Here is a 144179-nt window from a genome sequence, read left to right on the forward strand (position 1 = left end):
TTTTTGAGGATTTGAAAAAAATTCAACATTTCAAAAACATGGGTTATAGCCCATCGTTTTTTGAATTTTTGAATTTCTTTTTAACCTCGTTTTTCATCATTTTTGAACATGGGCTATAGCCCCTACCGTACGGCATACTATAGCACGCCGTTTTCCATCATTTTTGAGGATTTGAAAAAAAAATCAAATTTCAAAAAACATGGGTTATAGCCCATCGTTTTTTGAATTTTTGAAAAAAGAAATTAACCTCGTTTTTCATCATTTTTGAACATGGGCTATAGCCCCTACCGTACGGCATACTATAGCACGCCGTTTTTCATCATTTTTGAGGATTTGAAAAAAAATCAAAATTTCCAAAAACATGGGTTATAGCCCATCGTTTTTTGAAATTTTGAAATTTCTTTTAACCTTGTTTTTCATCATTTTTGAACATGGGCTATAGCCCCTACCGTACGGCATACTATAGCACGCCATTTTTCGTCATTTTTGAGGATTTGAAAAAAAAAAAAAAATTCAAAAAACATGGGTTATAGTCCATCGTTTTTTGAATTTTTGAAAAAAAGAATTAACCTCGTTTTTCATCATTTTTGAACATGGGCTATAGCCCCTACCGTACGGCATACTCTAGCACGCCGTTTTTCATCATTTTTGAGGATTTGAAAAAAATGCAACATTTCAAAAACATGGGTTATAGCCATCGTTTTTTGAATTTTTGAATTTCTTTTTAACCTCGTTTTTCATCATTTTTGAACATGGGCTATAGCCCCTACCGTACGGCATACTATAGCACGCCGTTTTCCATCATTTTTGAGGATTTGAAAAAAAAATCAAATTTCAAAAAACATGGGTTATAGCCCATCGTTTTTTGAATTTTTGAAAAAAGAAATTAACCTCGTTTTTCATCATTTTTGAACATGGGCTATAGCCCCTACCGTACGGCATACTATAGCACGCCGTTTTTCATCATTTTTGAGGATTTGAAAAAAATTCAAAATTTCCAAAATCATGGGTTATAGCCCATCGTTTTTTGAAATTTTGAAATTTCTTTTAACCTTGTTTTTCATCATTTTTGAACATGGGCTATAGCCCCTACCGTACGGCATACTATAGCACGCCATTTTTCGTCATTTTTGAGGATTTGAAAAAAAAACAAAAAAAACATGGATTATAGCCCATCGTTTTTTGAATTTTTTAAAAAAAAGTTAACCTCGTTTTTCATCATTTTTGAACATGGGCTATAGCCCCTACCGTACGGCATACTATAGCACGCCGTTTTTCATCATTTTTGAGGATTTGAAAAAAATTCAAAATTTAAAAAAACATGGGTTATAGTCCATCGTTTTTTTAATTTTTGAAAAAAATAATTAACCTCGTTTTTCATCATTTTTGAACATGGGCTATAGCCCCTACCGTACGGCATACTATAGCACGCCGTTTTTCATCATTTTTGAGGATTTGAAAAAAAATCAAAAATTAAAAAAACATGGATTATAGCCCATCGTTTTTTGAATTTTTGGAAAAAAAATAACCTCGTTTTTCATCATTTTTTAACATGGGCTATAGCCCCTACCGTACGGCATACTATAGCACGCCGTTTTTCATCATTTTTGAGGATTTGAAAAAAATTCAAAATTTCAAAAAACATGGGTTATAGCCCATCGTTTTTAGAATTTTTGAAAAAAAGAATTAACCTCGTTTTTCATCATTTTTGAACATGGGCTATAGCCCCTACGGTACGGCATACTATAGCACGCCGTTTTTCATCATTTTTGAGGATTTGAAAAAAAATCAAAAATTAAAAAAAACATGGGTTATAGCCCATCGTTTTTTTAATTTTTGGAAAAAAAATAACCTCGTTTTTCATCATTTTTGAACATGGGCTATAGCCCCTACCGTACGGCATACTATAGCACGCCGTTTTTCATCATTTTTGAGGATTTAAAAAAAAATCAAAATTTCAAAAAACATGGGTTATAGCCCATCGTTTTTTGAATTTTTGAATTTTTTTTTTTAACCTCGTTTTTCATCATTTTTTAACATGGGCTATAGCCCCTACCGTACGGCATACTATAGCACGCCGTTTTTCATCATTTTTGAGGATTTGAAAAAAAATCTAAATTTCAAAAAACATGGGTTATAGCCCATCGTTTTTTGAATTTTTGAATTAATTTTTTTAACCTCGTTTTTCATCATTTTTTAACATGGGCTATAGCCCCTACCGTACGGCATACTATAGCACGCCGTTTTTCATCATTTTTGAGGATTTGAAAAAAAATCAAAATTTCAAAAACATGGGTTATAGCCCATCGTTTTTTGAATTTTTGAAAAAAACATTTAACCTCGTTTTTCATCATTTTTGAACATGGGCTATAGCCCCTACCATACGGCATACTATAGCACGCCGTTTTTCATCATTTTTGAGGATTTGAAAAAAAATCTAAATTTCAAAAAACATGGGTTATAGCCCATCGTTTTTTGAATTTTTGAATTTATTTTTTTAACCTCGTTTTTCATCATTTTTTAACATGGGCTATAGCCCCTACCGTACGGCATACTATAGCACGCCGTTTTTCATCATTTTTGAGGATTTTAAAAAAATTCAAAAATTCAAAAAACATGGGTTATAGCCCATCGTTTTTAGAATTTTTGAAAAAAGAGTTAACCTCGTTTTTCATCATTTTTGAACATGGGCTATAGCCCCTACCGTACGGCATACTATAGCACGCCGTTTTTCATCATTTTTGAGGATTTGAAAAAAAATCTAAATTTCAAAAAACATGGGTTATAGCCCATAGTTTTTTGAATTTTTGAAAAAAAAAACATTAACCTCGTTTTTCATCATTTTTGAACATGGGCTATAGCCCCTAGCGTACAGCATACTATAGCACGCCGTTTTTCATCATTTTTGAGGATTTGAAAAAAAATCAAAATTTCAAAAAACATGGGTTATAGTCCATCGTTTTTTGAATTTCTGAAAAAAAGAATTAACCTCGTTTTTCATCATTTTTGAACATGGGCTATAGCCCCTACCGTACGGCATACTATAGCACGCCGTTTTTCATCATTATTGAGGATTTGAAAAAAATGTCAAAATTTCTAAAAACATGGGTTATAGCCCATCGTTTTTTGAAATTTTGATTTTTTTTTTTACCTTGTTTTTCATCATTTTTGAACATGGGATATAGCCCCTACCGTACAGCATACTATAGCATGCCTTTTTTCATCATTTTTGAGGATTTGAAAAAAAAATAAATCAAAAAACATGGGTTATAGCCTATCGTTTTTTGAATTTTTGAAAAAAAAGTTAACCTCGTTTTTCATCATTTTTGAACATGGGCTATAGCCCCTACCATACGGCATATTATAGCACGCCGTTTTTCATCATTTTTGAGGATTTGAAAAAAATGTCAAAATTTCTAAAAACATGGGTTATAGCCCATCGTTTTTTGAAATTTTGATTTTTTTTTTACCTTGTTTTTCATCATTTTTGAACATGGGATATAGCCCCTACCGTACAGCATACTATAGCATGCCGTTTTTCATCATTTTTGAGGATTTGAAAAAAATTCAAAAATTCAAAAAACATGGGTTATAGCCCATCGTTTTTTGAATTTTTTAAAAAAAGCATTTAACCTCGTTTTTCATCATTTTTGAACATGGGCTATAGCCCCTACCGTACAGCATACTATAGCACGCCGTTTTTCATAATTTTTGAGGATTTGAAAAAAAATCAAAAATTAAAAAAACAGGGGTTATAGCCCATCGTTTTTTGAATTTTTGAAAAAAAAGTTAACCTCGTTTTTCATCATTTTTGAACATGGGCTATAGCCCCTACCGTACGGCATACTATAGCACGCCGTTTTTCGTCATTTTTGAGGATTTGAAAAAAAATTCTAAATTCAAAAACATGGGTTATAGCCCATCGTTTTTTGAAATTTTGAAAAAAAAATTAACCTCGTTTTTCATCATTTTTGAACATGGGCTATAGCCCCTACCGTACGGCATACTATAGCACGCCGTTTTTCATCATTTTTGAGGATTTGAAAAAAAAAAAAATAATCAAAAAACATGGGTTATAGCCCATCGTTTTTTGAATTTTTGAAAAAAAAGTTAACCTCGTTTTTCATCATTTTTGAACATGGGCTATAGCCCCTACCATACGGCATATTATAGCACGCCGTTTTTCATCATTTTTGAGGATTTGAAAAAAAATTCAAAATTTCAAAAAACATGGGTTATAGCCCATCGTTTTTTGAAATTTTGATTTTTTTTTTACCTTGTTTTTCATCATTTTTGAACATGGGATATAGCCCCTACCGTACGGCATACTATAGCACACCGTTTTTCATCATTTTTGAGGATTTGAAAAAAAAAACAAAAAAAAACATGGGTTATAGCCCATCGTTTTTTGAATTTTTGAAAAAAAGCATTTAACCTCGTTTTTCATCATTTTTGAACATGGGCTATAGCCCCTACCGTACGGCATACTATAGCACGCCGTTTTTCGTCATTTTTGAGGATTTGAAAAAAAATTCTAAATTAAAAAACATGGGTTATAGCCCATCGTTTTTTGAAATTTTGAAAAAAAAATTAACCTCGTTTTTCATCATTTTTGAACATGGGCTATAGCCCCTACCGTACGGCATACTATAGCACGCCGTTTTTCATCATTTTTGAGGATTTGAAAAAAAAAAAAAAAAAAAAAAAACATGGGTTATAGCCCATCGTTTTTTGAATTTTTGAAAAAAAAGTTAACCTCGTTTTTCATCATTTTTGAACATGGGCTATAGCCCCTACCATACGGCATATTATAGCACGCCGTTTTTCATCATTTTTGAGGATTTGAAAAAAATTTCAAAATTTCAAAAAACATGGGTTATAGCCCATCGTTTTTTGAAATTTTGATTTTTTTTTTACCTTGTTTTTCATCATTTTTGAACATGGGATATAGCCCCTACCGTACGGCATACTATAGCACACCGTTTTTCATCATTTTTGAGGATTTGAAAAAAAAAAAAAAAAAAAACATGGGTTATAGCCCATCGTTTTTTTAATTTTTGAAAAAAAAGTTAACCTCGTTTTTCATCATTTTTGAACATGGGCTATAGCCCCTACCGTACGGCATACTATAGCACGCCGTTTTCCATCATTTTTGAGGATTTGAAAAAAAAATCAAATTTCAAAAAACATGGGTTATAGCCCATCGTTTTTTGAATTTTTGAAAAAAGAAATTAACCTCGTTTTTCATCATTTTTGAACATGGGCTATAGCCCCTACCGTACGGCATACTATAGCACGCCGTTTTTCATCATTTTTGAGGATTTGAAAAAAAATCAAAATTTCCAAAAACATGGGTTATAGCCCATCGTTTTTTGAAATTTTGAAATTTCTTTTAACCTTGTTTTTCATCATTTTTGAACATGGGCTATAGCCCCTACCGTACGGCATACTATAGCACGCCATTTTTCGTCATTTTTGAGGATTTGAAAAAAAAAAAAAAATTCAAAAAACATGGGTTATAGTCCATCGTTTTTTGAATTTTTGAAAAAAAGAATTAACCTCGTTTTTCATCATTTTTGAACATGGGCTATAGCCCCTACCGTACGGCATACTCTAGCACGCCGTTTTTCATCATTTTTGAGGATTTGAAAAAAATGCAACATTTCAAAAACATGGGTTATAGCCCATCGTTTTTTTAATTTTTGAATTTCTTTTTAACCTCGTTTTTCATCATTTTTGAACATGGGCTATAGCCCCTACCGTACGGCATACTATAGCACGCCGTTTTTCATCATTTTTGAGGATTTGAAAAAAATTCAAAATTTCCAAAAACATGGGTTATAGCCCATCGTTTTTTGAAATTTTGAAATTTCTTTTAACCTTGTTTTTCATCATTTTTGAACATGGGCTATAGCCCCTACCGTACGGCATACTATAGCACGCCATTTTTCGTCATTTTTGAGGATTTGAAAAAAAAACAAAAAAAACATGGATTATAGCCCATCGTTTTTTGAATTTTTGAAAAAAAAGTTAACCTCGTTTTTCATCATTTTTGAACATGGGCTATAGCCCCTACCGTACGGCATACTATAGCACGCCGTTTTTCATCATTTTTGAGGATTTGAAAAAAATTCAAAATTAAAAAAAACATGGGTTATAGTCCATCGTTTTTTTAATTTTTGAAAAAAATAATTAACCTCGTTTTTCATCATTTTTGAACATGGGCTATAGCCCCTACCGTACGGCATACTATAGCACGCCGTTTTTCATCATTTTTGAGGATTTGAAAAAAAATCAAAAATTAAAAAAAACATGGATTATAGCCCATCGTTTTTTGAATTTTTGGAAAAAAAATAACCTCGTTTTTCATCATTTTTGAACATGGGCTATAGCCCCTACCGTACGGCATACTATAGCACGCCGTTTTTCATCATTTTTGAGGATTTGAAAAAAATTCAAAATTTCAAAAAACATGGGTTATAGCCCATCGTTTTTAGAATTTTTGAAAAAAAGAATTAACCTCGTTTTTCATCATTTTTGAACATGGGCTATAGCCCCTACGGTACGGCATACTATAGCACGCCGTTTTTCATCATTTTTGAGGATTTGAAAAAAAATCTAAAATTAAAAAAAACATGGGTTATAGCCCATCGTTTTTTTAATTTTTGGAAAAAAAATAACCTCGTTTTTCATCATTTTTGAACATGGGCTATAGCCCCTACCGTACGGCATACTATAGCACGCCGTTTTTCATCATTTTTGAGGATTTAAAAAAAAATCAAAATTTCAAAAAACATGGGTTATAGCCCATCGTTTTTTGAATTTTTGAATTTTTTTTTTTAACCTCGTTTTTCATCATTTTTTAACATGGGCTATAGCCCCTACCGTACGGCATACTATAGCACGCCGTTTTTCATCATTTTTGAGGATTTGAAAAAAAATCTAAATTTCAAAAAACATGGGTTATAGCCCATCGTTTTTTGAATTTTTGAATTAATTTTTTTAACCTCGTTTTTCATCATTTTTTAACATGGGCTATAGCCCCTACCGTACGGCATACTATAGCACGCCGTTTTTCATCATTTTTGAGGATTTGAAAAAAAATCAAAATTTCAAAAACATGGGTTATAGCCCATCGTTTTTTGAATTTTTGAAAAAAACATTTAACCTCGTTTTTCATCATTTTTGAACATGGGCTATAGCCCCTACCATACGGCATACTATAGCACGCCGTTTTTCATCATTTTTGAGGATTTGAAAAAAAATCTAAATTTCAAAAAACATGGGTTATAGCCCATCGTTTTTTGAATTTTTGAATTTATTTTTTTAACCTCGTTTTTCATCATTTTTTAACATGGGCTATAGCCCCTACCGTACGGCATACTATAGCACGCCGTTTTTCATCATTTTTGAGGATTTTAAAAAAATTCAAAAATTCAAAAAACATGGGTTATAGCCCATCGTTTTTAGAATTTTTGAAAAAAGAGTTAACCTCGTTTTTCATCATTTTTGAACATGGGCTATAGCCCCTACCGTACGGCATACTATAGCACGCCGTTTTTCATCATTTTTGAGGATTTGAAAAAAAATCTAAATTTCAAAAAACATGGGTTATAGCCCATAGTTTTTTGAATTTTTGAAAAAAAAAACATTAACCTCGTTTTTCATCATTTTTGAACATGGGCTATAGCCCCTAGCGTACAGCATACTATAGCACGCCGTTTTTCATCATTTTTGAGGATTTGAAAAAAAATCAAAATTTCAAAAAACATGGGTTATAGTCCATCGTTTTTTGAATTTCTGAAAAAAAGAATTAACCTCGTTTTTCATCATTTTTGAACATGGGCTATAGCCCCTACCGTACGGCATACTATAGCACGCCGTTTTTCATCATTATTGAGGATTTGAAAAAAATGTCAAAATTTCTAAAAACATGGGTTATAGCCCATCGTTTTTTGAAATTTTGATTTTTTTTTTTACCTTGTTTTTCATCATTTTTGAACATGGGATATAGCCCCTACCGTACAGCATACTATAGCATGCCGTTTTTCATCATTTTTGAGGATTTGAAAAAAAAAAAAATCAAAAAACATGGGTTATAGCCTATCGTTTTTTGAATTTTTGAAAAAAAAGTTAACCTCGTTTTTCATCATTTTTGAACATGGGCTATAGCCCCTACCATACGGCATATTATAGCACGCCGTTTTTCATCATTTTTGAGGATTTGAAAAAAATGTCAAAATTTCTAAAAACATGGGTTATAGCCCATCGTTTTTTGAAATTTTGATTTCTTTTTTACCTTGTTTTTCATCATTTTTGAACATGGGATATAGCCCCTACCGTACAGCATACTATAGCATGCCGTTTTTCATCATTTTTGAGGATTTGAAAAAAATTCAAAAATTCAAAAAACATGGGTTATAGCCCATCGTTTTTTGAATTTTTTAAAAAAAGCATTTAACCTCGTTTTTCATCATTTTTGAACATGGGCTATAGCCCCTACCGTACAGCATACTATAGCACGCCGTTTTTCATAATTTTTGAGGATTTGAAAAAAAATCAAAAATTAAAAAAACAGGGGTTATAGCCCATCGTTTTTTGAATTTTTGAAAAAAAAGTTAACCTCGTTTTTCATCATTTTTGAACATGGGCTATAGCCCCTACCGTACGGCATACTATAGCACGCCGTTTTTCGTCATTTTTGAGGATTTGAAAAAAAATTCAAAAATTCAAAAAACATGGGTTATAGCCCATCGTTTTTTGAATTTTTTAAAAAAAGCATTTAACCTCGTTTTTCATCATTTTTGAACATGGGCTATAGCCCCTACCGTACAGCATACTATAGCACGCCGTTTTTCATAATTTTTGAGGATTTGAAAAAAAATCAAAAATTAAAAAAACAGGGGTTATAGCCCATCGTTTTTTGAATTTTTGAAAAAAAAGTTAACCTCGTTTTTCATCATTTTTGAACATGGGCTATAGCCCCTACCGTACAGCATACTATAGCACGCCGTTTTTCGTCATTTTTGAGGATTTGAAAAAAAATTCTAAATTCAAAAACATGGGTTATAGCCCATCGTTTTTTGAAATTTTGAAAAAAAAATTAACCTCGTTTTTCATCATTTTTGAACATGGGCTATAGCCCCTACCGTACGGCATACTATAGCACGCCGTTTTTCATCATTTTTGAGGATTTGAAAAAAAAAATAATAATCAAAAAACATGGGTTATAGCCCATCGTTTTTTGAATTTTTGAAAAAAAAGTTAACCTCGTTTTTCATCATTTTTGAACATGGGCTATAGCCCCTACCATACGGCATATTATAGCACGCCGTTTTTCATCATTTTTGAGGATTTGAAAAAAAATTCAAAATTTCAAAAAACATGGGTTATAGCCCATCGTTTTTTGAAATTTTGATTTTTTTTTTACCTTGTTTTTCATCATTTTTGAACATGGGATATAGCCCCTACCGTACGGCATACTATAGCACACCGTTTTTCATCATTTTTGAGGATTTGAAAAAAAAAACAAAAAAAAACATGGGTTATAGCCCATCGTTTTTTGAATTTTTGAAAAAAAGCATTTAACCTCGTTTTTCATCATTTTTGAACATGGGCTATAGCCCCTACCGTACGGCATACTATAGCACGCCGTTTTTCGTCATTTTTGAGGATTTGAAAAAAAATTCTAAATTCAAAAACATGGGTTATAGCCCATCGTTTTTTGAAATTTTGAAAAAAAAATTAACCTCGTTTTTCATCATTTTTGAACATGGGCTATAGCCCCTACCGTACGGCATACTATAGCACGCCGTTTTTCATCATTTTTGAGGATTTGAAAAAAAAAAAAAAAAAAAAAAAACATGGGTTATAGCCCATCGTTTTTTGAATTTTTGAAAAAAAAGTTAACCTCGTTTTTCATCATTTTTGAACATGGGCTATAGCCCCTACCATACGGCATATTATAGCACGCCGTTTTTCATCATTTTTGAGGATTTGAAAAAATTTTCAAAATTTCAAAAAACATGGGTTATAGCCCATCGTTTTTTGAAATTTTGATTTTTTTTTTACCTTGTTTTTCATCATTTTTGAACATGGGATATAGCCCCTACCGTACGGCATACTATAGCACACCGTTTTTCATCATTTTTGAGGATTTGAAAAAAAAAAAAAAAAAAAACATGGGTTATAGCCCATCGTTTTTTTAATTTTTGAAAAAAAAGTTAACCTCGTTTTTCATCATTTTTGAACATGGGCTATAGCCCCTACCGTACGGCATACTATAGCACGCCGTTTTTCATCATTTTTGAGGATTTAAAAAAAAAAAAAAAAAAAAAAAAACATGGGTTATAGCCCATCGTTTTTTTAATTTTTGAAAAAAAAGTTAACCTCGTTTTTCATCATTTTTGAACATGGGCTATAGCCCCTACCGTACGGCATACTATAGCACGCCGTTTTTCATCATTTTTGAGGATTTGAAAAAAAAAAAAAAAAAAAAAAAACATGGGTTATAGCCCATCGTTTTTTGAATTTTTGAAAAAAAAGTTAACCTCATTTTTCATCATTTTTGAACATGGGCTATAGCCCCTACCATACGGCATATTATAGCACGCCGTTTTTCATCATTTTTGAGGATTTGAAAAAATTAAAAAAACATGGGTTATAGCCCATCGTTTTTTTAATTTTTGAAAAAAAGAATTATCCTCGTTTTTCATCATTTTTGAACATGGGCTATAGCCCCTACCGTACAGCATACTATAGCACGCCGTTTTTCATCATTTTTGAGGATTTGAAAAAAAATCAAAAATTAAAAAAACATGGGTTATAGCCCATCGTTTTTTGAATTTTTGAAAAAAAATAATTAACCTCGTTTTTCATCATTTTTGAACATGGGCTATAGCCCCTACCGTACAGCATACTATAGCACGCCGTTTTTCATCATTTTTGAGGATTTGAAAAAAAATCAAAAATTAAAAAAACATGGGTTATAGCCCATCGTTTTTTGAATTTTTGAAAAAAAAGTTAACCTCGTTTTTCATCATTTTTGAACATGGGCTATAGCCCCTACCGTACGGCATACTATAGCACGCCGTTTTTCATCATTTTTGAGGATTTGAAAAAAATTCAAAATTTCAAAAAACATGGGTTATAGTCCATCGTTTTTTTAATTTTTGAAAAAAAGAATTAACCTCGTTTTTCATCATTTTTGAACATGGGCTATAGCCCCTACCGTACGGCATACTATAGCACGCCGTTTTTCATCATTTTTGAGGATTTGAAAAAAATTCAAAATTTCAAAAAACATGGGTTATAGCCCATCGTTTTTTGAAATTTAGATTTTTTTTAACCTTGTTTTTCATCATTTTTGAACATGGGCTATAGCCCCTACCGTACGGCATACTATAACACGCCGTTTTTCATCATTTTTGAGGATTTGAAAACAAAAACAAAAAATCAAAAAACATGGGTTATAGCCCATCGTTTTTTGAATTTTTGAAAAAAAAATTAACCTCGTTTTTCATCATTTTTGAACATGGGCTATAGCCCCTACCGTACGGCATACTATAGCACGCCGTTTTTCATCATTTTTAAAGATTTGAAAAAAAAAATAAAAATCAAAAAACATGGGTTATAGCCCATCGTTTTTTGAATTTTTGAAAAAAAAAAATTACCTCGTTTTTCATCATTTTTGAACATGGGCTATAGCCCCTACCATACGGCATATTATAGCACGCCGTTTTTCATCATTTTTGAGGATTTGAAAAAAAATTCAAAATTTCAAAAAACATGGGTTATAGCCCATCGTTTTTTTAATTTTTTAAAAAAAAGTTAACCTCGTTTTTCATCATTTTTGAACATGGGCTATAGCCCCTACCGTACGGCATACTATAGCACGCCGTTTTTCATCATTTTTGAGGATTTGAAAAAAAAAAACAAAAAAAAAAAACATGGGTTATAGCCCATCGTTTTTTTAATTTTTGAAAAAAAAGTTAACCTCATTTTTCATCATTTTTGAACATGGGCTATAGCCCCTACCATACGGCATATTATAGCACGCCGTTTTTCATCATTTTTGAGGATTTGAAAAAATTAAAAAAACATGGGTTATAGCCCATCGTTTTTTTAATTTTTGAAAAAAAGAATTATCCTCGTTTTTCATCATTTTTGAACATGGGCTATAGCCCCTACCGTACAGCATACTATAGCACGCCGTTTTTCATCATTTTTGAGGATTTGAAAAAAAATCAAAAATTAAAAAAACATGGGTTATAGCCCATCGTTTTTTGAATTTTTGAAAAAAAATAATTAACCTCGTTTTTCATCATTTTTGAACATGGGCTATAGCCCCTACCGTACGGCATACTATAGCACGCCGTTTTTCATCATTTTTGAGGATTTGAAAAAAATTCAAAATTTCAAAAAACATGGGTTATAGTCCATCGTTTTTTTAATTTTTGAAAAAAAGAATTAACCTCGTTTTTCATCATTTTTGAACATGGGCTATAGCCCCTACCGTACGGCATACTATAGCACGCCGTTTTTCATCATTTTTGAGGATTTGAAAAAAATTCAAAATTTCAAAAAACATGGGTTATAGCCCATCGTTTTTTGAAATTTAGATTTTTTTTAACCTTGTTTTTCATCATTTTTGAACATGGGCTATAGCCCCTACCGTACGGCATACTATAACACGCCGTTTTTCATCATTTTTGAGGATTAAAAAAAAAAAAAAAAAAAAAAAAAACATGGGTTATAGCCCATCGTTTTTTTAATTTTTGAAAAAAAAGTTAACCTCGTTTTTCATCATTTTTGAACATGGGCTATAGCCCCTACCGTACGGCATACTATAGCACGCCGTTTTTCATCATTTTTGAGGATTTGAAAAAAAAATAAAAAAATAAAAAAACATGGGTTATAGCCCATCGTTTTTTGAATTTTTGAAAAAAAAGTTAACCTCATTTTTCATCATTTTTGAACATGGGCTATAGCCCCTACCATACGGCATATTATAGCACGCCGTTTTTCATCATTTTTGAGGATTTGAAAAAATTAAAAAAACATGGGTTATAGCCCATCGTTTTTTTAATTTTTGAAAAAAAGAATTATCCTCGTTTTTCATCATTTTTGAACATGGGCTATAGCCCCTACCGTACAGCATACTATAGCACGCCGTTTTTCATCATTTTTGAGGATTTGAAAAAAAATCAAAAATTAAAAAAACATGGGTTATAGCCCATCGTTTTTTGAATTTTTGAAAAAAAATAATTAACCTCGTTTTTCATCATTTTTGAACATGGGCTATAGCCCCTACCGTACAGCATACTATAGCACGCCGTTTTTCATCATTTTTGAGGATTTGAAAAAAAATCAAAAATTAAAAAAACATGGGTTATAGCCCATCGTTTTTTGAATTTTTGAAAAAAAAGTTAACCTCGTTTTTCATCATTTTTGAACATGGGCTATAGCCCCTACCGTACGGCATACTATAGCACGCCGTTTTTCATCATTTTTGAGGATTTGAAAAAAATTCAAAATTTCAAAAAACATGGGTTATAGTCCATCGTTTTTTTAATTTTTTAAAAAAAGAATTAACCTCGTTTTTCATCATTTTTGAACATGGGCTATAGCCCCTACCGTACGGCATACTATAGCACGCCGTTTTTCATCATTTTTGAGGATTTGAAAAAAATTCAAAATTTCAAAAAACATGGGTTATAGCCCATCGTTTTTTGAAATTTAGATTTTTTTTAACCTTGTTTTTCATCATTTTTGAACATGGGCTATAGCCCCTACCGTACGGCATACTATAACACGCCGTTTTTCATCATTTTTGAGGATTTGAAAACAAAAAAAAAAAATCAAAAAACATGGGTTATAGCCCATCGTTTTTTGAATTTTTGAAAAAAAAATTAACCTCGTTTTTCATCATTTTTGAACATGGGCTATAGCCCCTACCATACGGCATATTATAGCACGCCGTTTTTCATCATTTTTGAGGATTTGAAAAAAAATTCAAAATTTCAAAAAACATGGGTTATAGCCCATCGTTTTTTTAATTTTTGAAAAAAAAGTTAACCTCGTTTTTCATCATTTTTGAACATGGGCTATAGCCCCTACCGTACGGCATACTATAGCACGCCGTTTTTCATCATTTTTGAGGATTTGAAAAAAAAAAACAAAAAAAAAAAACATGGGTTATAGCCCATCGTTTTTTTAATTTTTGAAAAAAAAGTTAACCTCGTTTTTCATCATTTTTGAACATGGGCTATAGCCCCTACCGTACGGCATACTATAGCACGCCGTTTTTCATCATTTTTGAGGATTTGAAAAAAAAAAAATAAAATAAAAAAACATGGGTTATAGCCCATAGTTTTTTGAATTTTTGAAAAAAAAGTTAACCTCATTTTTCATCATTTTTGAACATGGGCTATAGCCCCTACCATACGGCATATTATAGCACGCCGTTTTTCATCATTTTTGAGGATTTGAAAAAATTTAAAAAACATGGGTTATAGCCCATCGTTTTTTTAATTTTTGAAAAAAAGAATTATCCTCGTTTTTCATCATTTTTGAACATGGGCTATAGCCCCTACCGTACAGCATACTATAGCACGCCGTTTTTCATCATTTTTGAGGATTTGAAAAAAAATCAAAAATTAAAAAAACATGGGTTATAGCCCATCGTTTTTTGAATTTTTGAAAAAAAATAATTAACCTCGTTTTTCATCATTTTTGAACATGGGCTATAGCCCCTACCGTACAGCATACTATAGCACGCCATTTTTCATCATTTTTGAGGATTTGAAAAAAAATCAAAAATTAAAAAAACATGGGTTATAGCCCATCGTTTTTTGAATTTTTGAAAAAAAAGTTAACCTCGTTTTTCATCATTTTTGAACATGGGCTATAGCCCCTACCGTACGGCATACTATAGCACGCCGTTTTTCATCATTTTTGAGGATTTGAAAAAATTTCAAAATTTCAAAAAACATGGGTTATAGTCCATCGTTTTTTTAATTTTTGAAAAAAAGAATTAACCTCGTTTTTCATCATTTTTGAACATGGGCTATAGCCCCTACCGTACGGCATACTATAGCACGCCGTTTTTCATCATTTTTGAGGATTTGAAAAAAATTCAAAATTTCAAAAAACATGGGTTATAGCCCATCGTTTTTTGAAATTTAGATTTTTTTTAACCTTGTTTTTCATCATTTTTGAACATGGGCTATAGCCCCTACCGTACGGCATACTATAACACGCCGTTTTTCATCATTTTTGAGGATTTGAAAACAAAAAAAAAAATCAAAAAACATGGGTTATAGCCCATCGTTTTTTGAATTTTTGAAAAAAAAATTAACCTCGTTTTTCATCATTTTTGAACATGGGCTATAGCCCCTACCATACGGCATATTATAGCACGCCGTTTTTCATCATTTTTGAGGATTTGAAAAAAAATTCAAAATTTCAAAAAACATGGGTTATAGCCCATCGTTTTTTTAATTTTTGAAAAAAAAGTTAACCTCGTTTTTCATCATTTTTGAACATGGGCTATAGCCCCTACCGTACGGCATACTATAGCACGCCGTTTTTCATCATTTTTGAGGATTTGAAAAAAAAAACAAAAAAAAAAAAACATGGGTTATAGCCCATCGTTTTTTGAATTTTTGAAAAAAAAGTTAACCTCATTTTTCATCATTTTTGAACATGGGCTATAGCCCCTACCATACGGCATATTATAGCACGCCGTTTTTCATCATTTTTGAGGATTTGAAAAAATTAAAAAAACATGGGTTATATCCCATCGTTTTTTTAATTTTTGAAAAAAAGAATTATCCTCGTTTTTCATCATTTTTGAACATGGGCTATAGCCCCTACCGTACAGCATACTATAGCACGCCGTTTTTCATCATTTTTGAGGATTTGAAAAAAAATCAAAAATTAAAAAAACATGGGTTATAGCCCATCGTTTTTTGAATTTTTGAAAAAAAATAATTAACCTCGTTTTTCATCATTTTTGAACATGGGCTATAGCCCCTACCGTACAGCATACTATAGCACGCCGTTTTTCATCATTTTTGAGGATTTGAAAAAAAATCAAAAATTAAAAAAACATGGGTTATAGCCCATCGTTTTTTGAATTTTTGAAAAAAAAGTTAACCTCGTTTTTCATCATTTTTTAACATGGGCTATAGCCCCTACCGTACGGCATACTATAGCACGCCGTTTTTCATCATTTTTGAGGATTTGAAAAAAATTCAAAATTTCAAAAAACATGGGTTATAGTCCATCGTTTTTTTAATTTTTGAAAAAAAGAATTAACCTCGTTTTTCATCATTTTTGAACATGGGCTATAGCCCCTACCGTACGGCATACTATAGCACGCCGTTTTTCATCATTTTTGAGGATTTGAAAAAAATTCAAAATTTCAAAAAACATGGGTTATAGCCCATCGTTTTTTGAAATTTAGATTTTTTTTAACCTTGTTTTTCATCATTTTTGAACATGGGCTATAGCCCCTACCGTACGGCATACTATAACACGCCGTTTTTCATCATTTTTGAGGATTTGAAAACAAAAAAAAAAATCAAAAAACATGGGTTATAGCCCATCGTTTTTTGAATTTTTGAAAAAAAAATTAACCTCGTTTTTCATCATTTTTGAACATGGGCTATAGCCCCTACCGTACGGCATACTATAGCACGCCGTTTTTCATCATTTTTAAAGATTTGAAAAAAAGAAAAAAAAATCAAAAAACATGGGTTATAGCCCATCGTTTTTTGAATTTTTGAAAAAAAAATTAACCTCGTTTTTCATCATTTTTGAACATGGGCTATAGCCCCTACCATACGGCATATTATAGCACGCCGTTTTTCATCATTTTTGAGGATTTGAAAAAAAATTCAAAATTTCAAAAAACATGGGTTATAGCCCATCGTTTTTTTAATTTTTGAAAAAAAAGTTAACCTCGTTTTTCATCATTTTTGAACATGGGCTATAGCCCCTACCGTACGGCATACTATAGCACGCCGTTTTTCATCATTTTTGAGGATTTGAAAAAGAAAAAAAAAACAAAAAAACATGGGTTATAGCCCATCGTTTTTTTAATTTTTGAAAAAAAAGTTAACCTCGTTTTTCATCATTTTTGAACATGGGCTATAGCCCCTACCGTACGGCATACTATAGCACGCCGTTTTTCATCATTTTTGAGGATTTAAAAAAAAAAAAAAAAAAAAAAAAACATGGGTTATAGCCCATCGTTTTTTGAATTTTTGAAAAAAAAGTTAACCTCATTTTTCATCATTTTTGAACATGGGCTATAGCCCCTACCATACGGCATATTATAGCACGCCGTTTTTCATCATTTTTGAGGATTTGAAAAAATTAAAAAAACATGGGTTATAGCCCATCGTTTTTTTAATTTTTGAAAAAAAGAATTATCCTCGTTTTTCATCATTTTTGAACATGGGCTATAGCCCCTACCGTACAGCATACTATAGCACGCCGTTTTTCATCATTTTTGAGGATTTGAAAAAAAATCAAAAATTAAAAAAACATGGGTTATAGCCCATCGTTTTTTGAATTTTTGAAAAAAAATAATTAACCTCGTTTTTCATCATTTTTGAACATGGGCTATAGCCCCTACCGTACAGCATACTATAGCACGCCGTTTTTCATCATTTTTGAGGATTTGAAAAAAAATCAAAAATTAAAAAAACATGGGTTATAGCCCATCGTTTTTTGAATTTTTGAAAAAAAAGTTAACCTCGTTTTTCATCATTTTTGAACATGGGCTATAGCCCCTACCGTACGGCATACTATAGCACGCCGTTTTTCATCATTTTTGAGGATTTGAAAAAAATTCAAAATTTCAAAAAACATGGGTTATAGTCCATCGTTTTTTTAATTTTTGAAAAAAAGAATTAACCTCGTTTTTCATCATTTTTGAACATGGGCTATAGCCCCTACCGTACGGCATACTATAGCACGCCGTTTTTCATCATTTTTGAGGATTTGAAAAAAATTCAAAATTTCAAAAAACATGGGTTATAGCCCATCGTTTTTTGAAATTTAGATTTTTTTTAACCTTGTTTTTCATCATTTTTGAACATGGGCTATAGCCCCTACCGTACGGCATACTATAACACGCCGTTTTTCATCATTTTTGAGGATTTGAAAACAAAAAAAAAAATCAAAAAACATGGGTTATAGCCCATCGTTTTTTGAATTTTTGAAAAAAAAATTAACCTCGTTTTTCATCATTTTTGAACATGGGCTATAGCCCCTACCGTACGGCATATTATAGCACGCCGTTTTTCATCATTTTTGAGGATTTGAAAAAAAATTCAAAATTTCAAAAAACATGGGTTATAGCCCATCGTTTTTTTAATTTTTGAAAAAAAAGTTAACCTCGTTTTTCATCATTTTTGAACATGGGCTATAGCCCCTACCGTACGGCATACTATAGCACGCCGTTTTTCATCATTTTTGAGGATTTGAAAAAAAAAAACAAAAAAAAAAAACATGGGTTATAGCCCATCGTTTTTTTAATTTTTGAAAAAAAAGTTAACCTCGTTTTTCATCATTTTTGAACATGGGCTATAGCCCCTACCATACGGCATATTATAGCACGCCGTTTTTCATCATTTTTGAGGATTTGAAAAAATTAAAAAAACATGGGTTATAGCCCATCGTTTTTTTAATTTTTGAAAAAAAGAATTATCCTCGTTTTTCATCATTTTTGAACATGGGCTATAGCCCCTACCGTACAGCATACTATAGCACGCCGTTTTTCATCATTTTTGAGGATTTGAAAAAAAATCAAAAATTAAAAAAACATGGGTTATAGCCCATCGTTTTTTGAATTTTTGAAAAAAAATAATTAACCTCGTTTTTCATCATTTTTGAACATGGGCTATAGCCCCTACCGTACAGCATACTATAGCACGCCGTTTTTCATCATTTTTGAGGATTTGAAAAAATTCAAAAAACATGGGTTATAGCCCATCGTTTTTTTTATTTTTGAAAAAAATTATTATCCTCGTTTTTCATCATTTTTGAACATGGGCTATAGCCCCTACCGTACGGCATACTATAGCACGCCGTTTTTCATCATTTTTGAGGATTTGAAAAAAAATCAAAATTTGAAAAACATGGGTTATAGCCCATCATTTTTAGAATTTTAGAATTTTATTTTAACCTCGTTTTTCATCATTTTTGAACATGGGCTATAGCCCCTACCGTACGACATACTATAGCACGCCGTTTTTCATCATTTTTGAGGATTTGAAAAAAATTTAAAAATTAAAAAAACATGGGTTATAGCCCATCGTTTTTTTAATTTTTGAAAAAAAAATTAACCTCGTTTTTCATCATTTTTGAACATGGGCTATAGCCCCTACCGTACGGCATACTATAGCACGCCGTTTTTCATCATTTTTGAGGATTTGAAAAATAAATAAAAAATTCAAAAAACATGGGTTATAGCCCATCGTTTTTTTGAATTTTTGATTTTTTTTTAACCTCGTTTTTCATCATTTTTGAACATGGGCTATAGCCCCTACCATACGGCATACTATAGCACGCCGTTTTTCATCATTTTTGAGGATTTGAAAAAAAATCAAAAATTAAAAAAACATGGGTTATAGCCCATCGTTTTTTGAATTTTTGAAAAAAAATAATTAACCTCGTTTTTCATCATTTTTGAACATGGGCTATAGCCCCTACCGTACAGCATACTATAGCACGCCGTTTTTCATCATTTTTGAGGATTTGAAAAAATTCAAAAAACATGGGTTATAGCCCATCGTTTTTTTTATTTTTGAAAAAAATTATTATCCTCGTTTTTCATCATTTTTGAACATGGGCTATAGCCCCTACCGTACGGCATACTATAGCACGCCGTTTTTCATCATTTTTGAGGATTTGAAAAAAAATCAAAATTTGAAAAACATGGGTTATAGCCCATCATTTTTAGAATTTTAGAATTTTATTTTAACCTCGTTTTTCATCATTTTTGAACATGGGCTATAGCCCCTACCGTACGACATACTATAGCACGCCGTTTTTCATCATTTTTGAGGATTTGAAAAAAATTTAAAAATTAAAAAAACATGGGTTATAGCCCATGGTTTTTTTAATTTTTGAAAAAAAAATTAACCTCGTTTTTCATCATTTTTGAACATGGGCTATAGCCCCTACCGTACGGCATACTATAGCACGCCGTTTTTCATCATTTTTGAGGATTTGAAAAATAAATAAAAATTTCAAAAAACATGGGTTATAGCCCATCGTTTTTTTGAATTTTTGATTTTTTTTTAACCTCGTTTTTCATCATTTTTGAACATGGGCTATAGCCCCTACCATACGGCATACTATAGCACGCCGTTTTTCATCATTTTTGAGGATTTGAAAAATAAATAAAAAATTCAAAAAACATGGGTTATAGCCCATCGTTTTTTTATAAAAATAAAATAAAAAATAACCTCGTTTTTCATCATTTTTGAACATGGGCTATAGCCCCTACCGTACGGCATACTATAGCACGCCGTTTTTCATCATTTTTGAGGATTTGAAAAAATTTCAAAATTTCAAAAAACATGGGTTATATCCCATTGTTTTTTGAATTTTTGATTATTTTTTTTTAACCCCGTTTTTCATAATTTTTTAACATGGGCTATAGCCCCTACCGTACGGCATACTATAGCACGCCGTTTTTCATCATTTTTGAGGATTTGAAAAAAAAATCAACATTTCAAAAAACATGGGTTATAGCCCATCGTTTTTTGAATTTTTGAAAAAAACATTTAACCTCGTTTTTCATCATTTTTTAACATGGGCTATAGCCCCTACCATACGGCATACTATAGCACGCCGTTTTTCATCATTTTTGAGGATTTGAAAAATAAATAAAAAATTCAAAAAACATGGGTTATAGCCCATCGTTTTTTTTTTTTTTGGAAAAAAAAATAAACTCGTTTTTCATCATTTTTTAACATGGGCTATAGCCCCTACCGTACGGCATACTGTAGCACGCCGTTTTTCATCATTTTTGAGGATTTGAAAAAAATTCAAATTTTCAAAAAACATGGGTTATAGCCCATCGTTTTTTGAATTTTTGATTTTTTTTTAACCTCGTTTTTCATCATTTTTGAACATGGGCTATAGCCCCTACCATACGGCATACTATAGCACGCCGTTTTTCATCATTTTTGAGGATTTGAAAAATAAATAAAAAATTCAAAAAACATGGGTTATAGCCCATCGTTTTTTTATAAAAATAAAATAAAAAATAACCTCGTTTTTCATCATTTTTTAACATGGGCTATAGCCCCTACCGTACGGCATACTATAGCACGCAGTTTTTCATCATTTTTGAGGATTTGAAAAAAAATTCAAAATTTCAAAAAACATGGGTTATATCCCATTGTTTTTTGAATTTTTGATTATTTTTTTTTAACCCCGTTTTTCATAATTTTTTAACATGGGCTATAGCCCCTACCGTACGGCATACTATAGCACGCCGTTTTTCATCATTTTTGAGGATTTGAAAAAAAAATCAAAATTTCAAAAAACATGGGTTATAGCCCATCGTTTTTTTGAATTTTTGAAAAAAACATTTAACCTCGTTTTTCATCATTTTTTAACATGGGCTATAGCCCCTACCATACGGCATACTATAGCACGCCATTTTTCATCATTTTTGAGGATTTGAAAAAAATAAAAAAATAAAAAACATGGGTTATAGCCCATCGTTTTTTGAATTTAAAAAAAAAAAATTACCTCGTTTTTCATCATTTTTTAACATGGGCTATAGCCCCTACCATACGGCATACTATAGCACGCCATTTTTCATCATTTTTGAGGATTTGAAAAAAAAACAAAAAAAACATGGGTTATAGCCCATCGTTTTTTGAATTTTTGAAAAAAATATTAACCTCGTTTTTCATCATTTTTGAACATGGGCTATAGCCCCTACCGTACGGCATACTATAGCACGCCGTTTTTCATCATTTTTGAGGATTTGAAAAAAAAAATCAAAATTTCAAAAAACATGGGTTATAGCCCATCGTTTTTTGAATTTTTGAAAAAAACATTTAACCTCGTTTTTCATCATTTTTTAACATGGGCTATAGCCCCTACCATACGGCATACTATAGCACGCCGTTTTTCATCATTTTTGAGGATTTGAAAAATAAATAAAAAATTAAAAAAACATGGGTTATAGCCCATCGTTTTTTTTTTTTTTGGAAAAAAAAATAAACTCGTTTTTCATCATTTTTGAACATGGGCTATAGCCCCTACCGTACGGCATACTGTAGCACGCCGTTTTTCATCATTTTTGAGGATTTGAAAAAAATTCAAAATTTCAAAAACATGGGTTATAGCCCATCGTTTTTTGAATTTTTGATTTTTTTTTAACCTCGTTTTTCATCATTTTTGAACATGGGCTATAGCCCCTACCATACGGCATACTATAGCACGCCGTTTTTCATCATTTTTGAGGATTTGAAAAATAAATAAAAAATTCAAAAAACATGGGTTATAGCCCATCGTTTTTTTATAAAAATAAAATAAAAAATAACCTCGTTTTTCATCATTTTTTAACATGGGCTATAGCCCCTACCGTACGGCATACTATAGCACGCCGTTTTTCATCATTTTTGAGGATTTGAAAAAAATTCAAAATTTCAAAAAACATGGGTTATATCCCATTGTTTTTTGAATTTTTGATTATTTTTTTTTAACCCCGTTTTTCATAATTTTTTAACATGGGCTATAGCCCCTACCGTACGGCATACTATAGCACGCCGTTTTTCATCATTTTTGAGGATTTGAAAAAAAAATCAAAATTTCAAAAAACATGGGTTATAGCCCATCGTTTTTTGAATTTTTGAAAAAAACATTTAACCTCGTTTTTCATCATTTTTTAACATTTTAACATTTTTGAGGATTTGAAAAAAAATAAAAAAATAAAAAACATGGGTTATAGCCCATCGTTTTTTGAATTAAAAAAAAAAAATTACCTCGTTTTTCATAATTTTTTAACATGGGCTATAGCCCCTACCATACGGCATACTATAGCACGCCATTTTTCATCATTTTTGAGGATTTGAAAAAAAAAAAAAACATGGGTTATAGCCCATCGTTTTTTGAATTTTTGAAAAAAATATTAACCTCGTTTTTCATCATTTTTTAACATGGGCTATAGCCCCTACCGTACGGCATACTATAGCACGCCGTTTTTCATCATTTTTGAGGATTTGAAAAAAAATCAAAAATTAAAAAAACATGGGTTATAGCCCATCGTTTTTTGATTTAAAAAAAAAAAAAATTAACTCGTTTTTCATCATTTTTGAACATGGGCTATAGCCCCTACCGTACGGCATACTGTAGCACGCAGTTTTTCATCATTTTTGAGGATTTGAAAAAAATTCAAAATTAAAAAAAACATGGGTTATAGCCCATCGTTTTTTGATTTTTTCTTTTTTTTTTTTTACCTCGTTTTTCATCATTTTTGAACATGGGCTATAGCCCCTACCGTACGGCATACTATAGCACGCCGTTTTTCATCATTTTTGAGGATTTGAAAAAAAAATCTAAATTTAAAAAAACATGGGTTATAGCCCATCGTTTTTTGAATTTTTGAAAAAAAAAAATTCCTCGTTTTTCATCATTTTTGAACATGGGCTATAGCCCCTACCGTACGGCATACTATAGCACGCCGTTTTTCATCATCTTTGAGGATTTGAAAAAAATTCAAAAAACATGGGTTATAGCCCATCGTTTTTTTTATTTTTGAAAAAAATAATTAACCTCGTTTTTCATCATTTTTGAACATGGGCTATAGCCCCTACCGTACGGCATACTATAGCACGCCGTTTTTCATCATTTTTGAGGATTTGAAAAAAAATCAAAATTTGAAAAACATGGGTTATAGGCAATGTATGAATCATGCTTTACTAATGATGGATTCATGATTAATTAAGCATTAACTAATGCTTAACTATAGGTTAATAGTGTATAGTTTTTTATAAAGTGCTACCCACATTGTTTGACAATACAGCAACCTAGGAAAAATGGCATAAAAAAGACTTGCTCGCTGTATAAACTATTAAAGAAGACTATTTTTGTATATGCACATATGGTGCTCTGCTCTCAAAGTGAGGGGTGCATGAAGAAATTAGCAATATTTTCTGTTCTGGGACCTTCGTCAGTGCCATATAAGTGGATCACAGACAAACAAGATGCTGCTATAGGGGTGTAGATCAGCTCAGGTGCTGAGAATCACTACTCGAGGAAATCACGACATGTCCTTGACTTCCTTGTTGACTTGATGACCTTGTTGACTTGATGACCTCGTTGACTTCCTTTGACTTCCTTGTTGACTTCGCATTGTAATGCCTCCCGAGCGGCGACTGGCTAGCTGCACGTCCTAGTTACTGCCTCTGATTGGCCGACAAAAAAACGGCAAATACTCGGCAGTTAATGCCGTTTCACACACGTTTCCACGGTCTCCTAAAGCTGTTGTATGCATCTTTGAAACATCTCACCAACAATCAAGCGACCAAGCATGTCTCCGTGAACAGAGATAAAATCTGCGTCCTATGGAGAGTGGAATAAGCTATCAGGGACGGCTAGGGTACCGTGGTCCAAACTTCAGAAAAGGTAACCGAGGGTCCCGAAAGGGGCTACGTAGGCCTATACATGCCAGGATTTGCGCTGCCTGTGCTGGAAATACTCAAAGGCCATTTGACAAACTGAAAGGAAACTTACAATATCATCTCTCTGTGCAATATAGGCACAGAGATGGTACCAGCACCTCTCCAGTCTGTATTGTGCACTGTCTATTTGTGTAACTGCACTGTACTGTATGTAATTTTTTCCCTGTGTACGGGACCCCCTCTAAAATGAGATGCTGCATCTCAAGGGGCTATCGGTCCTTTCAATAAAATTCTGACCAAAATTCTGACCAAATGAATGATGGATGATGGGTGATGAGTGATGATTTTAACTGAACAAGAAGAGAAATAGCTGCAATCAGCTGTGCAGTCTTATATAAACAAATTAAACTACAGACAAACGTAGGCATAAACGAATTAAGCAAATCAAATACTCAAATGGGCATTTGGCAAATAGAAAGGAAACGTACAAGTAATGCATCAATATAGGCACAGAGCCACCACCACCAGAGCACCTCACTATCTTTGATTTTAGACAATACAACCAGTGTTTCGGTAGTGACTGCACTGTTTCGGTAGTGACCACAGCATTGTCTTTACAATGTGGTGCCATAGTCACTTAACTATTTTGCTAAATATTAACTCATAAGATTCTTTACATTTGCTCAAGCTACTACTAAACTACTACTACTGCCTGATCACTTCGGTGCTAGGTCGTGTGGAAGCCCAACAAACCTCCATCTCCTTTGCCTGCATTCTCACTCTCTCTCTGCCACACCTTTGACATTTGGTTTTGGTATTTTGGACCACATGATGAAATAGAAATCAGAATTAAGTACATTAAAAAGCATAAACATCCAATTTTGTCACTACCGAAACAATCATGTCACAAATTAGTGACTAATTGTTTCCGTAGTGACTGTTTCGGTAGTGACAATTGCATCTACTTTTTTTTTTTTTTTTACCCTAACCCTTAACTCTACAATGCTAGGCAAAAAATGGCTAAGAAAAACAGCTTTGAACTGATGTACATGAATAGAAACTAGAATTCAAACCTCACAATACAAAATAATTGACAACTAAATACAGTTTTTGCCACTTTATTGAAAACAATGGTTCATATTGTATGACTTTGCATGGTCCCTTAAATAAGAAAAAACATAGGTTGTTGCCACCTGCATTAAATACAATGGGGTCATATTTTATGACATATTGTATGGTGACTTGAACTGGAGAACTTATTCAGCAGCTTCTTTTCCCTGTAACAATAGGAACATAATGTTAGATATTCAACATGAATCTTTAGTTAAATCTTAGTTAAAGGATAATGAACCTTCAGTTATTGAACATCACCTTTGAGTCGCGACTCTTAGATCTCATCTTGTTGACCTGGGATTCAGCGATGTCGGCGCGCTCCTCAGCCTCTTCCAGCTCATTTTGAACCTTCCTACACTTGGTCAGGTGAGAGTTGGCTGCTTCCTCCTGCAATATGATAGAGATATGGTTCAAAGCCGCACTATTTGAAAAGAGCATCTTGCAATTATAGACACTTTCAGGAAATTATAATATGTTTATGTGGCTAATACAGTAGCAGGTTCATGAGTGCGTCGGGACTGTCTTGAATTAGCCTTGACAGGTTCTCATTGGAATGACACGATCATGGCTGTGGTCAGCACCCTGTGACCCCGAGCCAAATATTTCCACTTGCAGGGATTTTTTGTAATGCTTTCTGTGGTCAATTTTGGAAATGTTTTTCCATTACACACACTGACTGCATGTGTGCATTGTGTAGCAGCATGCTTTCCCTTTCAGCATCCATCCAGTCACAGGTCTTCCACAACGCCCATGTGTGCTGTGTGCGCCCGATACAGCAGAAGCATGGCAAGCTAGAGATTCCATGTGCCACTTGTGGAAAGCAGCAAGATGGACACTGAAGAATGCTTGCTTATGCTGTTGGTCATATTGACATTGCATCATAACTGATTCCTATTATTCCTTTTAGTTAAACTATGACGACACACCACTAACTAACGATGTCTATTTGACTTACCGCTTCCTCGGCCTGTCTCTTGTAGCCCTTCACCTTCAGCTGCAGCTTGTCTACCAGATCCTGAAGCCTGGCCAGATTCTTCTTGTCCTCTTCAGTCTGAAGTGAAAGTGAATTTATATTAGCTGCTAAGCTGCATGTCCATCTATTCATTTAGTCAGTGGCATGATGATGGTTATTTAAGTGATATAGCCTACCTGGTATGACAGCTCCTTCACTCTCCTCTCGTACTTGCGCACACCTTTAACAGCGTCTCCACTGCCTTTCTGTGCACCTTCAACCTCTGCCTCCAGTTCACGCACCTTCACAATGGAAACATACATTATGAAGAGATTGAGAGCAGATTCTACACATGTCTTCTAAATCATGACAGTTTTCTGTAAAAAAGAAAAAGAAAAAAGACTATTTCATGTCAAGGACCCCCAGGCATTTTCTGTATTTGGCCGCCGACCCCAATCTGAAAATATATTGTTCCAGGGAACCCCCAGAAGCAAAGTGGAATTGTGAAATACTATATATTCAAAGATTTGCACACGTTTTTAAGATAAAAAAAAAAATTCACAAATAGCACATCTACAAGCCCATGAGCTTGTATATTTGCTATTTTTCAATAACTTAAGTTAAAAACAATAATGGTTAAAGTGTTTAAAAGTAATGGTGACACAGATGCGTTCCAGGTCTCAATGGGTTGAAGTAAACTACACCTTACCCTGCCCTCCAGTTTCTGGAGCTGCTTCTTGCCTCCCTTCATGGCCAGGTTCTCGGCCTCGTCGAGGCGGTGCTGCAGGTCCTTGACGGAGACCTCCAGGTTCTTCTTCATCCTCTCCAGGTGAGAGCTGGTGTCCTGCTCCTTCTTCAGCTCCTCGGCCATCATGGCCGCCTGGAAAGTCATCGTTGTTGTGAGATCAAATATACTTTATTGTCCCGCATGTGAAACAATGTCTTGGTCTCCTGCGTCATTCAACGCAGGACAATGGCTCTTTAAAATCATGAAAGGTGAAACTGCCTCCCCCTGGCCAGCCGGGAGGGGAAAGGAACTGGTTGGAATAGCGGGTTCCTTCCACGCGCTACGTCCAACCAGGGAAACTCCCCCCTGTCAGGTGTAAAGGAGCAACTTGGACACTCAGGCATAAAGGAAGCATGAGTTCAAGTCCGTTGCTCTCCCCTTGTCCCCCATATATGGGGACTACGTTGGTGGAGGGTGTTGTAGAGCCCAGGATCACATTAGATGATTGACACAGGGGTGAAAAATGGGTTACAAAATCGTGGGATAAAAAATATATTAAAAAAAAAAAAAATCATGAAAGGTAATAAACAGATACATGTGTGATGTGTCATGAGACCAGAAGGAATACAATGCAATGCCATAAGGATGTCTTATTGTCCTGGTAATGAACCTCTGGAATGGAACTTACATCAGTGATGGCCTTCTTTGCTTTCTCCTCAGCATTTCTTGCTTCTTGAACACTGTCGTCCACTTCACCTTGAACCTGGACCAGGTCAGTTTCAAGCTTCTTCTTGGTGTTCAAAAGGCTTGTGTTCTAAAATATAAAGAATCGGATTAGCAATACAAGTATGCATGACTTGTACAGTAGCCTATGTTAAATAATGCTGACAGTTATTTTTCCTTCTCCAATTGACCTACCTGGGAGTGCAACAGTCCAGCGCGCTCACTGGCGTCCACTAGTTCCTGTTCAGCCACTTTGCGGCCTCTCTCCGTCTGTTCCAGAGCCACTCTCAGCTCCTCGATCTCAGCGACCATGAGGCCGTTCCTACGCTCCACCATGGCGCCTTGTTCCTTCACATCTTCCTGGCCTCTGAGAGCATCGTCAAGGTGCAGTTGGGCATCCTAAAGAAAAAAAAGATCACATAGGAGGTGGACATGTTATGAGAAATGTCAGAATGTTGTTCGGATCAAAGACCGTGTCAAGCCCATTCTGCGGTGATTTCAAATCCGCCATATTTCTATATCCGGTCAAGAAATGAATACTATATTGTCTGCAACCGCCGTGAGGGCAGGTCTTCACTCTGTAGAACCAGTAGAATTAATTTTAAAATTAACGTGACCATAATTTACTAAACGCATATCATGATGATTTAAAAAAAATACTTTAAACTAGCGATAAAAAACGTGTTTTTGAAAAGGTTTACTAAGGTAATCAAGTCTAAAGTTCTCCCACAACCTCATTGAGATAATGTCTTGCAAACAATAGAAGACATTTGCTGGGTCATAAATAGGAACGGCAGCTTCAACGAGAAACTGGAAGTGGCTTCATTTCCAGGCAGTGAACGGAGCTAGCCCCTTGGTTCAGATGTTCAGAGCAGTTCCGTTGAATGAATATGTGTCTAGTAACTAATATGTTTTGCACCTTAAGCTGTCCCTGGATGTTCCTCAGCTGCTTCTGGGCTTCAGCAGCCTGGCGGTTGGCGTGGCTCAGCTGAACCTCCATCTCGTTCAGGTCTCCCTCCATCTTCTTCTTGACCCTCAGGGCATCGTTTCTGCTCCTGACCTCAGCGTCCAGGGTGCCCTGCATGGAGTCGGTCACCCTCTGGCTGTTCCTCTTGATCTGCTCCGTCTCTTCGTCCTTCTCTGCCAGCTTCCTGTCAACCTCACCCTTGATCTGGTTGAGCTCCAGCTGGACACGAAGAATCTTAGACTCCTCGTGCTCCAGAGTACCCTGAAATGTAATACAGGATCAAAAGGTTGTAGGACCTTTAATGTAACATTGATCATATACTGCTATGCTGTTTGAATATAAAACGTATTGAAAGGAATCCAACAATTGCGTTGTTCATCTAGGACCTAAAAGTGTTACCTCGGCTTCCTCCAGGGCTGTCTGGATCTCTGCCTTCTCTGTCTCCACCTGCTTCTTTCCCTTCTCCAGCTCATGGATGCTCTTTCCAGTCTCACCGATCTGTTCGGTCAGGTCTGAGATCTCCTCTGCAAAATTATCAATGAACTTTCAGCGACTATTTTGTATTTGTGTTTGAATAAAGTTGTAGCCTGATCCATTTTTAACCTTAATTTAGTTATTCTTTAACTGTTATTTAAATAATTATGTAGAGGAAACTTACGTTGCAGGTTCTTGTTCTCACGCTTCATGGTCTCCAGTTGGTCCAGGGACTCCTCGTAGGAGTTCTTCATCTTAAACAACTCGGTGCCGAGAGAACGAGCCTCTTTTTGAGCTCCTTCCAACTCCGCATTGCCCTCTTCATGTTTCTGCTTCCATTCTGCCAAGACCTGCACAGCAGCCGTGATGAAATGTGTCATTTACCTCCACTTTCAGGAGGAAACAATTAAAATAATTAATGTAAAAGCAATTCACGTTGCTTAGACAACAGTCCGAGTGGCATTAGTCCGACAACACCGCTGCTCCCGAGATGTGCTGCCAGTTACAACTAACCCGTGGCTTACTGTGAAGTTAGGTTTGGGTTTTGGTTAGAGTGTCGGACTCATGACTGTAGGACTGTTAGTACGTCGGACCAAACACATGCACCCATGTCAAAGCACCTTATCGAAGTTCCTCTGTTTCTTGTCGAGGTTGGCGGCTAAACCGTTGGCCCTCTCCACGTCAATCATGAGGTCTTCCACTTCACCCTGGAGTCTCTGCTTGGTCTTCTCCAGAGAGGCACACTTGGAATTCACAGCCTCGATTTGCTCCTCAGCCTCCTGAAGACGCTGGGCGAGCTTCTTCCTGTTGATCACAAATCAAAGCACTGTGAGCAATAATTTGTATAGTGAGTGGAGTACAATGTTGTATAATTGTGTGTGTGTGTGTGTGTGTGTGTGTGTGTGTGTGTGTGTGTGTGTGTGTGTGTGTGTGTGTGTGTGTGTGTTTGTATATATATATATATATATATATATATATATATATATATAATTATTATTATATTTTGTATAATGTTTGTTTATAATGTGACGTAGGCGTATGAGTTTCCTGGGGTCCTTATATCTTTAAATTATGTCACCTCTTTTGCAATCACAGACTCTGCTTAGCGAATGATTGGTGGTTTGTTCTCCTGAAGAAGTTCAGTGACCGAAGCGTTGCCTATACTTAATAACTGTATCCTCTTACACCTGTTCCTAAACCTACTTTAGGAAAAAACACTGATGACTTACTTAGCCTCCTCCAGCTCCTCTGTGCGTTGGACAGCATCAGTCTCATACTTGCTCCTCCACTGACACACCTCAGCGTTGGCCTTGGACATTCCACGCTGCAGCTCAGCCTTGGCCTCTTGCTCCTCTTCAAACTGCTCCCTCAGGAGGTCACAGTCATGGCGAGCTGACTGCACAGCGTGGGCGAGGGCGTTCTTTGCCTGGCAAAAGAAATACGGAAAAATAATGAAATTACAAAAAGATGGAATTAGGTCTGTTCGTAAAAAAAAGGCTGTTCCTTATACCTTAACCTCCTCTTCAACAAGTCTCTTCAACTCCTCGATCTGCTGGGTGAAGGCCTGCTTGCCTCTGGTGAGCTGAGAGACGAGAGCTTCTTTCTCCTCAAGTTGACGAGCAAACTCACCTAGTTAGACATTTGAGTATAAGTTTAAAACATGTAAATCATCTTTGATCAATACATACAATTCCTGGGATCGCCGCTGATAGTATCTCTAATTATGGAATTTGCTCAAGGGCCATTGACAAACCATGTAGGCTAGTAGACCTTACAATGATGAACATTTACCATTTTCCGTCAACAGTCTTGCTCTCTGAGCTCCAATATCATTGATCTGGCGAACATTCTCATCACTCTTGGCCTTGATTTCACTGAGTTGGTCCTCAAGGGTGCGGCACATCTTCTCAAGATTTCCCTGTTGATTATCATTGGACACATTCAATCACTGAAGTAACCTACAATGTATTCCTTCGTCCCCCCCCCCCCCCCCCCGCCCTGATTGGTTCATTGAACGTATTTTGTCATGAATTACACACAAGCACTCTATTCTACCTTTGCCTTAGCAACAGCTTCCATGTTGCTGGACAGGTCATCGATCTCCATCTTGTATTCGCTCTTCTCCTTCTCCAGTTTCTGCTTGACACGCTGGAGGTTGTCGATCTGCTCGCCCAACTCTGCAACGCTGTCCGCCTGCTTCTTACGGAGAGCAGAGGCAGTGGCCTCGTGCTGCAGGGTGGACTCTTCCAGGTCACGACGCAGCTTCTGGAACTCAGCCTCGCGCTTCTTGTTCATCTCGATCTGAGCGGCGGTGGCTCCTCCAGCCTCCTCCAGCCTCTCACTGATCTCTTCAAGTTCCCTGGAGAGATCAGCTCTCTGCTTCTCAACCTTGGCCCGAGCTGCACGCTCTGCCTCGATCTCCTCCTCCAGTTCTTCAATACGAGCCTTTCAAATGAATGGACATATTACAATTATACTTTTCACTTACTTATCATCAATGATTTTAAATAAGTATATAATAAAATAAATACCTGGAGTTCTTTGATCTTCTTCTGCAGCTGGGCTCCCATAGATTGCTCATCCTCAATCTTACTCAGAAGCTGGGCTACTTCAAAGTCCTTCCTGTGGTATACATACAGTACATCATATGTTAGTGGTAGTTTTTATCCATGGCATTATTATTATTATTATTAATATTGTTGTTATTATTATTGTGGTCCACATTACTTCTTTATCTTCTCATCAGACTGCTGCTTGTCATTCTCCAGATCCATTATGGCTTCCTGGGCCAGTTTCAGATCACCCTCAAGCTTTCTCTTGGTTCTCTCGAGGTCCATGCGGAGCTTCTTCTCTTGCTCCAGAGAACCTTCCAACTGCACAACAATATAGTTTTCATATTTTTCAGTAAGAAAATAAACGTACCGTATTCAAGTTTCAAAACATCCAATTGACTTGATGAACTCACGTCGTCAACTTGCTGTTCCAGCTTAGTCTTGGCCTTGGTCAGAGTGTTGACTTTGTCTTCCTCTGCCTGCAGGTCATCCAGGGTCTGCTGATGGGCCTCTTGGAGCGCCTTCTTCTCCTTGGTCAGCTTAGCAAGACCTTCATCTTGAGAGGCCATCTCCTCAGTCAGGTTCTTCACCTAAATAAGCAGAATGAATGAATCATTATCTTTTTAGAACTTGATACGACCGCTATGATAGAAGATTGTATAATCGGGAATGGATCATTATTGTTCAATAACTTATAAGACGGCTACAGCGTATGATCATGAACCTTGTTTTCAGTGGCGTGTTTCTCCTTCTCCACTTTGGCCAAGGTGAGCTCCAGGTCGTCGATGTCCTTCTTGAGCTCAGAGCATTCGTCTTCCAGCTTCCTCTTCTTGGCAGTAAGCTCTGCGTTCATCTCCTCCTCGTCCTCCAGTCTCTCGGTCGTCTCTTTGAGCTTCGCCTCCAGCTGGATCTTACTTTTAATGAGACCCTCACATCTCTCCTCAGCATCATTCAGAGCCTCGTCTCCCTGGTTGTCAATGAAAGAGATAAGTGAGGAAATGTGTCAGCATTTGTTCTGGGTGAGATTTCGCTCCTATGCCATTAAGAAATGTGAATCCCTAGACCCTAGTCTAGCACTTACGGGCTACTGCAATTCGAAACTGGCGCTTGTAAAAAAAAAGATTCCCCCTCCACCCCCCTTTTTCCCCATACTGTACACGTTTTACCGTTTTTCTTTTACATTCTTTAACTGTATATATGACTATTTCCTTTTGTATATTTTTGTATATTTCCTAGTGTATATTTGATTAATTGAAATGGAGGACCCTGATGTAAACAAGTCTTGCTTGTACCCATTCTACAAACAGTGAATACAAATTTCAATCAAAGATAAACGAGTATATTTGTTTTGCAGCTGCTTCCATGGGGGACTCCTTCGTCCACAAGGGACACTAACAGAGCTGAACAAGCTTGTAAAAAAGGCAGGCTCTATCATTGTAAGAGCCTGGATGGTACAGAGGTGAGGACAAGGAAGAAGCTGGAGGCTATCAACCTCCAGCAGTGGCATATGCAGTAGATTCACCCTCCCCACAGAAGAACCACACATTGGGTCAGGCCTTTGTGCTGCTAGCCATGTAGCTATACATACAATGATGCCAACAGCCGTTGGACCCAACAGGCATTCTCTGCCATGGTCTACATCTACATTAGATAAAATATACAAGGTCAGATGATAAACAACATGAAATATTATTAGTAACATTCCCTGTACAAGTGTATTAGTGTATGTACTTACTGATGACGCTGCCACTGAAAGGGCATTCTTCTCCTGCGTGATAGCAACCAACTTCTCTTCCAGGTTCTTCTTCGAGGCCAGAGCACTAGCCAGGTCTGTTGTCATCTTTTCGTAGTTCTCCTTCATCGCTGCGAGCTCCTTCTCAGTCTCAGCGCTCTGCAGAAGAGGCTTTATCTTGTAGTAGACCTTCATCCATGGCCAGTGTTTCACAGCGACGAACGAGCGGAGGTTGAACTGGATGGTGTAAACGGCATCTCTGTGGAAAACAGTTTCAGTGGGTCATGATTGAGGGTTTCCACGTTACGACTGCAGGCTCTGACTATAGTTACTATTATTGTGTCATAGTTACTTGCGCAAGCAGAGTGCGCAAGTACTGTGATCGGTTGGGTATGTACAGTACATTATGTATGTTGGGGTATGTATGTCAGTGTCCAACAGCCATTCTTGGTGACATAACTAAGGTATGTTTCAAGGTTGGTTTAAGGTCAATAACGGGTCTGAATGATTTAGAATAGAAAAGAGCTCTATGACTCAGAGCAGCAGTTGTACCCAGACAGACAGCAGAGAGGTCTAGGACTCGGAAATGGCCTAGTTGGCATCTCGAGAGTGTTACTATTGTTGTCGTTATTTGCTGTTGGTATTATCTTTGTTGCCCTGTGTCGTGGCAAGGTAAATGCAGATGGCCGCCCACCCAAGAGCCTGGTTCTGCTCGAGGTTTCTTCTCCTGTTTTTTCCTTGCAAGCTTACCTTACTGCCGTCATCTTGACAAACTCCTTTCTCATGAGGTAAGCTCGTGCGAGAGCCTGAGTCATTGTGACCAGAGTGAACAGCTTCTCATCTCGCATCTCCTCCAGGGTACCCAGCAGACCAGCTTTGAAGAACACCTGAACACAATGTTACAAAACACTGTCACTAAACAACCATAACATCTTTAGTCCACTCAGGATAATGTTAAACCAGGTTCACAGTGTGTTCACCTTGGTGTGTCCAAACCTGTACTCATCAACAGGAACGTCAATGGACCCAAGCAGCTTCTCTGAAGCTTTCTTGTTGTCCATGAAGGCGCCATCGGGACACGCGCTGGCGTTCAGTACTTTGTACCTGTTTTTATAAAAGTTCATGGTCATTTTGCGCTGGCATTCTATATACTTTTCTAAAAGTTGGTCATTTTGTTGGTGCATTGACTAGGTTTGGAAATAAAAGCTGCTGGGGGAAAAGGAATGAATACCTCTGCTTGAAGTCAGCGTATGGGATTCTGCTGGGGAAGCCCTTTCTACAGATCCTGATGCCCTCTAGCACACCGTTACACCTCAGCTGGTGGATGACCAGGAAGTTCTCCATCAGGCCTGTACAGATGTTGCTTTATTATTAGAAGAACAAACTCTGGCCAAAGTTGCATTAAATGATAATTTATCATTTTTATTTTCAGTGTTTACCTGGACACTTGGACTCGTTGGGAATCAGGCAACGCACAAAGTGAGGATGAGTGCTCCTCAGGTTGGTCATCAGCATCCCCAAGTTTGCCTATTGAGACATAAAACAGCCAATTGTGTTTATAGTAAAAAGTCATACAAAATTGTACTTTTTCCTCCGCTACTATTATTTGAACTCTTTAGATACTAGTTTCTTTGCAGATTTAAAACATACATTAACCATTTAAGCCCTATTTTAAACTTCAGCCACAACAGAAATTGTTTAATTGTTAATTTTGTTTATTTCTTACATGGATATAATGTTGATAATAATGAATAAAAAATCTTACCCTGAATGCACTAGACACAGTCTGCATGGAACCACCCTTCTTCTTGCCTCCCTTCTTTGTATTATCTGTTTATATTTGTTAGAATCGTGAGTTATCATCATTAGTCATAAGAATCTACATTCCTCTTTAGTGTTCATAGTATTCATATAACAATACCCCCAGGCTCAGGTTGGAGGGTAGAACACATATTATTATACTCTATTTCTAAAACGGTTAGTCCCAATACTTGAATCTGATTGGCTGGGTTCAGTTGTAAAACTACAACCTATCTCAAACCCTCACCCTAAACCTAACCTCCCACAGGGCAGCTAAACCTAACCTTAACCCATGTCTAACCAATGACTAGTCTAAACTAAGTATGCACCCCCGATAATCCACACCTTCAATCACTTTATATAATTCCCAGCTGATCCCGCAGCTCTGCAGCTGAACTGGGGAAGGGGAGCACTTACACACCCTGGCCGTGCGGGCGTCTAAGCACCGCCCGCGCTCATATGACTGTAAATGTGGCCTCGTAAAGACATCAAGCGCCTCCTATTCCCCCGTCACAGAGACTGGAGTAAATACAAGGAAGTGTGGCTCGCTCTGGTGGGCGTAAAGCGTAGCTACTTTTGTGAGTGTAATAGTTTTATGAGGTTAATATTACTATGTGTGTAACCATTTTAGAAAAGCAATAAGCCACACGAGGTCCCAGCTTACCGTGTCATTTATAATGGCTGACAGGGTCGGAGACCTTCCGCTACGCGTCGGGTCTCACTAGTAACTACACCTCTCAGCCATTATAAAATACCCAGTAACCTGAGACCTCTTGTGGCTTATTGCTTTAATTAAAATTGTCTAGAGGGTGGGCTGGTGGGTGTGTTGGACGTCACAAACATAACAGGCACACCGCTGCTCTGAACCGCACCCAACTTGTCACCAACACTGACCAGAGGTCTGCCATCATAATAGCTGGCCGCTGGGCTCCATTGCTAAGCCCCTTCTATGTTTCTATTGGCTGAGGTTTAAACAGCTCCAGTTCCCTGCATGCTTCCCCAAACTTGGTAGGTGCGCCAATTAGGGACAGGCTGTAATTGCTTAAGCCCCGCCCCTCTGTGTTCCTACTGGCTGGCCTTTAAAGTAAACAAACATAATAAGATGCAAACAGCATCCTGGAACACATTACATTATATTATATTAATAAACATACCTTCAGGCTCAGGTGGGGGATAGAACATAGCCAGCAGTTTAACTGAAGACTTCTGGAACAGCTGAATGACAGAGTCGTTAAGAGGATCTTTGTTCTTGTCCAGCCAGCCTGTGATGCTGTAGTCCACCGTTCCAGCGTAGTGGACCAGGGAGAAGTGAGCCTCGCCCTTGCCTTTGCCAGGCTTGGGCTTCTCAAAGGCCTTGTTCTTTCCCAGATGCGCTAAAATCAGCGCCTCTGCGAAGGATTTGTCTGTAGCCTTCGGGAACATGCACTGCTCTTCAAGGATGGAGAAGATGCCCAAAGGCTGTGTAAAGGAGACAAAAAAAGACACATCACCAAAAGAAATATTAACATCATGTCCATTAAACTAAGCAAGTATGTAAGCCTTACCGAGCAATGACATACATAGGGCAGGAGCCTATATCTCTGCAGCTTTGATGTACACGCACACCCCGTGGACATGACGCTAGTATGTCACATACAAATGTAATAATAATTGTATACCTTCTCAATCAGCTCAATGCAGATAGCCAAGTCCATGCCGAAGTCAACGAGATCCCAGGGAATTCCCTCTTTCAAGTACTCTTCTTGTTCCAGAACAAACATGGTGTGGTTGAAAAACTGTTGCAGTTTCTCATTGGTGAAGTTGATGCACAGCTGCTCCAGGGTGTTGAACTGTGAGTGGAAATATCATTATTATTCCAATCTCTTGTAATAAAGTGTTGTGTAATTGTGAAAATGACACAAAAATAATTAGGCCTAAATTATCCAAATTAAAACAAGTCCATGCTTACGTCAAAGATCTCAAAACCAGCGATGTCCAGCACACCAATGTAGAAGACCCTCTGCTGCTTGGTGTCCAGCATCTCATTGATCCTGATGACCATCCAGAAGAACTCCTTCTCATAGAGGGACTTGGCCAAGGCACCGACTGAGTTCATTACCTAAGGAAATGTGAACGTTATTAGTATGAGTGAGAATTACGCAATTTACAATTTAGACATTTATAAGATTATCTTAATCCAGAGTGATTTAAATTAAATAATAAGGAAAACATGAGGTAGTACAAAATGCATAGAAATTGTAATTGAGGAGCATAGGTAAACCAAGAATTAACTCTAAGTAGTATAATCTAAAAAAATCTATAATCTGTACATTGAAACTATACACACAATAGGGTGCCAGGTCAAATTAACCTTATATCGTTCTACATAACACGCTAACTAAATTGCATTTTAGCATTTGTATAAACCGGCAAGGTTGTCAAGGCTAGGGCAAGTGCTACGGCAAGTGATATGGGCTAATAGTGGAGTCTGAAGATGATTTAAGACAGTGTGGACAGTGGACACAACTCAAACAGATATTCTAGCATGGTGTGTTAATATAAATGTGCGTATGAAATCAGAACATGGAAATCATGCAACTCACCTGTGGCACAGTTTGTCCTTTCGTGACAAACTCGTTTCCCACTTTCACCCTGGGGTAACAATATGCCTTAAGCATCTCTGCTGAGTTTATGCCCAACAGGTAGGCAATCTTGTCAGCCTCTGAAATGTTCATGCAATTTGAAATTTACATTTTAGACATTAATCCAGAGAGCGATTTACAGTAAGCACGAAATCATCAAATGCATTAACCAAACTAGAACTGCACTCTGTCGAGTGCATACTTGCTTGTTGCACACTAGTAGGCCATAAATGGCCAACTAGTGCGCAAGCAGAGCGCGCAAGTCCTTTCGACCGCTGTAAACTGTCAAATCTCAGTATCTCTGTGAAGGAACGTTTGAAATGTATAATTTTTAGATGTAACTATTTGCTACCTACCTACTTTATGCATATAAACACCTAGTATTATTAAGTATGATTCAAGTTTCTATCTATATAAGTTTGGGTGAAGAGCTAGTCATACATATACACACCACGTACTCTGGTCTCAGCAGATCAGGCACAACTTGCTTTTTTTTTTTTACTGATTATGTATATAGTATACGTATGACTAGCTCTAAATGATGACGTAAGAGATATGGTCATTTGTGGTCGTTTGGTCCCAGCAAAGCAGGCATATACTATATAGGCATATACTATATATAGTATATAGGCATATACTATATACGTATACATATATACTATATAGAGTGTGTAGTTGTAAGTTGATTAGCGGTATACTGTGGTTACTTTGCGCCAAAAACTGTGACAGCTGTCCTGCCATTTGATGTTTATGCAAGAAAACAGCAAATCTGTGCCTGGTTTGCTGGGACCAAATGACCACAAATGACCATATTTCTTACGTCATCATTAAGAGCTAGTCATACATATACACACCACATACTCTGGTCCCAGCAGATCAGGCACAATTTGCTATTTTATTTTGACTGATTATGTATATAGTATACGTATGACTAGCTCTAAATGATGACATAAGAAATATGGTCATTTGTGGTCATTTGGTCCCAGCAAAACAGGCACAGATTTTATGTTTTTCTGCATAAACATCGAATGGCGGGACAGCTGTCACGGCGGAAGAGACCGGGCGAAAACATTACTTGCACGCTCTGCTTGCGCAAGTAATAATCATCGGTCTAAACCAGCGGTTCCAAAACATCTTTGGCCATGCACCCCCTGTTAACTCCCGACCTTATGCTGACGCACCCCCCCACATGGAAATATAAATTGCATAAGCATAAGCTGCAGTATATAGAGACATATATTTCCTATTTATCCACATGTATGCACATGTGTATTAACCTGAATGTGGCATCTATATGCAGGATAGGCTATATTCTGTATACTTATCATTGGAATAACATGTTATTATTTCTTCTTTAATTTTTGTCCCACAATTATGTAACCCATTTTTCACCCGTGTCAATGATCTAATGTCATCCTGGGCTCTATACACCCTCCGCCAACCTAGTCCCCATATATGGGGGACATGGGGAGAGAGACAGACTTGAAATGCTTCCTTAATGCCAAGTGTCCAAGTTTCTCCTTTACACCTGACAGGGGGGAGTTTCCCTGGTTGGACGTAGTTGAACCAGTTCCTTTCCTCTCCATCAGGCGCCCCAGCTGGCCAGGGGGAGGCAGTTTAGAGACCAGGATTACTGCATGTTTTTTGTGAGGGTACCTACCCTAGGCCCAGAAAGGCTTTTTCGCCAACCCAGCCTCGTGTGTGGGCACTGATGACGTGGAGGAGGAACAACGCTACCAGCACCCACAGCGTCCCGAGCGGGAATCGGACCCAGGACCTTCTAGCTGTGAGGCGACAGCACTACCAACTGTGCCACCATGCCCCCTAGCCCCTACCATTAGCGTTTTGATGGCGCGCACCCCCTAGAAGGCGCTCACGCACCACAGTTTGGGAACCACTGGTCTAAACCGTATAATTTATAAAATCATAATAATAATAGAAATATATTTAAAACAGAGTCGCAATTTAAAATAGTCGCAAGGAATCCACTGGGAACTGAATTCCGTCTTGTATATACTATATTTATATTCTATATTGTATAACAATGACCAAAAGCTACTACTTCTACTAATACTAATATAAATAAAGACCAGCTCACCCTCTGTGCCGTCTGGTTCGGCCTGTTCCTCACGCTGCTTCTGTTTGAACTTCATGACTCCGTGGTGCATCACTGCACCGGTCATCTTGTAGATCAGCTGTTTCTCCTCACCGTTGAAGCCCAGGATGTCGATAGCTTCCTGATGTCAATAAGCAGAGAAGATGTGTTCAAAAGATTGAGATTATTTAATCATTAGATTAGCAAACATTCTTTAAAATGGTGTACAACTCAACTGTAAACAAAGCAACATACAGTGTATGCAGGGTACTGTATCTATCTGCACATTTCTAAAGTGGCAATTTAAGGACTTTTAATACCTATAAAATAAATACTAAATAAAACAAATGAGACCATTACTGCATCAAAAGTAATCAACAAATACTATATTATAATAATTGTCAAGCATTGGCCAAATTGACAAATATTACCTAAGAAATAGGAAAAACATGTGAATACATGCAGATCGGATATTTTCACAATATGTAGGCCTATCTGCGAAACTGAATCAACTCTTACAATTCCAAGTTCAGTTATTTTGGGGGCGGGGTCACAGCCTAAAAGCTTTGAGAAGCACTGATTTAGAGAATACATTTTGCAGAGCAACTGACTGCAGTCCACAGTAAGTATTAGAAAGTGTTTTTAAAATAATGTCCACTCACGTCAGTAGCCTCGAGCTCCACCTTGTCGTCAATGCTGGCCACAACGATCACACCCATGCTGATCAGTGGGAAGTCGTAGGGGTTGGAAGTGATCAGGCACATTTCTGAAAAGGGATTTTAAAAAGGGTGAACATGTGTTGTTGTTTTTTCGAGGGAGGGAGGGGGCATCTCTGATGCATTTGGGGAGTGCATTCCAGAGTGCAGGGCATGCACGCAGCCACAGAGAAGGTCTTGTTGCCCCAGGATTTGAGCCTGATCTTCTTGGGGCAAGGCAGCTTGTACAGTGCCTTGTAGGTGGTGAGCAGTATTTTGAAGTGACAGGCAGCCAGTGGAGGTCATGAAGGACTGGTGTGATGTGATCTTTGGAGCGGGTGGTGGTGAGCAGGTGACAGGCGGGCGGCTGTGTTTTGAACAGTTTTAAACTGCATCGTCAGTAAATAAACACTTACCAACAATCCCAGGTATGTGGTTGGTCATCATCTGGAAAAAGATGTGGTAACCCCTCTCTGCAGCAAGCTGATATGTCACTCTGGACTTCTCCAGCAGATCTGTAGGGGTTGTACATAACTCAATAATAATAATAAAAATAATAATGCTCAAATTAAGGCATATATGATTTTTTATCTGTGAACTTCATACTTACATGTCTCAATATCAGCACTGGCCAGTTTACCCGATGTGCCGAAATGGATTCTGATGAATTTACCCTGTTTGATATACAGTAGCACAATTAGTTGCATCGCTCTACATTGTGTAATTATTGCAGGTTTTCTCATGAGATGTCATTATTTTTACACTTACAAAGCGAGAGGAGTTGTCATTCCTCACAGTCTTTGCATTACCATAGGACTCCAGCAAGGGATTGGCTGCAATAATCTGATCCTCCAGTGACCCCTAGAATGTTTTAGACATCGCCCAGTTTGGTCAGAATTGTTTTAAACTGAATTGCTATATTGCATATAAATGCTTTTATGTTCAAAACATGTATTTGTTAAACTTCAGAATATATCATATAGGCAATACCTTGATTTTACCGCTATCCGCTGCAGATTTTTCTCCACCGGAACTAGCTGTTGCAAAGTACTGGATGACACGCTTGGTGTTCACAGTCTTTCCAGCACCGGATTCTCCACTGGTTAGAAGACAAATGCAATTAGTGAATGTGTGAACAAGCCTACAAGGGCCTTGTTTTAATGCCTAGAGATGATGCAAACTTACGTGATAAGGACAGACTGGTTCTCTTTATCTGTAAATTGTAAAGCACACTTTTAGTCATGGATATACAGCTCAAAACCACTATAGTTTAATATTTTTTCCATAGTCCTGTCTAGTACTGTACATACCCATCAGCATGAACTGATAGGCGTTGTCAGAGACAGAGTAGATGTGGGGTGGAGCCTCAATACGCTTCTTGCCCCTGTAGGCATTTACAACCTCCTGGTCGTACACTGGGAGCCACTTGTAGGGGTTCACAGTTGCACAGAACAAGCCGGAGTAGGTCTGAAGGCGAGAAGAGAGAGAACATTAACATCATGCAACATAGCACTGAGTACGCCACATACTTGTATCTGGGAGAACGGATCACTAGAGCTGGGATTATTCACTAAACAGTGTTAAAAAGCTCTAAATTGTGCTTGTTCAGTAACCGGAGTCTCCAGGTCACTCCATGTGCAATACTGCAATTATTTTCTCAGCGCGTAAACCACCTTACATAGATCATCCATGCTGCATAACGCTCTTTGAGGTTATACAGGACGGCGGCTTCACTGAGGTGGGTCATCATGGCCATGTCCTCAATCTTGTCATACTTGGGAGGGTTCATAGGGGTGACATCTGCCTCAGGCACAGTTCTTTCCTAATCAAAATAAATACATACAATAAAATAAAAAACACTCCAGAATGCGTTATGATTACAGTAGTACTGTGCCACTGTTTGATTGTAGAATACCAGCTCACCTCCGCCTTTTCAGTAAGCAACTGCACAGTGACTTTGCCACCGTCCTTACTGATAATCTTACACTTGAGGTACAGCTCTCCCTTGTCAGCCACATATGCTGCCGTTTTGGCATCAAAGGGCGCCGACTGAGACTCCATTCTCTCCTTCTCTGGCTTACGGAGATATATGGCGGCCTTGCCGTACTGCTCCATCTCTGCGTCCGTACTCATGGTGGCGGCTTTCTGTCGACGGACAAATACATGGTGTTGATGCCTTTTTCTGACTTGAGATCGGAGCAGATAATAATTTCTATAGGACTACAGCATGTTGGACTATTATGGTTGTTATAGCTTATTGTAGGTCTAATAGAAATATTATGAACACTCACTTGTCCCTTCTACCAGTAGAAATGGAACCTCGTGTGCAACCCCTAAGTGTGAGGGGGGGAAAAAAACACATTTTTAGGACATCATGAATTATTTTATTTTTTTGGTGGCTTTTGCCTTTATTTCATATTTTTTATGGAGGGACAGACAGTAGGCTGACAGGAAATAGGGAGAGAGATGGGGGGAAGACATGCAGTAAAGGCAATCGGGATCAGGAGTCGAACCCCTGGCACACTGCCAGACAGGATTACCAGCCAAGGTGCCTGGACCACTAAGCCATTGCACAGGCCACACTAAATACAGTTTTTAACCATGAATTAAATTGGATTATAATGAATCATTCTTGTCAAACACCACTTTCTATGTCTCTTTAGTTCCACATCTGAAAAGAGGAACATTTCAATATTATTTGCATGCATTCTGTGTTTTTGTTCTTTGCTTGTTCTTAATTCCACTAAGTTGTAATTCATCATTAATTATAGCCATGTTGTTTCTTTGTACTGTAGCAATGCTAGACTTTATTTTCTTACACATTGGATTAATTAAGGTTACATTCAGAGGTGGGTAGATTAGCCAAACTGTACTCAAGTTAAAATATATATTGTTACTATAAAATAATAATATATCTAGGCCTAGTAGATGTAAAAGTACTAAATAATTAGAAATCGCTTGATTACGAGTAGGAAATGTAAAAACACATGCAATGCAACGTATTACCGGTATTTAAATTATCATAGCATAATTGAAATCTCTAAATAGAAATAAACAAACAAAAGCAAACAATATCACTATAAATACAAACACAAAATCAATAATTTAAATATGTGTACAATGTATCATAAATGATTCTGTCCATTCTGTGTGTGTGTGTGTGTGTGTGTGTGTGTGTGTGTGTGTGTGTGTGTGTGTGTGTGTGTGTGTGTGTGTGTGTGTGTGTGTGTGTGTGTGTGTGTGCGTGCGTGTAATCTTGGATCATGTCTGTAGCTATTTGGCACTATGTACAGAGTCATGTTAAAAATGAATAGTTAACACGTCTATAATAGATTCATGAACAGCATCAGTAAAACATGTGCGACTATGAACAGCTAACATCACTAAAACATTAATATGACTAAATGATGGACAGACGCAAGGCTCACTCACCGCCAAGTGGAACTCCAGACTCCTCTGCAAAGGGTTCCATGTCAACCATCGCAGCATGCTTATATTGGGTGTTAATTGCAGGCTATGCAGAAAGTAAAAGTAGCAGAGTTTCCTTTCAAGGTCCTTCCTTTAAAGGTTAATGCTTCTTGTGTGACAGGCTCCTATGCATGGTGGGGTGCTATGTTTCTTCATTTTGGCAAAGTCATTACATTTACTTTACTGCATGTCTCGTCAGATACATCATTTGGAACGTGTTAATAGTGAGTATAAGTTACTAAACTACTCACATACTGTACTTGAGTCTAATTGGGGACTATGCCCATGAGTCAGAAATTAGTAAATCCTGTGTTAGGTTAGGGTTTTGGATAGTGTTAGTAATTTGGAGGAAGTTGAATCTCCACTGTATGCTACTTCATAATTCCACTGCATTTCAGGATGAAACATTGAGACTAGCCTATACACTCAATTTGACAGCTTTATGCTTTGTGGTGTTGATGTTTTTGTAGTCATGCGGTTCAGATGTTTATGAGGCGTGAAGTTGTAAACTAGTGATGCTACTGCTCCAACGAATAGTCTGGCTCTGGATTTACGGGACTGATGTACTGATGTCTTCACTCTCTAGGGACACCGAATCCTTTACCGGGCCTATAATTGTACTCATCATATTTCATTGCAGTATTACATTTCACCATACATGCATTCATTTCATTCAGTGGTTTTCAACCCTTTCCATATCAAGGTAATCTGAAGGCACACTGGGGATTTCTTTTTCACACTGGTGTGACCATGCAGAGTTTAACTCAAGTAGATAATCTGAAGAAAAATAATGTAGCCTATTAGCTTTTTGTTAGTGGTACACAGAATCACCCATAGCCTACATGTATTTACTTTAAAGATAGCAATTGCGCAATATATAAATAGCTGTAACAAGTAAAAGTAGGCCTACTGCATTCCAGTACGATACTGGCATCGACATTTAAGTAAACATTATTTTGTTTCCTTTAGTCGTATTCATCTAAATCGGAGTGCAGTAAAAACAAAAGTGCAATATTTGCCTCTGAGATGTAATGACGTAGAAAGAAGTATGCAATATTGAGAAATGGACATACTCAAGAAAAGTAAAAGTACCATACAGTGTGTGTTTGTGCATACTCGCTAAAACCAACTGCAGAAGTATTGAGGCCATGATCACCCAGCACCAACTGCGCTGGCTCGGACACGTGATACGAATGCCCCAAGATTGGCTGCCCCGTAGAGTGCTGTATGGCCAGCTCCACCATGGCATGCGCCTGGCAGGAGGGCCAATGAAGCGATATAAGGACCAGCTGAAGACCTCACTGAGGAAATGCAAGATCAGGCCTGAGGACCTGGAGGCTGCTGCTGCTGACCGTGACTCACGAAGGAAACCCAGAGGCTGGAGGAGGACGGGACTGTCAGAAGACAGCAACAGAGGCAACAGAGACACAGGAGGAACACACCCATGACTGTCATTACCACTACCACCACTACAACCTACCCATGCCCCACCTGCAATAAAACATGTGGTTCCAGGATTGGACTCTTTAGCCACCAGAGAACTCGCCGTTAAGGACATAAGTGGACGTCATCATCGCATTCGATGGACGACCATACGCAAAGCAAGTGTGTGTGTGTGTGTGTGTGTGTGTGTGTGTGTGTGTGTGTGTGTGTGTGTGTGTGTGTGTGTGTGTGTGTGTGTGTGTGTGTGTGTGTGTGTGTGTGTGTGACCGTGCGTGCGTGTGTGTTTGTTGTAAAGGACAATCTCTTACCACCCTGTGTTAAACGTTTTGACCACTAGATAGAGATATTTGCCCACTGTTGTAATCTCACTAGACTATCATTTATGATATATTTCCTCTATTATTAAGGTTATTTTTGCAGTCGGTTTGTATTGGTGGTAGGGAGGTGGGTGGGGCAGGGGTCGCGAGACATGGCCAAAGCATTTCCGGGAGTTCCCAGCCAAAAACGTTGAGAACCCCTGCTCTAATCAGTCATTCATACTTTTACCTGTAAACTTATTTGTGAATTTATTGTATTGTATGTATTTGTATGTATTGTGTGTATTTGTATTTGATATATTATGCTGCTATCCTCTGCTTTTTTGTTTTGTTTCATTTAGTTTTTACTAGGGATGTCCCGATACACTTTTTTCGCTTCCGATCCGATCCCGATACCTCAATTTCTGTGTTAGCCGATACCGATACCGAATACCGATACCAGTGTTGTGATCTCGTGTTGTGTTTATAGCTATCTAGCTATATATCTCGTGTTGTGTTTATAGCAGACTCCTCACTCAAATGTGCACTTGCAGTTTGGGCAACTCCAAAGCAAACTCCACATGTCCCAACATTTTATTTACCTGCCATAGTGTCAACCCCTTACCCCTGTGTCGGATCTGTGGGTAGAATGGCATATTCACCGATACCGATATGATCCGATATGACAAATAAGGGCCGATCCGATACTTTTCCCGATACCGATACAGTATCGGGACATCGGGACTTTTGTGTCCCCATAGAGTTATACTGTTACAGACTAAATCTGAGACGAAAACAACCACGAAAGTCCCCCCACACGGAATACTATCGCCATTTTATTTCATTGTGTCAACTAAATCCTCATTAATTGCAAACTAGATTCAACATACTCAAGCCTGCACACATTCTAAATATACCCCCGAAATATTGTACTGAGCAATACCACCTTCAATAATAATGATAATAATAGTTATTTTCTCCACATCATATATTTTGTTTGTCATGGACACTTGTACAAAACATTAATAATTCTACTCGAGTTGGAAGCATTAAGACCCATTTTAACCCTCAATGGCTTCCTTTCTGAAAAATAACGTCAAAGATTCACACGTTTAGATATTCTATTTACAATGAGATGCGGATGGGAGCTGGTGCCACTTGGACCCGGATGTAACGTAACACTACAAAATGACGTCGGACTTAAATACTGAATAGCCGATCTACATGTTCACGGTGCGAAGCGAAGTGTGCTTGTAGATCTGCTATTTCCACTAGTTTGGGTCCCGTGGAGACAATTACAATGTCCCTTTTGGGTCACAGGCTAAAACCAAAAAGTCAAAAGTATGACATTTGTTCTCCGCATTTGACCCATCTCTTGGAGCGGTGAGCCACAGCCAAGGAGCAGTGAGCTGCAGCCGTGCCGTGCTCGGGAATCATTTGATTAGTTGATTTGACCTGACCAATCCAACCCATTGATGCTGAGTGCCAAAGCAGGGAGGGTACCATTTTTACAGTATTTGGTGTGACCCGGCTGGGGATCAAACCCCAACCTCACAGTTTCAGGGTATACCACAAGATCACTGTCGGGATAGGATTGGGAATGGGAACCACTGAAGTAGACTACTTATCTTTGCAAAGAGTGAATAAAATGGTATAGTGGACATGTTCGTTGAACCCATGATTTCAAAACTCATGATAAAAAGTATTGACAACAAAATACCGTTTTTGCCACATTTATTGAATACAATGGTTCATATTTTACGACTGTGCATGGTGCCTTGAATAAGAAACATAGTATTGACAACAAAATACTGTTTTTGCCACCTTCATTGAATACGATGTGTCATATTTTATGACGTTGTACGGTGACTTGAACTGGAGAACTTATTCAGCTTCTTTTCCCTGTAACAATAGGAACATAATGTTAGATATTCAACATGAATCTTTAGTTAAATCTTAGTTAAAGGATAATGAACCTTCAGTTATTGAACATTACCTTTGCGTCGCGACCCTTAGATCTCATCTTGTTGACCTGGGATTCAGCGATGTCGGCGCGCTCCTCAGACTCTTCCAGCTCATGTTGAATCTTCCTACACTTGGTCAGGTGAGTGTTGGCTGCTTCCTCCTGCAATATGATAGAGATATGGTTCAAAGCTGCACTATTTGAAAAGAGCATCTTGCAATTATAGACATTTCAGGAAATTAAATAATTAAATAAATGTGTTTATGTGGCTAATACAGTAGCAGGTTCATGAGTGCGTCGGGACCGTCTCCAATTAGCCTTGACAGGTTCTCATTGGAATGACACGATGGCTGTGGTCAGCACCATGTGACCCCGAGCCAAATATTTCCACTTGCAGGGATTTTTTTGTAATGCTTTCTGTGGTCAATTTTGGAAATGTTTTTCCATTACACACACTGACTGCATGTGTGCATTGTGTAGCAGCATGCTTTCCCTTTCAGCATCCATCCAGTCACAGGTCTTCCACAACGCCCATGTGGGCTGTGTGCGCCCGATACAGCAGAAGCATGGCAAGCTAGAGATTCCATGTGCCACTTGTGGAAAGCAGCAAGATGGACACTGAAGAATGCTCTGCTGTTGGTCATATTGACATTGCATCATAACTGATTCCTATTATTCCTTTTAGTTAAACTATGACGACACACACCACTAACTAACAATGTCTATTTGACTTACCGCTTCCTCGGCCTGTCTCTTGTAGCCCTTCACCTTCAGCTGCAGCTTGTCTACCAGATCCTGAAGCCTGGCCAGATTCTTCTTGTCCTCTTCAGTCTGAAGTGAGAGTGAATTTATAACATTAGCTGCATGTCCATCTATTCATTTAGCGGCTAGCCAGTGGCTTGATGATGGTTATTTAAGTGATATAGCCTACCTGGTATGACAGCTCCTTCACTCTCCTCTCGTACTTGCGCACACCTTTAACAGCGTCTCCACTGCCTTTCGTTGCACCTTCAACCTCTGCTTCCAGTTCACGCACCTTCACAATGGAAACATACATTATGAAGAGATTGAGAGAAGATTCTACACATGTCTTCTAAATCATGACCGTTTTCTGTAAAAATAAATAAATAATACTATTTCATATCACAAATGGCAGATCTACAAGCCCATTTGCTATTTTTCAATAGCCTAAGTTAAAAACAATAATGGTTAAAGTGTTTAAAAGCCACGGCGATGCAGATGCGTTCCAGGTCTTAATGGGTTGAAGTAAACTACACCTTACCCTGCCCTCCAGTTTCTGGAGCTGCTTCTTGCCTCCCTTCATGGCCAGGTTCTCGGCCTCGTCGAGGCGGTGCTGCAGGTCCTTGACGGAGACCTCCAGGTTCTTCTTCATCCTCTCCAGGTGAGAGCTGGTGTCCTGCTCCTTCTTCAGCTCCTCGGCCATCATGGCCGCCTGGAAAGTCATCGTTGTTGTGAGATCAAATACATTTTATTGTCCCACATGTGAAACAGTCTTGGTCTCCTGCGTCATTCAACGCACGACAATGGCTCTTTAAAATCATGAAAGGTAATAAACAGATACATGTGTGATGTGTCATGAGACCAGAAGGAATCAAACCAGGTAATACAATCACAATATCTTAGTACTCATATTTAGTAGTAATTGTTGTTGCTATTAAATGTCTTGATTGACTATATTGATTATATTGTTGTACCAGTTCAGTCTGCATTGTAACATTCTGAGCCATCTGCCTGAAGCCAGCACCTTATGTTAAGAATGTTCTTTTCCTGAGCACATTATGTTTGGTACAAGTGCTGAAAATAGTGATAGTTCACCCCCCCCCCCCCTCTATGATTGTCATGGCTGTTTGAACATGAAATATGAAATATGCAATGCCATAAGGATGTCTCATTGTCCTGGTATAATGGACCTCTGGAATGGAACTTACATCAGTGATGGCCTTCTTTGCTTTCTCCTCAGCATTCCTTGCTTCTTGAACACTGTCGTCCACTTCACCTTGAACCTGGACCAGGTCAGCTTCAAGCTTCTTCTTGGTGTTCAAAAGGCTTGTGTTCTAAAATATAAATAATCGGATTAGCAATACAAGTATGCATGACTTGTATGTTAAATAATGTTGACAGTTTTTTTCCTTCTCCAATTGACTTACCTGGGAGTGCAACAGTCCAGCACGCTCACTGGCGTCCACCAGTTCCTGTTCAGCCACTTTGCGGCCTCTCTCCGTCTGTTCCAGAGCCACTCTCAGCTCCTCGATCTCAGCGACCATGAGGCCGTTCCTACGCTCCACCATGGCGCCTTGTTCCTTCACATCTTCCTGGCCTCTGAGAGCATCGTCAAGGTGCAGTTGGGCATCCTAAAGAAAAAAAAGATCACATAGGAGGTGGACATGTTATGAGAAATGTCAGAATGTTGTTCGGATCAAAGACCGTGTCAAGCCCATTCTGCGGTGATTTCAAATCCGCCATATTTCTAAATCCGGTCAAGAAATGAATACTATATTGTCTGCAACCGCCGTGAGGGCAGGTCTTACTCTGTAGAACCAGTAGAATTAATTTTAAAATTAACGTGACCATAATTTACTAAACGCATATCATGATGATTTAAAAAAAAGACTTTAAACTAGCGATAAAAAACGTGTTTTTGAAAAGGTTTACTAAGGTAATCAAGTCTAAAGTTCTCCCACAACCTCATTGAGATAATGTCTTGCAAACAATAGAAGACATTTGCTGGGTCATAAATAGGAACGGCAGCTTCAACGAGAAACTGGAAGTGGCTTCATTTCCAGGCAGTGAACGGAGCTAGCCCCTTGGTTCAGATGTTCAGAGCAGTTCCGTTGAATGAATATGTGTCTAGTAACTAATATGTTTTGCACCTTAAGCTGTCCCTGGATGTTCCTCAGCTGCTTCTGGGCTTCAGCAGCCTGGCGGTTGGCGTGGCTCAGCTGAACCTCCATCTCGTTCAGGTCTCCCTCCATCTTCTTCTTGACCCTCAGGGCATCGTTTCTGCTCCTGACCTCAGCGTCCAGGGTGCCCTGCATGGAGTCGGTCACCCTCTGGCTGTTCCTCTTGATCTGCTCCGTCTCTTCGTCCTTCTCTGCCAGCTTCCTGTCAACCTCACCCTTGATCTGGTTGAGCTCCAGCTGGACACGAAGAATCTTAGACTCCTCGTGCTCCAGAGTACCCTGAAATGTAATACAGGATCAAAAGGTTGTAGGACCTTTAATGTAACATTGATCATATACTGCTATGCTGTTTGAATATAAAACGTATTGAAAGGAATCCAACAATTGCGTTGTTCATCTAGGACCTAAAAGTGTTACCTCGGCTTCCTCCAGGGCTGTCTGGATCTCTGCCTTCTCTGTCTCCACCTGCTTCTTTCCCTTCTCCAGCTCATGGATGCTCTTTCCAGTCTCACCGATCTGTTCGGTCAGGTCTGAGATCTCCTCTGCAAAATTATCAATGAACTTTCAGCGACTATTTTGTATTTGTGTTTGAATAAAGTTGTAGCCTGATCCATTTTTAACCTTAATTTAGTTATTCTTTAACTTTTATTTAAATACTTATGTAGAGGAAACTTACGTTGCAGGTTCTTGTTCTCACGCTTCATGGTCTCCAGTTGGTCCAGGGACTCCTCGTAGGAGTTCTTCATCTTAAACAACTCGGTGCCGAGAGAACGAGCCTCTTTTTGAGCTCCTTCCAACTCCGCATTGCCCTCTTCATGTTTCTGCTTCCATTCTGCCAAGACCTGCACAGCAGCCGTGATGAAATGTGTCATTTACCTCCACTTTCAGGAGGAAACAATTAAAATAATTCATGTAAAAGCAATTCACGTTGCTTAGACAACAGTCCGAGTGGCATTAGTCCGACAACACCGCTGCTCCCGAGATGTGCTGCCAGTTACAACTAACCCGTGGCTTATTGTGAAGTTAGGTTTGGGTTTTGGTTAGAGTGTCGGACTCATGACTGTTAGTACGTCGGACCAAACACATCCACCCATGTCAAAGCACCTTATCGAAGTTCCTCTGTTTCTTGTCGAGGTTGGCGGCTAAACCGTTGGCCCTCTCCACGTCAATCATGAGGTCTTCCACTTCACCCTGGAGTCTCTGCTTGGTCTTCTCCAGAGAGGCACACTTGGAATTAACAGCCTCGATTTGCTCCTCAGCCTCCTGAAGACGCTGGGCGAGCTTCTTCCTGTTGATCACAAATCAAAGCACTGTGAGCAATAATTTGTATAGTGAGTGGAGTACAATGTTGTATAATTGTGTGTGTGTGTGTGTGTGTGTGTGTGTGTGTGTGTGTGTGTGTGTGTGTGTGTGTGTGTGTGTGTGTGTATGTGTGTGTGTGTGTGTGTGGGTGTGTGTTTGTATATATATATATATATATATATATATATATATATATATAATTATTATTATATTTTGTATAATGTTTGTTTATAATGTGACGTAGGCGTATGAGTTTCCTGGGGTCTATCTTTAAATTATGTCACCTCTTTTGCAATCACAGACTCTGCTTAGCGAATGATTGGTGGTTTGTTCTCCTGAAGAAGTTCAGTGACCGAAGCGTTGCCTACACTTAATAACTGTATCCTCTTGCACCTGTTCCTAAACCTACTTTAGGAAAAAACACTGATGACTTACTTAGCCTCCTCCAGCTCCTCTGTGCGTTGGACAGCATCAGTCTCATACTTGCTCCTCCACTGACACACCTCAGCGTTGGCCTTGGACATTCCACGCTGCAGCTCAGCCTTGGCCTCTTGCTCCTCTTCAAACTGCTCCCTCAGGAGGTCACAGTCATGGCGAGCTGACTGCACAGCGTGGGCGAGGGCGTTCTTTGCCTGGCAAAAGAAATACGGAAAAATAATGTCAGCTGGATGAAATTACAAAAAGATGGAATTAGGTCTGTTCGTAAAAAAAAGGCTGTTCCTTATACCTTAACCTCCTCTTCAACAAGTCTCTTCAACTCCTCGATCTGCTGGGTGAAGGCCTGCTTGCCTCTGGTGAGCTGAGAGACGAGAGCTTCTTTCTCCTCAAGTTGACGAGCAAACTCACCTAGTTAGACATTTGAGTATAAGTTTAAAACATGTAAATCATCTTTGATCAATACATACAATTCCTGGGATCGCCGCTGATAGTATCTCTAATTATGGAATTTGCTCAAGGGCCATTGACAAACCATGTAGGCTAGTAGACCTTACAATGATGAACATTTACCATTTTCCGTCAACAGTCTTGCTCTCTGAGCTCCAATATCATTGATCTGGCGAACATTCTCATCACTCTTGGCCTTGATTTCACTGAGTTGGTCCTCAAGGGTGCGGCACATCTTCTCAAGATTTCCCTGTTGATTATCATTGGACACATTCAATCACTGAAGTAAACTACAATGTATTCCTTCGTTCCCCCCCCCCCCCGCCCTGATTGGTTCATTGAACGTATTTTGTCATGAATTACACACAAGCACTCTATTCTACCTTTGCCTTAGCAACAGCTTCCATGTTGCTGGACAGGTCATCGATCTCCATCTTGTATTCGCTCTTCTCCTTCTCCAGTTTCTGCTTGACACGCTGGAGGTTGTCGATCTGCTCGCCCAACTCTGCAACGCTGTCCGCCTGCTTCTTACGGAGAGCAGAGGCCGTGGCCTCGTGCTGCAGGGTGGACTCTTCCAGGTCACGACGCAGCTTCTGGAACTCAGCCTCGCGCTTCTTGTTCATCTCGATCTGAGCGGCGGTGGCTCCTCCAGCCTCCTCCAGCCTCTCACTGATCTCTTCAAGTTCCCTGGAGAGATCAGCTCTCTGCTTCTCAACCTTGGCCCGAGCTGCACGCTCTGCCTCGATCTCCTCCTCCAGTTCTTCAATACGAGCCTTTCAAATGAATGGACATATTACAATTATACTTTTCACTTACTTATCATCAATGATTTTAAATAAGTATATAATAAAATAAATACCTGGAGTTCTTTGATCTTCTTCTGCAGCTGGGCTCCCATAGATTGCTCATCCTCAATCTTACTCAGAAGCTGGGCTACTTCAAAGTCCTTCCTGTGGTATACATAAAGTACATCATATGTTAGTGGTAGTTTTTATCCATGGCATTATTATTATTATTATTATTATTATTAATATTGTTGTTATTATTATTGTGGTCCACATTACTTCTTTATCTTCTCATCAGACTGCTGCTTGTCATTCTCCAGATCCATTATGGCTTCCTGGGCCAGTTTCAGATCACCCTCAAGCTTTCTCTTGGTTCTCTCGAGGTCCATGCGGAGCTTCTTCTCTTGCTCCAGAGAACCTTCCAACTGCACAACAATATAGTTTTCGTATTTTTCAGTAAGAAAATAAACGTACCGTATTCAAGTTTCAAAACATCCAATTGACTTGATGAACTCACGTCGTCAACTTGCTGTTCCAGCTTAGTCTTGGCCTTGGTCAGAGTGTTGACTTTGTCTTCCTCTGCCTGCAGGTCATCCAGGGTCTGCTGATGGGCCTCTTGGAGCGCCTTCTTCTCCTTGGTCAGCTTAGCAAGACCTTCATCTTGAGAGGCCATCTCCTCAGTCAGGTTCTTCACCTAAATAAGCAGAATGAATGAATCATTATCTTTTTAGAACTTGATACGACCGCTATGATAGAAGATTGTATAATCGGGAATGGATCATTATTGTTCAATAACTTATAAGACGGCTACAGCGTATGATCATGAACCTTGTTTTCAGTGGCGTGTTTCTCCTTCTCCACTTTAGCCAAGGTGAGCTCCAGGTCGTCGATGTCCTTCTTGAGCTCAGAGCATTCGTCTTCCAGCTTCCTCTTCTTGGCAGTAAGCTCTGCGTTCATCTCCTCCTCGTCCTCCAGTCTCTCGGTCGTCTCTTTGAGCTTCGCCTCCAGCTGGATCTTACTTTTAATGAGACCCTCACATCTCTCCTCAGCATCATTCAGAGCCTCGTCTCCCTGGTTGTCAATGAAAGAGATAAGTGAGGAAATGTGTCAGCATTTGTTCTGGGTGAGATTTCGCTCCTATGCCATTAAGAAATGTGAATCCCTAGACCCTATAGTCTAGCACTTACGGGCTACTGCAATTCGAAACTGGCGCTTGTAAAAAAAAAGATTCCCCCTCCACCCCCCTTTTTCCCCATACTGTACACGTTTTACCATTTTTCTTTTACATTCTTTAACTGTATATATGACTATTTCCTTTTGTATATTTTTGTATATTTCCTAGTGTATATTTGATTAATTGAAATGGAGGACCCTGATGTAAACAAGTCTTGCTTGTACCCATTCTACAAACAGTGAATACAAATTTCAATCAAAGATATACGAGTATATTTGTTTTGCAGCTGCTTCCATAGGGGACTCCTTCGTTCACAAGGGACACTAACAGAGCTGAACAAGCTTGTAAAAAAGGCAGGCTCTATCATTTTAAGAGCCTGGATGGTACAGAGGTGAGGACAAGGAAGAAGCTGGAGGCTATCAACCTCCAGCAGTGGCATAAGCAGTAGATTCACCCTCCCCACAGAAGAACCACACATTGGGTCAGGCCTTTGTGCTGCTAGCCATGTAGCTATACATACAATGATGCCAACAGCCGTTGGACCCAACAGGCATTCTCTGCCATGGTCTACATCTACATTAGATAAAATATACAAGGTCAGATGATAAACAACATGAAATATTATTAGTAACATTCCCTGTACAAGTGTATTAGTGTATGTACTTACTGATGACGCTGCCACTGAAAGGGCATTCTTCTCCTGCGTTATAGCAACCAACTTCTCTTCCAGGTTCTTCTTCGAGGCCAGAGCACTAGCCAGGTCTGTTGTCATCTTTTCGTAGTTCTCCTTCATCGCTGCGAGCTCCTTCTCAGTCTCAGCGCTCTGCAGAAGAGGCTTTATCTTGTAGTAGACCTTCATCCATGGCCAGTGTTTCACAGCGACGAACGAGCGGAGGTTGAACTGGATGGTGTAAACGGCATCTCTGTGGAAAACAGTTTCAGTGGGTCATGATTGAGGGTTTCCACGTTACGACTGCAGGCTCTGACTATAGTTACTATTATTGTGTCATAGTTACTTGCGCAAGCAGAGTGCGCAAGTACTGCGATCGGTTGGGTATGTACAGTACATTATGTATGTTGGGGTATGTATGTCAGTGTCCAACAGCCATTCTTGGTGACATAACTAAGGTATGTTTCAAGTTTGGTTTAAGGTCAATAACGGGTCTGAATGATTTAGAATAGAAAAGAGCTCTATGACTCAGAGCAGCAGTCGTACCCAGACAGACAGCAGAGAGGTCTAGGACTCGGAAATGGCCTAGTTGGCATCTCGAGAGTGTTACTATTGTTGTCGTTATTTGCTGTTGGTATTATCTTTGTTGCCCTGTGTCGTGGCAAGGTAAATGCAGATGGCCGCCCACCCAAGAGCCTGGTTCTGCTCGAGGTTTCTTCTCCTGTTTTTTCCTTGCAAGCTTACCTTACTGCCGTCATCTTGACAAACTCCTTTCTCATGAGGTAAGCTCGTGCGAGAGCCTGAGTCATTGTGACCAGAGTGAACAGCTTCTCATCTCGCATCTCCTCCAGGGTACCCAGCAGACCAGCTTTGAAGAACACCTGAACACAATGTTACAAAACACTGTCACTAAACAACCATAACATCTTTAGTCCACTCAGGATAATGTTAAACCAGGTTCACAGTGTGTTCACCTTGGTGTGTCCAAACCTGTACTCATCAACAGGAACGTCAATGGACCCAAGCAGCTTCTCTGAAGCTTTCTTGTTGTCCATGAAGGCGCCATCGGGACACGCGCTGGCGTTCAGTACTTTGTACCTGTTTTTATAAAAGTTCATGGTCATTTTGCGCTGGCATTCTATATACTTTTCTAAAAGTTGGTCATTTTGTTGGTGCATTGACTAGGTTTGGAAATAAAAGCTGCTGGGGGAAAAGGAATGAATACCTCTGCTTGAAGTCAGCGTATGGGATTCTGCTGGGGAAGCCCTTTCTACAGATCCTGATGCCCTCTAGCACACCGTTACACCTCAGCTGGTGGATGACCAGGAAGTTCTCCATCAGGCCTGTACAGATGTTGCTTTATTATTAGAAGAACAAACTCTGGCCAAAGTTGCATTAAATGATAATTTATCATTTTTATTTTCAGTGTTTACCTGGACACTTGGACTCGTTGGGAATCAGGCAACGCACAAAGTGAGGATGAGTGCTCCTCAGGTTGGTCATCAGCATCCCCAAGTTTGCCTATTGAGACATAAAACAGCCAATTGTGTTTATAGTAAAAAGTCATACAAAATTGTACTTTTTCCTCCGCTACTATTATTTGAACTCTTTAGATACAAGTTTCTTTGCAGATTTAAAACATACATTATCCATTTAAGCCCTATTTTAAACTTCAGCCACAACAGAAATTGTTTAATTGTTAATTTTGTTTATTTCTTACATGGATATAATGTTGATAATAATGAATAAAAAATCTTACCCTGAATGCACTAGACACAGTCTGCATGGAACCACCCTTCTTCTTGCCTCCCTTCTTTGTATTATCTGTTTATATTTGTTAGAATCGTGAGTTATCATCATTAGTCATAAGAATCTACATTCCTCTTTAGTGTTCATAGTATTCATATAACAATACCCCCAGGCTCATGTTGGAGGGTAGAACACATATTATTATACTCTATTTCTAAAACGGTTAGTCCCAATACTTGAATCTGATTGGCTGGGTTCAGTTGTAAAACTACAACCTATCTCAAACCCTCACCCTAAACCTAACCTCCCACAGGGCAGCTAAACCTAACCTTAACCCATGTCTAACCAATGACTAGTCTAAACTAAGTATGCACCCCCGATAATCCACACCTTCAATCACTTTATATAATTCCCAGCTGATCCCGCAGCTCTGCAGCTGAACTGGGGAAGGGGAGCACTTACACACCCTGGCCGTGCGGGCGTCTAAGCACCGCCCGCGCTCATATGACTGTAAATGTAGCCTCGTAAAGACATCAAGCGCCTCCTATTCCCGTCACAGAGACTGGAGTAAATACAAGGAAGTGTGGCTCGCTCTGGTGGGCGTAAAGCGTAGCTACTTTTGTGAGTGTAATAGTTTTATGAGGTTAATATTACTATGTGTGTAACCATTTTAGAAAAGCAATAAGCCACACGAGGTCCCAGCTTACCGTGTCATTTATAATGGCTGACAGGGTCGGAGACCTTCCGCTACGCGTCGGGTCTCACTACACCTCTCAGCCATTATAAAATACCCAGTAACCTGAGACCTCTTGTGGCTTATTGCTTTAATTAAAATTGTCTAGAGGGTGGGCTGGTGGGTGTGTTGGACGTCACAAACATAACAGGCACACCGCTGCTCTGAACCGCACCCAACTTGTCACCAACACTGACCAGAGGTCTGCCATCATAATAGCTGGCCGCTGGGCTCCATTGCTAAGCCCCTTCTATGTTTCTATTGGCTGAGGTTTAAACAGCTCCAGTTCCCTGCATGCTTCCCCAAACTTGGTAGGTGCGCCAATTAGGGACAGGCTGTAATTGCTTAAGCCCCGCCCCTCTGTGTTCCTACTGGCTGGCCTTTAAAGTAAACAAACATAATAAGATGCAAACAGCATCCTGGAACACATTACATTATATTATATTAATAAACATACCTTCAGGCTCAGGTGGGGGATAGAACATAGCCAGCAGTTTAACTGAAGACTTCTGGAACAGCTGAATGACAGAGTCGTTAAGAGGATCTTTGTTCTTGTCCAGCCAGCCTGTGATGCTGTAGTCCACCGTTCCAGCGTAGTGGACCAGGGAGAAGTGAGCCTCGCCCTTGCCTTTGCCAGGCTTGGGCTTCTCAAAGGCCTTGTTCTTTCCCAGATGCGCTAAAATCAGCGCCTCTGCGAAGGATTTGTCTGTAGCCTTCGGGAACATGCACTGCTCTTCAAGGATGGAGAAGATGCCCAAAGGCTGTGTAAAGGAGACAAAAAAAGACACATCACTAAAAAAAATATTAACATCATGTCCATTAAACTAAGCAAGTATGTAAGCCTTGCCGAGCAATGACGTACATAGGGCAGGAGCCTATATCTCTGCAGCTTTGATGTACACACACACCCCGTGGACATGACGCTAGTATGTCACATACAAATGTAATAATAATTGTATACCTTCTCAATCAGCTCAATGCAGATAGCCAAGTCCATGCCGAAGTCAACGAGATCCCAGGGAATTCCCTCTTTCAAGTACTCTTCTTGTTCCAGAACAAACATGGTGTGGTTGAAAAACTGTTGCAGTTTCTCATTGGTGAAGTTGATGCACAGCTGCTCCAGGGTGTTGAACTGTGAGTGGAAATATCATTATTATTCCAATCTCTTGTAATAAAGTGTTGTGTAATTGTGAAAATGACACAAAAATAATTAGGCCTAAATTATCCAAATTAAAACAAGTCCATGCTTACGTCAAAGATCTCAAAACCAGCGATGTCCAGCACACCAATGTAGAAGACCCTCTGCTGCTTGGTGTCCAGCATCTCGTTGATCCTGATGACCATCCAGAAGAACTCCTTCTCATAGAGGGACTTGGCCAAGGCACCGACTGAGTTCATTACCTAAGGAAATGTGAACGTTATTAGTATGAGTGAGAATTACGCAATTTACAATTTAGACATTTATAAGATTATCTTAATCCAGAGTGATTTAAATTAAATAATAAGGAAAACATGAGGTAGTACAAAATGCATAGAAATTGTAATTGAGGAGCATAGGTAAACCAAGAATCAACTCTAAGTAGTATAATCTCAAAAAATCTATAATCTGTACATTGAAACTATACACACAATAGGGTGCCAGGTCAAATTAACCTTATATCGTTCTACATAACACGCTAACTAAATTGCATTTTAGCATTTGTATAAACCGGCAAGGTTGTCAAGGCTAGGGCAAGTGCTACGGCAAGTGATATGGGCTAATAGTGGAGTCTGAAGATGATTTAAGACAGTGTGGACACTGGACACAACTCAAACAGATATTCTAGCATGGTGTGTTAATATAAATGTGCGTATGAAATCAGAACATGGAAATCATGCAACTCACCTGTGGCACAGTTTGTCCTTTCGTGACAAACTCGTTTCCCACTTTCACCCTGGGGTAACAATATGCCTTAAGCATCTCTGCTGAGTTTATGCCCAACAGGTAGGCAATCTTGTCAGCCTCTGAAATGTTCATGCAATTTGAAATTTACATTTTAGACATTAATCCAGAGAGCGATTTACAGTAAGCACGAAATCATCAAATGCATTAACCAAACTAGAACTGCACTCTGTCGAGTGCATACTTGCTTGTTGCACACTAGTAGGCCATAAATGGCCAACTAGTGCGCAAGCAGAGCGCGCAAGTCCTTTCGACCGCTGTAAACTGTCAAATCTCAGTATCTCTGTGAAGGAACGTTTGAAATGTATAATTTTTAGATGTAACTATTTGCTACCTACCTACTTTATGCATATAAACACCTAGTATTATTAAGTATGATTCAAGTTTCTATCTATATAAGTTTGGGTGAAGAGCTAGTCATACATATACACACCACGTACTCTGGTCTCAGCAGATCAGGCACAACTTGCTTTTTTTTTTACTGATTATGTATATAGTATACGTATGACTAGCTCTAAATGATGACGTAAGAGATATGGTCATTTGTGGTCGTTTGGTCCCAGCAAAGCAGGCATATACTATATATAGTATATAGGCATATACTATATACGTATACATATATACTATATAGAGTGTGTAGTTGTAAGTTGATTAGCGGTATACTGTGGTTACTTTGCGCCAAAAACTGTGACAGCTGTCCCGCCATTTGATGTTTATGCAAGAAAACAGCAAATCTGTGCCTGGTTTGCTGGGACCAAATGACCACAAATGACCATATTTCTTACGTCATCATTAAGAGCTAGTCATACATATACACACCACGTACTCTGGTCCCAGCAGATCAGGCACAATTTGCTATTTTATTTTTACTGATTATGTATATAGTATACGTATGACTAGCTCTAAATGATGACATAAGAAATATGGTCATTTGTGGTCATTTGGTCCCAGCAAAACAGGCACAGATTTGATGTTTTTCTGCATAAACATCGAATGGCGGGACAGCTGTCACGGCGGAAGAGACCGGGCGAAAACATTACTTGCACGCTCTGCTTGCGCAAGTAATAATCATCGGTCTAAACCAGCGGTTCCAAAACATCTTTGGCCATGCACCCCCTGTTAACTCCCGACCTTATGCTGACGCACCCCCCCACATGGAAATATAAATTGCATAAGCATAAGCTGCAGTATATAGAGACATATATTTCCTATTTATCCACATGTATGCACATGTGTATTAACCTGAATGTGGCATCTATATGCAGGATAGGCTATATTCTGTATACTTATCATTGGAATAACATGTTAATATATTTAAAATAAAACCATAGCACCACCATTAGCCTTTTCTTCTTTAATTTTTGTCCCACAATTATGTAACCCATTTTTCACCCCTGTGTCAATGATCTAATGTCATCCTGGGCTCTATACACCCTCCGCCAACCTAGTCCCCATATATGGGGGACATGGGGAGAGAGACAGACTTGAAATGCTTCCTTAATGCCAAGTGTCCAAGTTTCTCCTTTACACCTGACAGGGGGGAGTTTCCCTGGTTGGACGTAGTTGAACCAGTTCCTTTCCTCTCCATCAGGCGCCCCAGCTGGCCAGGGGGAGGCAGTTTAGAGACCAGGATTACTGCATGTTTTTTGTGAGGGTACCTACCCTAGGCCCAGAAAGGCTTTTTCGCCAACCCAGCCTCGTGTGTGGGCACTGATGACGTGGAGGAGGAACAACGCTACCAGCACCCACAGCGTCCCGAGCGGGAATCGGACCCAGGACCTTCTAGCTGTGAGGCGACAGCACTACCAACTGTGCCACCATGCCCCCTAGCCCCTACCATTAGCGTTTTGATGGCGCGCACCCCCTAGAAGGCGCTCACGCACCACAGTTTGGAAACCACTGGTCTAAACCGTATAATTTATAAAATCATAATAATAATAGAAATATATTTAAAACAGAGTCGCAATTTAAAATAGTCGCAAGGAATCCACTGGGAACTGAATTCCGTCTTGTATATACTATATTTATATTCTATATTGTATAACAATGACCAAAAGCTACTACTTCTACTAATACTAATATAAATAAAGACCAGCTCACCCTCTGTGCCGTCTGGTTCGGCCTGTTCCTCACGCTGCTTCTGTTTGAACTTCATGACTCCGTGGTGCATCACTGCACCGGTCATCTTGTAGATCAGCTGTTTCTCCTCACCGTTGAAGCCCAGGATGTCGATAGCTTCCTGATGTCAATAAGCAGAGAAGATGTGTTCAAAAGATTGAGATTATTTAATCATTAGATTAGCAAACATTCTTTAAAATGGTGTACAACTCAACTGTAAACAAAGCAACATACAGTGTATGCATGGTACTGTATCTATCTGCACATTTCTAAAGTGGCAATTTAAGGACTTTTAATACCTATAAAATAAATACTAAATAAAACAAATGAGACCATTACTGCATCAAAAGTAATCAACAAATACTATACTATAATAATTGTCAAGCATTGGCCAAATTGACAAATATTACCTAAGAAATAGGAAAAACATGTGAATACATGCAGATCGGATATTTTCACAATATGTAGGCCTATCTGCGAAACTGAATCAACTCTTACAATTCCAAGTTCAGTTATTTTGGGGGCGGGGTCACAGCCTAAAAGCTTTGAGAAGCACTGATTTAGAGAATACATTTTGCAGAGCAACTGACTGCAGTCCACAGTAAGTATTAGAAAGTGTTTTTAAAATAATGTCCACTCACGTCAGTAGCCTCGAGCTCCACCTTGTCGTCAATGCTGGCCACAACGATCACACCCATGCTGATCAGTGGGAAGTCGTAGGGGTTGGAAGTGATCAGGCACATTTCTGAAAAGGGATTTTAAAAAGGGTGAACATGTGTTGTTGTTTTTTCGAGGGAGGGAGGGGGCATCTCTGATGCATTTGGGGAGTGCATTCCAGAGTGCAGGGCATGCACGCAGCCACGGAGAAGGTCTTGTTGCCCCAGGATTTGAGCCTGATCTTCTTGGGGCAAGGCAGCTTGTACAGTGCCTTGTTGGTGGTGAGCAGTATTTTGAAGTGACAGGCAGCCAGTGGAGGTCATGAAGGACTGGTGTGATGAGATCTTTGGAGCGGGTGGTGGTGAGCAGGTGACAGGCGGGCGGCTGTGTTTTGAACAGTTTTAAACTGCATCGTCAGTAAATAAACACTTACCAACAATCCCAGGTATGTGGTTGGTCATCATCTGGAAAAAGATGTGGTAACCCCTCTCTGCAGCAAGCTGATATGTCACTCTGGACTTCTCCAGCAGATCTGTAGGGGTTGTACATAACTCAATAATAATAATAAAAATAATAATGCTCAAATTAAGGCATATATGATTTTTTATCTGTGAACTTCATACTTACATGTCTCAATATCAGCACTGGCCAGTTTACCCGATGTGCCGAAATGGATTCTGATGAATTTACCCTGTTTGATATACAGTAGCACAATTAGTTGCATCGCTCTACATTGTGTAATTATTGCAGGTTTTCTCATGAGATGTCATTATTTTTACACTTACAAAGCGAGAGGAGTTGTCATTCCTCACAGTCTTTGCATTACCATAGGACTCCAGCAAGGGATTGGCTGCAATAATCTGATCCTCCAGTGACCCCTAGAATGTTTTAGACATCGCCCAGTTTGGTCAGAATTGTTTTAAACTGAATTGCTATATTGCATATAAATGCTTTTATGTTCAAAACATGTATTTGTTAAACTTCAGAATATATCATATAGGCAATACCTTGATTTTACCGCTATCCGCTGCAGATTTTTCTCCACCGGAACTAGCTGTTGCAAAGTACTGGATGACACGCTTGGTGTTCACAGTCTTTCCAGCACCGGATTCTCCACTGGTTAGAAGACAAATGCAATTAGTGAATGTGTGAACAAGCCTACAAGGGCCTTGTTTTAATGCCTAGAGATGATGCAAACTTACGTGATAAGGACAGACTGGTTCTCTTTATCTGTAAATTGTAAAGCACACTTTTAGTCATGGATATACAGCTCAAAACCACTATAGTTTAATATTTTTTCCATAGTCCTGTCTAGTACTGTACATACCCATCAGCATGAACTGATAGGCGTTGTCAGAGACAGAGTAGATGTGGGGTGGAGCCTCAATACGCTTCTTGCCCCTGTAGGCATTTACAACCTCCTGGTCGTACACTGGGAGCCACTTGTAGGGGTTCACAGTTGCACAGAACAAGCCGGAGTAGGTCTGAAGGCGAGAAGAGAGAGAACATTAACATCATGCAACATAGCACTGAGTACGCCACATACTTGTATCTGGGACAACGGATCACTAGAGCTGGGATTATTCACTAAACAGTGTTAAAAAGCTCTAAATTGTGCTTGTTCAGTAACCGGAGTCTCCAGGTCACTCCATGTGCAATACTGCAATTATTTTCTCAGCGCGTAAACCACCTTACATAGATCATCCATGCTGCATAACGCTCTTTGAGGTTATACAGGACGGCGGCTTCACTGAGGTGGGTCATCATGGCCATGTCCTCAATCTTGTCATACTTGGGAGGGTTCATAGGGGTGACATCTGCCTCAGGCACAGTTCTTTCCTAATCAAAATAAATACATACAATAAAATAAAAAACACTCCAGAATGCGTTATGATTACAGTAGTACTGTGCCACTGTTTGATTGTAGAATACCAGCTCACCTCCGCCTTTTCAGTAAGCAACTGCACAGTGACTTTGCCACCGTCCTTACTGATAATCTTACACTTGAGGTACAGCTCTCCCTTGTCAGCCACATATGCTGCCGTTTTGGCATCAAAGGGCGCCGACTGAGACTCCATTCTCTCCTTCTCTGGCTTACGGAGATATATGGCGGCCTTGCCGTACTGCTCCATCTCTGCGTCCGTACTCATGGTGGCGGCTTTCTGTCGACGGACAAATACATGGTGTTGATGCCTTTTTCTGACTTGAGATCGGAGCAGATAATAATTTCTATAGGACTACAGCATGTTGGACTATTATGGTTGTTATAGCTTATTGTAGGTCTAATAGAAATATTATGAACACTCACTTGTCCCTTCTACCAGTAGAAATGGAACCTCGTGTGCAACCCCTAAGTGTGAGGGGGGGAAAAAACCACATTTTTAGGACATCATGAATTATTTTATTTTTTTGGTGGCTTTTGCCTTTATTTCATATTTTTTATGGAGGGACAGACAGCAGGCTGACAGGAAATAGGGAGAGAGATGGGGGGAAGACATGCAGTAAAGGCAATCGGGATCAGGAGTCGAACCCCTGGCACACTGCCAGACAGGATTACCAGCCAAGGTGCCTGGACCACTAAGCCATTGCACAGGCCACACTAAATACAGTTTTTAACCATGAATTAAATTGGATTATAATGAATCATTCTTGTCAAACACCACTTTCTATGTCTCTTTAGTTCCACATCTGAAAAGAGGAACATTTCAATATTATTTGCATGCATTCTGTGTTTTTGTTCTTTGCTTGTTCTTAATTCCACTAAGTTGTAATTCATCATTAATTATAGCCATGTTGTTTCTTTGTACTGTAGCAATGCTAGACTTTATTTTCTTACACATTGGATGAATTAAGGTTACATTCAGAGGTGGGTAGATTAGCCAAACTGTACTCAAGTTAAAATATATATTGTTACTATAAAATAATAATATATCTAGGCCTAGTAGATGTAAAAGTACTAAATAATTAGAAATCGCTTGATTACGAGTAGGAAATGTAAAAACACATGCAATGCAACGTATTACCGGTATTTAAATTATCATAGCATAATTGAAATCTCTAAATAGAAATAAACAAACAAAAGCAAACAATATCACTATAAATACAAACACAAAATCAATAATTTAAATATGTGTACAATGTATCATAAATGATTCTGTCCATTCTGTGTGTGTGTGTGTGTGTGTGTGTGTGTGTGTGTGTGTGTGTGTGTGTGTGTGTGTGCGTGCGTGTAATCTTGGATCATGTCTGTAGCTATTTGGCACTATGTACAGAGTCATGTTAAAAATGAATAGTTAACACGTCTATAATAGATTCATGAACAGCATCAGTAAAACATGTGCGACTATGAACAGCTAACATCACTAAAACATTATGACTAAATGATGGACAGACGCAAGGCTCACTCACCGCCAAGTGGAACTCCAGACTCCTCTGCAAAGGGTTCCATGTCAACCATCGCAGCATGCTTATATTGGGTGTTAATTGCAGGCTATGCAGAAAGTAAAAGTAGCAGAGTTTCCTTTCAAGGTCCTTCCTTTAAAGGTTAATGCTTCTTGTGTGACAGGCTCCTATGCATGGTGGGGTGCTATGTTTCTTCATTTTGGCAAAGTCATTACATTTACTTTACTGCATGTCTCGTCAGATACATACGTATAAGTTACTAAACTACTCACATACTGTACTTGAGTCTAATTGGGGACTATGCCCATGAGTCAGAAATGAGTAAATCCTGTGTTAGGTTAGGGTTTTGGATAGTGTTAGTAATTTGGAGGAAGTTGAATCTCCACTGTATGCTACTTCATAATTCCACTGCATTTCAGGATGAAACATTGAGACTAGCCTATACACTCAATTTGACAGCTTTATGCTTTGTGGTGTTGATGTTTTTGTAGTCATGCGGTTCAGATGTTTATGAGGCGTGAAGTTGTAAACTAGTGATGCTACTGCTCCAACGAATAGTCTGGCTCTGGATTTACGGGACTGATGTACTGATGTCTTCACTCTCTAGGGACACCGAATCCTTTACCGGGCCTATAATTGTACTCATCATATTTCATTGCAGTATTACATTTCACCATACATGCATTCATTTCATTCAGTGGTTTTCAACCCTTTCCATATCAAGGTAATCTGAAGGCACACTGGGGAAATTTTTTTTCACACTGGTGTGACCATGCAGAGTTTCACTCAAGTAGATAATCTGAAGAAAAATAATGTAGCCTATTAGCTTTTTGTTAGTGGTACACAGAATCACCCATAGCCTACATGTATTTACTTTAAAGATAGCAATTGCGCAATATATAAATAGCTGTAACAAGTAAAAGTACTGCATTCCAGTACGATACTGGCATCGACATTTAAGTAAACATTATTTTGTTTCCTTTAGTCGTATTCATCTAAATCGGAGTGCAGTAAAAACAAAAGTGCAATATTTGCCTCTGAGATGTAATGACATAGAAAGAAGTATGCAATATTGAGAAATGGACATACTCAAGAAAAGTACCATACAGTGTGTGTTTGTGCATACTCGCTAAAACCAACTGCAGAAGTATTGAGGCCATGATCACCCAGCACCAACTGCGCTGGCTCGGACACGTGATACGAATGCCCCAAGATTGGCTGCCCCGTAGAGTGCTGTATGGCCAGCTCCACCATGGCATGCGCCTGGCAGGAGGGCCAATGAAGCGATATAAGGACCAGCTGAAGACCTCACTGAGGAAATGCAAGATCAGGCCTGAGGACCTGGAGGCTGCTGCTGCTGACCGTGACTCACGAAAGAAACCCAGAGGCTGGAGGAGGACGGGACTGTCAGAAGACAGCAACAGAGGCAACAGAGACACAGGAGGAACACACCCATGACTGTCATTACCACTACCACCACTACAACCTACCCATGCCCCACCTGCAATAAAACATGTGGTTCCAGGATTGGACTCTTTAGCCACCAGAGAACTCGCCGTTAAGGACATAAGTGGACGTCATCATCGCATTCGATGGACGACCATACGCAAAGCAAGTGTGTGTGTGTGTGTGTGTGTGTGTGTGTGACCGTGCGTGCGTGTGTGTTTGTTGTAAAGGACAATCTCTTACCACCCTGTGTTAAACGTTTTGACCACTAGATAGAGATATTTGCCCACTGTTGTAATCTCACTAGACTATCATTTATGATATATTTCCTCTATTATTAAGGTTATTTTTGCAGTCGGTTTGTATTGGTGGTAGGGAGGTGGGTGGGGCGGGGGTCGCGAGACATGGCCAAAGCATTTCCGGGAGTTCCCAGCCAAAAACGTTGAGAACCCCTGCTCTAATCAGTCATTCATACTTTTACCTGTAAACTTATTTGTGAATTTATTGTATTGTATGTATTTGTATGTATTGTGTGTATTTGTATTTGATATATTATGCTGCTATCCTCTGCTTTTTTGTTTTGTTTCATTTAGTTTTTACTAGGGATGTCCCGATACACTTTTTTCGCTTCCGATCCGATCCCGATACCTCAATTTTTGTGTTAGCCGATACCGATACCGAATACCGATACCAGTGTTGTGATCTCGTGTTGTGTTTATAGCTATCTAGCTATATATATCTCGTGTTGTGTTTATAGCAGACTCCTCACTCAAATGTGCACTTGCAGTTTGGGCAACTCCAAAGCAAACTCCACATGTCCCAACATTTTATTTACCTGCCATAGTGTCAACCCCTTACCCCTGTGTCGGATCTGTGGGTAGAATGGCATATTCACCGATACCGATATGATCCGATATGACAAATAAGGGCCGATCCGATACTTTTCCCGATACCGATACAGTATCGGGACATCTCTAGTTTTTACATATTATTTAAAACTATTTAAAAATAATACCAACAATAAGCCACTCCCGACCTAATTCTTATTTTTCATGAATTATATATTTTTATTTTCAGTATTTAATTATTTTAATTTTGTTTATTTGTGATTTCATGGAGAACAAAATTCCATTCCATAAATAAATGTTTAAGTATAGTGAAATTCAGTATTTTAGCCATGACGTGAGCGCCCCCTCCTGAGATACTTCCGGGTCCCACTTTTGTGTCCCCATAGAGTTATACTGTTACAGACTAAATCTGAGACGAAAACAACCACGAAAGTCCCCCCACACGGAATACTATCGCCATTTTTTTCATTGTGTCAACTAAATCCTCATTAATTGCAAACTAGATTCAACATACTCAAGCCTGCACACATTCTAAATATACCCCCGAAATATTGTACTGAGCAATACCACCTTCAATAATAATGATAATAATAGTCTTTATTTTCTCCACATCATATATTTTGTTTGTCATGGACACTTGTACAAAACATTAATAATTCTACTCGAGTTGGAAGCATTAAGACCCATTTTAACCCTCAATGGCTTCCTTTCTGAAAAATAACGTCAAAGATTCACACGTTTAGATATTCTATTTACAATGAGATGCGGATGGGAGCTGGTGCCACTTGGACCCGGACGTAACGTAACACTACAAAATGACGTCAGACTTAAATACTGAATAGCCGATCTGCATGTTCACGGTGCGAAGCGAAGTGTGCTTGTAGATCTGCTATTTCCACTAGTTTGGGTCCCGTGGAGACAATTACAATGTCTCTTTTGGGTCACAGGCTAAAACCAAAAAGTCAAAAGTATGACATTTGTTCTCCGCATTTGACACATCTCTTGGAGCGGTGAGCCACAGCCAAGGAGCAGTGAGCTGCAGCCGTGCCGTGCTCGGGAATCATTTGATTAGTTGATTTGACCTGACCAATCCAACCCATTGATGCTGAGTGCCAAAGCAGGGAGGGTACCATTTTTACAGTATTTGGTGTGACCCGGCCGGGGATCAAACCCCAACCTCACAGTTTCAGGGTATACCACAAGATCACTGTCGGGATAGGATTGGGAATGGGAACCACTGAAGTAGACTACTTATCTTTGCATAGAGTGAATAAAATGGTATAGTGGACATGTTCGTTGAACCCATGATTTCAAAACTCATGATAAAAAGTATTGACAACAAAATACCGTTTTTGCCACATTTATTGAATACAATGGTTCATATTTTACGACTGTGCATGGTGCCTTGAATAAGAAACATAGTATTGACAACAAAATACTGTTTTTGCCACCTTCATTGAATACGATGTGTCATATTTTATGACGTTGTACGGTGACTTGAACTGGAGAACTTATTCAGCTTCTTTTCCCTGTAACAATAGGAACATAATGTTAGATATTCAACATGAATCTTTAGTTAAATCTTAGTTAAAGGATAATGAACCTTCAGTTATTGAACATTACCTTTGCGTCGCGACCCTTAGATCTCATCTTGTTGACCTGGGATTCAGCGATGTCGGCGCGCTCCTCAGACTCTTCCAGCTCATGTTGAATCTTCCTACACTTGGTCAGGTGAGTGTTGGCTGCTTCCTCCTGCAATATGATAGAGATATGGTTCAAAGCTGCACTATTTGAAAAGAGCATCTTGCAATTATAGACATTTCAGGAAATTAAATAATTAAATAAATGTGTTTATGTGGCTAATACAGTAGCAGGTTCATGAGTGCGTCGGGACCGTCTCCAATTAGCCTTGACAGGTTCTCATTGGAATGACACGATGGCTGTGGTCAGCACCATGTGACCCGAGCCAAATATTTCCACTTGCAGGGATTTTTTTGTAATGCTTTCTGTGGTCAATTTTGGAAATGTTTTTCCATTACACACACTGACTGCATGCGCATTGTGTAGCAGCATGCTTTCCCTTTCAGCATCCATCCAGTCACAGGTCTTCCCAACGCCCATGTGTGCTGTGTGCGCCCCATACAGCAGAAGCATGGCAAGCTAGAGATTCCATGTGCCACTTGTGGAAAGCAGCAAGATGGACACTGAAGAATGCTCTGCTGTTGGTCATATTGACATTGCATCATAACTGATTCCTATTATTCCTTTTAGTTAAACTATGACGACACACACCACTAACTAACAATGTCTATTTGACTTACCGCTTCCTCTGCCTGTCTCTTGTAGCCCTTCACCTTCAGCTGCAGCTTGTCTACCAGATCCTGAAGCCTGGCCAGATTCTTCTTGTCCTCTTCAGTCTGAAGTGAGAGTGAATTTATAACATTAGCTGCATGTCCATCTATTCATTTAGCGGCTAGCCAGTGGCTTGATGATGGTTATTTAAGTGATATAGCCTACCTGGTATGACAGCTCCTTCACTCTCCTCTCGTACTTGCGCACACCTTTAACAGCGTCTCCACTGCCTTTCGTTGCACCTTCAACCTCTGCTTCCAGTTCACGCACCTTCACAATGGAAACATACATTATGAAGAGATTGAGAGAAGATTCTACACATGTCTTCTAAATCATGTTTATTTTCTGTAAAAATAAATAAATAATACTATTTCATATCACAAATGGCAGATCTACAAGCCCATTTGCTATTTTTCAATAGCCTAAGTTAAAAACAATAATGGTTAAAGTGTTTAAAAGCCACGGCGATGCAGATGCGTTCCAGGTCTTAATGGGTTGAAGTAAACTACACCTTACCCTGCCCTCCAGTTTCTGGAGCTGCTTCTTGCCTCCCTTCATGGCCAGGTTCTCGGCCTCGTCGAGGCGGTGCTGCAGGTCCTTGACGGAGACCTCCAGGTTCTTCTTCATCCTCTCCAGGTGAGAGCTGGTGTCCTGCTCCTTCTTCAGCTCCTCGGCCATCATGGCCGCCTGGAAAGTCATCGTTGTTGTGAGATCAAATACATTTTATTGTCCCACATGTGAAACAATGTCTTGGTCTCCTGCGTCATTCAACGCACGACAATGGCTCTTTAAAATCATGAAAGGTAATAAACAGATACATGTGTGATGTGTCATGAGACCAGAAGGAATCAAACCAGGTAATACAATCACAATATCTTAGTACTCATATTTAGTAGTAATTGTTGTTGCTATTAAATGTCTTGATTGACTATATTGATTATATTGTTGTACCAGTTCAGTCTGCATTGTAACATTCTGAGCCATCTGCCTGAAGCCAGCACCTTATGTTAAGAATGTTCTTTTCCTGAGCACATTATGTTTGGTACAAGTGCTGAAAATAGTGATAGTTCACCCCCCCCCCCCCCTCTATGATTGTCATGGCTGTTTGAACATGAAATATGAAATATGCAATGCCATAAGGATGTCTCATTGTCCTGGTATAATGGACCTCTGGAATGGAACTTACATCAGTGATGGCCTTCTTTGCTTTCTCCTCAGCATTCCTTGCTTCTTGAACACTGTCGTCCACTTCACCTTGAACCTGGACCAGGTCAGCTTCAAGCTTCTTCTTGGTGTTCAAAAGGCTTGTGTTCTAAAATATAAATAATCGGATTAGCAATACAAGTATGCATGACTTGTATGTTAAATAATGTTGACAGTTTTTTTCCTTCTCCAATTGACTTACCTGGGAGTGCAACAGTCCAGCACGCTCACTGGCGTCCACCAGTTCCTGTTCAGCCACTTTGCGGCCTCTCTCCGTCTGTTCCAGAGCCACTCTCAGCTCCTCGATCTCAGCGACCATGAGGCCGTTCCTACGCTCCACCATGGCGCCTTGTTCCTTCACATCTTCCTGGCCTCTGAGAGCATCGTCAAGGTGCAGTTGGGCATCCTAAAGAAAAAAAAGATCACATAGGAGGTGGACATGTTATGAGAAATGTCAGAATGTTGTTCGGATCAAAGACCGTGTCAAGCCCATTCTGCGGTGATTTCAAATCCGCCATATTTCTAAATCCGGTCAAGAAATGAATACTATATTGTCTGCAACCGCCGTGAGGGCAGGTCTTCACTCTGTAGAACCAGTAGAATTAATTTTAAAATTAACGTGACCATAATTTACTAAACGCATATCATGATGATTTAAAAAAAAGACTTTAAACTAGCGATAAAAAACGTGTTTTTGAAAAGGTTTACTAAGGTAATCAAGTCTAAAGTTCTCCCACAACCTCATTGAGATAATGTCTTGCAAACAATAGAAGACATTTGCTGGGTCATAAATAGGAACGGCAGCTTCAACGAGAAACTGGAAGTGGCTTCATTTCCAGGCAGTGAACGGAGCTAGCCCCTTCAGATGTTCAGAGCAGTTCCGTTGAATGAATATGTGTCTAGTAACTAATATGTTTTGCACCTTAAGCTGTCCCTGGATGTTCCTCAGCTGCTTCTGGGCTTCAGCAGCCTGGCGGTTGGCGTGGCTCAGCTGAACCTCCATCTCGTTCAGGTCTCCCTCCATCTTCTTCTTGACCCTCAGGGCATCGTTTCTGCTCCTGACCTCAGCGTCCAGGGTGCCCTGCATGGAGTCGGTCACCCTCTGGCTGTTCCTCTTGATCTGCTCCGTCTCTTCGTCCTTCTCTGCCAGCTTCCTGTCAACCTCACCCTTGATCTGGTTGAGCTCCAGCTGGACACGAAGAATCTTAGACTCCTCGTGCTCCAGAGTACCCTGAAATGTAATACAGGATCAAAAGGTTGTAGGACCTTTAATGTAACATTGATCATATACTGCTATGCTGTTTGAATATAAAACGTATTGAAAGGAATCCAACAATTGCGTTGTTCATCTAGGACCTAAAAGTGTTACCTCGGCTTCCTCCAGGGCTGTCTGGATCTCTGCCTTCTCTGTCTCCACCTGCTTCTTTCCCTTCTCCAGCTCATGGATGCTCTTTCCAGTCTCACCGATCTGTTCGGTCAGGTCTGAGATCTCCTCTGCAAAATTATCAATGAACTTTCAGCGACTATTTTGTATTTGTGTTTGAATAAATTTGTTGCCTGATCCATTTTTAACCTTAATTTAGTTATTCTTTAACTTTTATTTAAATAATTATGTAGAGGAAACTTACGTTGCAGGTTCTTGTTCTCACGCTTCATGGTCTCCAGTTGGTCCAGGGACTCCTCGTAGGAGTTCTTCATCTTAAACAACTCGGTGCCGAGAGAACGAGCCTCTTTTTGAGCTCCTTCCAACTCCGCATTGCCCTCTTCATGTTTCTGCTTCCATTCTGCCAAGACCTGCACAGCAGCCGTGATGAAATGTGTCATTTACCTCCACTTTCAGGAGGAAACAATTAAAATAATTCATGTAAAAGCAATTCACGTTGCTTAGACAACAGTCCGAGTGGCATTAGTCCGACAACACCGCTGCTCCCGAGATGTGATGCCAGTTACAACTAACCCGTGGCTTATTGTGAAGTTAGGTTTGGGTTTTGGTTAGAGTGTCGGACTCATGACTGTTAGTACGTCGGACCAAACACATCCACCCATGTCAAAGCACCTTATCGAAGTTCCTCTGTTTCTTGTCGAGGTTGGCGGCTAAACCGTTGGCCCTCTCCACGTCAATCATGAGGTCTTCCACTTCACCCTGGAGTCTCTGCTTGGTCTTCTCCAGAGAGGCACACTTGGAATTAACAGCCTCGATTTGCTCCTCAGCCTCCTGAAGACGCTGGGCGAGCTTCTTCCTGTTGATCACAAATCAAAGCACTGTGAGCAATAATTTGTATAGTGAGTGGAGTACAATGTTGTATAATTGTGTGTGTGTGTGTGTGTGTGTGTGTGTGTGTGTGTGTGTGTGTGTGTGTGTGCGTGTGTTTGTGTGTGTGTGTGTGTGTGTGTGTGTGTATGTGTGTGTGTGTGTGTGGGTGTGTGTTTGTATATATATATATATATATATATATATATATATATATAATTATTATTATATTTTGTATAATGTTTGTTTATAATGTGACGTAGGCGTATGAGTTTCCTGGGGTCCTTATATCTTTAAATTATGTCACCTCTTTTGCAATCACAGACTCTGCTTAGCGAATGATTGGTGGTTTGTTCTCCTGAAGAAGTTCAGTGACCGAAGCGTTGCCTACACTTAATAACTGTATCCTCTTGCACCTGTTCCTAAACCTACTTTAGGAAAAAACACTGATGACTTACTTAGCCTCCTCCAGCTCCTCTGTGCGTTGGACAGCATCAGTCTCATACTTGCTCCTCCACTGACACACCTCAGCGTTGGCCTTGGACATTCCACGCTGCAGCTCAGCCTTGGCCTCTTGCTCCTCTTCAAACTGCTCCCTCAGGAGGTCACAGTCATGGCGAGCTGACTGCACAGCGTGGGCGAGGGCGTTCTTTGCCTGGCAAAAGAAATACGGAAAAATAATGTCAGCTGGATGAAATTACAAAAAGATGGAATTAGGTCTGTTCGTAAAAAAAAGGCTGTTCCTTATACCTTAACCTCCTCTTCAACAAGTCTCTTCAACTCCTCGATCTGCTGGGTGAAGGCCTGCTTGCCTCTGGTGAGCTGAGAGACGAGAGCTTCTTTCTCCTCAAGTTGACGAGCAAACTCACCTAGTTAGACATTTGAGTATAAGTTTAAAACATGTAAATCATCTTTGATCAATACATACAATTCCTGGGATCGCCGCTGATAGTATCTCTAATTATGGAATTTGCTCAAGGGCCATTGACAAACCATGTAGGCTAGTAGACCTTACAATGATGAACATTTACCATTTTCCGTCAACAGTCTTGCTCTCTGAGCTCCAATATCATTGATCTGGCGAACATTCTCATCACTCTTGGCCTTGATTTCACTGAGTTGGTCCTCAAGGGTGCGGCACATCTTCTCAAGATTTCCCTGTTGATTATCATTGGACACATTCAATCACTGAAGTAAACTACAATGTATTTCTTCGTCCCCCCCCCCCCCCCCCGCCCTGATTGGTTCATTGAACGTATTTTGTCATGAATTACACACAAGCACTCTATTCTACCTTTGCCTTAGCAACAGCTTCCATGTTGCTGGACAGGTCATCGATCTCCATCTTGTATTCGCTCTTCTCCTTCTCCAGTTTCTGCTTGACACGCTGGAGGTTGTCGATCTGCTCGCCCAACTCTGCAACGCTGTCCGCCTGCTTCTTACGGAGAGCAGAGGCCGTGGCCTCGTGCTGCAGGGTGGACTCTTCCAGGTCACGACGCAGCTTCTGGAACTCAGCCTCGCGCTTCTTGTTCATCTCGATCTGAGCGGCGGTGGCTCCTCCAGCCTCCTCCAGCCTCTCACTGATCTCTTCAAGTTCCCTGGAGAGATCAGCTCTCTGCTTCTCAACCTTGGCCCGAGCTGCACGCTCTGCCTCGATCTCCTCCTCCAGTTCTTCAATACGAGCCTTTCAAATGAATGGACATATTACAATTATACTTTTCACTTACTTATCATCAATGATTTTAAATAAGTATATAATAAAATAAATACCTGGAGTTCTTTGATCTTCTTCTGCAGCTGGGCTCCCATAGATTGCTCATCCTCAATCTTACTCAGAAGCTGGGCTACTTCAAAGTCCTTCCTGTGGTATACATACAGTACATCATATGTTAGTGGTAGTTTTTATCCATGGCATTATTATTATTATTATTATTATTGTTGTTATTATTATTGTGGTCCACATTACTTCTTTATCTTCTCATCAGACTGCTGCTTGTCATTCTCCAGATCCATTATGGCTTCCTGGGCCAGTTTCAGATCACCCTCAAGCTTTCTCTTGGTTCTCTCGAGGTCCATGCGGAGCTTCTTCTCTTGCTCCAGAGAACCTTCCAACTGCACAACAATATAGTTTTCGTATTTTTCAGTAAGAAAATAAACGTACCGTATTCAAGTTTCAAAACATCCAATTGACTTGATGAACTCACGTCGTCAACTTGCTGTTCCAGCTTGGTCTTGGCCTTGGTCAGAGTGTTAACTTTGTCTTCCTCTGCCTGCAGGTCATCCAGGGTCTGCTGATGGGCCTCTTGGAGCGCCTTCTTCTCCTTGGTCAGCTTAGCAAGACCTTCATCTTGAGAGGCCATCTCCTCAGTCAGGTTCTTCACCTAAATAAGCAGAATGAATGAATCATTATCTTTTTAGAACTTGATACGACCGCTATGATAGAAGAGTGTATAATCGGAATGGATCATTATTGTTCAATAACTTATAAGACGGCTACAGCGTATGATCATGAACCTTGTTTTCAGTGGCGTGTTTCTCCTTCTCCACTTTAGCCAAGGTGAGCTCCAGGTCGTCGATGTCCTTCTTGAGCTCAGAGCATTCGTCCTCCAGCTTCCTCTTCTTGGCAGTAAGCTCTGCGTTCATCTCCTCCTCGTCCTCCAGTCTCTCGGTCGTCTCTTTGAGCTTCGCCTCCAGCTGGATCTTACTTTTAATGAGACCCTCACATCTCTCCTCAGCATCATTCAGAGCCTCGTCTCCCTGGTTGTCAATGAAAGAGATAAGTGAGGAAATGTGTCAGCATTTGTTCTGGGTGAGATTTCGCTCCTATGCCATTAAGAAATGTGAATCCCTAGACCCTAGTCTAGCACTTACGGGCTACTGCAATTCGAAACTGGCGCTTGTAAAAAAAAAGATTCCCCCTCCACCCCCCTTTTTCCCCATACTGTACACGTTTTACCGTTTTTCTTTTACATTCTTTAACTGTATATATGACTATTTCCTTTTGTATATTTTTGTATATTTCCTAGTGTATATTTGATTAATTGAAATGGAGGACCCTGATGTAAACAAGTCTTGCTTGTACCCATTCTACAAACAGTGAATACAAATTTCAATCAAAGATATACGAGTATATTTGTTTTGCAGCTGCTTCCATAGGGGACTCCTTCGTCCACAAGGGACACTAACAGAGCTGAACAAGCTTGTAAAAAAGGCAGGCTCTATCATTGTAAGAGCCTGGACGGTACAGAGGTGAGGACAAGGAAGAAGCTGGAGGCTATCAACCTCCAGCAGTGGCATATGCAGTAGATTCACCCTCCCCACAGAAGAACCACACATTGGGTCAGGCCTTTGTGCTGCTAGCCATGTAGCTATACATACAATGATGCCAACAGCCGTTGGACCCAACAGGCATTCTCTGCCATGGTCTACATCTACATTAGATAAAATATACAAGGTCAGATGATAAACAACATGAAATATTATTAGTAACATTCCCTGTACAAGTGTATTAGTGTATGTACTTACTGATGACGCTGCCACTGAAAGGGCATTCTTCTCCTGCGTTATAGCAACCAACTTCTCTTCCAGGTTCTTCTTCTTCTCCAGAGCAGCAGCCAGGTCTGTTGTCATCTTTTCGTAGTTCTCCTTCATCGCTGCGAGCTCCTTCTCAGTCTCAGCGCTCTGCAGAAGAGGCTTTATCTTGTAGTAGACCTTCATCCATGGCCAGTGTTTCACAGCGACGAACGAGCGGAGGTTGAACTGGATGGTGTAAACGGCATCTCTGTGGAAAACAGTTTCAGTGGGTCATGATTGAGGGTTTCCACGTTACGACTGCAGGCTCTGACTATAGTTACTATTATTGTGTCATAGTTACTTGCGCAAGCAGAGTGCGCAAGTACTGCGATCGGTTGGGTATGTACAGTACATTATGTATGTTGGGGTATGTATGTCAGTGTCCAACAGCCATTCTTGGTGACATAACTAAGGTATGTTTCAAGTTTGGTTTAAGGTCAATAACGGGTCTGAATGATTTAGAATAGAAAAGAGCTCTATGACTCAGAGCAGCAGTCGTACCCAGACAGACAGCAGAGAGGTCTAGGACTCGGAAATGGCCTACTTGTGTGCAAGGCGCAAGTTGGCATCTCGAGAGTGTTACTATTGTTGTCGTTATTTGCTGTTGGTATTATCTTTGTTGCCCTGTGTCGTGGCAAGGTAAATGCAGATGGCCGCCCACCCAAGAGCCTGGTTCTGCTCGAGGTTTCTTCTCCTGTTTTTTCCTTGCAAGGTGCTTACCTTACTGCCGTCATCTTGACAAACTCCTTTCTCATGAGGTAAGCTCGTGCGAGAGCCTGAGTCATTGTGACCAGAGTGAACAGCTTCTCATCTCGCATCTCCTCCAGGGTACCCAGCAGACCAGCTTTGAAGAACACCTGAACACAATGTTACAAAACACTGTCACTAAACAACCATAACATCTTTAGTCCACTCAGGATAATGTTAAACCAGGTTCACAGTGTGTTCACCTTGGTGTGTCCAAACCTGTACTCATCAACAGGAACGTCAATGGACCCAAGCAGCTTCTCTGAAGCTTTCTTGTTGTCCATGAAGGCGCCATCGGGACACGCGCTGGCGTTCAGTACTTTGTACCTGTTTTTATAAAAGTTCATGGTCATTTTGCGCTGGCATTCTATATACTTTTCTAAAAGTTGGTCATTTTGTTGGTGCATTGACTAGGTTTGGAAATAAAAGCTGCTGGGGGAAAAGGAATGAATACCTCTGCTTGAAGTCAGCGTATGGGATTCTGCTGGGGAAGCCCTTTCTACAGATCCTGATGCCCTCTAGCACACCGTTACACCTCAGCTGGTGGATGACCAGGAAGTTCTCCATCAGGCCTGTACAGATGTTGCTTTATTATTAGAAGAACAAACTCTGGCCAAAGTTGCATTAAATGATAATTTATCATTTTTATTTTCAGTGTTTACCTGGACACTTGGACTCGTTGGGAATCAGGCAACGCACAAAGTGAGGATGAGTGCTCCTCAGGTTGGTCATCAGCATCCCCAAGTTTGCCTATTGAGACATAAAACAGCCAATTGTGTTTATAGTAAAAAGTCATACAAAATTGTACTTTTTCCTCCGCTACTATTATTTGAACTCTTTAGATACTAGTTTCTTTGCAGATTTAAAACATACATTAACCATTTAAGCCCTATTTTAAACTTCAGCCACAACAGAAATTGTTTAATTGTTAATTTTGTTTATTTCTTACATGGATATAATGTTGATAATAATGAATAAAAAATCTTACCCTGAATGCACTAGACACAGTCTGCATGGAACCACCCTTCTTCTTGCCTCCCTTCTTTGTATTATCTGTTTATATTTGTTAGAATCGTGAGTTATCATCATTAGTCATAAGAATCTACATTCCTCTTTAGTGTTCATAGTATTCATATAACAATACCCCCAGGCTCAGGTTGGAGGGTAGAACACATATTATTATACTCTATTTCTAAAACGGTTAGTCCCAATACTTGAATCTGATTGGCTGGGTTCAGTTGTAAAACTACAACCTATCTCAAACCCTCACCCTAAACCTAACCTCCCACAGGGCAGCTAAACCTAACCTTAACCCATGTCTAACCAATGACTAGTCTAAACTAAGTATGCACCCCCGATAATCCACACCTTCAATCACTTTATATAATTCCCAGCTGATCCCGCAGCTCTGCAGCTGAACTGGGGAAGGGGAGCACTTACACACCCTGGCCGTGCGGGCGTCTAAGCACCGCCCGCGCTCATATGACTGTAAATGTGGCCTCGTAAAGACATCAAGCGCCTCCTATTCCCGTCACAGAGACTGGAGTAAATACAAGGAAGTGTGGCTCGCTCTGGTGGGCGTAAAGCGTAGCTACTTTTGTGAGTGTAATAGTTTTATGAGGTTAATATTACTATGTGTGTAACCATTTTAGAAAAGCAATAAGCCACACGAGGTCCCAGCTTACCGTGTCATTTATAATGGCTGACAGGGTCGGAGACCTTCCGCTACGCGTCGGGTCTCACTACACCTCTCAGCCATTATAAAATACCCAGTAACCTGAGACCTCTTGTGGCTTATTGCTTTAATTAAAATTGTCTAGAGGGTGGGCTGGTGGGTATGTTGGACGTCACAAACATAACAGGCACACCGCTGCTCTGAACCGCACCCAACTTGTCACCAACACTGACCAGAGGTCTGCCATCATAATAGCTGGCCGCTGGGCTCCATTGCTAAGCCCCTTCTATGTTTCTATTGGCTGAGGTTTAAACAGCTCCAGTTCCCTGCATGCTTCCCCAAACTTGGTAGGTGCGCCAATTAGGGACAGGCTGTAATTGCTTAAGCCCCGCCCCTCTGTGTTCCTACTGGCTGGCCTTTAAAGTAAACAAACATAATAAGATGCAAACAGCATCCTGGAACACATTACATTATATTATATTAATAAACATACCTTCAGGCTCAGGTGGGGGATAGAACATAGCCAGCAGTTTAACTGAAGACTTCTGGAACAGCTGAATGACAGAGTCGTTAAGAGGATCTTTGTTCTTGTCCAGCCAGCCTGTGATGCTGTAGTCCACCGTTCCAGCGTAGTGGACCAGGGAGAAGTGAGCCTCGCCCTTGCCTTTGCCAGGCTTGGGCTTCTCAAAGGCCTTGTTCTTTCCCAGATGCGCTAAAATCAGCGCCTCTGCGAAGGATTTGTCTGTAGCCTTCGGGAACATGCACTGCTCTTCAAGGATGGAGAAGATGCCCAAAGGCTGTGTAAAGGAGACAAAAAAAAATATTAACATCATGTCCATTAAACTAAGCAAGTATGTAAGCCTTGCCGAGCAATGACGTACATAGGGCAGGAGCCTATATCTCTGCAGCTTTGATGTACACGCACACCCCGTGGACATGACGCTAGTATGTCACATACAAATGTAATAATAATTGTATACCTTCTCAATCAGCTCAATGCAGATAGCCAAGTCCATGCCGAAGTCAACGAGATCCCAGGGAATTCCCTCTTTCAAGTACTCTTCTTGTTCCAGAACAAACATGGTGTGGTTGAAAAACTGTTGCAGTTTCTCATTGGTGAAGTTGATGCACAGCTGCTCCAGGGTGTTGAACTGTGAGTGGAAATATCATTATTATTCCAATCTCTTGTAATAAAGTGTTGTGTAATTGTGAAAATGACACAAAAATAATTAGGCCTAAATTATCCAAATTAAAACAAGTCCATGCTTACGTCAAAGATCTCAAAACCAGCGATGTCCAGCACACCAATGTAGAAGACCCTCTGCTGCTTGGTGTCCAGCATCTCGTTGATCCTGATGACCATCCAGAAGAACTCCTTCTCATAGAGGGACTTGGCCAAGGCACCGACTGAGTTCATTACCTAAGGAAATGTGAACGTTATTAGTATGAGTGAGAATTACGCAATTTACAATTTAGACATTTATAAGATTATCTTAATCCAGAGTGATTTCAATTAAATAATAAGGAAAACATGAGGTAGTACAAAATGCATAGAAATTGTAATTGAGGAGCATAGGTAAACCAAGAATCAACTCTAAGTAGTATAATCTCAAAAAATCTATAATCTGTACATTGAAACTATACACACAATAGGGTGCCAGGTCAAATTAACCTTATATCGTTCTACATAACACGCTAACTAAATTGCATTTTAGAATTTGTATAAACCGGCAAGGTTGTCAAGGCTAGGGCAAGTGCTACGGCAAGTGATATGGGCTAATAGTGGAGTCTGAAGATGATTTAAGACAGTGTGGACACAACTCAAACAGATATTCTAGCATGGTGTGTTAATATAAATGTGCGTATGAAATCAGAACATGGAAATCATGCAACTCACCTGTGGCACAGTTTGTCCTTTCGTGACAAACTCGTTTCCCACTTTCACCCTGGGGTAACAATATGCCTTAAGCATCTCTGCTGAGTTTATGCCCAACAGGTAGGCAATCTTGTCAGCCTCTGAAATGTTCATGCAATTTGAAATTTACATTTTAGACATTAATCCAGAGACCGATTTACAGTAAGCACGAAATCATCAAATGCATTAACCAAACTAGAACTGCACTCTGTCGAGTGCATACTTGCTTGTTGCACACTAGTAGGCCATAAATGGCCAACTAGTGCGCAAGCAGAGCGCGCAAGTCCTTTCGACCGCTGTAAACTGTCAAATCTCAGTATCTCTGTGAAGGAACGTTTGAAATGTATAATTTTTAGATGTAACTATTTGCTACCTACCTACTTTATGCATATAAACACCTAGTATTATTAAGTATGATTCAAGTTTCTATCTATATAAGTTTGGGTGAAGAGCTAGTCATACATATACACACCACGTACTCTGGTCCCAGCAGATCAGGCACAACTTGCTATTTTATTTTTACTGATTATGTATATAGTATACGTATGACTAGCTCTAAATGATGACGTAAGAAATATATATAGTATATAGGCATATACTATATACGTATACATATATACTCTATACTCTATACTGTATAAAGTGTGTAGTTGTAAGTTGATTAGCGGTATACTGTGGTTACTTTGCGCCAAAAACCGTGACAGCTGTCCCGCCATTTGATGTTTATGCAAGAAAACAGAAAATCTGTGCCTGGTTTGCTGGGACCAAATGACCACAAATGACCATATTTCTTACGTCATCATTAAGAGCTAGTCATACATATACACACCACGTACTCTGGTCCCAGCAGATCAGGCACAATTTGCTATTTTATTTTTACTGATTATGTATATACAGTAGTATACGTATGACTAGCTCTAAATGATGACGTAAGAAATATATATAGTATATAGGCATATACTATATACGTATACATATATACTCTATACTCTATACTGTATAAAGTGTGTAGTTGTAAGTTGATTAGCGGTATACTGTGGTTACTTTGCGCCAAAAACCGTGACAGCTGTCCCGCCATTTGATGTTTATGCAAGAAAACAGCAAATCTGTGCCTGGTTTGCTGGGACCAAATGACCACAAATGACCATATTTCTTACGTCATCATTAAGAGCTAGTCATACACACCACGTACTCTGGTCCCAGCAGATCAGGCACAATTTGCTATTTTATTTTTACTGATTATGTATATAGTATACGTATGACTAGCTCTAAATGATGACGTAAGAAATATGGTCATTTGTGGTCATTTGGTCCCAGCAAAACAGGCACAGATTTGATGTTTTTCTGCATAAACATTGAATGGCGGGACAGCTGTCACGGCGGAAGAGACCGGGCGAAAACATTACTTGCGCGCTCTGCTTGCGCAAGTAATAATCATCGGTCTAAACCAGCGGTTCCAAAACATCTTTGGCCATGCACCCCCTGTTACCTCCCGACCTTGCTGACGCACCCCCCCACATGGAAATATAAATTGCATAAGCATAAGCTGCAGTATATAGAGACATATATTTCCTATTTATCCACATGTATGCACATGTGTATTAACCTGAATGTGGCATCTATATGCAGGATAGGCTATATTCTGTATACTTATCATTGGAATAACATGTTAATATATTTAAAATAAAACCATAGCACCACCATTAGCCTTTTCTTCTTTAATTTTTGTCCCACAATTATGTAACCCATTTTTCACCCCTGTGTCAATGATCTAATGTCATCCTGGGCTCTACACACCCTCCGCCAACCTAGGCCAACCATGGGGAGAGAGACAGACTTGAAATGCTTCCTTAATGCCAAGTGTCCAAGTTTCTCCTTTACACCTGACAGGGGGGAGTTTCCCTGGTTGGACGTAGTTGAACCAGTTCCTTTCCTCTCCATCAGGCGCCCCAGCTGGCCAGGGGGAGGCAGTTTAGAGACCAGGATTACTGCATGTTTTTTGTGAGGGTACCTACCCTAGGCCCAGAAAGGCTGTTTCGCCAACCCAGCCTCGTGTGTGGGCACTGATGACGTGGAGGAGGAACAACGCTACCAGCACCCACAGCGTCCCGAGCGGGAATCGGACCCAGGACCTTCTAGCTGTGAGGCGACAGCACTACCAACTGTGCCACCATGCCCCCTAGCCCCTACCATTAGCGTTTTGATGGCGCGCACCCCCTAGAAGGCGCTCACGCACCACAGTTTGGGAACCACTGGTCTAAACCGTATAATTTATAAAATCATAATAATAATAGAAATATATTTAAAACAGAGTCGCAATTTAAAATAGTCGCGAGGAATCCACTGGGAACTGAATTCCGTCTTGTATATACTATATTTATATTCTATATTGTATAACAATGACCAAAAGCTACTACTTCTACTAGTACTACTACTAATAATACTAATATAAATAAAGACCAGCTCACCCTCTGTGCCGTCTGGTTCGGCCTGTTCCTCACGCTGCTTCTGTTTAAACTTCATGACTCCGTGGTGCATCACTGCACCGGTGAGCTTGTAGATCAGCTGTTTCTCCTCACCGTTGAAGCCCAGGATGTCGATAGCTTCCTGATGTCAATAAGCAGAGAAGATGTGTTCAAAAGATTGAGATTATTTAATCATTAGATTAGAAAACATTCTTTAACATTTTTTAAAATGGTGTACAACTCAACTGTAAACAAAGCAACATACAGTGTATGCAGGGTATCTATCTGCACATTTCTAAAGTGGCAATTTAAGGACTTTTAATACCTATAAAATACATTACTGCATCAAAAGTAATCAACAAATACTATACTATAATAATTGTCAAGCATTGGCCAAATTGACAAATATTACCTAAGAAATAGGAAAAACATGTGAATACATGCAGATCGGATATTTTCACAATATGTAGGCCTATCTGCGAAACTGAATCAACTCTTACAATTCCAAGTTCAGTTATTTTGGGGGCGGGGTCACAGCCTAAAAGCTTTGAGAAGCACTGATTTAGAGAATACATTTTGCAGAGCAACTGACTGCAGTCCACAGTAAGTATTAGAAAGTGTTTTTAAAATAATGTCCACTCACGTCAGTAGCCTCGAGCTCCACCTTGTCGTCAATGCTGGCCACAACGATCACACCCATGCTGATCAGTGGGAAGTCGTAGGGGTTGGAAGTGATCAGGCACATTTCTGAAAAGGGATTTTAAAAAGGGTGAACATGTGTTGTTGTTTTTTCGAGGGAGGGAGGGGGCATCTCTGATGCATTTGGGGAGTGCATTCCAGAGTGCAGGGCATGCACGCAGCCACGGAGAAGGTCTTGTTGCCCCAGGATTTGAGCCTGATCTTCTTGGGGCAAGGCAGCTTGTACAGTGCCTTGTTGGTGGTGAGCAGTATTTTGAAGTGACAGGCAGCCAGTGGAGGTCATGAAGGACTGGTGTGATGTGATCTTTGGAGCGGGTGGTGGTGAGCAGGTGACAGGCGGGCGGCTGTGTTTTGAACAGTTTTAAACTGCATCGTCAGTAAATAAACACTTACCAACAATCCCAGGTATGTGGTTGGTCATCATCTGGAAAAAGATGTGGTAACCCCTCTCTGCAGCAAGCTGATATGTCACTCTGGACTTCTCCAGCAGATCTGTAGGGGTTGTACATAACTCAATAATAATAATAAAAATAATAATGCTCAAATTAAGGCATATATGATTTTTTTTCTGTGAACTTCATACTTACATGTCTCAATATCAGCACTGGCCAGTTTACCCGATGTGCCGAAATGGATTCTGATGAATTTACCCTGTTTGATATACAGTAGCACAATTAGTTGCATCGCTCTACATTGTGTAATTATTGCAGGTTTTCTCATGAGATGTCATTATTTTTACACTTACAAAGCGAGAGGAGTTGTCATTCCTCACAGTCTTTGCATTACCATAGGACTCCAGCAAGGGATTGGCTGCAATAATCTGATCCTCCAGTGACCCCTAGAATGTTTTAGACATCGCCCAGTTTGGTCAGAATTGTTTTAAACTGAATTGCTATATTGCATATAAATGCTTTTATGTTCAAAACATGTATTTGTTAAACTTCAGAATATATCATATAGGCAATACCTTGATTTTACCGCTATCCGCTGCAGATTTTTCTCCACCGGAACTAGCTGTTGCAAAGTACTGGATGACACGCTTGGTGTTCACAGTCTTTCCAGCACCGGATTCTCCACTGGTTAGAAGACAAATGCAATTAGTGAATGTGTGAACAAGCCTACAAGGGCCTTGTTTTAATGCCTAGAGATGATGCAAACTTACGTGATAAGGACAGACTGGTTCTCTTTATCTGTAAATTGTAAAGCACACTTTTAGTCATGGATATACAGCTCAAAACCACTATAGTTTAATATTTTTTCCATAGTCCTGTCTAGTACTGTACATACCCATCAGCATGAACTGATAGGCGTTGTCAGAGACAGAGTAGATGTGGGGTGGAGCCTCAATACGCTTCTTGCCCCTGTAGGCATTTACAACCTCCTGGTCGTACACTGGGAGCCACTTGTAGGGGTTCACAGTTGCACAGAACAAGCCGGAGTAGGTCTGAAGGCGAGAAGAGAGAGAACATTAACATCATGCAACATAGCACTGAGTACGCCACATACTTGTATCTGGGACAACGGATCACTAGAGCTGGGATTATTCACTAAACAGTGTTAAAAAGCTCTAAATTGTGCTTGTTCAGTAACCGGAGTCTCCAGGTCACTCCATGTGCAATACTGCAATTATATTCTCAGCGCGTAAACCACCTTACATAGATCATCCATGCTGCATAACGCTCTTTGAGGTTATACAGGACGGCGGCTTCACTGAGGTGGGTCATCATGGCCATGTCCTCAATCTTGTCATACTTGGGAGGGTTCATAGGGGTGACGTCTGCCTCAGGCACAGTTCTTTCCTAATCAAAATAAATACATACAATAAAATTAAAAACACTCCAGAATGCGTTATGATTACAGTAGTACTGTGCCAGTGTTTGATTGTAGAATACCAGCTCACCTCCGCCTTTTCATTAAGCAACTGCACAGTGACTTTGCCACCGTCCTTACTGATAATCTTACACTTGAGGTACAGCTCTCCCTTGTCAGCCACATATGCTGCCGTTTTGGCATCAAAGGGCGCCGACTGAGACTCCATTCTCTCCTTCTCTGGCTTACGGAGATATATGGCGGCCTTGCCGTACTGCTCCATCTCTGCGTCCGTACTCATGGTGGCGGCTTTCTGTCGACGGACAAATAGATGGTGTTGATGCCTTTTTCTGACTTGAGATCGGAGCAGATCATTTCTATAGGACTACAGCATGTTGGACTATTATGGTTGTTATAGCTTATTGTAGGTTTAATAGAAATATTATGAACACTCACTTTTCCCTTCTACCAGTAGAAATGGAACCTCGTGTGCAACCCCTAAGTGTGAGGGGGGGGAAAAACCACATTTTTAGGACATCATGAATTATTTTATTTTTTTTGTGGCTTTTGCCTTTATTTCATATTTTTTATGGAGGAACAGACAGCAGGCTGACAGGAAATAGGGAGAGAGATGGGGGGAAGACATGCAGTAAAGGCCATCGGGATCAGGAGTCGAACCCCTGGCACACTGCCAGACAGGATTACCTGCCAAGGTGCCTGGACCACTAAGCCATTGCACAGGCCACACTAAATACAGTTTTTAACCATGAATTAAATTGGATTATAATGAATCATTCTTGTCAAACACCACTTTCTATGTCTCTTTAGTTCCACATCTGAAAAGAGGAACATTTCAATATTATTTGCATGCATTCTGTGTTTTTGTTCTTTGCTTGTTCTTAATTCCACTAAGTTGTAATTCATCATTAATTATAGCCATGTTGTTTCTTTGTACTGTAGCAATGCTAGACTTTATTTTCTTACACATTGGATGAATTAAGGTTACATTCAGAGGTGGGTAGATTAGCCAAACTGTACTCAAGTTAAAATATATATCGTTACTATAAAATAATAATATCTCTAGGCCTAGTTGATGTAAAAGTACTAAATAATTAGAAATCGCTTGATTACGAGTAGGAAATGTAAAAACACATGCAATGCAACGTATTACCGGTATTTAAATTATCATAGCATAATTGAAATCTCTAAATAGAAATAAACAAACAAAAGCAAACAATATCACTATAAATACAAACACAAAATCAATAATTTAAATATGTGTACAATGTATCATAAATGATTCTGTCCATTCTGTGTGTGTGTGTGTGTGTGTGTGTGTGTGTGTGTGTGTGTGTGTGTGTGTGTGTGTGTGTGCGTGCGTGCGTGCGTGTAATCTTGGATCATGTCTGTAGCTATTTGGCACTATGTACAGAGTAATGTTAAAAATGAATAGTTAACACGTCTATAATAGATTCATGAACAGCATCAGTAAAACATGTGCGACTATGAACAGCTAACATCACTAAAACATTAATATGACTAAATGATGGACAGACGCAAGGCTCACTCACCGCCAAGTGGAACTCCAGACTCCTCTGCAAAGGGTTCCATGTCAACCATCGCAGCATGCTTATATTGGGTGTTAATTGCAGGCTATGCAGAAAGTAAAAGTAGCAGAGTTTCCTTTCAAGGTCCTTCCTTTAAAGGTTAATGCTTCTTGTGTGACAGGCTCCTATGCATGGTGGGGTGCTATGTTTCTTCATTTTGGCAAAGTCATTACATTTACTTTACTGCATGTCTCGTCAGATACATACGTATAAGTTACTAAACTACTCACATACTGTACTTGAGTCTAATTGGGGACTATGCCCATGAGTCAGAAATTAGTAAATCCTGTGTTAGGTTAGGGTTTTGGATAGTGTTAGTAATTTGGAGGAAGTTGAATCTCCACTGTATGCTACTTCATAATTCCACTGCATTTCAGGATGAAACATTGAGACTAGCCTATACACTCAATTTGACAGCTTTATGCTTTGTGGTGTTGATGTTTTTGTAGTCATGCGGTTCAGATGTTTATGAGGCGTGAAGTTGTAAACTAGTGCTGCTACTGCTCCAACGAATAGTCTGGCTCTGGATTTACGGGACTGATGTACTGATGTCTTCACTCTCTAGGGACACCGAATCCTTTACCGGGCCTATAATTGTACTCATCATATTTCATTGCAGTATTACATTTCACCATACATGCATTCATTTCATTCAGTGGTTTTCAACCCTTTCCATATCAAGGTAATCTGAAGGCACACTGGGGATTTTTTTTTCACACTGGTGTGACCATGCAGAGTTTAACTCAAGTAGATAATCTGAAGAAAAATAATGTAGCCTATTAGCTTTTTGTTAGTGGTACACAGAATCACCCATAGCCTACATGTATTTACTTTAAAGATAGCAATTGCGCAATATATAAATAGCTGTAACAAGTAAAAGTACTGCATTCCAGTACGATACTGGCATCGACATTTAAGTAAACATTATTTTGTTTCCTTTAGTCGTATTCATCTAAATCGGAGTGCAGTAAAACAAAAGTGCAATATTTGACAATGATAATGATAATGATTTGATAATGACATAGAAAGAAGTATGCAATATTGAGAAATGGACATACTCAAGAAAAGTAAAAGTACCATACATACAGTGTGTGTGTGTGTGTGTGTGTGTGTGTGTGTGTGTGTGTGTGTGTGTGTGTGTGCGTGCGTGCGTGCGTGCGTGCGTGCGTGCGTGCGTGCGTGCGTGCGTGCGTGCGTGCGTGTGTGTGTGTGTTTCAGACTGAAATACTCGCTAAGACCAACTGCAGAAGTATTGAGGCCATGATCACCCAGCACCAACTGCGCTGGCTCGGACACGTGATACGAATGCCCCGTAGAATGCTGTATGGCCAGCTCCACCATGGCATGCGCCTGGCAGGAGGGCCAATGAAGCGATATAAGGACCAGCTGAAGACCTCACTGAGGAAATGCAAGATCAGGCCTGAGGACCTGGAGGCTGCTGCTGCTGACCGTGACTCACGAAGGAAACCCAGAGGCTGGAGGAGGACGGGACTGTCAGAAGACAGCAACAGAGGCAACAGAGACACAGGAGGAACACACCCATGACTGTCATTACCACTACCACCACTACAACCTACCCATGCCCCACCTGCAATAAAACATGTGGTTCCAGGATTGGACTCTTTAGCCACCAGAGAACTCGCCGTTAAGGACATAAGTGGACGTCATCATCGCATTCGATGGACGACCATACGCAAAGCAAGTGTGTGTGTGTGTGTGTGTGACCGTGCGTGCGTGTGTGTTTGTTGTAAAGGACAATCTCTTACCACCCTGTGTTAAACGTTTTGACCACTAGATAGAGATATTTGCCCACTGTTGTAATCTCACTAGACTATCATTTATGATATATTTCCTCTATTATTAAGGTTATTTTTGCAGTCGGTTTGTATTGGTGGTAGGGAGGTGGGTGGGGTTGGGGTCGCGAGACATGGCCAAAGCATTTCCGGGAGTTCCCAGCCAAAAACGTTGAGAACCCCTGCTCTAATCAGTCATTCATACTTTTACCTGTAAACTTATTTGTGAATTTATTGTATTGTATGTATTTGTATGTATTGTGTGTATTTGTATTTGATATATTATGCTGCTATCCTCTGCTTTTTTGTTTTGTTTCATTTCGTTTTTACTAGGGATGTCCCGATACACTTTTTTCGCTTCCGATCCGATCCCGATACCTCAGTTTCTGTGTTAGCCGATACCGATACCGAATACCGATACCAGTGTTGTGATCTCGTGTTGTGTTTATAGCTATCTAGCTATATATCTCGTGTTGTGTTTATAGCAGACTCCTCACTCAAATGTGCACTTGCAGTTTGGGCAACTCCAAAGCAAACTCCACATGTCCCAACATTTTATTTACCTGCCATAGTGTCAACCCCTTACCCCTGTGTCGGATCTGTGGGTAGAATGGCATATTCACCGATACCGATATGATCCGATATGACAAATAAGGGCCGATCCGATACTTTTCCCGATACCGATACAGTATCGGGACATCTCTAGTTTTTACATATTATTTAAAACTAAGTATAGTGAAATTCAGTATTTTAGCCATGACGTGAGCGCCCCCTCCTGAGATACTTCCGGGTCCCACTTTTGTGTCCCCATAGAGTTATACTGTTACAGACTAAATCTGAGACGAAAACAACCACGAAAGTCCCCCCACACGGAATACTATCGCCATTTTATTTCATTGTGTCAACTAAATCCTCATTAATTGCAAACTAGATTCAACATACTCAAGCCTGCACACATTCTAAATATACCCCCGAAATATTGTACTGAGCAATACCACACCTTCAATAATAATGATAATAATATAGTCTTTATTTTCTCCACATCATATATTTTGTTTGTCATGGACACTTGTACAAAACATTAATAATTCTACTCGAGTTGGAAGCATTAAGACCCATTTTAACCCTCAATGGCTTCCTTTCTGAAAAATAACGTCAAAGATTCACACGTTTAGATATTCTATTTACAATGAGATGCGGATGGGAGCTGGTGCCACTTGGACCCGGACGTAACGTAACACTACAAAATTACGTCGGACTTAAATACTGAATAGCCGATCTACATGTTCACGGTGCAAAGCGAAGTGTGCTTGTAGATCTGCTATTTCCGTGGAGACAATTACAATGTCTCTTTTGGGTCACAGGCTAAAACCAAAAAGTCAAAAGTATGACATTTGTTCTCCGCATTTGACCCATCTCTTGGAGCGGTGAGCCACAGCCAAGGAGCAGTGAGCTGCAGACGTGCCGTGCTCGGGAATCATTTGATTAGTTGATTTGACCTGACCAATCCAACCCATTGATGCTGAGTGCCAAAGCAGGGAGGGTACCATTTTTACAGTATTTGGTGTGACCCGGCCGGGGATCAAACCCCAACCTCACAGTTTCAGGGTAACCACAAGATCACTGTCGGGATAGGATTGGGAATGGGAACCACTTAAGTAGACACTTATCTTTGCAAAGATTGAATAAAATGGTATAGTGGACATGTTCGTTGAACCCATGGTTTCAAAACTCATGATAAAAAGTATTGACAACAAAATACCGTTTTTGCCACATTTATTGAATACAATGGTTCATATTTTACGACTGTTCATGGTGCCTTGAATAAGAAACATAGTATTGACAACAAAATACTGTTTTTGCCACCTTCATTGAATACGTCATATTTTATGACGTTGTACGGTGACTTGAACTGGAGAACTTATTCAGCTTCTTTTCCCTGTAACAATAGGAACATAATGTTAGATATTCAACATGAATCTTTAATTAAATCTTAGTTAAAGGATAATGAACCTTCAGTTATTGAACATTACCTTTGCGTCGCGACCCTTAGATCTCATCTTGTTGACCTGGGATTCAGCGATGTCGGCGCGCTCCTCAGACTCTTCCAGCTCATGTTGAATCTTCCTACACTTGGTCAGGTGAGTGTTGGCTGCTTCCTCCTGCAATATGATAGAGATATGGTTCAAAGCTGCACTATTTGAAAAGAGCATCTTGCAATTATATACATTTCAGGAAATTAAATAATTAAATAAATGTGTTTATGTGGCTAATACAGTAGCAGGTTCATGAGTGCGTCGGGACCGTCTCCAATTAGTCTTGACAGGTTCTCATTGGAATGACGATGGCTGTGGTCAGCACCATGTGACCCCGAGCCAAATATTTCCACTTGCAGGGATTTTTTTGTAATGCTTTCTGTGGTCAATTTTGGAAATGTTTTTCCATTACACACACTGACTGCATGTGTGCATTGTGTAGCAGCATGCTTTCCCTTTCAGCATCCATCCAGTCACAGGTCTTCCACAACGCCCATGTGTGCTGTGTGCGCCCCATACAGCAGAAGCATGGCAAGCTAGAGATTCCATGTGCCGCTTGTGGAAAGCAGCAAGATGGACACTGAAGAATGCTTGCTTATGCTGTTGGTCATATTGACATTGCATCATAACTGATTCCTATTATTCCTTTTAGTTAAACTATGACGAAACACCACTAACTAACAATGTCTATTTGACTTACCGCTTCCTCTGCCTGTCTCTTGTAGCCCTTCACCTTCAGCTGCAGCTTGTCTACCAGATCCTGAAGCCTGGCCATATTCTTCTTGTCCTCTTCAGTCTGAAGTGAGAGTGAATTTATATTAGCTGCATGTCCATCTATTCATTTAGTTAGTGGCATGATGATGGTTATTTAAGTGATATAGCCTACCTGGTATGACAGCTCCTTCACTCTCCTCTCGTACTTGCGCACACCTTTAACAGCGTCTCCACTGCCTTTCTGTGCACCTTCAACCTCTGCCTCCAGTTCACGCACCTTCACAATGGAAACATATACATTATGAAGAGATTTCTTCTTATTTCATTGACATATAAGCCATGTTGACCCATTGAGACCTGAAAGCAGATAGTTTTCTGGAGAAAAATATACTATTTCATGTCAAGGACCCCAGAAATTTTCTCTATTTGGCCGCCGACCCCCATCTGAAAATATTATTGTTCCAGGGACCCACCCCAGAAGCAAAGATAAGAGTAAAAATCACACCCGTGTGAAGTAAGTGGTACAACTCCGTGTGTGTGTGTGTGTGTGTGGGGGGGGGGGGTTCCAGAGTAGACCCACAGCAACGCACCAAGGGTGCCGGCCCGATTCCGGCCGAGCCACCCCGCATCCGAAACAGTTGAGAAATGACAGAGTTACAACCATGCTGTTTCCGTGCTCAGATGCACCCACCCACACACATAGTCACGTAAGGAAGTGGTTTCACCACTTAAAAACGTTTGCTGTGAAATACATATATATTCAAAGAATTGCACACGTTTTTACGATAACAAAATCGCCCATGAGCTTGTATAGCCTATTTGCTATTTTTCAATAGCTAAAGTTAAAAACAATAATGGTTAAAGTGTTTAAAAGCCACGGTGATGCAGATGCGTTCCAGGTCTTAATGGGTTGAAGTAAACTACACCTTACCCTGCCCTCCAGTTTCTGGAGCTGCTTCTTGCCTCCCTTCATGGCCAGGTTCTCGGCCTCGTCGAGGCGGTGCTGCAGGTCCTTGACGGAGACCTCCAGGTTCTTCTTCATCCTCTCCAGGTGAGAGCTGGTGTCCTGCTCCTTCTTCAGCTCCTCGGCCATCATGGCCGCCTGGAAAGTCATCATTGTTGTTGTGAGATAAAATATACTTTATTGTCCCGCATGTGAAACAATGTCTTGGTCTCCTGCGTCATTCAACGCACGACAATGGCTCTTTAAAATCATGAAAGGTAATAAATAGATACATGTGTGATGTGTCATGAGACCAGAAGGAATCAAACCAGGTAATACAATCACAATATCTTAGTACTCATCATATTTAAATTAGTAGTAATTGTTGTTGCTATTCAATATCTTGATTGACTGAATATATTGTTGTACCAGTTCAGTCTGCACTGTAACATTCTGAACCATCTGCCTGAAGCCAGCACCTCATGTTCAGAATGTTCTTTTCCTGAGCACATTATGTTTGATTCAAGTGCTGAAAATAGTTAATTTCCCCCCCTATGATTGTCATGGCTGTTGGAACAAGACATGCATGCAATGCCATAAGGATGTCTAATTGTCCTGGTATAATGGACCTCTGGAATGGAACTTACATCAGTGATGGCCTTCTTTGCTTTCTCCTCAGCATTCCTTGCTTCTTGAACACTGTCGTCCACTTCACCTTGAACCTGGACCAGGTCAGTTTCAAGCTTCTTCTTGGTGTTCAAAAGGCTTGTGTTCTAAAAGATAAACATTTGGATTAGCAATACAAGTATGCAAGTATGTTAAATAATGTTGACAGTTTCTTTTCCTTCTCCAATTGACTTACCTGGGAGTGCAACAGTCCAGCGCGCTCACTGGCGTCCACCAGTTCCTGTTCAGCCACTTTGCGGCCTCTCTCCGTCTGTTCCAGAGCCACTCTCAGCTCCTCGATCTCAGCGACCATGAGGCCGTTCCTACGCTCCACCATGGCGCCTTGTTCCTTCACATCTTCCTGGCCTCTGAGAGCATCGTCAAGGTGCAGTTGGGCATCCTAAAAAAAAGAGATTGCATATGAGGTGGACATGTTATGAGAAATGTCAGAATGTTGTTCGGATCATAGACCGTGTCAAGCCCATTCTGCTGTGATTTCCGGTCCATAAATGAATACTATATTGGCTGCAACCGCAGCAAGGGCGGGTCTTCACTCGGTAGAACCAGTAGATTTTAAAATTAACATGACCATAATTTACTAAATGCATATCATGATGATTTAAAAAATACTTTAAACTAGCGATTGAAAACAACGTGTTTTTGAAAAGGTTTACTAAGGTAATCAAGTGTAAAGTTCGCCCACAACCTCATTGAGATTTTAATGTCTTGCAAACAGTAGAAGACATCTGCTGGGCCATAAATAGGAACAGCAGCTTCAACGAGAAACCGGAAGTGGCTTCATTTCCAGGCAGCTAGCCCCTTGGTTCAGATGTTCAGAGCAGTTCCGTTGATTGAATATGTGTCTAGTAACTAATATGTTTTGCACCTTAAGCTGTCCCTGGATGTTCCTCAGCTGCTTCTGGGCCTCAGCAGCCTGGCGGTTGGCGTGGCTCAGCTGAACCTCCATCTCGTTCAGGTCTCCCTCCATCTTCTTCTTGACCCTCAGGGCATCGTTTCTGCTCCTGACCTCAGCGTCCAGCGTGCCCTGCATGGAGTCGGTCACCCTCTGGCTGTTCCTCTTGATCTGCTCCATCTCTTCGTCCTTCTCTGCCAGCTTCCTGTCAACCTCACCCTTGATCTGGTTGAGCTCCAGCTGGACACGAAGAATCTTAGACTCCTCGTGCTCCAGAGTACCCTGAAATGTAATACAGGATCAACAGGTTGTAGGACCTTTAATGTAACATTGATCATATACTGTTATGCTGTTTGAATATAAAACGTATTGAAAGGAATCTAACAATTGCGCTGTTCATCTAGGACCTAAAAGTGTTACCTCAGCTTCCTCCAGGGCTGTCTGGATCTCTGCCTTCTCTGTCTCCACCTGCTTCTTTCCCTTCTCCAGCTCATGGATGCTCTTTCCAGTCTCACCGATCTGTTCGGTCAGGTCTGAGATCTCCTCTGCAAAATTATCAATGAACTTTCAGGACTATTTTGTATTTGTGTTTGAATAAAGTTGTAGCCTGATCCATTTTTAACCTTATATTAGTTATTCTTTAACTGTTATTTAAATAATTATGTAGAGGAAACTTACGTTGCAGGTTCTTGTTCTCACGCTTCATGGTCTCCAGTTGGTCCAGGGACTCCTCGTAGGAGTTCTTCATCTTAAACAACTCGGTGCCGAGAGAACGAGCCTCTTTTTGAGCTCCTTCCAACTCTGCATTGCCCTCTTCATGTTTCTGCTTCCATTCTGCCAAGACCTGCACAGCAGCCGTGATGAAATGTGTCATTTACCTCCACTTTCAGGAGGAAACAATAAAAATAATTCATGTCAAACCAATTCACGTTGCTTAGACAACAGTCCGAGTGGCATTAGTCCGACAACACCGCCGCTCCCGAGATGTGCTGCCAGTTACAACTAACCCGTGGCTTACTGTGAGGTTAGGTTTAGGTTTGGGTTTTGGCTCGAGTGTCTGACTCATGACTGTAGGACTGTTAGTATGTCGGACCAAACACATGCACCCATGTCAAAGCACCTTATCGAAGTTCCTCTGTTTCTTGTCGAGGTTGGCGGCTAAACCGTTGGCCCTCTCCACGTCAATCATGAGGTCTTCCACTTCACCCTGGAGTCTCTGCTTGGTCTTCTCCAGAGAGGCACACTTGGAATTAACAGCCTCGATTTGCTCCTCAGCCTCCTGAAGACGCTGGGCGAGCTTCTTCCTGTTGATCACAAATCAAAGCATTGTGAGCAATAATTTGTATAGTGAGCAGTGTAAAATGTGTACAATAATTGTGTGTGGGTGTGTGTGTGTGTGTGTGTGTGTGTATACATATATATATACATAATTATTATTATTATTATTATTATTATTATTATATGTTGTATAATGTTTGTTTATAATGTGACGTGGGGTCCTTATATCTTTAAATTATGTCACCTCTTTTGAATCACAGACTCTGCTTAGCGAATGATTGGTTGTTTGTTTGCCTGAAGATGGTCAGTGACCGAAGCGTTGCCTATACTTAATAACTGTATCCTCTTGTACGGAGCAGATCAACAGTGTGCGGGCGTATTGTTTTCTATTCCATTATTGATGTGCACTTGCCTACGCACCTGTTCCTAAGCCTACTTTAGGAAAAAACACTGATGACTTACTTAGCCTCCTCCAGCTCCTCAGTGCGTTGGACAGCATCAGTCTCATACTTGCTCCTCCACTGACACACCTCAGCGTTGGCCTTGGACATTCCACGCTGCAGCTCAGCCTTGGCCTCTTGCTCCTCTTCAAACTGCTCCCTCAGGAGGTCACAGTCATGGCGAGCTGACTGCACAGCGTGGGCGAGGGCGTTCTTTGCCTGGTAAAAGAAATACGGCAAAATAATGTCAGCTGGATGAAATTACAAAAAGATGGAATTAGGTCTGTTCGTAAAAAAAAAGGCTGTTCCTTATACCTTAACCTCCTCTTCAACGAGTCTCTTCAACTCCTCGATCTGCTGGGTGAAGGCCTGCTTGCCTCTGGTGAGCTGAGAGACCAGAGCTTCTTTCTCCTCAAGTTGACGAGCAAACTCACCTAGTTAGACATTTGAGTATAAGTTTAAAACATGTAAATAAATCATCTTTGATCAATACATACAATTCCTGGGATCGCCGCTGATAGTATCTCTAATTATGGAATTTGCTCAAGGGCCATTGACAAACCATGTAGGCTAGTAGACCTTACAATGATGAACATTTACCATTTTCCGTCAACAGTCTTGCTCTCTGAGCTCCAATATCATTGATCTGGCGAACATTCTCATCACTCTTGGACTTGATTTCACTGAGTTGGTCCTCAAGGGTGCGGCACATCTTCTCAAGATTTCCCTGTTGATTATCATTGGACACATTCAATCACTGAAGTAACCTACAATGTATTTCTTCGTCCGTCCGTCCGTCCGTCCGTCCCGCCCTAATTGGTTCATTGAACGTATTTTGTCATGAATTACACACAAGCACTCTATTCTACCTTTGCCTTAGCAACAGCTTCCATGTTGCTGGACAGGTCATCGATCTCCATCTTGTATTCGCTCTTCTCCTTCTCCAGTTTCTGCTTGACACGCTGGAGGTTGTCGATCTGCTCGCCCAACTCTGCGACGCTGTCCGCCTGCTTCTTACGGAGAGCAGAGGCCGTGGCCTCGTGCTGCAGGGTGGACTCTTCCAGGTCACGACGCAGCTTCTGGAACTCAGCCTCGCGCTTCTTGTTCATCTCGATCTGAGCGGCAGTGGCTCCTCCAGCCTCCTCCAGCCTCTCACTGATCTCTTCAAGTTCCCTGGAGAGATCAGCTCTCTGCTTCTCAACCTTGGCCCGAGCTGCACGCTCTGCCTCAATCTCCTCCTCCAGTTCTTCAATACGAGCCTTTCAAATGAATGGACATATTACAATTCAAATTTTCACTTACTTATCATCAATGATTTTAAATAAGTATATAATAAAATAAATACCTGGAGTTCTTTGATCTTCTTCTGCAGCTGGGCTCCCATAGATTGCTCATCCTCAATCTTACTCAGAAGCTGGGCTACTTCAAAGTCCTTCCTGTGGTATACATAAAGTACATCATATGTTAGTGGTAGTTTTTATCCATGGCATTATTATTATTATTATTATTATTATTAATATTGTTGTTATTATTATTGTGGTCCACATTACTTCTTTATCTTCTCATCAGACTGCTGCTTGTCATTCTCCAGATCCATTATGGCTTCCTGGGCCAGTTTCAGATCACCCTCAAGCTTTCTCTTGGTTCTCTCGAGGTCCATGCGGAGCTTCTTCTCTTGCTCCAGAGAACCTTCCAACTGCACAACAATATAGTTTTCGTATTTTTCAGTAAGAAAATAAACGTACCGTATTCAAGTTTCAAAACATCCAATTGACTTGATGAACTCACGTCGTCAACTTGCTGTTCCAGCTTGGTCTTGGCCTTGGTCAGAGTGTTGACTTTGTCTTCCTCTGCCTGCAGGTCATCCAGGGTCTGCTGATGGGCCTCTTGGAGCGCCTTCTTCTCCTTGGTCAGCTTAGCAAGACCTTCATCTTGAGAGGCCATCTCCTCAGTCAGGTTCTTCACCTAAATAAGCAGAACAAATGGATCAATATTGTTCTAGAACTTGATAAGACCGCTAAGCGAGAAGAGTGTATAATCATGAATGGATCATTATTGTTCAATAACTTAATAAGACGGCTACAGCGTATGATCATGAACCTTGTTTTCAGTGGCGTGTTTCTCCTTCTCCACTTTGGCCAAGGTGAGCTCCAGGTCGTCAATGTCCTTCTTGAGCTCAGAGCATTCGTCTTCCAGCTTCCTCTTCTTGGCAGTAAGCTCTGCATTGATCTCCTCCTCGTCCTCCAGTCTCTCGGTCGTCTCTTTGAGCTTCGCCTCCAGCTGGATCTTACTTTTAATGAGACCCTCACATCTCTCCTCAGCATCATTCAGAGCCTCGTCTCCCTGGTTGTCAATGAAAGAGATAAGTGAGGAAACATGTCAGCATTATTTTGTTCTGGGTGAGATTTCGCTCCTATGCCACTTGAATGTGGAACGCCCTACTAACGGCCATTAAGAAATGTGAACCCCTAGACCCTAGTCTAGCACTACCGGGCGGCTGCAATTCCATCCCCCTTTTTTCCCCATACTGTACACGTTTTCCTGTTGTTTTTTTTTTACATTCTTTAACTGTAGTCCTATATATGATTATTTCCTTTTGTATATTTTTGTATATTTCATAGTGTATATTTGATGAATTGAAATGGAGGACCCTGGTGTAAACAAGTCTTGTTTGTACCCATTCTACAAGTAGTGAATACAAATTTTAATCAAAGATTAGTTTTGCAGCTGCTTCCATGGGGGACTCCTTCGTCCACAAGGGACACTAACAGAGCTGAAGAAGCTTGTGAAAAAGGCAGGCTCTATCATTGTAAGAGCCTGGACGGTACAGAGGTGAGGACAAGGAAGAAGCTGGAGGCTATCAACCTCCAGCAGTGGCATATGCAGTAGATTCACCCTCCCCACAGAAGAACCACACATTGGCTCAGGCCTTTGTGCTGCTAGCCATGTAGCTATACATACAATGATGCCAACAGCCGTTGGACCCAACAGGCATTCTCTGCCATGGTCTACATCTACATTAGATAAAATATACAAGGTCAGATGATAAACAACATGAAATATTATTAGCAACATTTCCTGTACAAGTGTAGCTACTTACTGATGACGCTGCCACTGAAAGGGCATTCTTCTCCTGCGTTAGAGCAACCAACTTCTCTTCCAGGTTCTTCTTCTTCTCCAGAGCACTAGCCAGGTCTGTCGTCATCTTTTCGTAGTTCTCCTTCATGGCTGCGAGCTCCTTCTCAGTCTCAGCGCTCTGCAGAAGAGGCTTGATCTTGTAGTAGACCTTCATCCATGGCCAGTGTTTCACAGCGACGAACGAGCGGAGGTTGAACTGGATGGTGTAAACGGCATCTCTGTGGAAAACAGTTTCAGTGGATCATGATTGAGGGTTTCCACGTATTACGACTGCAGGCTCTGACTATAGTTACTATCATTGTGTCATAGTTACTTGCGCAAGCAGAGTGTGCAAGTACTTCGATCGGTTGGGTATGTACATTATGTATGTTGGGGTATGTATGTCAGTGTCCTCCAACAGCCATTCTTGGTGACATAACTAAGGTATGTTTCAAGGTTGGTTTAAGGTCAATAACGGGTCTAAATTATTTAGAATAGAAAGGAGCTCTATGACTCAGAGCAGCAGTCGTACCCAGACAGACAGCAGAGAGTTCTAGGACTCGGACATGGCCTACTTGTGTGCAAGTTGGCATCTCGAGAGTGTTACTATTGTTGTCGTTATTGGCTGTTGATATTATCTTTGTTTCCCTGTGTCGTGGCAAGGTAAATGCAGATGGCCGCCCACCCAAGAGCCTGGTTCTGCTCGAGGTTTCTTCTCCTGTTTTTTCCTTGCAAGGTGCTTACCTTATTGCCGTCATCTTGACAAACTCCTTTCTCATGAGGTAAGCTCGTGCGAGAGCCTGAGTCATTGTGACCAGAGTGAACAGCTTCTCATCTCGCATCTCCTCCAGGGTACCCAGCAGACCAGCTTTGAAGAACACCTGAACACAATGTTACAAAACACTGTCACTAAACAACCAAAAAATCTTTAGTCCACTCGGGATAATGTTAAACCAGGTTCACAGTGTGCTCACCTTGGTGTGTCCAAACCTGTACTCATCAACAGGAACGTCAATGGACCCAAGCAGCTTCTCTGAAGCTTTCTTGTTGTCCATGAAGGCACCATCGGGACACGCACTGGCGTTCAGTACTTTGTACCTGTTTTTATAAATGTTCATGGTCATTTTGCGCAGGCATTCTATATACTTTTCTAAAAGTTGGTCATTTTGTTAGTGCATTGACTAGGTTTGGAAATAATAGCTGCTGGGGGAAAAGGAATGAATACCTCTGCTTGAAGTCAGCGTATGGGATTCTGCTGGGGAAGCCCTTTCTACAGATCCTGATGCCCTCCAGCACACCGTTACACCTCAGCTGGTGGATTACCAGGAAGTTCTCCATCAGGCCTGTACAGATGTTGCTTTATTATTAGAAGAACAAACTCTGGCCAAAGTTGCTTTAAATGGTAGTTTATCATTTTTATTTTCAGTGTTTACCTGGACACTTGGACTCGTTGGGAATCAGGCAACGCACAAAGTGAGGATGAGTGCTCCTCAGGTTGGTCATCAGCATCCCCAAGTTTGCCTATTGAGACATAAAAGAGCCAATTATGTTTATTATTAGTAAAAAGTCATACAAATTTGTACTTTTTCCTCCGCTACTATTATTTTAACTCTTTAGATACTAGTTTCTTTGCTGATTTAAAACATATATACATTAACCATTTAAGCCCTATTTTAAACTTCAGCCACAACAGAAATGGTATCATTGTTAATTTTGTTTATTTCTTACATGGATATAATGTTGATAGTAATAATAATGCTTCACTCTTACAGGAATATAATGTTGATAATAATGAATACAAAATCTTACCCTGAATGCACTAGACACAGTCTGCATGGAACCACCCTTCTTCTTGCCTCCCTTCTTTGTATTATCTGTTTATATTTGTTAGAATCGTGAGTTATCATCATTAGTCATAAGAATCTACATTTCTCCGTAGTGTTCATATAGTATTCATATAACAATACCCCCAGGCTCAGGTTGGGGGATAGAACACATATTATTATACTCTATTTCTAAAACGGTTAGTCCCAATACTTGAATCTGATTGGCTGGGTTCCGTTGTAAAACTACAACCTATCTCAAACCCTCACCCTAAACCTAACCTCCCATGGGGCAGCTAAACATAACCTTAACCCATGTCTAACCAATGACTAGTCTAAACGAAGTATGCACCCCCAATAATCCACACCTTCATTCACTTTATATAATTTCCAGCTGATCCTGCAGCTCTGCAGCTGAACTGGGGAAGGGGAGCATTTGATTGCCTTACACACCCTGGCCGTGCGGGCGTCTAAGCACCGCCCGCGCTCATATGACTGTGAATGTGGCCTCGTAAAGACATCAAGCGCCTCCTATTCCCCCTTCACAGAGACTGGAGTAAATACAAGGAAGTGTGGCTCGCTCTGGTGGGCGTAAAGCGTAGCTACTTTTGTGAGTGTAATAGTTTTATGAGGTACTATGTGTGTAACCATTTTAGAAAAGCAATAAGCCACGCAAGGTCCCAGCTTACCGTGTCATTTATAATGGCTGACAGGGTCGGAGACCTTCCGCTACGCGTCGGGTCTCACTACACCTCTCAGCCATTATAAAATACCCGGTAACCTGAGACCTCTTGTGGCTTATTGCTTTAATTAAAATTGCCTAGAGGGTGGGCTGGTGGGTATGTTGGACGTCACAAACATAACAGGCACACCGCTGCTCTGAACCGCACCCAATTTGTCACCAACACTGACCAGAGGTCTGCCATCAGAATAGTTGGCCGCTGGGCACCATTGCTAAGCCCCTTCTATGTTCCTATTGGCTGAGGTTTAAACAGCCATAGCTCCAGTTCCCTGCATGCTTCCTCAAACTGGGTAGGTGCGCCAATTAGGGACAGGCTGTAATTGCTTAAGCCCCGCCCCTCTGTGTTCCTACTGGCTGGCCTTTAAAGTAAACAAACATAATAACATGCAAACAGCATCCTGGAACACATTACATTATATTATATTAATAAACATACCTTCAGGCTCAGCTGGGGGATAGAACATAGCCAGCAGTTTAACTGAAGACTTCTGGAACAGCTGAATGACAGAGTCGTTAAGAGGATCTTTGTTCTTGTCCAGCCAGCCTGTGATGCTGTAGTCCACCGTTCCAGCGTAGTGGACCAGGGAGAAGTGAGCCTCGCCCTTGCCTTTGCCAGGCTTGGGCTTCTCAAAGGCCTTGTTCTTTCCCAGATGCGCTAAAACCAGCGCCTCTGCGAAGGATTTGTCTGTAGCCTTCGGGAACATGCACTGCTCTTCAAGGATGGAGAAGATGCCCAAGGGCTGTGTAAAGGAGACAAAGAAAGACACATCACCAAAAACAAATATTAACATCATGTCCATTAAACTAAGCAAGTATGTAAGCCTTACCGAGCAATGACATACATAGGGCAGGAGCCTATCTCTCGGCAGCTTTGATTTACACGCACAGCACACCCCCTGGACATGACGCTAGTATGTCACAGGAACTTACCACAATCCAAACCCTTGATGCTGAGTGCCAAGCAGGGAGGCACTGGGTCTTTGGTATGACCCGGCCGGGGATCGAACCCCCAACCTCCCAGTCTCAGGGCAGACACTCAAACCAAAAGGCTACTGAGATGGTGCAATTAAACCAAAGAACAGAATGTACCTTGCAGCTCAATGCAGACAGCCAAGTCCATGATAATAGATACAAATGTAATAATAATTGTATACCTTCTCAATCAACTCAATGCAGATAGCCAAGTCCATGCCGAAGTCAACGAGATCCCAGGGAATTCCCTCTTTCATGTACTCTTCTTGTTCCAGAACAAACATAGTGTGGTTGAAAAACTGTTGCAGTTTTTCATTGGTGAAGTTGATGCACAGCTGCTCCAGGGTGTTGAACTGTGAGTGGAAATATCATTATTAGTCTAATCTCTTGTAATAGTGTTGTGTAATTGTGAAAAGTACACAAAAGTAATTAGGCCTAAATTCTCCCACTTAAAACAAGTCCATGCTTACATCAAAGATCTCAAAACCAGCGATGTCCAGCACACCAATGTAGAAGACCCTCTGCTGCTTGGTGTCCAGCATCTCGTTGATCCTGATGACCATCCAGAAGAACTCCTTCTCATAGAGGGACTTGGCCAAGGCACCGACTGAGTTCATTACCTAAGGAAATAGGAACGTTATTAGAGTGTGAATTACGCAATTTACAATTTAGACATTTATCAGATGATCTTAATCCAGAGTGATTTACAGTAAATAATAAGGAAAACATGAGGTAGTACAAAATGCATAGAAATTGTAATCGAGGAGCATAGGTAAACCAAGAATAAATCAGTAGTATAATCTCAAAATCTATAATCTGTACATTGAAACTATACACACAATAGGGTGCCAGGTCAAATTAACCTTATATCGTTCTACATAACACGCTATCTAAATTGCATTTTAGCATTTTTATAAACCGGCAAGGTTGTCAAGGCTAGGGCAAGTGCTACGGCAAGTGATATGGGCTAATAGTGGAGTCTGAAGATGATTTAAGACAGTGTGGACACAACTCAAACAGATATTCTAGCATGGTGTGTTAATATAAATGTGCGTATGAAATCAGAACATGGAAATCATGCAACTCACCTGTGGCACAGTTTGTCCTTTCGTGACATACTCGTTTCCCACTTTCACCCTGGGGTAACAATATGCCTTAAGCATCTCTGCTGAGTTTATGCCCAATAGGTAGGCAATCTTGTCAGCCTCTGAAATGTTCATGCAATTTGAATTTTACATTTTAGGCATTAATCCAAAGAGCGATTTACAGTAAGCACGAAATCATCAAATGCATTAAACAAATAATCATCGGTCTAAACCAGCGGTTCCAAAACATCTTTGGCTATACACCCCCTGTTACCTCCCGACATTGCTGACGCACCCCCCCACATGGAAATATAAATTGCATAAGCCAAATAACTTAAATCAACATTTATTAGGCCATGAAAACATTAGGCCAGTGACAAGGGAGGATTTTTACGGCTCTATAGCAGTGATTCCGAAACATTAATTTCATGGACCCCCAGTTTCACACACATTATGCTACGGACCCCTGATTTAATGGCATTTCTATCTCTGGTACCCCCATTTATATTGTAAATACTTATCATTGGAATAACAATATATTTAAAATAAAACCATAGCACCACCATTAGCCTTTTCTTTTTTAATTTTAGTCCCACGATTTTGTAACCCATTTTTCACCCCTGTGTCAATGATCTAATGTGATCCTGGGCTCTACACACCCTCCGCCAACCTAGTCCCCATATGGGGGACATGGGGAGAGCAACAGACTTGAAATGCTTCCTTAATGCCAAGTGTCCAAGTTTCTCCTTTACACCTGACAGGGGGGAGTTTCCCTGGTTGGACGTAGTTGGACCAGTTGGACCAGTTCCTTTCCTCTCCATCAGATGCCCCAGCTGGCCAGGGGGAGGCAGTTTAGAGACCAGGATTACTGCATGTCTTTTGTGAGGGTACCTACCCTAGGTCCAGAAAGGCTCTATCGCCAACCCAGCCTCGGGTGTGGGCACTGATGACGTGGAGGAGGAAACACGCTACCAGCACCCACAGCGTCCCGAGCGGGAATCAAACCCAGGACCTTCTAGCTGTGAGGCGACAGCACTATACCAACTGTGCCACCATGCCCCCTATCATTAGCCTTTTCATGTCGCACACCCCCTAGAAGGCGCTCACGCACCACAGTTTGGGAACCACTGGTCTAAACAGTATAATTAAAATCATAATAATAATAGAAATATATTTAAAACAGAGTCGCGAGGAATCCACTGGGAACTGAATTCCATCTTGTATTCATATATTTATATACTATATTTATATTCTATATTGTATAACAATGACCAAAAGCTACTACTTCTACTAGTACTACTAATAATAATAATACTAATATAAATAAAGACCAGCTCACCCTCTGTGCCGTCTGGTTCGGCCTGTTCCTCACGCTGCTTCTGTTTAAACTTCATGACTCCGTGGTGCATCACTGCACCGGTGAGCTTGTAGATCAGCTGTTTCTCCTCACCGTTGAAGCCCAGGATGTCGATAGCTTCCTGATGTCAATAAGCAGAGAAGATGCGTTCAAAAGATTGAGATTATTTAAGCATTAGATTAACAATCATCCTTTAAAACAGAGTACAACTCAAATGTAAACAAAGCAACATACAGTGGATGCAGGGTATGTATCTGCACATTTATAAAGTGGCAATTTAAGGACTTTTAATACCTATAAAATAAATACAAAATAAAACAAATTAGACCATTACTGCATCAAAAGTAATCAACAAATACTATACTATAATACTTGTCAAGCATTGGCCAAATTGACAAATATTACCTAATAGGAAAAGCATGTGAATACATGCAGATCGGCTATTTTCACAATATTGTATCTGAGTCTTACAATTCCAAGTGCTTTAACTCAGTTAAAGTAGATGTTTTTGGGGTGGGGTCACAGCCTAAAAGCTTTGAGAAGCACTGATTTAGTGAATACATTTTGCAGAGCAACTGACTGCAGTCCACAGTAAGTATTAGAAAGTGTTTTTAAAATAATGTCCACTCACGTCAGTAGCGTCGAGCTCCACCTTGTCGTCAATGCTGGCCACAACGATCACACCCATGCTGATCAGTGGGAAGTCGTAGGGGTTGGAGCTGATCAGGCACATTTCTGAAAAGGGATTTAAAAAAGGGTGAACATGTGCTTTTTCGGGCTGCATGGAGTGGCTCAGGGGTAGAGTGGCTGGTAGAGCAGCCGGATCATCCGGATGGGAACTGCAAGGTTCCCAGTTCGATCCTTGTGGGCTCCCCGAGAGTTATGTCGTCCTTGAGCACGACTCTGAACCCCTGATTGCTCATGATGTGCAGGTTGGTGCCTTGGATGGCAGCTTGTGCAGTGCCTTGTAGGCGGTGAGGAGTATTTTGAGGTGAGTTATTTGTTTGAGAGGCAGCCAGTGGAGGTCGTGAAGGACTGTTGTGATGTGATCTCTGGAGCGGGTGGTGGTGAGCAGGCAGGTGGCTGAGCTTTGAACAGTTTTGAACTGCATAATCAGTAAAAACCACTTACCAATAATCTCAGGTTTGTGGTTGGTCATCATCTGGAAAAAGATGTGGTAACCCCTCTCTGCAGCAAGCTGATATGTCACTCTGGACTTCTCCAGCAGATCTGTATGGGTTGTACATAACTCATAATAATACTAATAACAATGACTACTACTGACTAATTACTACTACTACTACTACTAATAATAATAATAATCCTCAAATTAAGGCATATCATTTTTAATCTGTGAACTTCATACTTACATGTCTCAATATCAGCACTGGCCAGTTTGCCCGATGTGCCAAAATGGATTCTGATGAATTTACCCTGTTTGATATAGAGAAGCACAATTAGTTGCATCGCTCTACATTGTGGAATCATTGCAGGTTTTCTCATGAGATGTCATTATTTTTACACTTACAAAGCGAGAGGAGTTGTCATTCCTCACAGTCTTGGCATTACCATAGGACTCCAGCAAGGGATTGGCTGCAATAATCTGATCCTCCAGTGACCCCTAGAATGTTTTAGACATCGCCCAGTTTGGTCAGAATTGTTTTAAACTGAATTGCTATATTGCATATAAAAGCTTTTATGTTCAAAACATTTATTTGTTAAAGTTAAGAATATATCATATAGGCTCTACCTTGATTTTACCGCTATCGGCTGCCGATTTTTCTCCACCGGAACTAGCTGTTGCAAAGTACTGGATGACACGCTTGGTGTTCACAGTCTTTCCAGCACCAGATTCCCCACTGGTTAGAAGATAATGTAATTAGTGAATGTGTGAACAAGCCTACAATGGCCTTGTTTTAATTCCTAGAGATGATGCAAACTTACGTGATAAGGACAGACTGGTTCTCTTTATCTGTAAATTGTAAAGCACACTTTTAGTCATGGATATACAGCTCAAAACCACTATAGTTTAATATATTTTTTACATAGTCCTGTCTAGTACTGTACGTACCCATCAGCATGAACTGATAGGCGTTGTCAGAGACAGAGTAGATGTGGGGTGGAGCCTCAATACGCTTCTTGCCCCTGTAGGCATTTACAACCTCCTGGTCGTACACTGGGAGCCACTTGTAGGGGTTCACAGTTGCACAGAACAAGCCGGAGTAGGTCTGAAGGCGAGAAGAGAGAGAACATTAACATCATGCAACATAGCACTGAGTACGCCACATACTTGTATCTGGGACAACGGATCACTAGAGCTGGGATTATTCACTAAACAGTGTTAAAAAGCTCTAAATTGTGCTTGTTCAGTAACCGGAGTCGCCAGGTCACTCCATGTGCAATACTGCAATTATTTTCTCAGCGCGTAAACCACCTTACATAGATCATCCATGCTGCATAACGCTCTTTGAGGTTATACAGGACGGCGGCTTCACTGAGGTGGGTCATCATGGCCATGTCCTCAATCTTGTCATACTTGGGAGGGTTCATAGGGGTGACATCTGCCTCAGGCACAGTTCTTTCCTAATCAAAATAAATACATACAATAAAATTAAAAACACTCCAGAATGCGTTATGATTACAGTAGTACTGTGCCAGTGTTTGATTGTAGAATACCAGCTCACCTCCGCCTTTTCATTAAGCAACTGCACAGTGACTTTGCCACCGTCCTTACTGATAATCTTACACTTGAGGTACAGCTCTCCCTTGTCAGCCACATATGCTGCCGTTTTGGCATCAAAGGGCGCCGACTGAGACTCCATTCTCTCCTTCTCTGGCTTACGGAGATATATGGCGGCCTTGCCGTACTGCTCCATCTCTGCGTCCGTACTCATGGTGGCGGCTTTCTGTCGACGGACAAATAGATGGTGTTGATGCCTTTTTCTGACTTGAGATCGGAGCAGATCATTTCTATAGGACTACAGCATGTTGGACTATTATGGTTGTTATAGCTTATTGTAGGTTTAATAGAAATATTATGAACACTCACTTTTCCCTTCTACCAGTAGAAATGGAACCTCGTGTGCAACCCCTAAGTGTGAGGGGGGAAAAACACATTTTTAGGACATCATGAATTATTTTATTTTTTTTGTGGCTTTTGCCTTTATTTCATATTTTTTATGGAGGGACAGACAGCAGGCTGACAGGAAATAGGGAGAGAGATGGGGGGAAGACATGCAGTAAAGGCCATCGGGATCAGGAGTCGAACCCCTGGCACACTGCCAGACAGGATTACCTGCCAAGGTGCCTCGGCCCACTAAGCCATTGCACAGGCCACACTAAATACAGTTTTTAACCATGAATTAAATTGGATTATAATGAATCCTGATGTTCATTCTTGTCAAACAACCACTTTCTAAAAGAGACATTTTTAAATGTCTCTTTAGTTCCACATCTGAAAAGAGGAACATTTCAATATTATTTGTTTTTGTTCTTTGCATGTTCTTATTTCCACTAATTAATTCATTAATCATTAATTACAGGCATGTTTTTTCTTTGTACTGTAGCAATGCTAGACTGTATTTTCTTACACATTGGATTAATTAAGGTTACATTCAGAGGTGGGTAGATTAGCCAAACTGTACTCAAGTTAAAATATATATTGTTACTTTAAAATAATAATAGCTCTAGGCCTAGTAGATGTAAAAGTACTAAATAATTAGAAATCGCTTGAGTACGAGTAGGACATGTAAAAACACATGCAATGCAACGTATTACCGGTATTTAAATTATCATAGCATAATTGAAATATCTAAAGAGAAATAAACAAACAAAAGCAAACAATCTCACTATAAATACAAACACAATCAATAATTTAAATATGTGTACAATGTATCATAAATGATTCTGTCCATTCTGTGTGTGTGTGTGTGTGTGTGTGTGTGTGTGTGTGTGTGTGTGTGTGTGTGTGTGTGTGTGTGTGTGTGTGTGTGTGTGTGCGTGTGCGTGTGCGTGTGCGTGTGCGTGTGTGTGTGTGCGTGCGTGCGTGCGGTGCATGCGTGTGTGCGTGCGCGCATGTGTGTGCGTCGTGTGCGTGAGTGTAATCTTGGATCATGTCTGTAGCTATTTGGCACTATGTACAGAGTCATGTTAAAAATGAATAGTTAACACGTCTAATAGTAATAGATTCATGAACAGCATCAGTAAAACATGTGCGACTATGAACACCTAACATCACTAAAACATTAATATGACTAAATGATGGACAGACGCAAGGCTCACTCACCGCCAAGTGGAACTCCAGACTCTTCTGCAAAGGGTTCCATGTCAACCATCGCAGCATGCTTATATTGGGTGTTAATTGCAGGCTATGCAGAAAGTAAAAGTAGCCTAGGGGTTTCCTTTCAAGGTCCTTCCATTCCTATCGGGTAATGCTTCTTGTGTGACAGGCTGGTATGCATAGTGCGGTGCTGGGTTTCTTTTTGGCAAAGTCATTACATTTACTTCAAGTCTTGTCACATAATTGTCAGGGTGGTGGGGTGCCGGCTTTCTTCATTGGTAAAGTCTTACTATACTTTACTGCATGTCTTGTCAGATACATCATTTGGAACGTGTTAATAGTGAGTAAGTTACTAAAGTACTCACATACTGTACTTGAGTGTAATTGGGGACTATGCCCATGAGTCAGAAATTAATCAGTCCTGTCAGCCCCTAAGACTAAAAGAAAAAAATCCCCCATGGCGTCCTAGAGTTAGGTTAGGGTTTGGGATAGTGTTAGTAATTTGGAGGAAGTTGAATCTCCACTTCATGCTACTGCATAATTCCATTGCATTTCAGGATGAAACATTGAGACTACACTCAATTTGACAGCTTTAGTTACGCTTTGGGGTGTTGATGTTTTTGTAGCCATGCGGTTCAGGTGTTTATGAGGCGTGAAGTTGTAAACTAGTGCTGCTAACTGCTCCAACGAATAGTCTGGCTCTGGATTTACGGGACTGCATGTCTTCACTCTCTAGGGACATTGAATCCTTTACCGGCCTATAATTGTACTCATCATATTTCATTGCATTACATTTCACCATACATGCATTCATTTCATTCAGTAGTTTTCAACCCTTTCCATATCAAGGTCCATTATTTATTCTTGCATTTGAGCCACGGGGACCACCATTTGATGACATTTAGCCTCTCAGACCCAGTACTTAGAATATTTTGTCCACAACTCAGGGCTGCACATAAGCGGTGCGCCAGCGCGCATGCGTCGTCAAAATTCAAAATGCGCTGTCAATCAAGTGCCGGGAAGCGCTTCTGCGTACCAACAGCCGGGGCCGCCTAGAATGATTATTATGGCGATATACTAGTCAATTCTGTGGCGAGAGCATTTTCCACCGACTGCCATGCACTCAAAGTGGCTACTGGCCAATCACAGCACGTCTTGCACAAGTGCACTGGCCATTGTGGCCAATCACAGCGCGTCCTTACTCAAAAGGGGGAGGATTCCATGCTGCTTTCTGCTGGTAGGAGGGCGGTTGACAGAAGGACACTACTGAGAAAACCTGACACAAATAGTTTCGTCTTCTCCGTTTCAGATAGCAAACTACTGTAGTCCCCGGTGTAAAAGGGCATGCTTTGGATGCTTTGCACTCTTCCCATTTGCCGCTGTGCTTGTGTTTGTTTTCCGGGTGCTGGAGCAGCATGGTTGCTCGTGTGCGATGCAGTCTCTCACAGCCTTTTTACGGGTACTAAGGTTTTAGTTCCGACATAGTGGAGTGGGAAGAGTTTAAAGCATTACGGACTGGCACTGCTGCTGCCCAACATGAACACCGTGTCTCGACATACTGTCCCTTATTATCGTAAAGTCGGGTAGTATACACTATTTCTTTTTGCACCGAGGAGCCATGTGTGTCTGACTGTCTGACTACGTCGCCTCAGCTAAAAACAAAATTATTATTATTTTATTTAAATAACCGATCTACTAGCTCACAACGTCTCGCAACACGTTGTGAGCTAGTAGATCGGTTATTTAAATAAAATAATAAAACATCTAAATATTGCTTTGATGCTCATATTATCCTTAGGAAGTATTAAGTTATTTTTATTAGAATATGCATTCCATAGGGCTGGACCACACATGGACCTAGATTTTAGCAAATTTAGATTTTTTTAATAATGGGATGAATCTACAACAAGAGCCATTCTAGGGTTAAATCTAGAGTTGCAATAGCCTCCATTGACTCCCCACTCATCCAATAAATATCGTTTTGCTATAAGTTATTCATCCCTCTTTTATCCATCCGGCGAGATGGGTCGCCACATTTTAGGAGCACCAAGAAACTCCTCCAGGTGCTCCTCTGAGTACTAGACCAAAAAAGTTGTGTGCAGCCCTATGTATTGATATGGTACCATAGGAGAGACAACAGGCAGTGATCAAAATAAAATTCTTCTACATTCTCTAATTGTGTAGACAGACGTCTTGTAAAATAAGTAATGCAGATGTTTAACAATAATTTAACTCTTGAGAGCGTTAAATGACACCAAATGTTAAAGATCTAGCGTTAAAGGGGTCCATTTGGTTACCAACGCTCCATCATTTAGCTAGGGACCACCTGGAACCCAAACATGGTCCACTGGTGGTCCCCGTACTACTGGTTTCCTTTCAAGGTCCTTCCATTCCTATTTGGTAGTGCTTCTTGTAAGTGACAGGCTGGTATGCCTGGTGGGGTGCTGGGTTTCTTCATTTTGGCAAAGTCATTAGTTTCAGGTTCAGGTTTATTTGTCATGTGCATAGATACAGAGTATAAATACAATGAAATTTGTTTTTCTGAACAGCATCTATAGTGCAAGAAAAAACAAAAAACAGAAAAGTGCAAGTGAAGTGACAAAAAGTGCAATACAGTTCAAGGTCAGCTGTTCAGCAGCCTGACTGCCTGGGGGTAAAAACTGTTACTGAGACGATTGGTACGAGATTTGATGCATTACATTTACTTCAAGTCTTGTCACATAATTGTCAGGGTGGTGGGGTGTGCCGGCTTTCTTTATTGGTAAAGTCATTAGTATACTTTAGTTTACTGAATATGTCTCGCCAGATACATCATTTGGAACGTGTTAATAGTGAGTAAGTTACTAAAGTACTCACATACTGTACTTGAGTCTAATGGGCGGACTGCCCACAAGTCCGAAATTAGTCAGTCCTGCATGGTAGTGCATACTGTGTGAACTATGCGTGCGTATGTGTGTGTGTGTGTGTGTGTGTGTGTGTGTGTGTGTGTGTGAACTTGAAAGTGAATGTATTTTTATATATGCTGCGATCCTCTGTTTAAGTACACCACTGGTTCCCAAGCATGTTTTCTTTCTCCATACTAATATTTTTTAAATATTATTTCAAAACATTTCAAAATTAAACCTGCTGATACTGACAATAAAACACTCCCGACCTACTTTTAAAACCTTTTATTTTTTTTAAAGCAACATTTTTCATGAATTAGCCTATATATAGGCTATGGGCCATTCTACCAAATTGGTTCAAATTCAGAGTTGGAAATTGTGTGGAATTGTGTGGAAAAACTTTGACCATATTCATCATATTCATCTTGCACCAGATCTAAGGGACACATATTTAGTAAAGGCATTTAGTAAAGGATTTGAAAAAAAGAAGAAAATCACTCAGAGTGATTTTCAAATTCTCGTTTTTCATCATTTTTTACTATGGTCTCGGACGGCATACTATAGCACGCCGTTTTTCTTTATTTTTAAAATAAATTTCACCCCTGTGTCAATCATCTAATGTGATCCTGGGCTCTACACACCCTCCACCAAGTTACCAACCTAGTCCCCTTATATGGGGGACAAGGGGGACAACGGGAGAGCAACGGACTTGAACTCATGCTTCCTTCATGCCTGAGTGTCCATGTTGCTCCTTTAGACCTGACAGGGGGGAGTTTCCCTGGTTGGACGTAGCGCGTGGAAGGAACACGTTATTCCAACCAGTTCCTTTCCCCTCCATCAGGCGCCCCGGCTGGCCAGGGGGAGGCAGTTTTAGTGACCAGGATTACTGCATGTTTTTTGTGAGGGTACCTACCCTAGGGGACACGGGGAGAACATGCAAACTCCACACAGAAAGGCCCTTTCGCCAACCCCGCCTTCGGATATGGGCACTGATGACGCAGAGGAGGAAACACGCCGCCAGCGCCCACAGCGTCCCGAGAGGGAATCGAACCCAGGACCTTCCAGCTGTGAGGCGACAGCACTACCAATTGTGCCTCTCAGCACGCCGTTTTTCAATCCTCAAAAATTATGAAAAACCAACACAAGAAAACAATGATTCATAATAATGATAATGGTGTTATTGTTACACTTTACACACTACTATACAGCAGTGGTTTATTTTACACGGAAGCGGGGATTGAACCCGGGGTTCCCACTCGCCAGTCGCCCAACGTGCAACCTACCGTGCCAATAGGGCTGAGCCCGATTGCGGGCTGGCTCTTGGCTGGGGGCTACACACGCACGCACGTGCGAGCGCACGCACGCAGGAGGGCGACCACACGCAAACACACCCACACACCTGACAAGGGATGATTGACAGCAGGTATGTGCGATTGGAGGAAAGCCACACGGATTGGAACATACTGTGTCCCGAGAAATAGGAAGAGTGGTGGGCACCAAAATAGAGTGGGCACCAAAACAGAGTGGGCACTAGAGACATGTGGGCACCAAAATAGAGCGGGCACCAAAACAGAGTGGGCACTTAGGGACATGTGGGCACCAAAACAGAGTGGGCACTTAGGGACATGTGGGCACCAAAACAGAGTGGGCACTTAGGGACATGTGGGCACCAAAACAGAGTGGGCACTTAGGGACACGTGGGCACCAAAGGGCATCACATTCTCCTCCTGTAGTATCATATAATTAAATAAATTATATTTTATTTTCCTCCCAGAATCAAAGTTTTTATGGTCATGATTCACCAGGATCCTGGATGGCTTCATTCTGCTTAATATAATTGATATATATATTTTTGTAAATCTCTATTAGTCCGGCAGTTGAGGTGGACAGGTGGGAAAGTTGGTATATAGTCTTTTTTTATTGGCCTAAAATATTGTCTATAATATGTACATATATTCATGAATCCACTTGCTGACCGGCTGTTGCTAATTTTTTTATACAGGTATCTTGTGACCCTACGATTAACACCCTTTGGCAGGCAAAATTGTCAAAAATTTCAAACTTTCCTTATGCTTTAAGTAAAAACAGCCATAGCCACACATTTTGTGCTGACCTCATCACATTTGTCATGACTTCTATGGCTGTTTTTAGCCCAAGGAGTGTTTTTAGTGCAAAACTAATGCATGGAATGGATTCCGATTCAGAATCATGAAAAACCCCTATAGTTTGACATGTCACATGCTACTTAAAGCAAAAGGCAAGTTTGACATTTTTGACAATTCTGCCTGCCATAGGATGTTAATGGTAGGGTCACAAGAAACCCCTATAAAAGCAATTGCCCAATAGTCACAGCCGGTGACGCATGTGTAGGCAGAAGAATACAAAGGCACAGGAGCAAGTTACATTCAGACAATGAAATAACATGACAACTTGTCCATGTCGATACATCTATCTTTTTCAGCCTGTTGCCTGTCACTGAGCAGTGCACTACAAAGCAACTCTTGAAGCTATAAATGCACATTTAAATAAATCGGCTATTGTTTGATCGAAATCAAAAAATTTAAGATTTAGTTAAACTAAATATAAAGGAGGTGAGTTTCTATTGAGTTAATCTATAGTAGGCTAATGTGATGATTAGCCCCACTGTATTAAAAGAAAAATCACACTTGTGTGAAGTGAAGGGTCTATCACCCTATCACAAATGACTGAGGGGTCAATTGAGATTTTTGAGGGGGCAGATTTTCTTTTGCGATGAAAATGCTTCAATCTGGTGCACTTAATAATAAAAATGAAGAGGCTAGATCTATAAAGAACTACACACATCATATTGGATTATTATCATCTTTACTGTGCTATTATTGCCATTTGCCAACATCAGCAGTAGGCTACAAAACAAAACATTGGATAGGGCAGGGGTGGGAAACTTTGATGATGGAGAGGGCCACTATATTTCAAACTCACTCCAGAGGGCCACAATGCATATAGTCAAAGGTAGCTGATCTACAAGCTCAAAACGTGTTGCAGTGCAATGAATTTTGAGCTTGTAGATCTGCTTTTTTTTCCACCTATTTTTGAATTGGAATCAGTAATCTTTTTTTATTTAATTTCAAATACATTAACTTTATGATTATGAACTGAAATGCAAATATTGGACATAAAAAAAGACTAGTACTAATCATTAAGCTATTAACATTTAATTAGACTGAAGTAATTCAAGCGGGTCATGTTCGCATGTTTAGAATTGCAATTGGAACAGCTGAAATCAATAACATATCAGTATTCTGATATTAACCACATTAAGTGCGTCTGTGCTCAAAGAATACATTCTTCAGCGTGTCCATGTAACATGGTTAATAGTGCTTCCACTTGCCCAGGCATTATATTGTATTGTGATCCAGTGTTCTGTGACTTTAGTATTTTGCGTGTCTTAAGTACCAGGTCTTATTCCCTAACTTGAGTAAACTAAAGACCTGGAGGCGTGATCAATGTCATTTGGCTATTCTGAGTGGCCAAAGAGCATTCTTCACACCTCCAGGTCTTTAGTTTACTCAAGTTATAGGGAATAAGACCTGGTACTTAAGACACGCAAAATACAGCCCTTAAGAGTTCAGGCGGTTGCCTTTAAGGAAATGACGTAACCTACCGCACTTCCTATTTCATATTGGCTTTGAAATCGGTAGGTTGTGTTCATTTTGCTCTGCAGATTATTTTAGTATTTTCAATTACAATTGTGTAATATATTGATACATATATGTACCCAAAGTTGTTAAGACAATAAGGCCTCGATTAAGCAGATCCAATGAAATTCCATATAATATTACAGTTTTAAGAGGTGGGGGCGTGTGGAATGTCATATAGCAATTTTGGGCATGGTAAGAAGTGATTTCGACATCCCGTGGATTGCGCAAAACGGCCTTGAATTAGTCATGGGAGTGTTTAAGGAGTGTTTGAGACGTACCCAATCAACATGTCCGTACTATTCTCTTTACCAGTCAGCTGATGTCATATACGGAATGCGCACTTTGGGGATCTTGGTATTACATTTCTTCAGGCTGGCACATGACATGACTTTGTCACATTTGGGTTAATTATTCCTATTGCACTGCATGCTGTCACCTTTATGCCTCAAAATTATTTGTTTCTATTGAAAAACACCAGTAAAATAACGTTAATTATATTTTATTTCATTCAAGTCACGATGAAGGAATGAGTTAATTGAATGAGTGCTGCGTAATGCTGTGGCCCCGATGGTATATGGTCTTCGCTCGTAGCATTTTATTGAAGACTTGAATCGGGTGTGATACAGCGTATGAAAGCAAACTTCCCAAGGATTATGGAGATGTTTTTATTTTTTTAAAGGTTGAGAAATGAAAGAATTATGGTCGTTTCTAATCTCAACATTTTACCAACTAAAGACGCAGCAAAGAGCGCTGTTGCCATGTCTCATAGAAACAAGTAAATAGGTCTATAAAAATAATCCCAAAAGAAGCGCATATAACAGGGGTCTGTAACCTATTTTAAATGAAGTGCCATGCTTTTATTTTCTAGATAGTGAGTCTGCCATATCCAGATTCATTTTAATGACACCACATTAAAATAAAAAACATATTTTGATTGTCCACAAATATAAAGTTCTTCCATCTTTTTAAATATTCTCTTGCACATTGTTATAATGATCATTCCCCTGCAGTCAGAGTTCATAGTTTTAATGAATGAATGTGATGCATTGTGAGCTGGTAGATCTGCTATTTTCAAAAGTAATCTTGGAAAAATGTAATAATTTTTTTGGATTAGCCGTCCTTAGACAACATTAGGAGAAAAGCCCAAATAACCACTTTAGAAACAAGAAAAGCAACCACAACTAGTACAACTACCAATATTTACAAGCAACTTTACAGAAAAAGAAGCCGCTTATAATAAACAGACATGGCAACACAGAGTTCAGAGCCGCTCAAGTGTAAAATCAAACAGTGCTTTTTGCATTTAAGAGGTGGTCAGACCCACGTCTTATCGTTATGCGCTGAGTGTTTTTAGGTCAAGGGGCTTAATAGCAAATTGCACAAAGCGAAAATATTTAACATATGGACACTCCCACAATGCTAAAATATTCAGGAACATCTATGCCATATTATGTGTGTGCGTTCAACACGGGCCATACGGCTTCCATAATCCAGCAAATGCATTGTGGAAAACATATGAGTCAGAGCAGAGCAGTGATTGCTTCATTGTCTTTTGTAGAGGTACATATTGTATTTATTGTCGTCATCTTTCATATTTCTTTCTATTTCATATTGGCTTTGAAATCGCAAATGTATTGTGGAAAACATACGAGTCAGAGCAGATTGCCTCATTGTCTTTTGTACAGAATAAATCGACTCACTGCTGAGATCCTGGTCTATGGTACTTCATAACACAACGCAAGATCACATCTGTTACATCCACAATAGTCCACAGCCCACTTTGCCACTCTCTCTGATCCACTGCATCAATAGCACCCCTCCCCCCAATGGCAGACAATCATGTCAGACACATACATTCAGTTGATCCGAATGTGTTAAATCCCTGTGCCTCAGGAATGTCGTACTTGTTCTTTCCAGATGGGAGAAGGCCAGGACGCATGTTAGATGTTCCTTGCATGATATGATATGATATGAACTTTATTTGTATAGCGCTTTTCAAATCATAGTTCCAAAGTGCTGCACAGAACAGGATTAAAAACAACAAGAAACACACAGTAACAAAATGATAATGGCACACAAAACAATAGCAAGCATGTATGTACAAATTGGCTAATTAAGTAGTTAAAATACTAAATAAATAAAATACTCTGTATAAAGGTGGGTTTTCAGACGAGACTTAAATAGGGGGACGGATGGGCCTACCCTAATGTGCACCTCAGTGCGTTCCACAGTCTGGGAGTTTGAGCGGAAAATAGCATACGATATAGGCATGACTGTACACTTTGTTTGTAGCAGCATGTTTTGAGTTGTTATAACCAGTGCTGCTAGTGAATATCACTGCCAAATATCACTTGAAAACCAATCCAGCACAAAAGGTCGTTTTATATTTTAGTATTGACATTACAAATAAAACCCTTTTTTTTTTTTTGAGGGGTCAAGGAGGTCGGGTTGAGGGGTCAAGTACCCCGTTTGACCCCTCGTGGCACCTGGTCTGCGTCGCATGACGTCACATGACGTCACATGATGTCACATGATGTCACATGACGTCTTACGTGGGGTATTCAACTGGCGGCCCCCTTGTGGCACCTGGAACATTTATTTTAAGCTAAAAAAGAGCTAATGGAAGTTACAGGCATGGTTACTAAATCACAGTAATCCTTAATAATCATATATTCCATCATATTCAAAGAGTCACTTTAGACTAGAGCACTGCAGAGGCTGTGTGTGTGTGCATGTGCGTGCGTGCGCGTGGCCAGCTGATGCTCGTGACAGCGCTCGTTAATGTCATGGCAATTTTGTTTATGCACTGTCACACATAGGTATACGTCAATTCTAAGGTAGCATATACGTGTATAGACATGTATTATCCTGCTCATTACTGTGCACAAATGTATTATATAAATCTTCGTGTTTGAGCACAAAATGCATTGAGAAAAAGCATGCACACTGTGCGGCCCCCCACACACAATCATTCTACAGTTGTGGCCCCCCGCCTAGTCTAGTTGAATACCCCTTTACGTCGTCATTTAGTGCCCTTAACAAACATTAAAGTCCATATACTTGGCTGGCAAATGATTTATGTCATAAGTGCTGAGTCTAAACAAAGCATAAAAAATTTGTTTCATACTGTAAATTATGTCAAGTCATGTTTACTTTAGTAGCACATTTGAAAACAACAGCAGATGAAAGCATAAAATGGCACAAGAACCTAGAGTGAATAACAGCCATAAGAGATCTAAAGGGAGGGCAATTGTGACCCTGACCCTGATGTTCACATTTAACCCCAAAGTTATTTTATGCAGGGCTGTTCGCCACCCCTATTCTTTCTGAGATGACACCTCTCTCTGTCTGCATGTTATTGTTGTTCAACAGCTGTTATGGAGTCAGACGGTGTCGAAGGGGAAGAAGAGGGACTTTATAAAACACAGTAACACTGAAGCTATAGCTGAATAATGTATTACTGAGACGTTTGAAGCTGGAGGTGAGATGAGTGATTTTATACCAACGATGCAACAATGCAAAGAGGGAATGCATGTCGACCAATGACAAAGCTTCTAGGAAAATCTTTGAATGCAGATTGCGGCCCCTAGATGTGTCACAGAGACTAACATTTTTTTGGGAGCGTTCTACAAATTGCTGGCTGTCTGAACACCAAAAAAGAAAAGAAAGAAAATGTCATAACATTTTTGACATATTGCTTATAGCTGCTTTAAGACACATACGTGGCTGGTTAACACTCGCCCGTGTCTCCCGACATGCGGTGCCGGTTAAGACACATACGTGGCCGGTTAAAACTCACTAGAATTTTTTTGTCAACAACCATTTTTCCGTCGTCGACTAAATCAACACGGCACAGTACTGGTCTGGGTCAATTAATTTAAACCAAATGATCCTACTAAACATTACGAAAAGGGTTTAGTTTAATTAACCCATTTAGACCTGAGGATGCATCTGTGTCACCTTAGAGCTTTTAACGACAGTGATCTTCCTGTGCCCATGATCTGGATCTGAAGCACTTGTTGAATAGTTTTGCACATCTACTATTGTTTGTGTTCAAGCATTTCTTGTTAAATGTGAATGCAAATAAAGATGTTAAGTGTGTGTGTGTGTGTGTGTGTGTGTGTGCGTGCGTGCGTGTGTGTGAATGTATTGCACAATCTACGTAAAGCGCTTTGGATAAATCCGCTACCATTTACCGTTTCTAAACTGTCTGCATCTCTCCTGCTGCTCTCTAAGTCTCTGATGAGACTCTTGTCTATGTAATGTCTCCTTCTTCTCCCTGTACTTCTCTTCCTCAAACATTCTAAACGTCTTCATCTCCCCGAGCTTCTCTTCCTCCAACATCCTGTATTTCTCAACCTCTTCTCTCAGCGTCTTCATCTCCCTGACCTTCTCTTCCTCCAACATCCTGGCTCTCTCTAACTCCTCCCTCAGGACTGCCATCTCTCGGCTCTTCTCCTCCATCTGTCTGTTAAACCCGACCCTGGCCTCTCGTTCGTAGACCTGTCTCATCTCCTCTATGTCCTGTCTGTGTCTCTCCATCTCCTCTCTCCTCTCAGCTTCCCTGGTCCGCTCCTGCACTAGATGTTTCTTCTTCTCCTCGTCTATCTCCTCTCGCAGCTGCTCCTCCAGTACCCTGACAGCTACCTCTACCTTGCTCAAGTTGTCCTTTATCGCCTTCTCAAAGCTCTCCCTCACGGCCCTCATCTCCCACTCCGTGTGAATCATCATCTCCATCTCTCTGACCTGGGCCTCCACCTCCAGGTAGACCTTGGTGCTGTAGAAGCTGTCCGTGTTTCCCGCCACCATGCTCTCGACCTTCTCTAGGAGCTGCGAAACCTGCCCTGCAGTGTGCAGCATGCCGTCCTTCGCGTTGAGCACGTGACATCTGTTCCCGCATTTCTCTACGAGCTGCTGGTGTTGTTCCGGAACACTCTGCTCCTCGACACTCTGCTCTCTCTCGCTGTCCTCGTTGAGAACCACCTCCTGAACTCTCTGCTCTTTCACAATGTCCTCATTGAGAACCACCTCCTGAACTCTCTGCTCTTTCACAATGTCCTCATTGAGAACCACCTCCTGAACTCTCTGCTCTTTCACAATGTCCTCATTGAGACCCACCTCAACTCTCTGCCCTCTCCCGCCGTCCCCGTGGACGAAGACGACGACGCTGTGTCTCCAGCAGCTCTCTCCGAACATCTCCCGCATCTTCTCCGTCATCCCCTTCGCCTCTTCGCCGGAGGCCTCCGCCGGCAGCGCCAGGAGGAAGGCGTGGGGACCGGGAGCGGACAGATTGAGACAGAGCTCGACGCCCCGCCTGATCTCCTCCGGAGAGCGTCCGGAGGAGAGGGCCGTAGTAGCGTCCACCAGCACCAGCTCTCTCCCACAGACCGTCCCGTTTCTCCTCCTACTCAGCTGAGAGGAGGAGCTGGCGGCAAACGCCTCGTCCCTGCCCAGGATGGTGTTTGCTGCTACACTCCCACCAGCTCCACTCCACCCCAGTAGCACCAGTCTCAGCTCTGAAACAAAATACAATGGAACAATATATGAAACTGTGCCACAGGACGTGCACAGTATAGGGCCTACCAGTGTGGTCTTGGCCGGCAAATACATTTTTTTAATCTTTATATAAATAGTGAATAGTGTTCTCTTGAATAGTTTTCATTTAGTCACCTGGAATGTTTTAGTGTTAGTCTAGTTTTAGTCGACTAAATATCATATGATTTTAGTCGACTACATTTACAGTTGAATTAGTCGACTAAAATGTATTTTGGTGACACTTGCTGAAACACTATCGATCTACGCATTGTGAGCTTGTAGATCTGCTATTTTCGAGCATGCAAAAGTGCAGAAGTGTAAAATGACTTATACTGGATATCTTGTCCACTAGTCCCATGATCATCCTAACATTTTAGTCCAGTTTTTTATTTGTTGACAAAATTCTCAATATATTTAGTCTTAAATATAACCGGTGGTACACAGGGAAGTTGAGTGATATCTAACGAGCACTTCCAAACTCCAGCACTTGGAAAAATAATCACCTGCAAGGACACAAAGTAGCTCATAACATGTATACAGTGGATTGTTATGAAACAAACACTTTGAGGATAGAAAGAGAATAATTCAAGCTTTCCATACAGCTGCAATGTTGATGAGTTTGACGTTGTTTAATACAATTTGATAGGACTTTTCTGTTTGGATGAATGGGCTGCCATTGGAAGTTGCACCTAGGTAGCACCTTGCTATTAACTTATATGGTAAGATGGCGGCGGTCTGCATATGGAGAATAGCTTTTAACCACTTTAACCTTAAACTTTAGCTGTTGAAAAATTGCAGATCTACAAGCTCATAGCACGGCACGGAGTGCTGCATGGGCTACGAGCCTGTAGATCTGCTATTTTTGAAAATCTTTTAATTATATTTCTTTCACAGTGAACTGGGGGTCCGCGGCCTATTACGGATAATTCTGTGGGTGATTGACATGAAAACGTTTGAGCACCGGTGCGTTTTTCAGCAAACAGTCAGGATTTGGAAGACATTTAGTAGAATCCCGCTTCAGGTCCATAAATGGGTTAAAGAATGGAGACATTTAATATTTTCACCTGAGGTTAACTTCAGCAGTTCACTAAGGTGAGGGTCCAGCTGGTGAATCATGTCAATCATTTTTAAACACGCCTTGTTTCCCCTTTTCCACACGATGTCGATGACTAGCCGCGCCTTTTCTGCTCTGACTCGCTCAGCTCTGACCGTCTCCATTTCTTCGTCGCTGATCACGTGGCACTGCAGGAGTCGGTCCAGTAGAGAATGCAGGGTGGGCTCCGTGACTCTTCGAACAAACTCCGTTCTCACACTCTTCAGCTTCTTCTCCGCTGCTTTGTCGTCCCGGGTCTTTATCTCTGTCAGACTCTGCTGATCTGTGGAAGCACCTTGAAGACAAGATGGAGGATCCATTGGATTATTAGTGGTATAATAATAATAATGATAATATAGACAGAGAAGGAGGCAGGGCTGCTAGTGAGCCGGGAAACCGGGGACGGTTCACAAAGCTCACCTGGGCTTTCAGCTTTCAGGAGGGCTGACAAGGGTCCACACGGCACGTGCAGCTCATCGCAGGCGGCGGACGAGGGTTCAGGTGGGATGTCGGCGGGAACTGCCAACAACAGCTCATCGCAGGCGGCGGACGAGGGTTCAGGTGGGATGTCGGCGGGAACTGCCAACAACGGATCATCAGTGCTAGGCTGAGTGTCAGCAGCACTGGGCTGCACAGGCTCTGGAGCACTGGCCAGCATACAGGGTAGCACAGGCTCTGGAGCACTGGGCAGCTCACTGGGCAGCACACTGGGCAGCACACTGGGCAGCTCACTGGGCAGCACACTCGGCAGCACACTGGGCAGCACAGGCTCTAAAAGGGTGTACAAAAACGTTTCTCAGTTGATCCTTATCAGTGGTGGAAAGTAACTAAGTATACTTTTACTGAAGTACTGCACTTAAGTACAATTTTGAGGTATTTGTACTTTACTTCAGTATTTCAAATGTCCAGTACTTAGTACTTGTCCAGTACCGGTAATTCTACTCCACTACATATCAGAGCCAAAATGTGTACAATTTGTCGCAACGCTATTTTCAATTGACTTTGTACACATTTTGAACCTGTGAAGTGGGACATTCTGCAATATGAGTACTTTCCACCACTGATCCTTATGTATTTTTTCCTGTAGAATCAATTTCTGCGATGTACATTTTTTTATTGTGCATAAATAATTTGATAATTATAGCATTTTTGACACAGCTTAAGAAATAATTTGATAATTTGTGTATGGATAATTTTGCAGTAGGCTGACAGAATTGTCTTTAGGCCACAAAATATTCACAGTTTATAAAATATAACATATTTGTATATATATACAATTGTTTTTAGATGAGATTTGCACAGCAATTATGCAAACGAGTAATTCTTCTATTGTAGTGTGTAGATGTATGAGTTATTTTTTATTATCTATCAGCCTGAACTTATTATTGTTGTTGACAAGAAAATCATTGGTTGATTACATGGAAGTTGTCCCTCTACCCCCAAATGACACAGTCTGCAAATGGTACCTGGATCTCCTGATCTCTTGGCAGATGACTTTGGACTGCAGTGTATATTTGCACACTCAGATGAAGCCATATATTGTAAGATGGTAGTCTTGCAATGGCTTAATGAGGGAAAGTATGACAAAGTGGTGAATATCCTTGGAGGTTTTCAGACCGTCATGGTGAAACTCAAAATCATGTACAACACGGTATGGGGCAGTGGGTTTCAGAGACTGGTGGGGAGATGCAGGAGCGATCGCAGAGGGATCAAGTGTACAAGCTGTAGAAGGCCACCGCTACTTCCGTGCAATTAGACGGCACAAACAGTCATTTGAGGCATTGTTAAGATAGTGGCTGTATTTTGCGTGTCTTAAGTACCAGGTCTTATTACCATAGGCGGAGCTTGAACTAGACGCCAGGGGGTGCGACAGCTTGGCGAGCGACCAGCGATACAATGCCCTAACCCTTAAAAAAATTGTTATTTAGGTAGTACAGCAGCACACTACTACCTGCTGTACTAATGAAACCCCGTAGTGCTGTGTGTGTGTGTGTGTGTGTGTGTGTGTGTGTGTGTGTTCACAGGGTTTCATTTTTTTTGCTGCACGCCTGAAACGTGACCCGACATTACGGAGGCACCGTCATAACTCTGAGCAACAATTGGGATGTTTTTTAAACCACCCATCTCCAGTCCTGTGTTTATAGCGTCCACTATAGCAGCTGCACCACGAGATGCTGAGCAATCAATAAAACACAGAAAACGCTCCTTGATTTCAAGCTGCTCAACGTATCTTAAACAAATTGACAATTGTTCCGTTTTAGAGGACCTGGCCTCGTCTGCCATAATACTGAAGAAACCAGTATCCTGTAATGGGGACCGTACCCAAGTTCCCTCAGGCCTATGTTCCCTCAGCCCTATGTTCCCTCAGGCCTATGTTCCCTCAGCCCTATATTCCCCCTGTAAGGCATCAATTATACTATAATGCTAACCATACAGTAGTTCACCCTGCAGCAACAGAACACATTACAGATACCAAGTTACAGCAATGACACTACTGCATGGGGTCTAGTCTATCTACTTTGTTATAGCAAATGCTCCACAACAACACAGTGAAACAGTGAACAGTGAAACATTTCTTTTAAATCATGACATGCATGAGTAGAGTACACACCTTAATGAACTGACACCAACTATTTAAGCTACGTTGACAAACAAAACTAGTTTAGCCTGTAGAACTTCCTGTCTCCTCATGTCCCCAAGTAACACTGTCCTCTGAAAGGCCATCTGCAATAATTCACCATTCACCTTTGCAGCTAAGGGTCCCTTTCTCGGACTGCAACTGTACTTACTGTATAAGACCCATTTATTGAAATCCCAAACATGGAATATACTTGGACCATGCATTATGCCACATATAATGCCTGTCTCAGGACGGCCACCTGCCAGTATACAGTGGATAACTTCCCAGTCTTGCTGGGTAAGTTAGTTGGGTAACTATATATCTAACTACTTTAACCCTGACATCCTGATTTTGGGCATGTCATTATAGGCTAAGAAGAAAGGACAATTGCTGATCTACAAGGTCACAACATGCCGTAATGTGTTTGAAAATAAGTTTTGATAAGTGACTTATTTTAAAATGTGTAGCGCAGTGGAATAGAGTAGACAATATATGACACGTCAAGAGTCTATTAGTACTGTAGGCTATACATTTGTGTTCTGGTAATTTGTTTTGCATGTCCGTGGCAAAAATAAAACATTAATGCAAATGTCGATCACATGCACAAGCTGGCATAGTGATGCCCCCGGGTGCAGATAGCTGCTGTACTATCATGGTTATTGGTGGTGAAGGCAATACTAATAATGTTAGTCTGGATATATCAAATCCTGTGTTGAGGATTACACAAGAATAGCATGCACGTTATGAACAAAATAACACCCAAACCAGACAATTAATTAAAACGTTTCATAATTACAGTCTGCTTGAGGTGTAATGCCGCTTTAAACAAAATAGCAGACAGTGGCACTGGTACATATCTGAACTAATCTTCTCCTCCTACAGTGCGTGTCAACCACATTAGCACATACCAATCGTTGCATAGAAGCAGCATGGTTTTGTTATGTGGACACACCCATGGTACTGTGCCAAGAGAACTCACAAATCAAGATAAACGCACGCACACGCAGTCAAGTTGTCTACCGATGTTATCTCAAACCCTCACCCTAACCTAACTTCCCACGGGACAGCACACCTAAACCTAACCTAACCCTTAACGCACCCCTCACCAACCTTAATCCGGTCGTCTTAACGCACCCCACACCAACCTTATGTCTAACCAAAGGATGCCTTCCGAGCCACTTCCAATGTGATTGAACTATCTGGGGCTGACATATTAGCCCCAATGTTGAGTAAATCAACAAAGGTGTTGCAGCACCAGGAGAGTGTGACCCAACTTGATGTGTTTTAAGAGTCTGTTTAATTATTTAATTATTTCGTTTTATGAAGGTTTACAATTAATACTGTGAATTAATTACACTAGCAAAGTGTAACATGCAGTGAGGACGGAACGTTTGTTCTCTGGGGTCCCAATATAAGGAGTGCAGCTTCCGGTTCCCCTCAGTTACATTCTGGAAAGAAAAGCAACACTCATTGCTCCGTCTTTATCCCTGTTTATTCAGGTTCAGTTTTATTAATGAGGTACTCAGCAGCCCTGAGACCCGTAACAGAGGCTTGTCATATCAGCTGTCAATCAATCAACTCAATGAAGGCCAATGGAAGACGATTTATTGGGCTGTAAAACAATATGCCCATTTTGACCTATTTGTTTTCCTCGCAAATATTTTATGCTGCTGCTTTAGATTCTACCAGCAGAGGCCCACAGCAGAGCATACCCTGCTCTACGCAGGGTATGGCAGCATCCTGGGTCCTAAGGCCTTCAGGAGGCTGAAACCCTGTATTGGCATAAGCCAGCTGGATGGCCTCCTGCACAATACACCGGGAAAGCCATACTTTAGTAATATGGGTTTCCTTTAGCTCTGGTACCCCATGTCACAAATCCTGAAGGGAGATGTCTTGGTCATGTCATGTACAGTCTGAATATTTCATATCTTTTGTCAGGTGTGCGCTGTGAACAACAAGTCTGACTCAGCGTTTTTACACATTACCACATTTAACCAGACAAGGAAGGTAAAAAAAATATATATACAAGGAACAAGGAACTGAAAAATTATACTCTGGGAAATCGAAACAATAAAGTTCCGTGAGTGCTGGTAGGCCTATTGTCTTGTTTAACAGGTTCTTCCTAGACCGTGCACCCGATGAAAGACATTAAGATTAATTGCTGTCGTGCCTGCTTCCTTGATGCGTGGTGAGACGAGAAAAAAGGACGAGACGAGAAAAAAAGACGAGACGAGCTGTTTTGGGGGGAAATAGTACCATCTAATGGCAATTTCATTGGGAAAAAAATGCTGTCTGTATTAGGCCTACTCTTATTACACTATTACACTATTATACTTATTACACTATTACACTAATATACTTATTACACTATTACATTTATTACACTTGCACTTATCGGATTGAGGGAACATAGGGTCTGTTTTTAAATGGGAGAACATACTAGGTTCATAGTGAGGGAACATAGGGCTGAGGAACATAGGCATGACCCCCTGTAGGGATTCTGCAATATCTGCATAAACCAAGTTTGCACAGATATCAATTATTTCGTTCTGGAAATTTGGGGATGTTGAATAAAAATTATTTGACTGCATGCTTTCAAATCCAGTATCATATTTAGAGAAGAATCTCAAGAAAATTGCCCCGTGTTTGTGAATCTATCCCCTCCCTGTGTCCACGGAAAGTCAATCCAAGTTTAGACAATAGCCTAATAATATCAACAACTTTGGACAGATACAACCTGTTCTTCTCTACAGTAGCTTTGTGACTTTCTGAAAGTTTAGCTGCAATAGAGCCTGAAGAGTGAAGATGCACTCTTTTTAAAGTGATCATGCAACTCTATGGGCATCGGATATCGCATGTTTGTCCAGTTTCGAGCCCAGTCTACTCCAGGCACTCACGCCGGTATTACGAAATTAGTCCATGTTGCTGTCATTCTGGAAGTGTCGGCAGGCAAAACAAAACACTGCATCCTTTAAAACGGAATATTCCATCCATGCATGCTTCTCGTAATAGAAGGTGGGAAATTAACGTTTGTTTTTTCCTATTAACGTTGTGGGGAATTGCTGTAAGACAGCCGTGTTTTTCCCCAAGATCACCATCCACCACCTCCACTGATGGAGGTGGGGGGCGGCGGGTTTGTTGTGTCCAAACTGCCCGGACACGGTGGTTGTGACTGCTTTGCTGGGGCAGGCGGGGCGATAAAATAATGTGACATGATGACTACTATAAAATGAATGTATTGTAAAACAAAACATAATAGAATTCAGATTTGTTTCTCACAATTATTATAATTTTATTAAAATAAAAATAATCTTGTTTTTTTTTACTTAAAAAAAAAAGAAGAAGCAATTTCACCCCCCCCCACCAGGGGGTGCAATGCAACCCCTGAACCCCCCCAAGCTCCGCCCATGCTTATTACCTAACTTGAGTAAACTAAAGACCTGGAGGCGTGATCAATGCTCTTTGGCCACTCAGAATAGCCAAATGGCATTGATCACGCCTCCAGGTCTTTAGTTTACTCAAGTTAGGTAATAAGACCTGGTACTTAAGACACGCAAAATACAGCCCGGCCAGACGATAGGAGATGTATCACTGTCTGGAGCAGATTTCAGGCACTTGGAATTGAGACTAGAATTTGGCCGGTCTCACTTTAGCGCCACGCCACGCCATCCATGTGGCCAGTGTACTGTACCATACTGTACTGTACCGTACTGCAGCATATGCTGTATTGTAGCAGGCTGTACTGTAGCATACTGTAGCATACTGTACTGCCCACTGCCCCATACGTTTTGTACACGATTTTGAGTTTCACCATGACGGTATGAAAACCTCCAAGGATATTCACCACTTTGTCATACTTTTCCTCATTAAGCCATTGCAAGACTACCATCTTACAATGCACGAGTGTGCAAAAATACACTGCAGTGCAAAGTCCTCTGCCATGTCAATCAGGAGAGGGTAGATTTGGGGGTAGAGGGACAACTTCCATGTAATCAACCAATATGTTATTGTCAACAATAATAATAAGTTCAGGCTGATAGATATCATAAAAAAGAACTCATACATCTACACACTACAGTAGAATAAACTTGTTTGCATACTTGCCGTGCAAATCTCATCTAAAAACACAATTTATACAAATATGTTGTATTTGATAAAATGTGAATATTTTGTGGCCTTTGTGCCAAATTATCCATACACAGATTATCAAATTATTTCCGCCCCTGTGTCAAATATGCTAATTGTCTAATTAATTATGCACAATACAAAAATGTACATTGCAGAAATGGATTCTACAGGAAATAAGGATCAACTGAGACAAGTTTGGTACACCCTTTTATCAAATAGTTATACGGTTTGCCCTTTCTATCATGAACAGTCAATGAAATCAATAAAAAAGACTTGTTTGTAGTAGTCTGGGCCATTTGGCTAAACGTTTTACCCCACTTCAGTTGGTATGCCATAATGCCAATTATAAATCTCCCCTATACACATGTACTTACTTACTACACACATGCACTTATTTGCTACATATGTGTACTACACTTACTTACTTTTTATTGATAACAATCACCTTATCGAGCAGGCTTATCGAGCCGGGTCCTTATCGAAGCATTTGCTATTATTTTGTGGAAAGCTGGGAGACAATACATTCTGAACAGAACCTTATTTTTATTGGCCAGTTCAACCCAGTTGTGAGAGTTTGTATGCCATGACGTGTCTCACACACGTGACATCACACCTTGTGACCTTGTCACCTTGTGTCACCATATATGGCCATCTCCATATGAAGATCACGACACTGACCTCATCTAACCCTGGATAACCATACATGGAGAAGACTGGATCATCACCTATAGCTCTGCATGGAGCCGGCCAGCAACTCTATATCTGACCTCAAACCCTTAGATATGGAGCTGACCTGTTCTGACATTCCATATGTTGATCTGACCTCATCAAACCCTGTACACTCAAGACACACTCTATATATGGCCAGTACAGAATTAATTTCATGTTGATCTGACCATCCATGCCAAAGCGCCAGCGCTCGCCCAGCAGTATGCCGTCACCCAGGTGGATGCGGGCACGTGACGAGGTCGCTTCTCACCCTCAGGGTGAGAAAACTGGTATTTTTTCCTATAGTGTAAAATGAGTAAAACCTTTGATGATCGTATTCATGGTTGGATGCTACAGATGTGTTATTGATGCTCCTTCGCTGTGGTGTGCTTCAGGGTTTGTGTATCAGCTCCCGGCCTACTTCTCAGCATTTATGGACAAGACAAAACAAACAACATAAGAAAAAAGAAAAAAACATGACTATAAAGATCATGTGTACCAATTGATATTTGGAACATCTGAAGGACTAATATAAAAAACATGTGTTTCACATATAAGTTGGCCTCCTGGTGGCGCTGTAAAAGGCAGATTTGATAAATGCATTTTTCCTTGGCCTCTAGGGAGTGTGCACACAAACTTGTACGCAGATCGGTGCAGTTATAGGTAAATAGTACGTGACTGGGCCTCTTAGTGCCACCATGAGGCTGAGGAAGACTGAGGAAGACTCAGTCTTATAGTGGGAATGTGCGTGCACAGTTTCACGGCAATTGGACGCTGCGTTCATGATGTGCGTGCGTGCGTGCGTGTCTGTACTCACAAGTGCAGCGACAGTTTAGCAAGAAGTTCACTACGACGACAGTCAAACCTTTGCAAAAAACAATCACGCGGAAACATTTGCCTGAATTGCCTCATAAGCTCTTTTCCCAGTTTACATTAGTTTAAATGCTCTTAAACAACTTCAAAATCTAAATCTTCAGAGAGCACAGGAATCCAAACTCACCTCCTCCCAGTCTGCCAGAGAACAAGTGAGGAAGACACTGTACAGGTAGAGTTGCGACCTGATAGGCAGCCCCTCCCTATATGCATGGAATGAATGATGAATCACTGTAGGAGGAAGTGAAGATGACCGCTTCTAGAGAACTGAGAACTCTTTAGTTCCCCTTTCTTTTGCAACCTTGACTGTGCTGGGAAGTTACACGCCTATATTTCTAATTTGCCCTTTCTATTAAGAATTATCTTTCATCAGTTGGACGTGTTATTATTTTCTACAGAACAATAAAAGTGCATAATAAATTCCCGCTGGGCTTCAGGAAGGGTCATAGTTAGCACTTTGAGATACTTAGGAATGTAAAGTGCATTATAAATAAAATCCATTATTATCATTATTATTATTATTATTATTATTATTATTATTATTATAGTACTGAAACAGCACTTGTAAAAGTAATTAATGATCTGACGGTGTCCACCGACTGCTGAATTTAACGGCTACCGATCATTACATTTGAATACCACGTCTTTAGTCGTTTTTTTTCTTTTTTTCTTTTTTTTAAATAAATAATAAAAACGTAATATGGTGTGACTATTAAATGAGAAGAACTCAACTTCTGATCAGAGGTGCATGAAATCACCATGCACATTGCACAACACACGCACACAGAGACAGACAGAGGGGGGGGAGACAGGTAACTGCAGGTGTCTGTCTTTGCATCATTAGCTGTACATTATTGTTTACAGTCATTGCATTAAATTGCTGTCATTTACACTTACTTACTTAGGCCCATCGCTCCCAGTGGAGCATAGGCCATCGACAACTCTTCTCCATACAACGCTGTCCTTTCTGCTGAGATCTGAAATCTGCTCTGTACCGCTTTTTTCCTGAGACGTCCGACATCGTACCTTATGCTCTTTCCACTTGTGGCTGTGGAGTGTTTCTTCAGACATAGTTTTGCAGTCATTATAGCAGGTGTCAACAAGCCTGTTACATTTGTATGAGTCTGGGCCATTTACAACAAAAGGCCTCACCATGTGATCAGACCTAGAGTGGTGCTTGAAGGGTTAATTTGCTGTGCTACTAGAGAGTGCACTACTGTGCAGTACCAGTCTTGTGCAAGAAGCACAGGAAGTGCGCACAGGCTCTCGGTATCGAAGCAGTTGCTATGCAAAAAGAGAATAGCTGAATAAGGAACTTGTACTATGTGGGTGGAACGTGAGAATTCAGTAATCTCCACGCCATAATATGGCAACAGAGTGTAGCCTATGAGCTCCATTTTCGTCACTGCTAAACCCCTTATCCCTAAACGTCTTTTTTTTTTTTTTTACTATTTTGAAAAACTTTTTTTTAATAGTTCAACTAGCCAATCTACATTGACACGTTGTGAGCTAGTAGACTGGCCATTTTAACTATTCAAAAATGTTTTGCAAAATAGTAAAAAAAAAAGGCAAAAAAGTTTAGGGATAAGGGTTGATCAGTAACATAACACGATATCACAAACCGCTGTTCCTTCACCAAAGCTGAAAGGATTTGTAGCAATCATGTGCGAATTAGGTTGTGAATAGTCATGAATTGGTTGCTATAGGGCCACCTATAGGCCGATCACTGCAAACTGAAAAATGTATGGGGTCTTCTAGAGCACATCAAACACTCCTGGACCAAATTTGGTGTAAATCAGCCTGGCAGATTTGGAGAAATGATGTCGACAGAAATACAGACACAAAATATTGCTATACATTGCCATGTATTGCCATGGTGATAAAATATTGTTAGGGCGGAAATAAAAAATGTAAAAAAAATGTTTTTTTTGTGTCCTCTAGGGTCCATAGAACAGAAAAAAACATGGTTTACAAGAATCTTCACGAAGCATTCACTTAAGTACACAATGACATATACTATCTATAGGGATTGATTGTCCCACCTAATGGATCTGCTTGAATAAGAGGGAGATGAGAGAGACTCACCTCAATGAGTGCACACGTATGAAAGATGAATGTGTTAGTATGACAAGAGCTTCTAGAGCGGGTGAGAAACAGCAGATCCAAATGACCAAACCTTCATGAGAAATTATACAGAGGTGGTGTTTGCAAGGTAAATCACAAGCATTCATATGGAGTACAAGTTGCCAGCATGTAATGTAATGGATGCCTCAACAGAACACACTGCAAGTATATATATATATATATATATATATATATATATATATCCTGCTCCTGCTCCTGCTCTCATATATATATATATATATATATATATATATATATATATATATAATTCATATAACAAAAATACAAAATACATACATAAATGGATGCACCTGGGACGTATACCAAAGGTCATCAGGGTTTCGGGTCTCCCAACATCATACCCCTCACTCAGGTGACCCAGCTGGGGTGATCAAGTCCCGACTTACGTCCCAGTAGCTACCCTCGATAAGTCCCATTAGGGAAAAACCAGGGCCACACAATCTGTTCCTCCTGAACTACTCTGCCGGGACTGGGAGGTACCATTCTGGCGCACGGAAGGACTAGGCTCTGTGGGTTGACTCCTGTCCGGGCCGGGCGGGCCCCTCTTCGTCTCACCAGGTCCACTCCTGCTCTCACCAGGTCAGGCCCTGTGCGCGTTGCACCAGACTCCCAGCACCAGGCACTTTATTCAGGAATGGTGGATTCTCGAGCCGCAACTGTTCCGCAGGCTCCACCTTGCCCTTGGTGGTGCCGCAGGCTCCGCTTGAGGCTTGAAATGTATGTTAAACGTTACCAGGAGACTGTAAAAAAGAAATCTCCACAAATGCTTCATCCATTTTCTCAATAAGCGGTCCCTGCATGGCCACCCAGCAGACGGTCACAGACAGTGTCCCACGTATAGGCTAATGTGGTGTATTATAGCATTAATAACTACATGGTTAGTCATCATTGTACACGAATAACTTTAACCTCTGTACTTCTCCTCTGACATCATGTAACTGCATTTGCATATCAATTTATACCACAGGCAGGAGGCAATCTCTGGCTGAGAGACAGTCATACCAAATTGTAGGTTTACTCTTTGACTTGATAAGTCTTGGCGAGAGCCAGCTTGCCAAAGTGATCTTTGATCTGATATTATCTTTTATCACTCAGGATGCTTTCAAAATAGACCACCTGGGGCTATCCTGCATGGTTGACCAGGGCCATCTTTATGACAGGGGGCTCAGATAGGCACACTGGTTTATCCGTCCGATCAAGCTACGTTGAGATGACGTGTTATTCAGAGAGTGGTGTGTACCAGGTGTATCGCAGGTGTATGTCATACTGAATGCAGCGGGTGCAAAGTGATCGGAAAAGCACCCGACAACCTCATCTGCATTGATCCACGCCCTATATCGCACCATAAAAGGCTTCAAGCATGACTCAGCAGACAGCAGTTTGTCTGAGATTCGTCTGTCAAAAAAAGGCTTTGCAGCCGCAGACTATATAGCGGCTTCACAAATTACAATAAAAATGATTGCTGGAAAGAAATCACAGCCGCGGTCACTGCTATGAATATAGCCTGCACTCTATTAATTTAATAATTCTACACATGTAGGAGCAGGACAGTTAGGGCTTTTATGTTATGTCGTTTTTGCACCATTGTATATTACCACTGTAGGCTACTATATATTTACAAACTGACATCAATCCATCACCAAAGGAAATTAAAAGATTTCCAAGCTTACAACGGTGCGTGCTCCGCTGAAGCAATATAATTATAATTTATTTAATTAAGTTCGGGACCAAGGCGGGTGCTCACTCACACCTTTGCAGAGGTAAAACATATATGTCAATGCAAAAGTCGTCTTTTGAGAGAGAGAGAGAGAGAGAGAGAGAGAGAGAGAGAGGGAGGGGGGCATGGGCCAGCCTCGACACTGTCGGTTTGCGCGATAAAGAACAGTAGCCTATACATTCATAAGTGAATAATTATAGGCCTACCTCGTAGGCCTGGGATCCTCTTGTCTGAAGAAATTATAATCCAGTGAGTTTATCCAGTGAGTTAAACTATTCTGTGTGTTGGGCTGTTGGCATCCATGCATGTGATCAATATCAATAATATACATTATTATAAAGTCTGTCCGTCATGTTTGTGAACAAGCGCGAGTGGAGGTGAGCTGGCTTAAACCTATGATATGACTGGCCGACTTTCAAACACTTGATGCCATTCATTAGGCTAATGTGGTCTTCTATTTTTTATATAGGGCTATATAGCCCTATTCATTTTCCAATGTGAATCGGATCGGCAGCACGCTGCTGTCTGCCCCCCCCCCCCCCCCACACGCACACACACACACACACACACACACACACACACACACCCTGCACACACACACACACACACACACACACACACACACACACACACCGACCGACAGTCAACTGACTCAAGGAGCTCCGTAACAAAACAATTTCAATAGGCCTGCCGCCTACTGCAGGCATTACTACACTAAACAATGTTGGATTCGTACAGTGCAGAATGCAGATAAGATAAGATCTTATTATAATTGTGAGGTTTTTTTTAACATGCGCGAGAGCCGATCTACAAGCTCACAACCGTTGCACTTCGAAGGCTGCCGAGTGAGCAGCAAATCGCGCATGATAGAAATATATATAAATAAATAAAAAGGTGTCGTGCTTGCGGGGCAGTTTCTGTATGGGACTCTAGGCTAACTTGCCTCTATAGAATTCATGCATTTAGGCAAGTGATACTCGGCTTTTATATATATATATATATATATATATAGGCTGCTATCATTTTTTTATGTGCTGATCGACCAATATGTTGGGGACACATGCCTACATATTTTATCTGAGATTTGGCAACAATTTATTGATTCACGCCGTTGTGAATTTGGACCACTGTCTCTCACTTTGTAATTCTCCATTTATATTTTATTAGTACTACAGTGACTGTCACAGTTGGGGGTCTTTGACTTGTCCCCCACCACACACACACACACACACACACACACACACACACACACACACACACACACACACACACACACACACACACACACACACTGCCGGCGATGTTACACTTGCTGAGAATAGCTGATCTAGCTGAGACGCGTTGTGAACTTGTAGATCAGCTATTTTCAGTATGCAACCGCATGTGTAAAATTATACTTATAGGCCTACTGGATCTCTTGTCCACTTGTCCCTTCCTAACATTTTAGTCTAGTTTTTATTTGTTGACGAAATTGTCATCATATTTAGTCTTAGTCATCATAGCTTAGTTTTCATTTAGTTTTCGTCAGTGAAAAAAGTTATAGTCGCCGAACAATTTTGGTCTTAGTTTTAGTCGACGAAAACAACACTGATTGAGAGGCACAGTAATTGGTGCCATGTCATTAGTCAGAAGGTTCATTGTTCCGAAATTACTATCCCTATCTCTAACCCTAACCTAAACCTAACCGCAAGCACGGGAGCAAACCTAAACCTAACCGCAAGCACGGGAGCAGTGCATGTTCGGACTAACGGGACTTCGGATCTATGGGAAGGTCCCCAGTAATTAAGTCTTTCACTTTCAGTGTGCTTCAGCATTTGAAGAGTCTTCTGTTCCCAGGTCCACAGTGTTTCATTCTAATTTCAAGGACCCCCCCCTCATGACTGACCTGTTGAACACAACTGTACTGAACTCTGGGGGGGTCGTGCGTGCGTGCGTGTGTGTGTGCATGAGATCTGTCCCCTGACAATGCATTATAAGCCTAACCATTATCAAAAGTAATATTGAGTTCACCATTTTATTTATAATATTGAGGGGAGATATTAGACTTTTGAGGCCATCAGGCTGAGGCTCTGAGCTACACTCACCCAACTTTTGACCTCTTCCCACGGGGAAACCCGATCAGGCACCAATGTGACCAATATGTTAGATGTCTCCTCTGAATTAAACACACTCGGAGTTCAGGTAACAGCTCAGCGGCAGGTCCGTTCTTTATTCTGCATTCATAATAAAATATAGGAGGAGTATGTAAGCATCAAAATCTGTCTCATTGGGGATCCTCCATTGCTCTCAGAATTAAAAAGAAAATCAAGTGCTGTGTAATCTGTAAACTTCGGTCTTTCATTTGGTATAATAGGTCGCGAGTGTATTGCCTCTCTATGAAATATGTTATCAAGCGAACACGATCATTCGGGAAATCGGATTAATTAAACAGACTTACTGAACTATGTCAAAATCACATTGGAAATTACACCCATCTAGCATCTAATTGCCTTTCATTTGGTTGACAAGTAGAAGTATCAGCTACGTGTTACTGATTATGGGGAATTTTACATAATTTTAAATCCATTACATATTTGCTGCGTAATGTGGTGATGAGGTGATGAAACTGAACGCACAGTGCACCTTGGTACAAATCTAATAACTTCTTTGACTAGACAATTAAACACGCGCAAGGAATTGACACTCTGCTGATTAGAGGGGAATTACAATCACAGATTTGTGGAGAATTAAGACAGAACGAGTCCTCTGAGCTGTGAATGTTTTGCAATGTTATTTAAAAAAAAACCTCTTAAAAACAATATGATAGACAATTATAAAGTGGATTGATATCATAAAATAATAACAAACACTCCTTCCTCCTTTGTGTTTATTATTATTACTAATATCATCATCATTATCATTATCATTCACCATTATTATTATAATTGTTGTTGTCCTTCTCCGTTTTTTGTTTGTATGTTTTATTTTTGTTATGCTTGTTTTGTTTTTCTGTCTGTATTGTTGTATCTTCATCCTTTTATAGCTATTTTGAATATTAAAAGGAATGGCATTATGAGCTGAGGCTTCTGCCAAACACTCACTTTTGGTAAAAACTAAAAACAAAAACAAACCCTGAATACATTGTATAAGGTGTGTTTATTTTAAATGACCAATAAACTTGAACTTGAACTTGTTTTGCAACATGCATACGTCAAGCCGAGGCAGCTCCAACTTAAGGTCAGACCATCTGAGGAGCGCATACTGCGCATTCTTTTATCAAACGGATTCGCATTACGGGTGGTTTGAAAAGGCACATTCCGTTGTCCTAAACCTGTGTGCCTAAGATAGCAAATATAGGGAAAGCACATCGACACATTACTGAGGGCCTGCAGACACACCTCCTCCACCCGCAAATATAGGTGTCGGCAAAATGAATAGTGGGTTGTGTGGCCGCAAGATCGTTTACACACAGTGGAAGCTCCTAAATGCGGGGAGGCATACTGTCATCCGACTGAGCAAGGAGCAATGCTCCGAGGTGCGCTGCGCGTCGGGAGAGGGTTGCGGTTAGGTTTAGGTGTCTGCCCCGGGGGAGGTTAGGGTTAGGGTGAGGGAGGAGGTAGGTTGTCGTTCGGACCAATGCTCCGTCGGATGAATGTACTGCACTCCTAAATGCGTAATTCAGGGGGAAATGTTTATTACTTGGAAAGACAACACAACATGTTCTGTCAGACTGTCAACTAATTTAGATAGTTAACATTGAGACAGTTCGCATGCACGCACGCACGCGCACATTTCGATTTCTTTATTTGAGTCCACATTTATAAAATACATTATCAAGGGCACAAATATTTTCAGTTGCTTCTGATATACTACGCACTCGAAACATCACGTGTCTCAGTGCTCGAGTCCAAACAAGCCCTAAATGTACAGAATATAGGCAACACATGAACTTATTCACAGCCAACATTGGTCACACAGTCTGTCATATTACCAACACCGAAACTAAATCATGGGTAGCCTACAAAAAGCACCTTCTCCTCCAAATAGACGACTGCCTTTAATGGAGGAGATTGAACAGTATGTTGCAAGCTGCTTTGCCTTACACTTGGACAACCCTATAATCCTCAAGCCTCTGACCACCAGCCTGTCCCAGGCTGCCAAATATAAATACAATGAGCTGACGTATATAGCCCAGTTGTATAATGCACGCACACACACACACGCAGAATCATTGGACAGTTACATTGTACACATATTTAAATTATTGATTGTATTCATAGTGATTGCTCATTTATTTCTATTTAGACATGTCAATTATGCTATGATAATTTAAATACCCGTAGTGAATTATTGCGATACTGTGCACTCAGAAAATCAGAAAACAGTATCCGAAAATAACCTGTGACATGTCTTCTTTCATTTGTCTACATTGATTATTTTTTACAATAGGCCTACAGGATTTTTCTTCATGCCTTGTCACAATTTAGGCAATTAGCAGAGGCTCTTAATCCAGAGCGATTTACTTAAAGCAAGAACAAAAAGCATGACAATACATTACATAAAAAGTAGTTATCATGAAACATGCGTAAGCTAAGAATGTAACAGTGGAATATCTATATAATGAAACTATACATACATATTATACTATACATATGTACTATGATGGCAATTCTAGTGCTGTCTACATAACATGCTATAAGTCTGTATCAAATGCTTAGATAGCATTTGATCTACAAAAAGTGCTATCTAAGGGGGTAGGGTAAGTGATACGGGCCATGGTGGAGTCTGAAAAGGTGGGTTTTCAGACTGGCGGAAGATTGGGAGTGATGCTGCAGTTCTGACTGCAATGGAAAGTACATTCCATAGTTTTGGAGCCAGAAGGGAGTTTGGGACTTGTGGAGCGTTGTCCCGGCGTTTTTAGTGAGGGTACTTCCAGCTTCCCTGCGTTGGCTCTGAGTGCGCGGGAGGGTTTGTAGGGTTCAATCATACTTGCAAGATATGGGGGAGCCATAGTGTAGGGTAGGGTTTGGTTGAGACTGGCTCGTAAGCTATTACATCACCAAGGTACATCGGTCAGAATATATAGACGGTGGTGGTGGTGGTGGTGGTGGTGGTGGTGGTGGTGGTGGAGTTGTTGTTGCTGCTGCTGCTGTTGCCAAACACTGACTGCATGGAAAGGCACTCAGGCAGTATATATAGCTGGCCACTGATTGAGGTGTGAGTGGGAGCAGGTGAGATTGCTGATTGAGAGGGAGTGACAGCAGGAAGTGGGTGGATCCAATCCATGAGTAGGCCAGGGGGAGGGTTGCTGTTTATAGCTAGGATGACTCTTTTCTACACATAGCTTTGGTTGCTTTGAATGCCAGCATCAGTCCGCTGGACTCCATTAGAATCCACGCATTCTATCAACATCCGATTCAGGGAATTGTCCCCATTCGGCTTCCACAGGAGCGCTAGAGGCCGCCATTAGACCGGCCCCATGAAGTGAAAGTATAGTTTGCGCAACTCTGTCTATACTCTAAGGGCACTTTCACACCGGACATGTTTGGTTAGTTTTAAACGAACCATGGTCCGCTTACCCCTTTGGTTCGGCTGGTGTGAACGTGCATCCGAACTCTGGTGCAGATCAAAGAAACAATCCATGGTCCGCTAAAAAAGGCCGGACTCGGTTCGCTTCCAAACGAACCACGGTGCGGTTCGTAACTGGTGTGAACGCATTCAGACTTTATAGAGGCCCAAATACAGGACGATAGCCAAAATAGCCGTCGGGCGTCGGCAGTTGTGAGGCTGTATTAATAATTTGTTCTAAAAGCATGTCTTTTTTTACGGGGATCACCATTGATATGACAGCTGTCATCTGATTTTAATAGTATTAGTAGACGCATTATACTGTATGTCTATGAGTACACCCGCATCCATGTAGGAGGGCTAAGGAGGCGCAGCGCAAATGTAATGGCAGCGTACGAGGTTCACATGCGCAAAAATAACAGATGTACAAGTTATCGACAAGGAATGGTATGTACGGTATGGTACACGATGTAAGCTTGTAGATCTGTTTATTTTAACCCACCTCAGACATCGGCAACATTAGGAAAATCATACATAATTTAATAATTGTCCGGGTGAAAATCACCCAGGTTTATAGTGCTCTAGTGGACAAGAGAACCAAAAGAGAAGTAATTTTATGTTTGGTTGTGCTCTGGAAATAGCAGATCTACAAGCTCACAACGCATCACAGCACGACGCACTGTGACCTTGTAGATCTGCGATTTTCAGAGTGCAACAGAGTGTAAAATCAGGCATTACGAAGTGTCTATTTGTACGTCTCTAACTGTTTTGATGAATTGAGCATGGTGGACCCTCTTGTAAACAAGTGTAATGCTTAATTGGGTCATCCACTCACAGTTAAGTTATTTGTGCTTGAAATGTACTGTAATTCTGTAAAGTAATTCTGTAAAACTGTTAATAAATATTTCAATCAATCAATCAAGGCCTGCCAAAACACATTTTAGTCAACAAAGTCACCTCGACTAAAATCTTATATTTAGTCGACTAAAACTAGACTAACACTAAAGCATTCCAGCACATTTGAGTAAAATAAATTAAAATGTAATCAAAAAAAGAATGACTAATTATATTATATGACTAAACAAAATCTAAATGTGCTGTCTAAATCAACACTAGTGCAGAGATAACCCTCCCCCACCTGCCCTCCAAATATGGCCATTTTCAGAGTCACCGTGGATAATTTGAAACCCTATAGTCTCTGCAGTGGGGCCAAAACCGAGGTGTTCATTACAGTATCGGCCCTAAATGGCTGACTGCTTGAAAACCAATGTGCGCTCCACCCTTTTTCGGTGACCCGGGCAGGCCGCTTTTTTCCAAGAAACATGGTTCCGCTCAGGCCTTGAATTAGACATGTTTATTCGTGCCTTTGTGTCCTCTCGTCTGGACTGTTGCAATTCACTTTCCACCTGCCCTCAGTAAAGCCATCCATAGACCGCCTCCGATTAATAATAAACAAAATGCTGCAGGTTCAGGTTTATTTGTCATGTGTAAAGATACAGAGTATAAATACAATGAAAATGATTTTGCTCAGAGCACTCTCAGTCTTACATACACAGGACATAAACAAACATCTATAGTGCAAGGAAAAGACAAAAAAAGTGAAAAAAGTGAAAACAGTGCAATACAGTTCAAGGTCAGCTGTTCAGCAGCCTGACTGCCTGGGGGTAGAAATTGTTACTGAGACGGGTGGTACGAGATTTGATGCTCTGGTAGAGTTTTTTGGAAGGGAGTAGTTTGAACAGGGTATTTGCGGGATGGCTGGTGTCTTCCATGATGTTGTGGGCTTTTTTCATACAACGAGTGGTGTAGATGTTATGGAGACATGGGTAATTCTGTTCTGCCGATGATTTTAGCTGCCAGGCTGTTAACCATATGTCCA

General features: G+C 40.6%; 3 protein-coding genes and 1 pseudogene across 4 annotated transcripts; all 4 read right to left on the bottom strand.

The window, feature by feature from the left end:
- Positions 1–25843: 25843 nt before the first annotated feature.
- LOC310860572 (myosin heavy chain, fast skeletal muscle-like) lies at positions 25844–43246 on the bottom strand (the record flags this gene model as incomplete). The annotated part of the gene is made up of 39 exons (XM_083767564.1): positions 25844–25939; positions 26034–26162; positions 26731–26826; positions 26925–27029; positions 27437–27607; positions 28143–28268; positions 28373–28576; positions 29097–29405; positions 29544–29668; positions 29803–29968; positions 30239–30422; positions 30848–31044; positions 31129–31247; positions 31410–31536; positions 31674–32063; positions 32150–32240; positions 32346–32491; positions 32584–32760; positions 32895–33137; positions 33906–34161; positions 34653–34789; positions 34883–35006; positions 35134–35251; positions 35342–35429; positions 35668–35732; positions 36857–37160; positions 37361–37531; positions 37651–37800; positions 38285–38403; positions 40422–40560; positions 41081–41184; positions 41530–41628; positions 41724–41787; positions 41882–41974; positions 42104–42212; positions 42299–42326; positions 42424–42580; positions 42792–42935; positions 43037–43246. The coding sequence occupies 39 exons, from the start codon at positions 43244–43246 to the stop codon at positions 25919–25921; spliced, it is 5805 nt and encodes a 1934-aa protein (XP_083623690.1). The 3' UTR covers positions 25844–25918.
- Positions 43247–48097: 4851 nt separating this feature from the next.
- Positions 48098–65369, bottom strand: LOC310860570 (myosin heavy chain, fast skeletal muscle-like; the record flags this gene model as incomplete). Its single annotated transcript, XM_083767562.1, has 39 exons — positions 48098–48222; positions 48317–48445; positions 49019–49114; positions 49215–49319; positions 49566–49736; positions 50233–50358; positions 50452–50655; positions 51175–51483; positions 51622–51746; positions 51881–52046; positions 52309–52492; positions 52942–53138; positions 53234–53352; positions 53515–53641; positions 53775–54164; positions 54251–54341; positions 54456–54601; positions 54694–54870; positions 55005–55247; positions 56018–56273; positions 56765–56901; positions 56995–57118; positions 57246–57363; positions 57454–57541; positions 57780–57844; positions 58960–59263; positions 59464–59634; positions 59754–59903; positions 60388–60506; positions 62545–62683; positions 63204–63307; positions 63653–63751; positions 63847–63910; positions 64005–64097; positions 64227–64335; positions 64422–64449; positions 64547–64703; positions 64915–65058; positions 65160–65369. The coding sequence occupies 39 exons, from the start codon at positions 65367–65369 to the stop codon at positions 48205–48207; spliced, it is 5802 nt and encodes a 1933-aa protein (XP_083623688.1). The 3' UTR covers positions 48098–48204.
- A 4945-nt stretch (positions 65370–70314) lies between these two features.
- Positions 70315–87905, bottom strand: LOC310860569 (myosin heavy chain, fast skeletal muscle-like; the record flags this gene model as incomplete). Its single annotated transcript, XM_083767561.1, has 39 exons — positions 70315–70444; positions 70539–70667; positions 71237–71332; positions 71433–71537; positions 71784–71954; positions 72454–72579; positions 72673–72876; positions 73393–73701; positions 73840–73964; positions 74099–74264; positions 74527–74710; positions 75180–75376; positions 75472–75590; positions 75753–75879; positions 76016–76405; positions 76492–76582; positions 76688–76833; positions 76926–77102; positions 77236–77478; positions 78247–78502; positions 79015–79151; positions 79245–79368; positions 79496–79613; positions 79704–79791; positions 80030–80094; positions 81210–81513; positions 81697–81867; positions 81987–82136; positions 82614–82732; positions 85100–85238; positions 85740–85843; positions 86189–86287; positions 86383–86446; positions 86541–86633; positions 86763–86871; positions 86958–86985; positions 87083–87239; positions 87451–87594; positions 87696–87905. 39 exons carry the CDS (start codon positions 87903–87905, stop codon positions 70427–70429), a joined length of 5802 nt encoding a protein of 1933 aa, XP_083623687.1. The 3' UTR covers positions 70315–70426.
- Positions 87906–92885: 4980 nt separating this feature from the next.
- Positions 92886–109984, bottom strand: LOC310860574 (myosin heavy chain, fast skeletal muscle-like; annotated as a pseudogene). Its single transcript, XR_014571046.1, has 38 exons — positions 109775–109984; positions 109530–109673; positions 109162–109318; positions 109035–109062; positions 108841–108949; positions 108619–108711; positions 108461–108524; positions 108222–108320; positions 107722–107825; positions 107073–107211; positions 105737–105855; positions 105119–105268; positions 104831–105001; positions 104113–104416; positions 102921–102985; positions 102545–102632; positions 102337–102454; positions 102086–102209; positions 101856–101992; positions 101095–101350; positions 100095–100337; positions 99783–99959; positions 99545–99690; positions 99340–99430; positions 98864–99253; positions 98595–98721; positions 98310–98428; positions 98017–98213; positions 97397–97580; positions 96955–97120; positions 96697–96821; positions 96250–96558; positions 95560–95763; positions 95345–95470; positions 94686–94856; positions 93741–94031; positions 93038–93166; positions 92886–92943 (listed from the first exon to the last, which is right to left on the bottom strand). The product of XR_014571046.1 is annotated as a myosin heavy chain, fast skeletal muscle-like (transcript).
- Between the last annotated feature and the right edge of the window lie 34195 nt (positions 109985–144179).

This window comes from Protomyctophum parallelum (assembly GCF_964188405.1).
Source record: "Protomyctophum parallelum genome assembly, chromosome: 6".
In the NCBI taxonomy this organism is placed as follows: Eukaryota; Metazoa; Chordata; class Actinopteri; order Myctophiformes; family Myctophidae; genus Protomyctophum; species Protomyctophum parallelum.